This window comes from Fringilla coelebs (assembly GCF_963513975.1).
Source record: "Fringilla coelebs genome assembly, chromosome: 1".
In the NCBI taxonomy this organism is placed as follows: domain Eukaryota; kingdom Metazoa; phylum Chordata; class Aves; order Passeriformes; family Fringillidae; genus Fringilla; species Fringilla coelebs.
In genome coordinates this window covers 44,585,688-44,709,791 of record NC_140028.1, presented here as the reverse complement: position 1 = coordinate 44,709,791, position 124,104 = coordinate 44,585,688, and the positions used below count along the sequence as shown (strand labels likewise).

The window sequence follows — 124,104 nt, the reverse complement described above, 5'->3', positions numbered from 1 at the left end:
CCTAACTCTGGGCAAGAGCAGTTCAAATGTATGGAAATTTGATGAGGGAGCAAGTCTTCCTCTGAATGCTACTGCACAGCACAAAGCAACAAATGTGTATTCTTCTGTATCAATGCTATATATGTAGTCCTTCTCTGATTCATATTCTCTGAAATGTAGTTGTATTTAAAGCATTCATAGCTGGATTTATTAGCTTTTGTTGGAATCCAAAGATTCATGAAAACAGCCAGACAAAATTAACAAAGATTTGTCAGAGCTAACAAACATCCTGGATAGGAAAATACCCCACTATAGCTGTCTTAAAATAACTTTCCTATTTCCACATGTCTTCATCAGCAGTTTTCATGCAAATAATCCTCCAAATGCGCCTTCAATTAAGATATGCACATAGATTTACATGGAGTTAAGAAGACACAAATGAGACTGTTCATAAATTCAACCCTGGCTACAATCCTTAGCATTATAAACTGCAAGCATTTGATAATTTCAAATGTGAAGTACTCGATTTGTGACAGTAGAGATCATTTATAGTTTTGAAATCCAAACTACACGAGATGCTTACCTGTTCTTTTGTCAGAAGAGAGCTTAATACACAGAGCAGTATTACAATATAATTTCAATACATTGCAGAAGATACAAATTCCATAGGGTATATCCTGAAATGTTAAACGTTCATGGGAAAAAAATCTTAAGCTTCTACTTATTCATTTCAAACAGGAATCAGTGAAGAGCATGATTTAAAACTGAATCTCCCAGTCCTAGTGTGCAAAACTCACTTTTGTAGAGCCAAAAGAGAGGATTTTTAATGTCCTTAACTGACCTAGAAATACTCCAGAGGAGTATTTCTTTCCAATTTAACAATGCAGGAAAATTACTCAGGAAATGCAGAATGAGATTCAATAGTACACTTTATTGTTTATCACAAAAGTTATGCTACTAGCTCAAGTTCCTGAACAAATACATTTTTCTTAAAAAGCTCTAGCACAAATGACTTAATGATCTTAATTTTGGAGAGGTACATTTTACACATTTACAGATAATAAAAATATATGGGTACTTATCCCAGGTCAGATACTGTGTTGGCTGGTCAGAGAGCTACACATGGGCTTGCAGCCTGGGTGCTCACTTTGTTTTCCTGGAGCAAATTTATTCACAGAAAGTTTTACTAAAAATCTTCCCTGTAGAGGTCTCTCTCTGTAAAATCACTGAGATGTTAATGTGACAGTAAACACCACCAGTGTTAAATCTGCACCAATCCATTTATCTTTCCCATCCTCACACTGTAGTGATTCAGGTTGATTTGCAACAAGGATTTACTCAGCCCACACACCTGCTCAGGCACATTCCACTCTCTACACACCAGGACTAGTGTGAAAACCCTACAACTTTGTTCCCACAAGGTGCAGCACAAAGGTTTGGGCTGTGGATTTGCTCCTTGGGTTGCCTGCCCTGCTCCTGTTCCTCATTCAAGAGCATCTCTAGCAAAGACCCAGACCTAAGTGAGTGCTATCTTCTCTGCTCCTCCTTTTCTGGGCTCCAGATTTGCTGTACAGCTGGACCCAGCAGACTATGTGCACATTGTATCCAGAACTGTGTGCATGACTCATTCCCCACTGCTGAGTCTATCAGGAGTCACAGCATGGGCTTAAAAATGAACTAACTCCAATATGCAAGTCAGTGGCTCAGGTATGGAATAATAAAGAAAGCAAAAAACCAAAACGTGGGTCATCGTTTTGGCTATTTCTTGGTCTTCCTTCAAGAATCTCAGCACTTTTAATCCTGCTGCCTACTATCCATGCTAAACAGCACAGGAATCCTCCTGTTCCTGATACAGGCAAACCAACTCACTGCTATTTGCATCACACAGAGTAGCTCTGCTCAGTCTAGCTTTTGCACAAGTAGCAGATTACTGAGTCATAATGTCTCAGTCTGGCTGGCAGAGCATTGTCTAAATGCAAAAAGGGACTGATCCTAGACACCAGCCTGTGGGATTCACATTTCCCATATCCTCCTGTTTCAGCTGAGTGTCAGGTGTCTCGTGCCACCCACGCCAGGCAGACACGGTCCCAGGGTGCAGGGCAGGAGTCATGACTTCTCGTTTTCTCTAGGTGCAATTCAGAACAGAGAAGTGGCAGTTTTCCTTTTTATGATCCCCACAGGTCTCTTTATCCACTGCTATTAGAGCTCAGGATCTTTTCCTAAGACACAGATGCCATCAGCTGAACTACCTTTGACTCTGATAAATATGATCTTAATTCTCCTCTCTTCTTGAAGTGCATTTTCAAGCTACCTTTGGGGCTGACAGTTGTGTCTCAAAAGGACTAGATAACCAACAATTAAACTGCCTTTTCTGAAACAGAGAGTGCTTTTCTAGAGCTTAGAGACTTTTGTAATATTGATGCAGTAATGGCAAAACACACCCATATTTTGCTCTGTGTTATGAAATTATGAAGAAATATATGGTGATGTCATTTTCCCACTTCTTTCAATCACATATATTCTGATTTATTGTAAAAGAAAACTCTAAAGTTGACATTTAAGGATTTGTTTCATGCAAGAAGATTATGAAATTTTGCAGCAGACAGATTCACCGTGGTTGATCTTCTTGTCTTCTCCCTCTTCTAAGCATCAACAGAAATAACTGGGAAAAAACAATGATCACAACAACTCAGGCTAATTACTACTTACACCAGATACACTCTAACTGGTATCATAAAGGCTGCAGACAAGTTTACATTGGAGTTCTTTTGCTCATAAATTCCTAAACTTCTACTGGAGAGGAAAAGTTTCATGCTTGATCTATGCCTTTGACTTCACCTGCTGTGAAAACAAAATAGCATCAAAGAAGTTTAACTGGAATGTCAAGAACTTAAAAGAACAAAACCAAACCCCATTGTTTCCCAAGGTTGCAATGCTTAATCCTACAATACATAAACATGGTCACTCTTCCAATGCAATACTCATGGGAAAAAAGACCTGTGTGCTCTTTATGAGATTTGAATCTTATCTCTAAACCATTTGATGGAATACTTTGATTAACTTCTTAATGATAGCCTTTCTACTTCACAGTTACTAATATGTAACTAGAACCAGCCACCTTCTGCTAGAGCTCTGTGTATGTGCACTTGCCCTTGATTTTTTAACTCCATCTGGATCTATGAAGTCTCTGCTACAAAAAGCCAGATCAAAACTTCCCAGAGGCACATCTCCCTCTTCATCTCTACTTTCCCCCCCACCCCTCCCATATTTCTCATCATGTTGTGAACACTCGGCTTTGCAGACAGCTTTCACTCATGTAAATGATATTTGCTTGTTCAAAACAGAACATTATAAATTGCATAAAAGTATCATTGCAACTCCAGTTTTGCTTGTTAAGAAAGCTATTAGTTTATTGAGTTTGGTAGATATTAAGTTGTTTAATAAAATTTGTTTATTAACTGTGGAAGGAGTCTCTGTTGCTCCTTAGAAGAGTCAGGTTTCATTCTGGCAGCTACTGTCATGCTTTCATCACCAGAAAAGATTTGTCAGTGTAAGCTGGAGGTAAGGAGAGAAAAAGAAAATTAAAGGGTTGCCTTTTCCAAAAGAAAAATGACCATACTTAAGCCTTAACAGGTGCAATTGGGAGGAATGGGAAAAGAAAAGCTGCTGGGATAACATAGTATGAATTTTCTTAAGGGGAAAAAAGCTCTAAGCAAAAGAAAGAAACTCAAATTGAGATAGTGAATACCTGCTATGGGCCACTGCATGACAGTCTGTCCACAGGCTGTGTCTCCCCAGCAGACTCCTCCTGCTCAGCAGCCCACCCTTTGCTCTGCTTTTCACAGGCGTGTTCTTTTAAAACTGTTTCCATCAGCTCACAGTAATGCCCACATCTCTCAGAAGTGAGACCTCCAGCTGCCCAAATGCCAGGGTTTAAAGCCTCTTTAGGCAGCTCTCTCCCTTGGGAAGGTCTGGGAAGCTGACAGGCAGGGAGATGCAGAGCTGGCATAAGCATCACACAAAACAGCCCCTGGGAGCTGGAAGGGTGAGGGAAAACCTGAAAGCGCAACCCTTTCCATGGACAAAGCCAGTGGTAGTACCTTGTTGTGCCAGCTCTGCTGATCCCTGTGGAGGGCTCATCCCTGCATAAGCTGCAGCTGGGACCAATAAATAAAAGTGGTTCTTACCTTGCAGGATTTGCTGGAGGAACCGGTGCAAACCGAATCTCAGTCTCACATAGACACTGAAGACTGGATTTTGTCCTGCTCCCTCGGGAGGGAAGTCACCATCCCACATCCAGTTCCCCTTGCCAGGAAGCCAGTGTGGCCCTTCCCAGCACTCTGCCCCACGCTGCCTTCCCTGGCCAGGTCCCCACAAGGTCACATGGTGGGAGTGACTGCAAATCAATTTGATTAACATCAAACCTCCCCACTGGCAGCAGCCTGTCCTTGGAAGATCTGAAGAGCTCTGTTGGCCAACCACCTTTCTCCCACAAGTATATCCTGAGCTTTGGAAGAAATTTGAGTTTCTGAGACATACAGATAGCCACAGATGCATTCAATTTGAGTGCAGTCCCAGCAGACTCTAAGACATTTTTGAAGTGAAATGTGGGGAAAGGAGAAAAAGAGGTTTATTTACTTTATTTCCCCCTGGGGGTTCAAATGAGAAAACCACCACCCTTTGTGCTAAGAAAGTAATAAAAATGTTTTTCTTTACTCCATAATAATACCTGGGTGCCTAGATCCAGTTGTGCTACTTGTTTTCCTAAAAGCAAGCCATCTGGGCTTCCACTTGCCTTGATTCATGCCCATACTGCACAAACCACTTTGCAGTGTTTTGTGCAGTATGGGCATAAAGGTGTGTCAGATTGCTCTCAGATTGGCTGTGGTCAGGCTCCCTTGTGCATTTGCTTTCTCACTTATTTCCCACAGCCCCTCAATGATCTGGGGGACTAGGACAGGCTGGGTTAAAATTACTTTTATTCTTTTCAATTCTGCAAATATTCTCCAACTATAAACACTTTCCTACTTCTTATTAGGTGTCATAAAAAGCATTTTGAGGCTTTGTTACCCAAGCTTTCATGGGCTGGGGTGCAGGAGCTCAAGTACAATAGGTGCTGGCTGATGCTCATGGGTGCACAGTGTGCAGCCCCCTGCACCACAAGAGGGTTTTAAAGCTCAGAAGATGGAAAGTTTGATATCTTTGATATGCAAGGCTGAGCATCAGTTTTTTAATCAGCAGTTACAGCTGCTGTCAACTGCCTTCCTGGCAACCCCCTGCTGATGGTGGAAGTGGTTTAGGGAATGTTTCACAATACAAAGATAACCTCTTAAAGGGGAAAGCAGAGCACTTTGCCATCTTCCAGCCTTTTGCACACTGATTTTAGAGCAATGGGAAAAACCAAATAGAGAAATCCTGACCTTTCTTCGCTACCATTTTATTCAGCATACATGAGAATATTTAAACTGTGCTGAATAACTGGTGCAGTATCTGTGAGTACACGACTCCCCTTAGTTTATTCAACAGGAGTGCAGAAAACCCTCCTTCCCCACCACTTTGTCTTTTGTCACAAGGGGTGCTGAAAGCATTTGAAATTTCAGTAGCTACTGGTGAAGTAAAAATATTTTTTGGGCATCTCTCTCAAAGGTCACTGTGTAAGACATAGCAGAGCACTCCCAAGGGTCTGGATCATCTCAGATGGAACCATGCATTAGCAGGATTACCCTTGCCAAACATCTTTTCCCATCTAAGAAGGGCTTATTTGTCAATAAACCTCAGACTTCAGTGATATCTAAGAGCACAGCAACTCCATACAAATACACAAAAAACCTTTTATGGAAGAGAAATGTGCATTTCAGCAGCCAGTCCCCTGACTCCTCTCCATGGATGTGCAAAAGAAAGGGCAGGAGGAGCATTGTGGTCACCTCCTGCAGATCCAGGGACTGGAGGATGCAGGTCCAGACCTCTGAACTGGATGTTAGGGATAGTCACTAAATATTTGCATGTGATGTTGGGCTAATTGCCCCAGTACACCAGAATCTTGATACTCCCAATCTCTGATAGGAATTAACTCGAATGAGATGAATGTTCAAGCACTTACAAAGTGGTTTTACAATGAATTACCCAAATACTTCTGGGAAATGGGAAATAAATTTCTTCGTTTATTGAAAAGAGTTGAATCAGGAAGCTATTAGGAGGCTTAAGTAAGGGCACAGAATAAATTCCTGTCAAATCAACCCACCAGCACCTGTTTGCTGGTGTGACATTTTGCTGCCCCAGTGGTGTTGTTTAGCCCAGCAGTCACAACCAGGGAAATGCCACCTGGGGGGAGCAAACCCAGGACCTGTGTCAGTGCTGCTCTGCCACGGCCACAATCACTGACAAGACACTCCTTTCCTCCTGGCCTCCAAAATCCCACTGTTGTTAGATGACAGACCTCAATAGCTGGATGAAGGTGGTGGCACCAGGAGTCCCTGATGATGGGTCAGGGGATGCTAACCCTGACCTTGCTAAATCCAAGGAAGTGTGGGACTATGGTGTCAAAAGATGCAGCTTTCCAGGCAACTGAATGACATTTACAGCAGCTTTTATATGCTAGCACCTGATCTTCACAGTAAGTACTTTTTATTCAGAGTTTTCTAAGCTCCTTCACTGTAAAAAGAGGAAGACGCCTTTGACAGTGTTCCAGGTATGTTGAGAAGTATCAAAGCTTTTCCTGTTTTCAAGTAATGAAGATCAAAACTTACAAAGTTTAAAACACTCACTTAAACCTTGTAAATACCTTGAAAGATCTTTACTACATATTTATTCCTCCTTTTATTTCATTCATTATTCAAAAACAGCTTCCATATAAATGTCATAAATCTCCCATCTGCTTCAGCTTAACAGGAGTAAATTGTGAGCAAATCAAATCAACATTTTTCATTATTCCATGTACATTCCTAGCCTGCCATGCTTCACCAGGATCTCCAAAAGCACAGGTCCAGGCAATGGGAAGAAGACAAAGTGTTGAAAAGAAGAAGACAAAGTTGAAAAATTCTGATTATAGAATTTTAAATTGCTTTTCTTTTCCCCAGCATTTCTTCTCTGGAATGCTCCTGAGTCCTTGGAAACTTGGAAATCTTGCAACACTAATTAGCTTCTAAACTGCTTAATTACTTGTAAGGTTATAGCAACAGTATTGGTGTGTATTGTGATTGCAATTTTAATTTCAGTCTCAAACTGAAAGGAAAAGAAACAGAAGCTGGCATTTCTAAGGTCAAGATTGTTAAAAACATATATATAATACAACTAAATCTGTTTTCTTAAGGAAAGGTTTATATTACTACAATATTATTGCATACCTACATCTCCTCTAGACAATAGTACAACACAGGTGGGTACTAAAGACATCCTCAGAAATTCTACTGCTTCAATAAATGAGATAGAAATGCTCAAAATGTACTTTCCTTTAATTAGAATTCTTTCTTCAGAATCCTCCCAGAATAAATATTTAAAATTTTTAACTTAAGATCTCATTCCGTACTTCAAAGAAGCTTGCCTATGTCCCACCTAGCTTTGCATTTCATTAAGGGACCAGTTTCTGGCTTTATTAAAGCTTTAGTAGACAGGCCTTTGGAAAGTAGCAGATACATTAGCATGTCATTGAGTGCCATTAGGCACCTGCTTTGAACTTCCATGGCTCCACATGTGCCACTTTTGGGTACCCAGCCAGGCAATGCAGGTGCTGAGCAAGTGCTTTGGACAAGGGGCTGTTGGCAAACAGATCCCACCTGTACTGACATGGTTCAAATGCCACAGCAGGGTCCTGTGGAGGAAGATTTTCAAATTGCCCTCTTGAGGAGAGAAACTACATACCCAAAAGATTTGACAAGGATTATTGTTTTAGGCTATTCTATTTTTCAAAGCAGCTTATCAAATGTTTGGTTGAAACTCTGCAGAGAAACAAAGAGCTTGATTTATGTGAGGAAGTTGACATCTCTGCCAGGAGCTGTTCTGGAGCAGGCTAGAGTCTGCAGCTAATGTAACTTAAATATGGGTGCTGAAAACAGAACATTTAGGAATGAAGTCACAACTGAGCAGCTACTGTGACTACAAGTGACAGAAGTAGAATAGTTCCATCAACTTTGGAGATAAAGTGGAGCCCATTGGTGAAATCAGTGGGTGTCTCGCCCGAACGAGCAGCGCAGGATTAGACGCGATTGCGTGTTGTGCCAGCACTAGCTAGAAACATAGAACAGATGTCAAGTAAATGGGGAAGTGTGGGACAAAACAGAAATAATTGTAAAAATGTGCCCAAGGATAAAATAAATTGATCCTAAGACACTAACAAACATTCTTGTATAAGGCGAAATGAGTCTTTGTACTGGGTTGGCTTTTATTTTCTTGCTAATATTGCATAACAGAGCTACGCTGGAATGATGAGGAGGGGGGATAATAAAATAACTTATCAATGCACTATTAACTCTACACGCTCTTACCTAATAATAAGATATTGATGTCTCCTTTAATGCATGCCCCATTGTTGAGAACATTCTCATTACCCTGCAGTAGCATACAAAAAATGGCTTTTTTAATATACTCATGGCCATGAATGTTTGGTGCTAAAGGCTTGCTTAAATGGTCAAAGATACCCTATTTAAGAAACAGCAAACACTTACATTGTGCATTACCAACATTAAATGCAATCTCATTATCCATTAGCCAGTATTAGAGCAATTTATATTTTACTTTGGTTTGAGTTTTGCAGAATTTCTTGATCTTTGCCACATCATTATTTGCGAATGTGGGTACTATTTCTTTGCTCATCAGTTTGATATTATTAGGAAGCATTATTGTCCTGGGCATTTTCCTGCAGATGCAGAGAAATGTAATGAGATTAAGTATTAAATAAATACTGGACCATTGTTTTACACAACACAAAAAAGAACTCAAAGAAATCAGTAGGTTTATCCATTTTATTATGGCTCAGCAAGGGAAATCCACACTGAAAGAGGTTTCAATGAAGTTCCAACATCAGCCCCTGCAAAGAGGGTTGGTTCATGGAGGAGCAGGGACACAAGAGGGGACATCAGGTTGTTACTGGGGAGAGCCCAGGGCCAGGTAATGGGAGGAAATTTGTCAAAGAGGAGATGGCATTCGGTGGAAAGGGTTGCTGTCAGCTCCAGTGGTGGCGTGGCAGCCATCTCCAACCGGCACAGGCCAGGCCAGCCCCTGGTTCTGAAACACTGGGATCCTTCTCAGTACTGGCAGCATGCTGAGAAGAAATTTTTAACTGTTTGGTAAATGCCAGTCCCTGCCATGGCACACCAAGGTCCTCTCAAGCCAGTGCTGATGGCAGCCTCTCCTGCTGCCATGTCCGTCCATGCAGAGTTAAGTGACTGCTTATTCCTCCTGTGCACTGGCCAAAAGAAATGGATTTTTCTGTAAATACCTTTAACATGATATCTGTACTATTGTAAGCAGACCATTTGCTCTTGAGACATGGGGTATTTGGATATTTCCCCACTGAGGAGGAAGAGGATGGATGGCAACTCTGGCAGCTACAAAATGGTACGTTGAGGAAAGGAGGGTGCAATGGCTCACAGGTTTCTGTTCCAGTGGCACATATTTCTGTTCCAGTGCCTGTTTCAACCTGAGCTGCAGACAACACCTTAAAGGAATATAAGGACAAGGGGATCTGAAGAGACATCTGCCTGGACATGCCTGCTCTCCAGGGAGGGACAGCAGCTCCCCACTGCAGCCACAGGACCAGACCAGGCAGCGGTCACCCAGAGAGACCAGTGCTACCAGCAGAGCAGAGGGAAATGCTGTATTAATTCTTGCCATTAATACTTTCTGGGTAAGGAAACCCAACAACCAGTGCATATTGCCTTTTATACAGTTGAGAGACAAAACACAGACCAAGTTACAACAAAGCTTAAATCCAAAATAATTACATTTTGTCACAATTCCTTCCACACGGTCCAAGCTACCAAGGAAGCGAGATGCCAGCACCCAAGGAGAGACATGATTTGCTCCACGGCTCCCTTCAATCCCACTGCAAAAAACTTCCAAATGTTTGAAACAGCAAGCAAGTAAATCTTTTAATGCTCTCCGAAAAGCAATCAGCTCACCGAACGCATCATTCAGCAGCCTCTAATATAAAATAATTAAACCATGAAAAGCTGCTGCTGTAATCTTACTTAAAAATCCTAAATTCCTTTACATTTTGAGGATCTGATGGCACTGACTCCCAGTCAGACACACAGGCAGGGCAGAGACTGCAGGAGCTTCTCACAGTCTGAACAACCTCTTCCACTCCTTGAGCAGAGGCAGCTTAACTTTATGAAGATTTGTTGTTGCAGCACAACTATCCAAGAGATACAGCTAAATCCAAATTCATTTCATTTCCAGCCAAATTAAGTTTTGATGCAGGTCACTAGAAGCTAATCTTTCATCTCTGGTTTTCCTACATGAAAACGACAAGGAAAAGAATTTCAGATTAAGCAGCATTTCTCATACCAAATAGAATTAAATCAAATGGAAAATTGCATAAAGAAACTCAGTTAAAACAATTAAATTAAAAAGCCTTTTACCTGTTTGAATGTAATCTTTGATTTTCTCAGAAGAGGAGAGAACCTTATTATTAAGCAAACTTAAAAGGGATCCTGGATTACCCTTTCCCCACTTCCTTGCTCTTGAACTGTCAGTCTGTCTTCACGGGCAGACTTTGCTTTCTATCTATCAGGCAAGTTCACTTGCTTGTTCTCACATGCCAGAAAAACTTGAGTTTCAGTATTGCAGGAGCACTTAAGCTGTATAATAAGCAGCAGGTGAATCTTTTATTCGTGAATTTTTTGTAAGTTACATGCATATATAGACAGACACACAGGTGCATACACACGTCTGCATTCAGCAATATATAGGACAGCTTCAACAAAAGCCTGAGCTCACTGGAAGCTAGCCTGCATTTAACAACTTTTTCTTGATGCTCTGACAAGCTCCTGTCTGAAATAGCTTGTGGTAAGTACTAAAAATGAAGAAATAGCAAAGCTTTCTAGAAAACACCTATTTAAAATGATCTCACAAGTATTTCAGCTTTACTGAAGATATTATAGTTCTTTTTTTTCCCCCAGAAAACTCCAAGACTTACATTACATCAATTAAAAATACATTTATTATCTTGGCTTATGGCAAAATAGAGAGCAATAAGCAGTTGCTGTTTTGGAGAACAGCTCTCTGGGAAGAATTTTTCTGATATATAACACAGGCCTAAGAGGCTCAATAATGCCTTGGGTCAAATTTTTGCTGATGAACATTACCTTAGTTTCTTGGCTGGAATCCCCTCTGGCTTCTAAAAATCCAATTTCATTTCAAGGCAAATTTTTTTCTTAGATATAAATGCAGAAAACCACGCAGTAAGGTTGATTTCATACAGAACTAGAGAAATGCTGAGATCTGGGGTCCGAGGCAACATTTTCTTTGTTCCTTGGAATTTGGCACTTTTCCTTTAGATCCCCATGGGTCGGTGCAAACTGCATCCTTTGTCAGCTGGGAGGGTTTTTTTAACCAGTCAGAAACAAGCATCCTCTAATTCCAAGTGCTCCACACATTATTGCACGAACGCCAAGCTCTGTGAGTACCAGCAGAAAGTTGTAACACCTTAGAAAAGCATCCAAGGACAAAAATACCAGAGGCAGAGTCACATACTGTTTACAAACACAACATACTGTCACAGTTTTAGTGGTGGCACTGGGGTCTTTGGATGCATCTGTTCCTATAACCTAGATTTTTGCTTAGTGCTTCTGAACAAAATCCAACATAAGCCACAGGTAAAAATTTGCATTTTAGCATGAGACTTCAAAACTCATTAGTGAAGACAGTGACTTTTAAACACAAAATACCACTACTGTCTCTGAAAGCCCCTGAGATGTAAATCATTAGAGGTGGGGAAAGCAGTCACAAAAAACATTCTGGTGTTTCCTGTTCCCATTCCTTTGCCATGCCCTTTGCTTGGGGCTGCTGCAAGGGAGGTGAAGCCAGGCTGCAACCTCAGGCTGAGGTGCTGCAGCTTGGCTTACATTTGTTCTTTTCCTATATGTCAGTCCTTTGTGTTTGGAGATGAAAGGTGCAGTGTGACAGAGAGGCCTCTCCTCTCTCCTTCAGAAACTGCTCCTCATTTCTGGTTTTCCACAGTTCAAACACAAGGCTTTGAAAAATATTTTGAAGCCACATCTTGGATATGGAAATTCATGGCTTTGGGCAGGTTCATGATCAGGCCTAAAATTTCAAGCTTAATATTAAGAACCTGCTGCCTAAATGTAATTAATTTTACTTGTGCTTTGTCTTTCTCTGTTTTTTTAAACAGCAGTGGGATATTTTATAAGCATTACTTACCTGTTTTTATATGTGGATATCACTGTACTTGATTCATTCAGGGTTTGCATGCAGTGGAAGCTCAGGGGTTAGAGATCTCAGAGGAGCAGGAGGGGTGCAGACAGCAGCAGCAGATCAGGAGGAGGATGAAGTTTGCCTGGACATGGCAGTAGGGGTCAAAGGAGGGTGACAAAATGAAAGGATATGTTGGGATGAGTGTGTAGGTGAAATTGGGAAACCTGGATTGTACTGTTTATTGCTTTTTAAATTTGTATGCTTTTTATCCTTGGCCTGCCACATTCCTTCTGGAGACTCAGTTTCCAAGTCCTAGTTTTTATCATTGTAGAAGGAGCTCAGATTGAATTGTATAAAATAAAAATGAACATTGTGGAATCTGTGAAATGACACTTCATTTTTCAGGAAACCAATTGTAGCAGAGAAGAATCAGAAGAAGAAACAATATCGGATTTATTTTTCTTTTTAATCAGGAAAGAAGAGTTATTAGAAGCCTTACTCATCAGGTAAGATAAAAAATTTTAACTATCACTGCCTTTTATTAAAGGAATCAGAAGAGAAATATGTTTCAGCAATCAACAGTAAGGCAAGAGTAACTGCAGACCTACAAAGATGCAGAGGTAGCCCTGTGCCCATCTCTATTGCAGTTTCACTGATTTGTTATGAAAGGAGAAAGTTCAGAGCCATGAAAATCAAACACCTCTCCTATTAAGACATGCTGAGAGTTTTGGTTGCTTGGTCTGGAGAAGGCTCCAGGGTGACCTTAGTGCTGCCTTTTACCATACAAAGGTGGCTCATAGGAAAGATGGAGAGAGGCTTTTTATCAGGGTCTGTAGCAAGAGGACAAAAGGCAGTGGTTTTAAACTGAAAGAGGGTAGATTGTGTTTGGACAGAAGGAAGTAATTTCTTATGACAGGGCATTGGAACAAGTTGCCCAGAGAAGTTGTGGATCCCTTTAAGTAGCCAAGCCCAGGTTGGATGGGGCTTGGAGCAGCTTCATCTAGCGGAAGGCAGGGGGTTGGATGAGATGATCTTTAAAGGTCCCTTCCAACCCAAATGATTTTATCATTCAATGAAATACTAATCCAGCAATTTTTCAGTCTTTTTTGAGGAATGAAAACACCCATGTTTTTCAGGAGGAAACTGGAGGCTGAGTTACCAGGATGGCCAAGGCTTCCTTCATCAGAGGCAGAGGCTACTACCTAGGACTAGCACTCAGGATAGTTTCTAGCTGTCCTATGTTTCTCCCACTTGCAGAGCTGCAGTTAAATAAATAAGATTAGCCAATACATATGCAGTTCTTCAGGGCTCTGCCAGACATTCTGCCAGGTCTTACACTGCTGACCTCCTAGAGTTTCCTCCTGCTTTCTGTTTGTGCTGATCCACCGCAAACCCAGCCCTGGAGACCTTCCTCGCCGACCCCCATGTTCGTTAACCATAATTGTTGATTCTGTACAATGGAGCAGCATCAGCACCATTAAAACAGTTCCTTCTCAAGACAAAGCTCTTGTGGGGTTGGCAGAGAGTCCTAGTGAGGTCCCTGAACCCATCCATCACCCACTGCAGCCCCTCCAGCAGGTTCCATTCTCAGGGGCTGTGTGCCAGTCTGACACTGTGGCACTACAGCCAGGGGACACGTCCCTCCACTTCACTGCCAGCTCCTCAGGCTTGGCACCTTAGAAATGTTTTCTCCTTGTCCTAAAAAAGTCTCTATTTTTTTCTCTTTTATTCTCTTTCCTCCTACACCAGACTCCCTATGAGGATTGGTTTTCATTTATTCCAAGCATGTTTGGCAAGAGATTCCTTTTGTCCCGCCCAGGAGTCAAGGGCATTTTGAGGTCTCATTGAGCAATAAATAAATATTTGAGTTGTATTTCTGTTGTCCCATTGTGGTGGCCTGGTTCTCCATCTTGAGCTTTCCACCTTTGGAATCTGATGGAGAGAATAGTGAGAAGACACCTACGTCTCAAAGCCATTCTTCGTGTCAGCTCTTCATTATGCCAAGTAAGAATATAAAATGATTTATCCTGGGGGGAGAGGAGAAATGCTGGATCCAGGCAGCTGAATAAAAATACAAATCCTGCCAGCTTTCAACAAAAATTGATCTTCATTGAGTGAGACAATCACAGGAAAGAGAAAAGAATTCTATATACAGAGTACAATTAATAGTGACTTTTTATGGAACCCCTAGAGCTGCTGTTCCAACAGTCACCCATACAGGCAGAGGTAGTGGTCAGTAAGGGGTGCCAAGGGAATCCCTAAAAATAATGCTGCCATAGAAGGGAGGCTGCTAGGGAAATGGTTCAGCAGCACTGAGGACCTAAGCAAAATCGCCAAGGGCAAACTGCCCAAGCAGGACTGATTTTATGTTCATTCTGCGATGGCAAATCCCATCATGCGCTCATGGCGCAGAAAAAGGGGAGAACATGAGAGCTTTGCCCAGGTTTGCAGCTTTGAGTCACCCAGTGCACAGGAGAGACTGGTTACATGTGACGTGTGCATCTGGTGACACAAAATGTGTTTATACCTGGGCAGCAGAGCGTGGTGTGGAGCGCCCCAAGCTAGTGACGACCTGAGCTAGCGCAGTCCTCTGCAACCAAGGACTTCAGGGATTAATCAGCGGTGACACAAGACAGGATGTCAGGCTCTGTCAGCAACCCAGGACCCACAGCAGCTCAAGGACTACTTTGAGGAGCCCCAGTGAGAGGGAGGACAGGGGATTTACACACCTAACAGACTCAGGAGAGATCTGGTTGGTTGTATCATACCAAGAGGAGGAGCATGTCCAAGAGCATTGAGTTTGCACTTTCCAAAGAGAAGAGAGCTGTGGTTTCAGGTCCCAACACTGCCTCTATTCTTTATTCATGTTTATAGGTAGCCACGGTGACTAAACAGATTTGTGTCAGGCTTGGGGGGCTGCTAAGTATAATATCTATATATATAAAAATAATATACCTGCCTGGTTTAGAACAGCATTTTCCTTATAAGGACATGGATACAGCCCTTCACTCATGGACACAGCCCATATTTTGATTTGGATACAGCCCTTCACTCCCCCTACATGCAGGGAATGCTATCCTGTATCTTGTAAATCTTTTTGCTCAGGCTGGACCAAATTGACTGGAGCATTCAAAAAATTAAATATTTTTCTTTCACTTAGTAGAGGGAAGCAGAGATGTGCCCTAGACAGACCTGCTCATGGTGAATGAGATTTTTCTGAACTTGTGAAAGCAATTCTGCTTCTCTCTGTCCCTCCCCTCACCCCTCTGTGATGCACATCCTGCCTCCAGACACACTTCTTTCCTCTCCCACCTGTGAGGGTTGGAGGCAAGTCAACCCCATCTGTCTCAAATCCAGTGGCAACCACTGTGTCAGATTCTGCCCTGCTTTATATCTCATAAACATAGGTTAATTACTCCTTCCATAAACCCTTCCACAACTACTGTTGTGCTGCAGTAAACTTTCTCTTGGCCTGGTATCAGCCAATGAAGCTTCAGCCCAAAGGAATCTGGCACAGTAGCAACTTAGCTGCATTACACCTTGATGGTTGTAGAGTTGACATTTCCTTCCATTGGAAATGGAAGGGAAAGGAAAGTGAGAACAGGGAATGTGCAACCTTACAGCACAACATTGTTTTGGCTCTGGTTTCCTCCCCAGCCAATAAATGCCTCAGAAACTTTCTGCAAAGCAGGAATATTTGCACATGGTCTTGCACTTAAAAGCATATCCAAATTATAATGGAATGCTTTCCTCCAAAACAAAGATAATAGGGCTTGGGAAAATAATGTTTTAGGTGAACGTCTGCTAGAGACAGGCAAGCTGTCTGGCAACAAATTCTTTGGGGAAACACAGCTCAATACTCTTGCTGAAGGGGAACAAGTGAAATTACAAGACAGGGAAAAGTAACACGTCTTGAGAGGTTAAATGCAAAAGCCTGATTACTCCTCTCAATTATCCCAATCTTACTTTGAGAAATTCACATATTTGAGAAGTGCTTATTTCCAAATTACACTGAGATGAGCAAGAGGATAAGTCACAGAAATTACTAAATGAAAACCCAACCCTTTTATATAATACATGCAACCCAACCAATTTAGTACAACAAAATCTGTACGCATTTGAAATATCATGAAAATAGTGTCTTTAATATACAGTTTATATACTTACAATACGCAGTTTAAATTTGTTCATATACATTACAGGGACATTTATTTGCACCTGGTTTAAATAACAATCTGCCTCCAGCCTTTTACACAAAAGCCCAAAACTGCACAGAATTCCACAAAACCCATGCTTCGTTTTATAACGGAAATGTACTAAGCAAAAGTTTTGGGGCTTTTTCTTTTTTTTTTTTTCCCCAAGTGTTACTTTTTTGACATACCCAAAGTGAATCTAAAGAGCTAAGAACAAACATATTTTTAATACAATTCAGAAGATTGTCCAAGTCAAGAGAATCACTCTGCAGATTTTCACACTGAAAATTTGGTTATTACACACAAAAATTGTGAATTCTGAATAACTCCTGGATTATCAGGAGTTTAAGACATAACAAAACGGAGAGTCATTTATTGCTAGGTCTCAACAAGGGGCCTGCATTTCCCCACTGCCCTGCCATTCATATAAATAAAAAGGACAATCCCTCTTGCTTATTAGGATTTCATTTGTCCCCTCGGGTTTGCATACAGGAATGCTGCAATTTCAGAGCATCAGAAAAAGGAGCCAGGAGAGCTGGGCTAAGCTGTAGCCCTCTCACAGGGCTGGTGTCTGGCTGCTAAGTACCGTGGTGTGAGCCCCTGCCTGGCCTGCAGGCAGGACTTGGCTGGCCTGTGTTACAGGCAGGCAACCCACTGGGAAGCACACAGGAAGCTGGTGCCAGCACAGTTTGTTTTGTGGGGGGACAACCAAGAAGTTGATTCGAGATGAAAACATAAGAGAAAACAACTATTTATGGACAGGTTTGAAACACGGCGCATTTTCAGGCAGCTTTGCTGTTTACGCTGTTTCTCTTGAAGCTGCCGTTAAGGAACAAAATTCTTTCAAGTGGCAAGTAAACCTGTTCTATTAGAAAATACACAGTAAATTCTAACCCTTGCTTCTAGCTGAAAAGAACACTTCAAAATGTATTTCCCTTCTAATTTTGGATGGACCAAATGTTTTCCGTCTAAGTTTCTAGCCGTAGGCAATTTTTACAATACGGCAAGAACAAGAATGCAAATACGCACTTTGAGCTGCTGTCAACACAGCTTTGGTTAGCCAGGCAGGCAGCAAGACAAAGAATCATCATCCTGGGCACAAGGAGCACTTGAAAGAAACTAGCATTTCTCCTCAAGTTTCCTCTCCATCCCTTCCCTGCCCAGTTCGGTGCAAACCTCCAGGAAAGCCTCCATGCCAGAATCCAGCTTTCACTGAAGGCAGCATCAGTCCTTGCGCCAAGACACGACAGTTGCATAGAAAGGATGTGGTTCCTGGTGCAGGACAGAGAGACAGCTCCATACAGAACAACATGACGTGTTTTTTGCTACCAAACCCCCCAGACAAACAAAAACCCCAAGGATAGCACACAGCTCAGACACCGATAACCAAGCAAGCACCAGAGGCCTTACATTTATTTAATCTGAGGAAAGAAATGCAAGGTTAGGACTGGCCTATTTTAGTGGACTGCCTTGAAAATGTACAAGATTTTAGGCCCACTCTGGCACAATGCTCAATGATTACAGCTCTCAGGCCCCAAAGACAATCAACACAACTCCCATCAACATGGCTGGACTCCACTACTGTCCAAAAACAGATTGGTCTTCCCCACTGCTGACCTCTGTGCTGTGCTTGGGAGTTGCCATAACCTGGCTACCTATTGGAAGATACCCCTTTCCATAACCTAGGATGCAAAGCTGAGCCACAACACTTCACACACCCAGTTGGCTCATCACTCTGCTGATTTCACCAGAGCAGACACTTCAGTGCAGCTTGTGTATCACAGCAGGCAGACTGACACCGGGGCCACATAATTCACAGAACACAAATGTTAGGAACACCTAAATCCCCAAAAATGGCTTGGAAAGTGAAGGCGATGAGTGGCTTAAGGGCAAAAGAAAAAGTTAAATGCTAATACATTATGCATCAAAGTAAGTAAGCAGTGCCAAGCAGAATGAGACAACTGGAAGGCCATCAATAGCAAGTCTGCAGTTAGAGGTTTTAGCTGTACTTTGGCACACAGGCTCAGCTTCTGCAATCAATGCACATTTCTAGGCCTTTCTGTGAGCCAGTTCTATTTTGGTTTATGCACATGGGATGTTATTGCAGCACGGTCATGAATGCAAATTCCACCAGTCTCTTTGCAAGAATAACCACTTGAAGCAGGTAAGCAGAGATAATAGAATAGGTATGAATCCACAGTCAAGGAAAACTACTTTCTCAGGGATCTTAATATTCTGGGGGGTGTTAGCAATATTTAATGTTAATATTACCAAGACTGCAATATTTTCTTTTTTTTTTTTTTTTGAGATATTATGGGGTCTTTTACCTAGAATTAACAAGCTGAGCAAAACAATGGCAAGTACCTGATATTAAAGATTTGGCCCTTTCATATTTGAACACTCATTGAACACTCAGAGAGATTTAAAAGGCAGTTGGTTTCAACTTGCATGTGGTCTACCAACAAGCATACACATCTGAACAGTATCTGAATTTGCTCTAGTCTTATTTGAAGCGAAAATATTTTAGAATGCTAATTAAAAAGCATTTGGAGAAAGCTATTGATCTGTTGCTTAAAGTCAATACACTACGAAAAACAAGATTATAAACTCTTGGGGGTTTTTCTATTGGGATATTTGTTGGCTCTATAGTACCCACAACAACTGGGCTTTGCTTTCTAGTTATGAACTGGTGGTTTGCATTACTGGAAGACAAATAATGCATTTTGGCTTCGGCATGGCGACATGACATGAAATGTGTCCCAACAACAGAAAGCTCTATTTGCTAATAAATTCTTTTTAATGAGTCAATCTGGTTGAGAAAACAGGCAACTCTAGCATGTTTGTCTCTGCTCTGTATTTTCTCTTGCTGCTCCCAACTACATGCCCTACCAATGGAGATATTTTTTAATACCTCAAAAAGGTAAGCAAGGCAGTGATGGTGTTCTCTTGGCCAGGGCTCTGCTCAGCTGGAAGTGAAGGCAAAGTTGCTCTAACATTCCTAGCTCTGATCACCTGAGGATCCTGGGCACGTGCACTGAGGAGGAAGGGATAACACAGACTGTTTCCTGAGGACCTCCACAAATCCAGTATATAAAGGCAGGGGGATCCTGGGGTTATTTAGACACATTTCAGAGAGCTCTATCAACTACAAGAAATCCACAAAGGATGATCAAAAGTTAATCCTACTCCTAGCCTTTTGAGCAGTTAAATTTGAGAGGTCTCCAGGGGCAGACTAATTTCCACCTACCATCTCTGTGCTCCCTTTTAACTGCTGCTTCCATGTGACACGCACTGCAGTGAGTTTTTGCAGCTGGGCAACTGAATTAGCACATCCTTTGATGCTACAGCCCCTCCCACTTTGACACCCACATCCTCCTGGCCCACTGCAAACAAGACAGGTGAACTGAGAAGATCACAAGCATTTCCTGTGGCATGGCCCAAAACCTCCCTCAGCCCATTCTCAGCAGCATGCCATGCTCTGTTTCCGATCCCTCCCACCTTGCCAGCGCTTTATTTCAAAGGCACGACACAGGAGCACTGTCACCTTCCCACACAGGTCTGACCGCAGCACGAGGAGAGCAGACCAAGCGCATTTTCAGACAACCAGAACAGCAGCAGAAGAAACACAAGGAGTTGTTACCTTTCACCACAGCATGGCTCCTGCAAGGGCTGTGCTAGCAGGCTGCTGCAGCAGGCAGGATCTGCTGAGAAAAGAGCCTGTGCACTGAATTGCTTTTCCCATGAGAAAGCTGCACGACCAGAAGTCATGCTATTTACTCCAGTCATCCGACTACAAAAGCAACTTTTGAAATCTACAGGTCATAAACTTTTAATTGGCCAGGGCAGAGTGGCTCAGTAGAAAATCCCCCTTCTCCCTCCCCTCTGGGCAACGAGCTAAGCTTGACTCTTGGTTTAAAAACATTTAACTCTTTTTTGCTCAAAGAAACATGGAAAATGCATCCACGTTACAGATAGTCAGGAAGATACTGTTAATAAAAATAATGCTGCAAGAATAGTGTATTAGTGGCACTTCACAGCAATTCTTAACATTTTCAGATGTAGTGTCAAAACCAATGCTTTTGTATATCTGCAAGTCACAGCATGTTGCCAAATATTATGTGAACAGAAATAATCCCATAAGAAATATATTTTTTTGCAGTTAACACAAAACTGTAAACTGGATTGGTTGTGTGTCTTTCAGCATCAAATTGTTCAGAAATAAATACGACTAAGTCTTAACAGACTATGGAGTCAAAGTTCCCTTAGTGTCCTGTTTTTAGCAGCTGTTGAATGTTCAGGGATGCACAAAGGCACACCTCTGCAGATTCTCTACCTTTATTATTGACATAGAAAAAAAAAGTCCATTCACCACTGAAAAATGTTTATCTGCATAGTAAGAATTTTTCTACTACTATTTACAAGAAGGATTTTTAGTGCAAAAAACCAGGAAGTGATGTATTAGCTCAAATGTATCAAGTGCAGTTTCACTAAAAACTAGCCAGCATCACATCTTGGGCCGCCAGCCATTAATGAACTGTAATATTTTCTTAACCTGCAATTTGCTTAGCTTGAAGTCTTCTGATAGGATTTCTTCTGTTAGCTGAACCAGTAAATTGCCATCAATCTTCTCTGTGACAAAAAATGATATGACATCTTCTGACAGACCAATAAACCTCAACGATTTAGACACTTCCTCTATCGAGAGTCCCGAAAGGTCTGTGGGCGGCTGCCAGGGAGAGCCATCCCCACAAGACCTTGGTGCTAACTGGAGGTGGAGGGGAGATGAGAAGGGGTAAGACACAGAGAACGTTTCCTGCATGCCCTTTTTAGCCAGATACTGATCTTCCAAGACAACTGGAGAGCCAGCTTTTGATTCCTCCTCAGCACCATCTATTTTCAGGGGCAAGGGACACATGTCTGTAACTGTCTTATCTTCGCTTGACTTCGGTGCCCGAGGAGGTAAGGCAGGACACGAATGGCTCTGCTTTGTGTTGCTGACTCCCAGAGTTTTCTCATCAGTGCAGTCTAGAGAGTAACTTGCTGATTTTGGACAGCTGGAGATGGTGTTTGTGAACTCTGTTGGAGTCAGTGGGGAGTACCCAGTCGGGAGCTCACATCCATCGAAGTCAAAAGTCAAAGGTGCTGGACAGTTTCTCTTTGGCGTACCTGGAGTCTTCTGTCTGGGGTAACTGTAGCTCCTGCTTGGATCAAGCAGGAAATCACTCCTATTCAAGCCTTCAGCAGTTCCTGAAAAATGGTTTGGCCAAGATAACCTTGAAGGCAGAGCTTCAGCTGAGGGGCTTCCCAAAGGCATTGTGCTCTCAGGCTCTTTGGATTCAGTTTTCATCATGTTACATGGGTAGCAGGAAACAGGTGTGCTCTCAGTCGGGTTGGTGCTGTCGCTCTCTGTGACATTACTTAAGGAACAAAGAAGAAAGGATGTTGTTAGTAAGAAAAAAATTGGCATTTCAATAAACTCATAAATCATCTGATAGAAGGTGACCATCAGTGTTTTCCTCCAGCAGAACTTTTCACATTTGAATTAACATGTTTGAATTATGTATTGACAGATCCTTTACCCCTCCTACAAGTCTGACAAGATGGTGATATACCCAAAGGCCCCATGTCTTGTTTTTTCAAGCTCATAGAAAAGTTGATGCCTCAATTCAGTTCTGTGCCATCTCACAAAGTTTTTCACTGTTGAATTCCTGAGGGATACCACCATGGATAAGAAACAGTCTCACATACACTAGAGAGATGTTCTAATCCAGCACTTTTCTATAAATATACCACAGATGTGTCATGGTATGCAAAAGCTCATATGAGGGCAGGTCACCACTGCCCTAGGCCATGTGAACCAGTGCAGAGCACAGAGCAGACATGGCTAAAGAAAGAGTTTTAGCTGGAAGGGTAAGCAGACCTGGCTGGACTTGCTGAAGGATCAGGCTTTAAGCTTACCCAGTGTAACTTGCTAGTGCATCTAGATCTCTAAAAAGCTTTGATGTTAAACACTTGCTCTTCAAAAGCACCTTAAGAAGGTTACCCTGGATCCACTTTCAGGTGGTGAACTAAGCTCAGCCTGTCCAAGGGATCTGATGGTTTAAATCCAGGTGTTCCCAAGAGATGGAGATGACAACAAAAGCACACAACCTGTTATCAAAAGCAAATGTTCGCTGATTTTATGCCACCTTCTAAAAGAAAATCTGAAAGATTGTGCTGGTCTTTGGAATTTTGGCCAACTAAACCAGAACACTGGAAAAACAATTAGCAGACTTATAAAATCCTTACTCAACACAACAGACAGAAACCAACAGCTGAAAAAAATTGTTTTAATGACTTGCCTCTCTCTCTTGAAAACTAACTACTCAAGTAAAAACTCAGTAGTCACCCCATGACAGCTCAGTGAACACTGCTTGAGAATGGAGCAAGCTATCAAAATGGATCAATGGAGCTATCAAAAAACCAGCACAGTTTTCAATGGATTGACACAAAATTACTTCCATGTGCTTACAGTGGATCAGAGAGGCCAATTTGGACTTGCCCAGATCAAATACAAAGTGCAGATGTGTAAAAACAGTCCTAATCTACATCACTGGAAAATATCTGTCCCAACAAATGCAGTTTCCCTCTTTCTAACCATCTCTCAGTCTCCATGCTGTGCCTTCCAAACTTTTCTTTTGTTTATGTCACTAATACAAGTCTGACAGGTAAAGCAGCTGGATGTTTTCAATATGAGACATGGAGTTTTGCCCCCTCAACAGGGATACACCATCAACTAGTTATTTCTGGTTGCTTAAAGGCCAACTGGTGTATTGCACACAGTGCAAATAATTTTTTATAAACCAAGCCATCAAGCTGAGACAATAGTCAGTGAGGTGTTGTAAACAACCAACAATGCAGAGCAATTAACTTGATTGATCCCGTTTCTGTTCTCTAATTCCATAGTAGAACTGGAACATTTATTGAGTTCAAAGATTAATGGAATTTCCGAAAACATTTTAACATTTTCGAAGTGGTTCCTTATTTGGTCTCCACTAAAATGAACTGCCTGGGACTCAGTGTGAAAGGATGCAGGACAAGCCTCAAATACAGCTGAAGTCAGGTATCAGACATTTTTAGACCAGATAAGGAGAAATTATACTGACTTTGTTTCTGCTTAAAATACTGTCTGCAACCCTTCACGATCCAGAAAACAAGTTCATTGATAAAAATGGCAAAGCAATTTGGTTACTCTGCACTATGGCAATTTTTCTGGTAGCTACCTCTGCAGCACCAGGTCAACTCTACTAAAATGGAGACACCTGGTCTGGACCCAGCTGGAGATTAATTTCATGCAAATACTGTGAAAATCAAGGCAAATCATAGAATCACAGAATTATTTAGGTTGGAAAAGACCTCTAAGATCATCAATCCAACCATTAATCCAGCACTGCCAAGTCCACAGTAAACCAGGTCCCCAGGTGACACATCTACACTTTTTTTGAACACTTCCAGGCATAGTGACTCCAACACTTCCCTGAGCAGCCTGTTCTAATGCTTGACAGCTCTTTCCATGAAGAATTTTTTCCTAATATCCAATCTAAACCTCCCCTGGTGCAACTTGAGGCCTTTTCTTCTCATTCTATTGCTTGTTAGCTGGGAGAAAAGACTGACCCCCATCTCACTGTAACTTTTTGCATTCCTGAGAAACTTCATTTCTGTTTTCTTAGTTTTCTCCCTAGTTTTTGGAAGGCAGATGTATTCTTAGCTACAAAGAGAGAAAGCAGCATTTGGTGGGCCCCTAAAGCTGGGAGGTCTTGTGCTCAGCCTCCTGTGGAGTAGACCTTGACAGAACTACCCAACAGGCTTTCATAAAATAAGCAAGCAGCCTTGATTTAGAGTGATCATTGCCAGATCCACAACACTAAGCTGCAAATGTGCAGTACGACTTAGCAAGGCAATTTCAGCTTAAGTTATTACACCAACTGCATCCAGGCCAAAATTAATTCAGTGATATTTTGGTTGAATTTAGAATATCCCCACAGGTTGCAGTGTGTCATTGAAGGGGTACCAAAAATAATGGCAAGAAGACATCCAAGGCAAAAAGGAGGTGAGGCTTCAGAAGGTGAATATACTTTCTGAAGCTGAAGGAAAGACACAAGAAAAGCTATGCAGCCACATAATTCAGAATTTACTGTCAACTTTCAGCTAGCCTGGGTGGGTTATCTGGATTGTGGGTTGGGTTTGTGCTGAAGTGTGTTTGATGTGGAAGCTGTCTGGCCCCCCTCTGCTACACCTCACTTAGCACTCAGTGGTGTCTGCTGCTCTTTCTGTCCTCCATCACATCCGCCCCGTAGGTGTCCATACAGTTAGCACAACACATTTCTGGATTACCACACTCTTTTTGTGTCCCTGATTATCAGAGCTGGCTGCATTGCATGCAGCACTGAAATCCCACCCAAAAACTAGCATTGAGGTGGTCTGGTTTGAAGATTCAAGCCTTTCAAGAAACATGGAGAACTACACATGATCTCTTAACTAGACAGCCTATGTCACCTAAGAGTGATATTACCTCTAGCAATGCATGCAGGTGTTTAATATAAACTGCTATGTCCTATCCAGTAAAATATAGTTTCTGCTGGAGCTTTCCTTCTTTTTGAATCTTTAACAACAACTTGACAGGTTAGCCCCTTTTCCTGCAAGCCTGAGACCGCACTGTGCCTCAGAAACAAGTGCCTTCCAAAAGAACAGTGCTGAATTTAACTTCCTCAGAGAGTGCTAGCACGGTGCCTCTGCAGCTCAAACACATACATGTTGTGCAGTCCTGAAGAGTAGTAGGACAGAGTGGGGCTGGGAGAGCGGGTCTGCTGTCGAGCGGGCTTCACTGTGCGGGGAGGGATGGAAGGACTGGTGGAGGACGGCTTTGAACTCCGTGGTGGCACCGGGGGAGCGTTGAGGAGCCTGCATTCCTCTTTTACCTGTACAAAAGAAGAACATGTAAGCAAGCAGCAAGAAAATCTGGGCAACAGGAGCCTCAACCAGATGAAGCGCATCTGGTTCTGCCCTATTCTTTGAAAGGAAATAATTAAAAAGGGAGGAGAAGGGAGAAATGAAAAAAGTATTTACATTTGCAACAGTACATATCTGTCAAGGAAGTCCAAAGAACACTTTGCCACTGGTAGAACTACCAGGAATCTTTTTTAGGGCACATTTCAGCAGTTTGATAGCCACTCCTTTAAAAAGTAGCAGCAATGAAACTATGTAAAAGAACCTTCCAGTAACGCAGAAAATCAGACAGACTGTTCCTGATATTATAGATTCCGTAAGGAGCAATTCATTACACCTAGACTTTATTACTGTTGTTTACTTAGATGTAATAAACCAAGCTTATGTAATGAAAAGATCTCAACAGACTTTGATGTTTCCTGACTTGCTTCACCAGTGATAGTCAGTTGTCCAACTCTAAGATGATTCCCAGCCTCCCACCCTCAGGAATAGTACATTCATCTCATATTTACCAGCTTCTGGATTCAAACTAGGAGCTTCAGTCCATCTGTAGCTGCCAAAGCAGTGCAGGATAAGGCTGTCCAAAATGTACAAGTGGAAAGGCGTACACCCAGCCTACAGGTCTGCTCTGTGCAGCCAGACAACCTCACAGCTTAAAACACACAGCTGTAGCACTGATCACCTGAAATTTACTGTGGTGTGCCTGTGTAGGAGCAAAATGTCAGGACTCATCCCCATAAAAAATATGATGGAATGAAGGACTTTATCTCATCAGGACATATTTGGGAGAGCAACTTTATTTAGCAGGGCTAGAGGTGAGAAGGCTGCTGAGAATTCGGCTGCCAGGCAGGATTTTTAATGATTCATCACCTGCCCCTGGGCAGGAGGAGACCTCTATGTTCTCCTTGTCTGAAACAGTTTTAGATGCATCATAAAAAGGAAATTATTTTTGTGTTTGAAAGCTGAAGTTTATTTTTAAATTTTACAACACTGCAGAACTAAAAGTTATCTTAGCAGTTCTGCAACACATAATTAGCAATTAAAGTGATTTAATTTATTTAAAAACAAAATAAATGTGGAACCTTTTGCAATCCGCTTCAGTGCTTTCAAAATGCAACAACATATTTAGTACTTCAGTGAAATGGAAAACTGGGGACTAGGACATTGTAGTACATTTTTTCCCTAATTCAAAACAAGTCAAAATTACAGGAAATGCCCGTCAGCATAAAACACTGAAATAAATCTTGTTCTAAGGGATCTTATTTGCTCTTTCAAGGAAAGGGGAAAAAAAATGAATCAATTTTATTCATGTTTGTTATTGAATTCAGGCATAAAATTCTTCAACCATTTTAATATTGTGCCCTAAGGACCCCTGAAGACTCCTTCTCCCCCCCAAGTCAGAATAGGCAAAGTTAATAGTGAATGCTATTGAATATATATCCATGGGGTTCGAGAGACCATTCAGGGGAGCTCTTGGAGCACAGCAGATGGTCAAAGGCTTAAAGCTTTTCTTTCCTGGAAGACTGAGGAATCCAAAGGCTCTGGCATAACAAACTACGCCAAACTCCCTTGCTTGACCCGGATTGCAGATCAGAATGAAGCCATAAATTATACCTGTTTGCAGTCCCAATTGGTCCCTGTCAAAAAACCACAATTACAGCTGCCAACACAACCCCCAGGAAACCCAGCAGAGGAATAAAAAGGAGAGATTTTGCAGATTAAACTGACAAGAGCAAGGGGAAGCTTCAGGAAAACCATGCTCACTCGGTCCAAGAGAATGGCAATTAAATAAGTGCAGGAGATGAGTGGAACAGCCATGGTGTGACAGGACAATGACCTCGATGGCTACTGCTCTTAGCTGGAAATACTCTTTGCCCTGGAAGCACTAAATGTCACATGGCTGTCAGATACAGATAAAAAACACTTACACTGCACAACCTGAAACTTCTATTCGACATTGAGCTCTCTTATGCTCCAACCCTCCTTCCTGTGACCCAGGAATGGTGTCCTTTTTCCAATGGCATGAGGTGCTATGTTGATTTTAAGACCTCTGCTCCTTTTCTCTGCGGCCAGCCCAAGCCCTGCCAGTAGCACCTGTGCCCTGGGGTGGCACTGCTGAATCTGGGCATCATGGGTGCCCACTGCAGTGACCAGCTCTGGGGCTGCATGGATAAATCTGCCATGTCCCCAGCTTGACTGTGAGTGTAACACAAAGCAGTTCCACGCTCCTCGCCCACAGGAGCCTGAACTTCCGGCACACTCCATTAGGGATGTGCTTTGTATCAATCAGGAAAACAGCTTCTGATGTTATGCAAATTAGTGTTTGGGGAATGAAGAAATTAGTAATTTACAGGCCTTAATTCACAGGTTATTCCCCCCTCCTCCTCCTCCTGCCTTCACACTACTTTGATTTTCTGAAAGGTATTTAGAAAATACACATAATGTATCACAACGCTTCATCCTGCCGGAGAGAAGAAAACCAGAACAGCTTCTGAAATACCCAGATGTCCTTTCCCGTCCTGCAAACAGCTCCTGGACACACATCTTAAATTTAGTGCAAAAATACAACTGCCAGCCAACCTTTACACAGAAATGCTATGGAATATCATTCTAGAGGGAGTGATGACTAAACCGCATGTTCACCAGCAGCTCCTGAGATCTACTTACTCTATAAATACCTACATGGAAACCATGCAAACGTCTCCTCGGCCCCAGCCCACAGATGAATTCTGTAGGTCACTGATACTCACTCCAAAGCTGTTCCAGAAAGCCATAAAAGCAAGTCTAAATTATTATAATCTATGGAAATGTAGGTTTCTAGGTTTTTTTAAATTTTTAATGGGGTTACACCCCCTGCCCACCTCTAAATTCCAGCTAATACCTTTAGCAGAAGTTATTTCTCCAAAATGGCTAGAAAGATGCACTGAAATTGCTGACAGCACACACACATTATCTCAGTAATGTAAGACACACATGACAAAATTGCACACTTTTCAAAATAACTCCAAAGGGCAACATACACATCTATCCCAAGTGTCACCCTGCTGTCCCCAAAAGGGCCTCATGGGGATTCCCCAGGTGTGAGGGTCCTCACTGATGCTGTGCAGGTGCTCCACAGCTCAGGTGTAAGACCCTCATGTCTCAGGCATGACCCAGGCGGTCGGCACCCCCATGCCACGAGGGCTGCAGGGGCAGCCTTCCTCCCCCACCACCATCCCCCAGCACTGCAGCACTCCTCTGGCCCTGTGCAGAAGCAGTTCAGCTCACACAAATCAGCAGGAAACAAATCATTTTCCAGATCCAGACCTGGCTGCGTGCCCAGGCACAGGAGTGCCAGAGCCAGCACAAAAGGGAAGCCAGGATGATGTGTCTGGGAAAGGAGGAGGAGGAGGAGGTGGAGGAGGGTGGGACCAGCCCCACTCCAGCTAACGCCAGTGTAGGCTGCCAGGGAGCCTCATCTCCATATGGTGCTGCTGGGCACTTGTCCAAGAGTCTGGACAAAGTGTCAGTGCATACCTGACCTCAGAGGCAAGGAAGTGCTCTTGGGTTCCTGCACTTAACACTGCATGTAAACACTTTGCTAAGAAGACATTATGTCTTGCCTTTCCTGGCCACTCCAGCTGCTGCATCTGCTTTTCGGGGAAGTTTTGGCGGCACAGTCCAAGGGCTGTAGTTTGGCATTTTGTGCCTGCCTGGCGTCCTCCTCCCCTCTCCTGGCTGCACCTCCCCAGGCACTGCAGAGCCTGGCCAGGGGCATCCCCACAGAAATCCCCTGCAGGCTGACCCAGCATGAATGAACACATCTTAGCTTTCAACCAGGTTGTGACCTGACTCATGAGGGCAAGGCTACAGCCAACACTACTGGACTGTTAGATGGCAATAGGAAAGGTATGGGACCATCATGTTGTGCTACAGTTTGGTCTCAAATTAATCTCAATTTACAGCCATGCTCTTGAAATCACCATAGGACTTGCAAGTGGAATGGTATTTTTTTAATTCCAGAAAAACCCTTGCAAAACGAATTTGTTAAATAATAATATACACCAAAATTCACGTGATATATGTATCACTGACATTTTGCTAAAGACTCCTAGACACTCTTTCCTGCGGGAATCTTCTTCCTTACTTTTTTTTCCTTCTTCTTAAATAATGCTTCAGACTATGTCAAGAGACCACATAATGAGTGTATTCTCCAGCCAGTCCACATAAGCTCCTGTTGATAAAATACATTTGCATTTTTCCCTCCTAAGTCTCCATGACATTTCAGATTTGGAGAAGTGATTTCTCCCATGAGTTTTCATTAAAAAAACCTTAGGCCAGGAAACATGCTCTGTTTACAACTGAGTCCTCTAGAAGGCTCATTTATCAATTCTGCAGAGTTCCTATTTAAACATATTTTCTTCCAATAAGCAGTACAGAGTGATTAGTTCAGGTCTAGTTTGATAAAGTTTCATTGAGGACAATGACAAAGTATTCTTCAAAATCTGCTATAGGGTCATAATAGAAAGACAATCATTAACAAACACTTCAAATCTGTAAAAATTCTAGCTGTTCTCATTATCAGAGACTGCTAATTGAAGACACACTAAAGCAATCTGAGGCATTTCCAAGTAGGTCATGTCCCATACACTCTGGCCACAGAAGATATGAGAAAACATGGAGGTGACATGGAGAGATGATGTGGAAAGCAAGAGAATGAAGTGACTCAGTAATTCTTAGACCTTGTTTGTGTGAGCAAGAAACCCAAAATAAATATCACCTGAAAGTATCAGGATCAAGCTATTAGATCAGTAATATTAAATATACACCTGTGATTTTTAAGACATGACTTACACACAGCAGGAAACTACCTGAATTGGCACATCTTGCAAAGTTTGACTGTTCCCTTGCCCTGTATGTGCCCTTCCCCCCTCCACCAAATATTCCCTAAAAAGATCTGCGTGCAAACTCTTCACCACCTAAAAAAGGAAACAAACAAACATAAATAACCCCGACTTACTGCTTCTGATTTGGGAGGCACTGGAGGTGGAGGTAGGGAAACATCTGAAGACTTTGTGGTTGTTCCGATAGCTGCAGGCACAGGAAGAGACGCGGTGCCACACTTTGATCGGAAGGATCCTCTGTAGCTGTCACACTTGTTCTTCTCACTCAGCGAGCACGAGAGAGGCTGATCCCCCCCCTTTCCAGACCCTTGGTCCAACCAGAGCTCTTCGTAAGGAAGCTCCGGTTTCGTAGGCAGAAACATCGATTCTTCGCTAACTTCAGGGAAAAGGTAATCGCTGCTGCTGTCCCCGGACTCCTGGTACTGCAGAGCATCGTGAGAGAACAGGGCCCACTCGTTGCACAAGTCCCTGCAGCCGTGGAGGTTCACCTCGCTGTTCCCATGCAGGTTGTTCCCATAGACGCAGACGGAGAGCCGGTGGAAGGACTGCGTGAGCTCGTCCCGCGCGTAGCTGAGCGAGTTGGGCACGTGGCTGTGCCCCGCGCACCGGCTCTTCTTCGGGCTCTTGCACTCGTCGTTCCAGTCAGTCTTCACATCTCGCACGGCACGGGAATACTCGTCTATGTCAAACTGCTCCTGGCAGATATTAAACCAGTGCTGGATGAGGGGCTCGTGCCACAGCTCCCCCTTCACCACGCTATCAGGTAGAATAAATTTTGGAAGCGTCAAGTGCAAGGGAAAATGCATGGGAATGATTTTGTTTCCACGAAGCACGCAACAAACTACCACGGTCTTGGTCTGAATGTTGACAAACTTGTACCTGTGCCCCTCACGGATAAAATGCAGGTCATAAGGGTTTCTTGGTGTAGGACTCGGCACAGTCACGTTAACAGGCAGCCTGGTTTTTTCTACTATATTGCGAATCGTGTGCTCACCTTCTTGCATCTGCACCTCCAGTGGGCTGCGGGTGCTGAACTTGCCCTTACACTGGAAAGGGAGACTGATGCTCTCGTTGGTCCTGTGGTTCATGCAGATGAGGCAGGGCATTTTGCCTCTGCCTAGCTTACTAATTGAATTAAGCTTCCCAATTTTTTTGAAGATGGTGTTGAGCCGTGACTTCTCCTTCGAAGATTTTGCATAAAGGATTTCTGCTTGCCCCATTAAAGTGAGCTCATCCCCAGTACTAAGGGTAATGTTGTAAACTTCAGTGTCTTCATTGCATTCACCTGAAGCTACCTGCAAAATAATAAGAAAAAATTTGATCTTCCCCCAATGAAGACAATACTTCAAATCACATAAAATCTCTTGAGACTGAACTTAAAAGACTATGTATTGGAAAACATTCAAGTAGCTTTATTTGAACAGCTGACCGGTCAAGTGCAAGGTGTTTAAGCTGAAGTAACCTTTTTAAATTGTTCAGCTCATTCCTGCATCTTACTTTAGAGGAAAGAACCACTGGAAACTGCCAAAGAAGGCATGAGAACAACCATAACCATTTTTTAAAGAAAGGGCAAATCCACATATCCCACCAGTTCAAACAGCCACTGGTGTCATACAGCTATGACAGACCATGTCTGGATTCCCTTGGGTATCTTTTCCCACCTTTATTTTTGCTGTTTGTTAGAACTTATTTGCAAGGCTCTTGAGGGAAACAAACGTCTTTCAACATCTTCAGCTCCCTGAGGAGCAGAAAAGGTGATCTCATCATTACAGATGAAGCATATCCCTTTGATATAATTTTTCCAGGCTAGGGGGAATGACAGATGACATCTATTCCGTGAAGGAGAAATCAAGAATATCGGTCTATCCCATATGCCTAACTCCCCCTCCGCTTTGCTCTCCTAGTCATAGACTTCCTTCCTCATTTTTTGATCATAATTGCAATTTAAGAGATTAAACAACATATGCACAGCCATGTGTGAGCATTTCTAGCATGGAAATTGTACCAGGAAAAAACCCCCAACAAAACAGATGTCCAAGGCTCATTTGCTTCTGAAGTTATTTCCTTACGACTGAAATAACTCTTTATAGACAAGATTGCTCTACCTCATATTTGAGTGGTTTAACATGAAAAGCCCTTTTCAGGGACCTAACAGAACCCACCCAATTCTTTGGTAGCAGCAGATCCTACTCATAAATGTAAGTGCACCAGATAAACACTACTGGTCTGTTATAGACCATTTTATTTGAGAAATTGAACGTATTAAAGGAACTGCCAATGAAAACATATGCTAAAATTGTATCTCCCTTCCTCACCTCCAAAACCCCTAAAGACTTCATGGACTTGAGTGAAGTTCAAACTCCAGGCTTCAAACCCTGGTATCATCACATAACTGCATGAAATCAAAGCTGTAACTCCAGTAAATCAATAACTGACAAGGAGAGTGAATAATGCTTCCTCTTGCAAGACATGACCTGCAATCCCTCCATATTTGCAGAGCCGTGATTATCTTCTGCAAGCCAGAATTGCAGTTGCACAGGCAGCTCAGGCGAGGTGCGCTGCCTTAGCACTTCAGGCTCAGGGCTTCCGGAGAGGAAGTCATTCAAACCCTGAATTATCTAAACAAACACTAATTGGTCTAATCCAGGAAACCACTAGGGTTTATGGTACGTAATACTCATTCACAGTTTGCACCAGTGGCCTGGCAGCATTTGGAACACCACGACGTGAAGTGAAAGCACTGGAGGTTCTTTTGCTGATAAGGCTCGTGTGACGTTCATGGCTGGTTTCTCCTCACTCTGTCACAGGGCGCTGCACTGGAGCTGCAGCCACACAGCCCTGCCTTGGAGGGGCTGATAAGGGCTCTGTGCCCTTCCCTTTCTGAGAGGGTGTTTTCTCTAAGACTATTTTTTTCTAGAATCAACAAGTGCCCACAAATGGCTGCTTTGACAATGCCAGCCACACTGTTGGACTTTTAACTCAATGCTGCACGATCACAGCTTTTCCTCACTACTTGTGGGACACTGTCTGGAGCAAGGGAGGTGTCACAAACTGCAGCTGGGGGAGCTCCTCCTCGGCCAGCTTACAGTTCCCTGGTGATTCCCAAGCAAACAAGACACTGCAGGAGGAAACGGTGGGTCAGATGTGAAACCACAGAGGTAACTAAACAGCTGAGCTTTACAATGAAGGTCTTGTGGAGTAGCTACTTATTGATGTCATCCACTCCAACCAGCCAAATAGCAAATGGGCTTTTAGAGTCAACTGGCACGTTTAAAGACAAAATTATTTTCAATTAAAAATACTGGAAAACATTTTTTTCATTGTTAAAAAAATACAGTCACAGGATCACTGCAGGTGAAATAAGGCTGAATTGAACCCTCAATCTGTGTACAGATGGAGGAATGAGATACTGGAGAGCAGCATGGTAGGAAGGGACCTGGGATGATGGCAAGGTGAACATGAGTCAGCAGTGCTCCGGCAGCCAGGAGAGACAACTGTGTTCTGAGAAGCATCAGGCACAGTGCTGGCAGCATCAGGCAAGGGAGGGGATTGTCCCACTCTGCTCTGCTTTGCTCTGGGGCAGCCTCACCTTGAGTGCTGGGGGCAGTTTTGGGTGCCACAATATAAGAAAGACATGAAGCTCTTAGAGAGCATCCAAAGGAGCGCTGTGAGGATAGTGAAGGGCTTTGAGGGGAAGCCATAAGAGGAACAGCTGGTCTGGTCAGCCTGGAGAAGAAGAACAGGGGCAGACACTGATTCCTTCTCTGTGTGACCAGTGACAGGACTAGAGGCCTGAAGTTGTGTCAGCAGAGGTTTAGCTTGGACATCAGAAAAAGGTTTTTCACCCAGAGGGTGGTTGGGTGTAGGAACAGACTACCCAGGGAAGTGGGCACAGCACCAAGCCTGACAAAAGTTCAAGAAGCAATTACAGCGCTCTCAGGCACATCCTGTGATTCTTGGGGCGTCCTGTGCAAGGCAAGGACTTGGACTTTATTTTCCTCATGGGTCCCTTCCAACTCAGTATATTCTATGAAAAGAAAGATGATGCCATAGTTCTAGCTTAGCGCTCTGAGAAAAATACTGTTCTGCATTCTTTCTTCTAAACAAAAATATAAGGTATCAGTTGCTGCTCAAAATTATAAAACCAAAACATTAAATTAAAAGTCTAAGACCTCAGAAATTTATCTACTAAATTCTGCTTATGGTGATAAGACATCCCACTGGGCTGCTTATACTTTAAAACTGGTAGGTAAGTATGTGTTCCAGCATATTGGCAACAAAGATATACCATACATATCATATATATCTCTCTCAAAAAACATAACAGTGCACAGATACTGCTCAGCTTTTGTTCTGAAGATTACAAAGGCTAAGGATCATTAGGCTAAATGATCCTTACTTTGTCCTTGTAGCAATGACATATGAAAATCAGACTTGCTCTGTCTTGTTCAAACATTTCACTTTATCAACAGCCACAAAACTTACAGAAAAATCAACAAAGAGCCATGGACTCCAGCTTGGTTTTACAATGCCTTTGGTGAGCTTCACAGGGCCTCCAGAAGCCCAGGAATTAGTCATGCAGAGCATTTCCTAAGAACAGATGGGACAGGAGGAAACGACCTCAAGTTGCACTGGGGCGGTTTAGATTGGATATCCGGAAATTATTTTTTACCAAAAGGGTTGTTATTCACTGGAACAGGCTTCCCAGGAAAGTGGTTGTGTCACCATTCCTGGAAGCATTTATAAGATGTGAAGACATTGCACTTGGGGACATAGTTTACTGGTGGACTTGACAGCCCTGGGATAATGGATGGACTTGATGATCTCAAAGGTCTTTTCCAACCTAAATGATTCTATGGTTCTATGCCAAATAGTACACTTATAGACAACATGAAAGTGCATATCATAAATTATTCCTAGAAGGCAGAAGGGGTAGTCCCACACCAGCCTTATCACCCTCTACCCTCTGAACTTTCAGCACCGACCCAGCAGGATTTGCATCTTCACAACCCTGCTGAGACCGTTCTCTGGGCTGCCTCTGCTTCCTGCAATGCATTTGCTGGTGGGGTATAGCAGAGCCCTAGACCACTTCAGACACTTGGAGCTGCTAGTGGCAGTCCCAGCTGCTGAATGTGACACAGCATATCCCTGGTATATGATGGACTCAAGACAGCAGCACACAGTGGCAGAGTTGAGGTGGTCCAGACCACAGACCAGTGCAGAAATCCATTTTTGTGGTAAACTCCTAAAGTCTCATAATAATTCTGGAAAAGAGGTAACACTACAGAAGGCAGAAAACACCCAAGAGGCTTTCACTCAGCTGCATCACATATCCAGGGAGGGCTTTATACATTTTAACAGTAATGTTTTGTGCACTGTAAGAACTCCTACAGTTTTACTTTGCAGTCACTCCTCTTCTGGTCTTCTCATCCAGTTTTCATTGGTAACAGGTGAGAATAACCAGTGACCCCAGCTTTGTGAAAGAGGCAGTGCTTGCCACACTACACTCCCAAGGCCACCTAGGAATCAGGAGTAGATATTCAAGCTGAACAATGAATGCAGAAGACCCACAGATCCAGAACTTCCTCCCTGTTGTACTTGCCTTCCCCCTTCTGACTGCCAGCTGTTAATCCACACTATCTGCTCACTGTTGATGCCAGGATGCTGACCAGAAAGTTTACAGGCATACAGACACCTTCCCAAAAACACTGCAAAACTGCAGTGGTCTGAGTCATTATAATATTTTATATTTTAAGACTCATGCAATTTCAGTAACATTGAAAAGTCCAGCAGAAGACAGGCATCAGAAAAGCAATGAATGATTATTCAGGAAACTGTTTTTTTGAAAAGCTCAGGTATAATCTTCCTTTTGTTTAAGGAGAGGCTAACTAGCAATAATAGATTTTGGTAACACCTGAGTCAATATGCTGTCTTGGACTCCAAGTGCTCTAATTTGTTATAGTTCCAAGCAGAAGTCTTTAATTGGACACATAAAAACACCTTTATAAAAATGATTTGTGGTTTTATATTGGTTGGTATACCTGCTAGATTTTACTAGATTAATGCAAGCATTGCATTCACTTTAAGAATGCAATTATGATTTTTCTTTATTGTTAGAGCTCTTTGTAACTGTGAAGTCTAATTCATAGCTAAAGCATATGGTTTTTACTATTAGAGCCAAGGGATCAATTGTAGCACTACACATATATTTAATAGATCATATATATTAGATATATATTTTTTAACAGGTCACAAAAATGGGAAAAGATTTTTAAAATGTAAAACAGTGTCTTCAGAAGAGCTGTAAGCAGAAAAAGAAAAAAGATCAAACATTTCCAAGGAAGTTGGCTAAATTCAGTGAGACTGTATCCCATTCTTCTTTTACAAATGCCTGTTTCCCAAGACAGGATCAGCAAGTAAAAGCCTTCATGCTAGCATACATGTATTTCCCTCTGGGAGAAGAGGAACTTTGCCTAATTGCTACATTAACAGCTGGCTTCAGTGCTCTTCAAAGAATGTCTCAAATAAATCAGTGATCTTAAACTGACCCAAAATGTGGCAGATAACACTGCAGAGCTGTAGCATGGAGTGTCTCTTTATGTGGGATGCCAGGAGCCACAGAGGCAGTGGCACTTGCCATCCAGGCTTCTTTGGGAGCAGGACCCCCACACAGGTACCTCAATGTAGGCATGAGCTCTGCTTCCAGTGCTTCTCTTACTCAAGCCACCCACCTTTTTCCAGGAGGAAAAGAGGCAGCCACAGGACTGCAATGCCAATGCAAGACACCGAGGTGTCGAGCCTCTGCGTACCAGGGGCAAAGGGGAAAAAGAAAAAATCCAAACTGCTTGGAGCTGACTCTTGCTGCTTTGTAAAGCTGGCATCAAGCCACAAAGCCACTAAAGCATTAATTATTGAGGTGAAGTATTATGAATTGCCTGAAAGTCCAGAGCCAAAATCTACACAGCACCTCATTTCAAGAAAGTCACTACTGCAGCACTTAAGAATGTCGCTGTAAGTTACAGCCTCCTATATTTGTGCTTTATGGCAACTCAGGGTGAGTTTATCAGAGGCACTAGAATTACAATCAGGAAATCAATTTTGCTCCACTGTACTGCATTGCCATCTGCCAAAAAAAAAAAAATTCTGACAAAAAAAGAGTGAAGTTTTCACTACAGATTTCTTTCTGCCAAAATGCACATTGTATGGGCCAACATGGTTAAATCACCGTGAAAAGAGGATTACATGTAAAAATATAAACAAACCAGGTACTGAAAGTTCACACCAGTCATACAATATCTTTGATAGGTAAGAAAAGAATCATTCTAAGGCTAATTCACTAACCCATTTCTTCATCCTAGAAAGTGTCTGCAAACAGCTTCACAGACTCTCCAGGGAGACCAAATGATGTCTTCAGAATAAAAGTGCTATTCTGGAAGATCTGAAGGGTCCTGCAACACTAAGTGAGCTGGTTTTTAGAGTGAAGGAACTCCTATTTTGTCCAATGTTCAATCTATCAGACAATACTGCTGCTTTTTTAAGGGAACTTTTTGTGAATTGCCTTCAATATTATTTTGGGGGATGGGGGAGTGTTTGTTGTCCTGTTTTTAAGACCTGGGTGTTTGTACACACTGCCACATGCATGAGACCAGAGCAGTTGAAAGCAGACATCTACTACTGTTGCTTCAGCAAAAGATAAGGTCCTGGGGTAGCTCAACATTCTTAGTATTTTGTTCCTAGCAATAGAAAATCCAAAAATTCTTGTATTTGTAGCATAATGCTGTAATATAAACAAAATCTTCTTCAATTATGCACTGAATACTAATACAAAAAAGGTTCTCACCTATCTGGTCAGTGAAGAAAGGACAGAATGCTTCTATTTTTTGATCAGGAAGAGATTAAACTATTGACTGACTGAAATTCACTTATCCCAGAACACTCTAAATTACTGTGCCTGTAGATGCTGCTGGCCACCACTCCAAACGACCAAGTGGGTATCCTGCACAGTACTTACGGACAAAAAAGTTGCTAAGTACTTTTAGCCATTACAAAAGTTTCATTTAACCTAAAATTTCTGTTTGCTAGTCTCTGAAAAGATACTACTTTTCCCTCCTAGTGGCACTGGCTTGCATGTGTTACAGCTGTTCTTCAAACACCTATCAGCTCCTCAACCCCCTGTCTCAGGACACTGCCCAGAAAGCTGGTCCAGCTGCAAAACCACAGGGATGGAAGGGAGAACCATCTCCCCTGCTTTGCCAGGATAAGGTGGCTGATTTTTCCCTTTATCAACTATTACAAGAAGCAAAAGTAAAGCAAGCCCCTTGGAAATGATCCCACAGCCCATCTCAGCGAGAAGGCAGTTTGGAGAATGGCAGTGGTAGCTGTGAAATCCTGCTGGAACTGCCAAGGACTTACACTCAGAAGCAAGGTTCACACCAAGTGGAATCATAACCATGGTGTACTGGCACATGCAGGCACACCTCAACAAGCACAGACAAAAGAACACAGTGACTGTCTGGTCACCTTGGAACTCTACAGGCTTCTTCTTTAAAAATTATCCACTGAAGACCTGAGTGTTTGGAACAAGAAAGAATTCCCAGACTCCTTCTCATCTTAAGTGCTTCATCAGATATTTTTGGGCACTTTTTTTTTCTTTTTAGATCGGATTAGCTGCCTTCTGATACTCTCTTCTGAATTTAAACAGGCATGCTACATTGGACAGGAATCAACTGTACTTAGTATTCCTCCCTTTGCTCTAATCAGCTTGAAAAAATCTCTCCTATATTAAAATTTTAGCGTACATAATTCTCTTGCATGTAAAGGGTTATTAAACACTTTAATAAATCCTGCTAAGTTCATTTATTTTTTGGAAGATGATAACCTTGGAATAGACTTCTATGAAACTGGAAAAACTGCCAAGAGGAATACTGCCAAGATAACTGTGTAACTAGGTTAAACCTGGATTATTACTACTGTTATTTACATTAAGGAGTATCACTATAAAACCTTTTAAAAATGGATTTGATATCTAACAGAAAGCTATGCTTATTTCTCAGTTTGCCACATATGAGAAAGAGTAAACTCACAGTAAACTCAAGATATGGCATTTTATGTTTAAACAGGCAATTTTATGTTTAAACAGGCAAATACTTTTTTGCACTAGAAAATCAAAGCTGCACATTCTATATGCCATTCTCTTGGTTTGGTCATTGATCAGAAGAGAAATAACAGCCCAGCTCTGGATAAGGCTAGCAGTCACAAGGATTTTTTCTGAGCAGAGATACAATTTTCTTGTTCCCTTGCCTAAAGATACAGAAGTGCTCCAACTTCCTCACGTAGCCTTCATTCGTGAACGGCTCAGGTTAATGCAGAGCACAAATGAAAACAACCTACTGTCTGGCAAGGTGTGAGTCTTAGTCACTGAGTAAATTAACTGGTGAGCTCTTCCACTCACACCTATAAAAACTGTGAAGTAGCTGCTGTCTCCCAACTGTAGCAGCGGCAAGAAAGAGGAAAAAGCCATTAAAAGGTTGTTATACAAAGCCCAACCCGATACACAAAGGACCAGGAAATTCCAGGCTGGTTTTGCACCACCACTATTAGCCAGCTTCCCCTGCAGGGTACACGATGTGTATCTCCACCATTGCAAGAGCTGTAGGATGCTCTTGTACCAGTCTGAGATGGTGCTGCTGCTCAAACCAACCAGATAAGCCTGGAGACCACTCTGCTCTCACGGCAGAGCTGACCTACCTTGTGCAGTGTTACACGTGTAGGTAGGACAAAGAAGAACAAGTTGTGTCTTCATTGTTTCATGCCACTGCACTGCAGTGTGTTTGGTGACAGCAAACCCTCTTGTGGGATCAGTGACCCTTTCATGAGCCCAAGAGCTGTGCACAAGCAAACACACACACGTGCACACAGAGAACAACTGTGTCTTTTTATTTTGGTGTGTATTTTTTTTTTGTTTTGTTATTTTATTCACAATGGTATTTAGCTGCAGTAATTTTGAGACAAGCAACCTCATCATTTCACCCTGTGTGCTCTCTGAGAAAGAGGCTTTCTGGAGAGGGATTTGAGCAGCTGCTGCTTAGAAGAGAATGAAATTCAGAGTGCTGGAGGGGGAGGAGGAAGGGGGCAACAAACAACATTTGTTTAAAATCTGGCAGGAGCATCCTAATTAGATGAATTATTGAATGGATCATCAGCATTGCTCCCCAAAGTGCCATAGGGCAGGAGAGCCCTTAGAGGACATGTTGATTTAAGACTGCAAAAACGATCCCGAAGAGCACCATCACCGAATGTGGAACACTAAAGGCGCGTTTGTCTCAAAAATCACACTTCCCACTCAGCTCTGCTGCTCACTTGCCATGTATATAAAGGTTGCAACAGTTAATCATTTAGACAGGGACAAATATTTATTCAGGGACTACCTTAACGTTGAATGTTATTTCCTCCATGACGTAAACTCGTTCAGGAAATGCTTTAGCCACCTCCTCCACACTGTTAAAATACTGCACTGGCTCCTTAATATCTCGGTCTTGTTCCAGCAGCTTAAACTGCCCTGAAAACAGATGATAAACAGAAGAATTGTAAGATATTTATATTGGACAACTGTCACTGTGGCAACTGCTGCCTCAACTTCTTCACCATTTTGCTCAGTCAATTTTTCCAGTTATTAGCAACCAAACAAGAAGAGGAAAGATTGCAGAGTCTCCTGAACCTGCCATGAAAGACACCCACTTTCACTGCATTGGAATGAAAAGAACATGTGGCAGCCAAAGTGAAATTAAAAAAGATTGGGTTATCACATGCTCTCTAGAAATAGTAAATAATTATGGAGGCATTTGCATTTCTGTACTTGATTCCGTGTCACAGCATCTGTACAGATAGCACTTTTGGGCCTTTAATATTAAAAGTTTTACAGAAAGAAACCACACCTACAAAACCCCAAAACAATAAACATAAGGAGTCTGGGTTTGTTTTTAGCATCATCAAACAGCAGGCTAAAAACAAGCCCTTTTACCCCTGGGCTTTCCTAAGAATGGAACAGCATCTAACTTTCCTTAATGATAAACTAAACCCTTTGAGAACTTTAGCTAACATAAGATATTAAACCACACACATTTAAAACTCTTTTGAAGGTGTCTGCCTTCAGAAGAGCATGAGAAACAAGTGTTTCTTGCTAACTTTACCTCCCCCCAGCATGAAAACTTTGGCTATTTTCTATCCCTTGTAAAAGGCAAGACGTAACATAGAGGGAGCCACCCCAGGCAGACCTGCCAGGATCAGCCAGGCACATCAATCATCTGTGTGCACTATGAACACAAAGTTTTAAAACTTTATTTTATAAATACAGAGATAAGTCATGCAAACAATAAACCGTATAAGACTTAAGCTTAAAATCAGTGGAGTGATCTTTCCAAATTTAGAAATGATAACTACTAGTAAGTTAAAGGCTGGTCTCAGCAAGACTTGATGTAAAAAACAACTTTAGAAAATGAGAAAAAGGTTGAATAAAATCTATGGTTGGTGCAGCTCCTGTAAATCACATTTTAAAATTTGCAAGGCACGCACTGGATTATTGTTCCCAAATAGCGCTGAACTTCATTAAAATACATCCAGTACATGAGGATGTCAGCCACCTACAGAAATATTTTCTCACTCCTTCAGCATTCTTGTGCTCAGCACCCTGCTGCCCCTTTACATCCCATCAGGCTTGAGACTTCTGTGACACACTGGGAGAACTCACCCACACCGAACTATTTCAGGCCACACAACAGCAGAGGACAACGCAAACTCAGCGAGCCCTGGCGCCCATGAGAGTGAGCTGTCCTGCCCCTGCCAGGTGTGTGCACACACGTGTACCCACCCCTCAGGAGAGGGGCCAGAGCAAGAGGCTCAGCACTGCTGCCCATCCCCAGCCCCTGCTGCCAGGGGCACACCCTTTTAGTCAGCATGTTGAGCTCTGCGGCTGTAACCCTGAAAATCAACTTGCAAGGCAGAGGACTTCCTTTTATACCCTTCCACATGTTTTGTCTTTCTAAAGTGATCATGGTAATTTAGAAGTATTATCTGCAGGGTAACTACAGATGCTGGTATTTCTCACTGCAGGATTATTTTTCCAGTGTTTTTATAACCTTCATTATGCTTCCCAAAAATCAGTTGAGTTTTCCCAGCTTTGCATCTGCTTCAGGACATGCTATGATGTGACATTCAACCAAGGCAATTCACGTACTTTGGAGACCAACACTGGGGCAGAAGCCGCAGGACTTTTGGTGTGACCTGAGGAAGCCCTTCCTATGGTGTACCACAGCAGGAATGGCTTCTCTGGGTCAGACCACAGGTGTGCCTCACGTAGCATTCCACCTTAGACAGGAGTAAGCAACAGCAGTGTAAGGAGGTAGGACTTAATGCACAGTCAGCAATACTACCCAGAATCGCCTTCCCAGCTCGCAGAGGAACTCATGGCTGAAGGATGCCCAGTGCAGGGAAGAGGTTTTGGGCTTAGCAGCCACAGAGGTTTTCTTCCCTGTAAATTTGTTTAATTGCTTACTGGCAGTATCGAAAACTTTCACTGTAGACATACCCTCTTATCTTGAAAAATTCTGGCAAACTCTTTTTCCGCAAACTTTAAAGTACCTCTGGGATTAAGACTACAAACTGAAGGAGTGATAAAGCTATACCTGGCAGACAGCATGGGTAGCCACAGGAAACCTGACAGCAGACAGGCATTTGGAAAATGCTTCACATACTCAATAGAAACATGCCAGCATACTGAAGGTGAATTCCTCAGCCTGTCTGCTTTGAGCCCTTTTGGGTGCAAAGCAATAGAGGGGCCAGGCAGCCAACACCTTTGGGCTAAGGGAATCTGAAAAATTAGCAGGAAGCTGCTCAGTTAACTGATGCTGGGAAGGGCTTTATGACTGATGCCAAAGCACACACATGGAGAGACGAAGAGAGAGCTGTGCTTTTCAACCCCCAGTCTGCCACAGACCATGAAAATCCTGTCTTCAGGAATTCCCTGTCAGCCACAGCCTAACCAAGAGGAAGATGCATTCCCTGGCTGAATAGGTCCTTTCCCTCACAGGCACCCCACTTTCCTGTAAAAGAATCTGAGGAGTGGGGAAGCTGAGTGAAGTCAGGTGCCCTTGTGTCAGGACATGCCAGGACATTGTGTAGCAGCAGAGACTATGAGCTGCACCAAGGAGCATCTGACAGCACAGAAAAACCACTACTCTAAAGCACAGAGCCAGTAAATGTACTTCAGATAGTCACTAAGAGCAGGAAGCTCTTAAATTTAACAGATGTCACACAGTGTTCCTTCACCATGGGCTGACCTAAGGCTGTGTTTATTTTCGATTATTATCCTCTTTGACTACTGACACAGGCATTGGGATGCAGCCCTAACTGATTGACCAGTTTGGGATCCAGGGGTCTGATTTGCAGGATTCCTGGCTGTGGCTATCATTTGAGGCAAGCTGTGGTCAGAGTTTTTAATGACAAAAAAAATCCCAAACTCAAACTACAGCAAGTTTAGGTCATCTCAGACAGATCTAAATTCAGTGGAGTTACTTCTGATTTGATATTCCATGCTTATGCACAGATCCGAGGAGAATATGATATTGCATGGAAGCAAAATAGTTTTTTGAAACTGTGGTATACTGCAGTAATAAAATTTTACTAGTTCAGAAGAAATTGAGAATTCTCACTTCAGAGTGGGAACTGAGTTGGGCGCAGTAACAAAGCATGAATTCACATGAACAAGTAAGGAAAACAAAATACTGAATAGTAATACATGATACAAACAATACTCATCTTGGCCTTTGAAAGAGACAGTGGCCTTTAATTCTAGGTTCTCTAGTGACTCTGTTTGGAAGCATAATAATACTATTTTTCTATGACTGTTATATATTTAACAACAGTGAACCTGGTGGCAAGACAAGGCCAGTTACCCCTGCAACCCAAAGTTCTACAAAAAATGTCCCAAATTCCTCAACACAGAACAAACGCTTTAGGCTGTGTGCAACTGGGAGCAGAGTCTGCTCTTTACTACAGAATTACACATTCCTGCAAAAAAAAAAAAAAAAAAAAAAAAAAAAGGGGAAAAAAAAAGAAGAAAAGAAAATCATCATTGGGAGCTTTGGTTGGGTACAAAGCGACGCTCAGAGCTGTCTGTGTCGCTATCTGTGCCATCCTCCCCGTCCTTCAGCTGAGCCTCACAAACACAAAGCCGTCTGTGCCCTCACTGCTAATAAGCAGCAGTTCACGAGGAGGTTGATGACAGAGGAGTACACACAGATCCCAAAGCACAGAAGAGAAGGGCAGCATTAATCTCTGCCTGTTACGAAATCAAGAAGTATGCTGTGCATGGGAGCTGTCAGGGCTAGACGTTAAAATGCCTGTTCCGTGAAAAAGATGGGTTTATAATTCAAGATTTTCTATAGACAGCCTTTAAAAATTCATTTCCTCACTGAAGAAAGCAAACTTTTTTTTATTGGAAGGAGAGAAAGAAGGGCTGAAGAGCCTGCAATACACATTGGAACCAGACGTCACTAACTAACTAACTAACTAACTGGGAGGAAGCAGACAATTTCTTACTATGTTTCTGCCTGGTCTCTATTCAAGCCTCCATGAAAAAAACAAAGCATGGCTGAAACACAAGCTTAATGGGCATAAGTATGGCTTGACTGTCTGTTAAAGTGGAAATTTATTCCACTTTGCAAGGGGCACAATTTTCTTGGAACACTTGACAAAATTTACAGCAAGCTTGAACAAACCACAGGGCAATTTCACTTTGTGTTAATTAGGAATTTAACAAAAAATTAAAGAAAATATAAAGCTAAAACTATACTTTTATAGAAGCTCACCCCTCTCTCTCACTAGCACAAAAAGAATAATGAAATGTTTCTGTAGTAAATCAGTGAAGGTTCAGAAAGATCAAAGATTCGTAATACCTGCATGGTCCACTGAGCAGGTATGGCTATTCCTCTGCAGCCAAATGCTAGGGAGAAATGAACAACTCCGGCAACCTTTATATCTCTTTATCTTTCTGTCTGGCCTCTGGCAGGCACAGTATTGGAACAGTTTCATCCTAGTATATATTATCTCTGTAGATTATGAATTCTTATTTCTCTGTGAAGGTACTTACAGCAAAGACAGTAAATCTACTACTGGTAGAAATGAGTCTGGAAAGCTAAAAAGGCCAGGAAGGACCTAAAACAGTGCTTATTCTCCAGTTTATGAAGGCATTTATAAAAACCCATTAGGAGCAGGAAGATCAGTCCCTCTTCCTTTGTGCCAGATTGTCCCTGGAATGGCTGTGAGCAGGGGCATTAATCAGCCCTTTCTGTCCCAGCCTCTGCTGCTTCCACTGCTTAGGTTCTTGCAGGCTTACACACTAACTCCAACCCAGCTCATACAGGTTATTTCTGAGATGTAAGATCCCCTGGTTTTTGCAGTGACTTACCCCTTACCTCAAACAGTCCAGCAGTTTCCAATGGTCCAGAATGTTCCCAAAGTAGAAACATTCTGTACAGTGACTGCACTGTACCTAGACCCAGGCAGTCTCTATCTATGGCAGGCATTCACTGGCTGGACAAACTGTCAAGTTTTCATTGATGTAAAAGCATGAGAGCATGCTTATGCTCATACACTAAAAAGAAAAGCTGGAAAAGGCATGTCATCAGTAGGAAACATGGAAGGTCACTGAAACATCTGCTCAGCTGTGTTAGCTGCTAAATGTTTCTCCAAGGAGGCAGGAGCTGTATTGTCTGTCTTTGATTATTTAGTAAGTCTCACAGTCTTCTATGAAGCTGTATGCAAGGCCCAGTGCTCCTCAAGAATGCACAGACAGCACAGCAGGGTAGCAAAAGTACTGCAGAGGTTTATGTTTCATATTATTTGTTGACTGCTGACTGCATTTTAGTATTTCAAAGAACTGCAGAGATACTCAAAAAGGAAAGCTTCTACCTGCCAGAATAACAACATTTTGGAAAAAGACAGTTCTTGCCTACATTTTTCAGCACTCCTGTGCATAACACTGATAGCAAACTACTTTGTTTTTCTTCACAAAATGATCACCTTTGATATAACTGGGCAGAGTTCAAGAGCATAAGCCAAAAGTACACTTCAGCAGATCTGGCTCTTAGATGCACCTGTACAGTCTTTATCTGACTGTGTATGCAACTCTGCTCAATGTCTGATAAAGATATAAATTCATTTTAGTGGGGGAAAAAGGAAGGAAATCTCAGTTTATGGTCTACCATAACTGTCAGCCCATCAACTCGATCATACGGTTGAGCTATTTCATCCCTAACTAATCCTTAGATAAGACAGCCGGTCAGGAGAGAGCCTGGCAAAATAAAGATTTCAAAATAACAGATTAAGCTATAACCATAACACTTCAGCCTACCTGCAATTAAAACAAAATAGTCAACTTTTAATTTAAATTGACATTTGCCAATATGTCTTTGCATAGAACCTAAATGTGGCATTTTGTTGTTGCAAGAAGTGTTGTCCTAGCAGTGGCTGTAGCTGTCTAGACCTGAGAAAAGGAAGAAAAGCCCATCACAATCTTTGACAGAGCTATCATGTGGCTAATTGGGACCACAGAGTAAAATTAATACTGAAGCTCTTTCAGGGACCTATCACTAAGCCAATGTGAAAGGGTTTGGCAGACATGCAGAAGTCATGATGAGTGGGAAATAAATGCCTTGCTCCACTTTTGTCATCTTCCAGCTTGTCAACAGTGAGCATTTGTTCCCGGCTCTCCAGAGGAGAGAAGAGTGCAGGCACACTCAGCAGCAGAGCCCTACTGCAAAGAGAGAAATTGCAAGTGTAAATGGAATTACAGAATGCTGTTTTCAACAGCAGGAGCAGACAGCAGACCACAAATGGACTAGTGCAGGCAGAGTTGCTGCTCTCAGAGAAGACAGGAGAGTGAATCACCTGCTCTGTTATCTCTGAACTCTCCATTGAAGGAGCTGCTGATTCCATCTCAGGTTGGGATGTGGCAGCAAACTACCATGGATGCAGTGCCATGGAAAGTTCAACACCTCAGTCAAAGAAAGAGCAAGACAGCCCAGCAGCACAGGTTCATCCTTGTCTGCCACACCGATAGCTTCTGAGAGCTGTGGAAAAATGGCTTGGGGGCAGAGAAGATATTTTTTGGAGTTATTCATGAGAACTTCTTTGTTTATTTTCATATTGTAGCCTACTGAAGGCATACAGGAAACTATAAAAGGGTGGAGAATACAACAGGAAATACACAAGTGCACAGTTTCCAAAGGATGACCACTGGGATACAAACTAGAAATGCTATGATTGATTCTTAAGGCATAATCACCTTGAAACATGTGTAAGAAACAGAAATATTCCCTCTGTTTTTTTAAGAACTGCCTGTCAATACTTTTTCTTGAGGAGACAGGTGAAGAAGAGGACCTCCTGTATCCCAATCTACACCCAACCTTCCGGAAATTTTGGGACTGTATTAAAAAAAACAGACGGAACATGGACTAGAGACAGATCTAAGTAAACATGACACAAGTAGAATTCATCAAGTGTACTGGAGCTAAACTTATGGCACTGAAAAGCAGAGGGCAAGGCACAAAGGCACATTCAGTCAGCAGATATTGTGTAACATTTCATGGCGAAGGAGCCCTTCAGAATGAATAGTTTTACTTCCTGGAATCTTATGAAGATTTTGAAGGCTTAAATGCCTTTATTCCTCACTGTGTCATGTCTGTGGCGCAAATACCCAATCAAACAAGAGAGAATGAGTCAGGCACACAGCCTGGTGAGACATGTCGAAGCAGAGCATCAGCCCACTGACACATCACCTGTGCATATGCACAGACACCATCTGAGAGATCAAGGAAGGGAATCCAACCAAGTTTCCCACACAGCAACGCAATGCTTGCTAATCAAACCCTCTAATCCTGTGCAGGCAAAGCAAAGGGGATGATACAGCCTAGCATTCTCTTTTGTCTTATCTTACTTTTATGACTCGTAAGTAGCATAACAAAAAAAAGAGAAAGATTCTGCTGGCAGCATAACAAAGAAAAATCAGTTCAAATGGTGACTGATGATAGCTTAAAGCAGATTTAACTCACAGATATTGTAAGAGAGGGAATTTTAGGTTACAGATCATGTAAAAAGACAGACAGGGAAAACAAGCCTAACCTCCAACCTTTGTTTCATAAGTTATTATCATCACAAATACAAGATTACCACAATGAAACGTTCCATTTTACAGGGTCACATGTTTTTGAGTGTCTGGACTGTAAGTTAACTAGATTTAATTTACAGGGTTATCATCAATCTAACCTGGAATCAGCATAATTTTCTTCCTTTCCCATGTGCTTCCAAAAGACAAGAAGAGTATGTTCCACAAGCAGTGTATTAGTTCATACACTCAGTTGACCATGCAGAGGACTCTGGTGAGTCCCACACTGCCTGACTTTCCTAATTACGGTTAACAAAAGCCGTGGTAAGTTTCCTGTTGAAGAGTAAGAATATAAAGACATACACATGAAGATGGGATGGTCTCCTGGTCAGTATCAGCACTTACCCTGATCACAACTCAAAAAGGGATTGAGAGAGAGTTACAGAAAGCCCAGCTAAACCAACCCAGAGCCTGCATGAAACAGCATTGAGGTGACTACATCTTACAGCAGCTGCCCAATGGCAAAATCTTTCCTTGTATGAGCATCATCCCCTTGGTACTGGAGTGGATAATAGCCATGCAGATCTCAGTCATGACAATGTTTAATAGTCACTGAAAGCTTATGGCTCCAACCTACTGCAGCAGCATCCAGGATCCTTATGGGAACATCCAATGGAACTGCCTGCCATCAGAGAGGAAGACTTGATAAGAAGACAAAGACAACTTAATCCCTCACTTAGAAGCCTTTAGCAAAAACTACCAGAAAAGAAATTGAGGCAGAATCAAAAGTGAGAACATTTATGCTTACAGTTCTTACTACACTTTGAAACATTTGCCCTACTAAGTAAATGCATTGCTTTCACTTATACATTAACACTGATTCGGGGCTAAAAATCAATCCTAAGGAGCAGAGACTGAGCTTAGATATGTCAGTGCAAACTGAACATCAAACCTTGCACTGGGTGGCAGATAAGACTCTTAACAGAACTTTACAATGCTGTGCCCATAGATTTTTCTATTTGAGTGAAAGACATCACATACTTTTAAAAGTAAGAAGCAACACAGACCTAATCTGCCTTTGGATCTAGTCCTAGCTAGGTGATCTCCTCCCAAATCATCAGTGTACATCCATCCCAAGACATACATACATACATTAAACAAACAGGGTTGTCTACAGCAGATTAACATTTAATTAAAGCACAGAAGAAAGTTGAGATGAACAAACTCCTGGTTAACATTTGAAATTAATATTACTAGTTTCAAGCAGGCTCAAACAGACTCTGTTAGAATATCTGTTAAAGGTTAGCTAAGCTGGGATTCTCTATCACAGCTGCATCCAAATATTTTGCCTTTACACTACAGATTACTCACCTCATTAAAACTGATTTCAGAAGAAATTATGAATGTGTAACTTTTCCTCCTCAATGTTGGCAGAGAAAATCCCTTTTCCTTTTATTTCAGAACAAATTTGTAATTAACAATTTGGAGAAAACACAATAACACAATCTGTTCTTGTGGGCTGATGCCCACACCAGCAACAGCGCAGTTGTAGTCCATAATCTGCATGGGGATTATGCACTACGGGTACCTAATGAGTACAGAAACCCAATGACATCCTTCCCCTGCCTCTGCAGGTGCCTCCTCACAGAAAATCCACCTTTCACACTTGCCATTTTGGTTGCTAAACAGTGAACTTCAGCTCCTGGTGCAAATGAAGTGTCAATGAAACAAACTGGAATATTTTCTGAGGGCAGCAATATTTCAGGACCTGAGTTCAGTGCAGTTCTAGTGGAACAGTTTCTTTTAATTCCAGTGTCTAAATTTTTTTCAAAAAGATGAAAATTAATTTTTGCCCTGACAGAAAGATAAAAACCAGACAGCATTCAAAAGAGAAACTGTGTTCATCTGTGGCAACAGAAAAGTGTTATAGTGACAGATGAAAGAGGCTTCATTCTTAGAGAAACAGATGAGGTTGAAAACAGGGCTAATAATTTTAGGGGACCAAAATCTGATTGCATTGAAGAGAGTCAACCTCTGCAAATAGAAACAAGCAAGTTCCAGTCTATGTGTCAGGTCTGCTCTGAATCCTAGAATTTTACTTTGATTTAAAAAACTGAGAGAGTGCAATTACAGGGAGAGATTTAAGATGTGCAGAAGTGCACTCTTACCACAATATGGATGCCAGGGATCCTAACCACAAGCAAGATGTGGATTTACACCAGACAACTTTTTGGATTTGGTATCAATCTCTTAAAAAATAAATTTGCAAAGTGAAAGCAGTTCTCCTGAACAAGTTCATACACATTCTTCTATTTCTTGGTAAGTCAAAACTTTCACTAAAATAACAGCAGCCACCTCTGAGCTTAATCATTAACTTTGCCTTAGTGAGTAACAGCTTTTATTTATTGATTTGGCAAAAGCTTCAAAGCCAGCACTCACCAAAACTCAAGCTCTTAATGGCTCTGCCTCAGTGCAGAGACACTTTCTTCAATTGCAAACCGACCATCCTTTACGCTTTCTGCTCTTTTGCTGACAGATCTTTTTCCTCCTGCTACTCCCACGTGAGTATCCCCATCTCTGTGGCCTGACCTGAGCACCACTCACTGCCCTCCTGCTCACTGAGAGCCTTTTGTGCCTTTCAGGTTCTGACCCCATCCCGTGGGCCACACACCCTGCCCAAGTGTAGGACGGTGTGTCCTCCACCCAAGGAGAGCAGTCACATCCACAGCACTGCCCCTGGCAAACACTTGGGCTGCAGTAAACAAAGCTAAAGAACAACTGCATTCACAAAGCAGAAATCTTTAAAATGCACATAGACCAATTCTGTATAAAAAGTGCTTTTGTTCCCTGCTCAGGAACAGGTTTTTTAATTAACTGAATGGGAGGAGCTGTAAAAAAACAGGAACAATGACTGAGTCAGAAGCTCAGTCAGTTCTCAGTAGCTTAACAGGGCTTTAACATGAGACAGAATAAACTTATTTCATTCAGTTAGACATTTTTATCAATGTGTAGAGAGACTTCAGAGCTGAGGCTTGGTATCCTGAAAGACCGTCTGTGCATTATAGAGCAGCTTATTGTTTCAAAGCTTGTATCTCCTTGGTTTGCTGAATATATATATGTAGTTTCTAGCAGAGCCTGTATTTTTCCCCTTCTCCCCTCTCCCTCAACATAAATCTACTAAACTATTGTACTCAAATTACTGCAGAACCTGTCACTCAAACAAGTTCCCAACATTTGTGTATCTGCAATGGGAAGAAGTAGTTTCTGTTATTCTGTGTAATTAAAAAGACATTTTTCTTTGGAAAGGTGCTGTGACTTTGTATTGCCAACGCCTGTCAATGCAGACTATAGCTTAGTTTACATATTTATAATGTGTTTAAATTAGGAAGGAATTCAATTTATTAGGAAGGAATTCAATTTATTATAGCTCCGACCACCAGCAATCATGACCAAGTTCTGAAAAGACAAGTTCACTTTACTTCTGGAACAAATTAAACAACATTTTAAAAACTGAAATGAAGCCAATTTCCAAAGAAACTCTTTAATTACACAATAGGTCTGGTTTATTCATCTGAGGTTTCCAGTCAAGGAGAGTATCCAGCTTTAAGTACATTCATGCTACAGCTAAAATTACATTAAGGAGAATTTGAAACAAGTGCAGAGCCAAAATAATACATGATCTGAAAATCACCTTGATGAAGTACACATAGGAGCTTATGCTCCAAAAATCTGTAATGCTGGAATATCTATCAAGCATACAAAGTAACTTGCAGCAAGCAAACATTTCTAATTTTTTTTTGTTTAGGATCAGCAGTCACGTTCGTGTCACCACCGCCTCAGCTGAGAGGTGGCAGAAGGTGTTTTGATCCCTGCATTCTGCATGAGCTAAGCCATCTCTTCACTCCCTCCCGATGAATGCAACAGGGGTTGTCAGAATTGTCTGGTTTCCAGTACAAGAGGACATTGATTCAGCGCTGTGCAATTTACCCACCAAGCAGACAAAGCTCTTGATAACAGCTCAAGATGAATGAAGGCAGCTTTTAAGAATGAGCTTTTTGGCATATGTTCACAGCATGTGCTGAAGTGTCACCAGGAAAAAAAAAAAAAAAGGGAAAAAAGGGGAAGAGAGAGATGAGCTGAAAAGGTGGGTGAATAGAGATGATGAGTAAGAGCACATTGCTTCAGCACTGCCACTTCATTTCATTTTCACTGCTACTCAAGAAGGCAACAAAGATGATAAATCTAAAATGCAGATCTAAGCAAGATATGCATCCGCCTCATTTCTCTTGAATGCATTCCATCACACACCTTAAATAAGGAGGGTACCATCTAAACCTCTCTCTGGCAGTTCAACTTGCCATAGCTGAATCCAAAAGGTATAAAGAAACAGAATGCCCAGCCAAATTTTCCCTCTTGTAAGATGCCTGCCAGCTTGCTGAGAGCCAAATGAATCCTGTTACTAAAGGCTGCCAGCCTAGCCTAAAACAGCTTGACGGAAAAAAATGCTACAGACTACACATGGGGTGGTTTAATTCCAAAAATGTTTTCAGACCACCACTTATGGGATTTTGTTTTCTCCATCTAAATGATAATTCATGAGTTGGAGTTGTACTAGTGAATATTTTCCCTTTATGTGTTTATAGTGAAAACTTCTCACTAACACTGGGCATCTCCCACTGAAATGCATTTTTGCACCAATCCCACTTTGTAGCCTTTCACTGAAAGGGCAGTGAAGTGGTAATTATCTGAGTGGCTGGCCTCCTGTTTGAGTGCTCTGGACTTCCCCAGCTGCTAGATTTTCATGAGATATATTATTACATACTGATTTCTAAGTATAAATTCTAACATTAGCAGCTGCAAGTGTTCCAGGGAAATTCTGTGCTTTAAATTTCTGCAAAAGAACTTTGGTTGTAAAACAAGGTGATCTTAAATCTGCCTCTAAGATTAGGAAAAATATTAAAACTTACATTTAAAAAAAAAGTTATTCATTGAATAATAAAGCTAAATCAATACTGGATAGTTTGCCTTAGCACATAGATTTAAAGTTGTGAAGATGCCATGGACGGGAAAAAAAGCATATTAGGGTTTCAGACAATTAGAATTGGTTACTGTAGGTATTTAAAAAGGGAGGGAGATGGTGCTTAGAGACCAGAAAAACTGGGACATCCCAAGCTAAAAGTAACTCAGAACCAAAACCCATCATAAGATCAGTCTGCTAGAGCTGTTACAAAGTTTTCCCAACAGCTTAATATTCCTTTCAGGAAAACGACTATTTCAGCTGAGATTTCTGAACATAGAGGCAAAGATGCCTAAAAACAGAAACAGAGAGGCAAAGATGTTTAAAAACTCCTGCCTTTAAAATGACATAAACTGTGCTCTTTCAAAGCACATTTTTCCTCAAAAAAGTCCAGTCCTTCCTTTTTTTGGCTGCACTCCTGCGTTTGCAGCGAAGCAAATCCCAACCGCACACATGGCTTTGACAGACACACAGTGGCACAGTCATCACCGTGCTGCAGAATGTCACTTGGAGAAGGGTCACCTGCCCCAGACCAACCCTCATTTCACCCCTTCGTTCTGCCACCTCCTCCTACCACACCAAGCTGCCCTGAGGGGACAGTGACCATGCCACCAACCCTGCCGCTGAAGGTGAGGGTCTCAGCCTGGCCAGCGGTACGTGCAGCGTTCACAGAAAGAGGCTTCAGTGCCTGCCTACATAAATCAGTACACAACACATTTCGTTAAATCATGAGAAAAACTGTGACCACCTCAGCAAAGCCAGATACAATCTGGTTTACAATCTTTGTTTTTTTGTCTGCTGGGGGCTCTCTTGAGGGACTGAGTGATATCAAAGTGGGTATTCACTTTCCTTGCAGTCACTCTCCATGCCTTGAGCATGTATTATTTTGGCCTCCCCAGCCACTCTTCAACTTGGAATTGCCCAAGTGGCTGGGAGTCTAAATACCTACAGCAGTTGCTGGATGTCTTACCCATGTATTACCCTGCCCCAGTGATGCAGCCCTGCCTGCTGCAGGCTCCTCATGGCTGAACAGGCAGCTCATTTGCCAGCTCTAGGAACACTCAGCTGAGCCAGCTCTCAGAACGCTGTATGCCAGCTGACCCAAGGTTTTCCTTGGACAGGAGTCAGAAAACCACTCTGCACACTTTCCATCTGATCCACACTAAATGAGCCTTACAGTAGCCAAACACCACAAAGTGACAAACATCTGCATATGGGGAAAAGGTAGCTATTTTCATTTTCCACAGTGGAGAAGATGAGCGGTACATCCAAACACAAGTGTCACACCCCTGCTCCCCTGAGCCAGCACGTCTGACAGCAGCAAGGCTGACATGGCAGCAGCACATTCCACCCCCAGCAGCACAGGATGCCTCCCTTCCAGGGACCCCCAGCACACAGACCCTGCCTGCCATCAGTGTCGGGCTGCTGCTCTGTCCCTGCTGCTGTTACACAGGCAAGGAGATGTTCTTACACGTCCATGGGGTCCGTGGGCAGACCGTACATGCTTCACTTCCAGGGTTTCTAGAGAAAGCCTCAGCCCTTGCAGACAGCTGATCTGCAAAGCCTGCACACTTCTTCATGTATGCTGAAGGCGTGGCCCTTTATATTTTATTCACTCATTTTTTCCCTGTCAAAAATCATGTGCACCGATGCCTCTCTGCTCCCCTTCTCCCTCATCCACAATTATTTCCCTTTGAAGAAAAAGAAAAACAAGCAAAAGAGTATGTTTGGAATTATCTTCTGTGATTCTCCTCTAGGAAGTGGCATACCCAGGAATCAGTGTGACCCAAATTTCATAGTAAACTTATCTATGCTGCACAAAATGATTATTTTCTTCTACCATTAGAAAAAGCTTCACAGTTAGTATTAATATTTAGAGAAATCAAAGTTTAAATGCATTCTTTCTAGAGTAACAACAGAGGATAAGTTTATCTATGATCACATAGCACACCAACTCTGACAATCAGTGAAAAAAGAAAGGTTAATTAATAAATAAATTGAGCCAGATACGAATCCTTCACAATAAATATACCAGAAATATCAAACCCACATACTTGAGATCTTTGTGCAAGATTACAGCATGAAGCACTATGGGATAATCCAGGAACACCAGACAATTTAATTACATTTTCTACTGAAAAAATTAAACCATATGCATAGCTCTTCAGATCAAGCTTCCTAACATGTATCTGGTTTTAATATCCAACATCTGTCTGAAAATGAGATTTTCATTTCCCTTATGAAATCTGATTCCAACTCCATGGTCAAACTCAAGGAGCAAACTCAGCTCATATTTGATGGAAAGAAGTGAGTGAAAGAGAACAAGTGTTGGGTCATCTGATTTAGCCTTATAGCTGAGAGTTCAATCACTGAATACTAAAAATCCTAGAATACAATAATTCTTTTTTCACGGGTGAAGGCAATAGGGAAATGCAAGAATAATCAGGTTTTTTTTCCCCTCAAAAAATATACCCTAAATTGTCTTTATTTTCTCTCTTTAGGACTATAGCTAATTAGGGTCTCAGCCATTATTAAACAATTTCTCCCACACTGTAGGGTTCTCTCACTGGTTTTGGCTGTCTCCTTGAGAAAACCTTGCAGAAAGACCGCACATGTGCGAGGTACAGACAAAGAAATGACAGACAAAGAAGTGCTTCTGCTGGATCAGCTCATCTGTCACCTTCATCACCCGTCCCCTGCTGTTCCTGAGCAACACAAAGCTTTAGGAACCTGCCCATTGTGAGGATCCAGAAATATTCAGTGCTCCAGCTCATGTCAGCTGAACAACATCTATACAAAGGAGAACCATGGAGGTGGTGATAGAACTCCAAAAAACAGTTGCTGTAGGTGTTATTTTACAAAGCTGTAACACCAAAAAAGAAGAGTGCTTTTCTGAAGGAAGAACACAAGCCTGCATATTCCATCTGTATTTTACCTTATGCTGACAATTTGCTTGCCATGTTTTTCAGCAGTCTCTTTCCAAAGGATCTTGAAGCTCCTCTGAAAACTATATTTCACTGAGTGTACAGACAAATTCTGTATTCAGAAACTTGGTGAAACTTTTCTGTCCCTCATACTGATCTGAAGTTTTAGAGTTGTTTCTTTTTTTTCTGCAAGAGAATTATTCTGAGATACTTTCCAAGTGCTCTAAAGCCTGCATGGGATGCCTGCATGCACTCAGTGCCACCAACTAGGCTTATAAAAGCCTACATCTTTTGGGTGATGGATGTGGTGGGCAGCTGGAGCTCAATCTACCTCTCTTCTGTTTCAGTTGAGATATCAACCTGAATTTATTACACCCCTGGTACAAGTTCAATCTTTCTGCCATAGTCAGAACTGTATATACCTAAGAATAAAAAGAGAAAGAAAAGAACTGCTCCAAATACAATCCTTGGGGCAGGGTAGCTGATTATACATCTTTATGGTCAAGGAACTGTGAACATGGAAAGTAAATTTCAAGTCATTGCTCCACATCCAAGGAAATGCATGAGTATACCCATCTTATATGTTATTTGCAAAACTTTTAAATCACTAGTTATTGTAGGGTGTGATTTTCTATTTCCATTGCAGATCTGAGAAGTTTTTCAATTAAGAATAAAACCCCCAAAACCAAACCACAAGCCTAGGTTCAGATCGAACTCAGCATGCTACAAAAGTGTGAACAGTTCAGCATTCCCAGGAAAAAAATGGTATAGCTAAAAATTAATTCTGCCAAGTCTAATTTCAAACCTCAACGAATAAATCATGCATGTTCACTCACACCATTCACCCACACTTACACTAATAGCCTGTATCTGACTGCAAATTTCCTGTGATGGAAATGCAATACACAGCAGCAGCAAAATATCTTGCCCCTGCTGCTGTCAATTTAGCAGAAGAAATTAACCTGCATCCTCCTGATTCAGGAAAAGCTTCATCAATACACATTGGACAGCAGGGTCTGGAGCTGTGAATATGTTCTTTTAATGATTTCCAAGCAGTGTTTGCTCATTACTTAAAATAATAGCCCAACTCTTTCAGGGTTGATAGTTTTCTAAAGATGAAACTGCTTTATTTCAGCTTCCATCCAGCAACAGGAGTAGAAAATCTCTCTTACATCACAAGGGAGTTCCTTCTGATAAAGCAATTAACAAGATAATCCAAGATGCTGCAGCATTTGGAGAAGCCAGCCAGCACAAGGGGCACATTGTTAGAAGCCCCCTGCCTTACAGGGGCACGCTGGCTCCCCTTAGGGCAAGGGTTCAAAGGCTTTATGCAGTGCTTTGGAAGGGGCAAGCTGCAATTCACCCTCTGCCCTGTTTTTCCTCCTTGCCTGGGGTGCCAGAGCTGATGCCTTGGAGACAGGTTTCAAGGATCAGGTCTCCACCTTGACTTTCTGCACTCTTCTGGCTTGACTCTCCTGGGGGCAGAGAAAGGGCTGGGGCTGCCTTTCCTTCCCTGTCAGGACTAGTCCCACAGGAGCACACAGCTGAGGATTACACAGAAGGGAGTGAGGATTACACAGAAGGGAGTTTTGTTTCCCCTTGGCATCTGAACTGATACAGAGAGACAAAGGGAGGATCAGCACTGAAAATTCATTTGTATATCAAGGGGAAATCCAGAAGCCATTGAAATTGTTTACAGCAGGTTGAAAGAATAATACGAAGAACAAACATTGTGCTGACAGATATCCAGATGGCTTTTGCAAGCAAATCTCAACGCCTTTAGCCCAGCTAAGGCTCATTAACATGTACACACCATCTCAGGATTTTATTTCTAAAATTTATAAAGCACCAAATTAAGGAGGTTTCAGAGAAATGGGAGCCATCATGCCTTCTCCCACCCTCTCCCGACTCTGCTTTGGGATTGAATTGAATTTACAGAGCAAAATGGTTCAAAGAATTGGAGCAGATGACAAAGAGGGGAATGAGGGAAAGGTGTAATGCACTGGGGAACTAAAGGATGCTGATTGTGCAGCCCGGTAGACAGGGCTTTTCTGTGACAGAATTTCACAGAACTCCTGCAGTTTCATACTGCCAGAACAGGCTCCTGGTTGAAAAAGGCAAATCACATATATGGTAGAAGAAAGCATGTCCATCAGCTTGTATCCAAACACCTAGCTATTCCTACAGAAACCCACCTGGCAATTTCTGTTGTTATTTGAAATCCCTGTATCTAAGAGGACGATGGCAAAGTACAGCAAGAGATGTTTCCCTACCATATACAAGAGCAAGTCAGGAATGATGTGTCAAGGAGTTGCAGTATCCCACAGAGACCACGCTCCTCAGTGGGAATCAGGTACAAGTATCCAGACTTAAGACAAAGACCCATGAAAGTTGAAATACTCATCCACTATTCATCCACATCTAGTTTGTGTGAAAGAGAAGTTTACCAGGCAACCCCTTTTTTACCCATGGCTCCCCCATTTTGTGATACCAAAATTCCCTGAGTTCTGTACCAATGCATTCTGGCCACACCACTCACCACTGTTCCATGCACTGCGTACAGATGGAGTATAAACACTTAACATTTTTCAGCCTACCAAAATAAATCATTCCAGTCTGCTGCTAGAGGTAAGAAAGGGTGAAAAAGTAGCACTGAATCCTTCACCTTCATGCAATGGCAGTAAAGCTAAAAATAGATTTCTAAAGTATTTGTAATCCTTAATCTGCCTTCAAATCAAAGTGATGTTGAGATCCACTGGTGTTTAGAGACCCCAAGAGATTTATTTGCAAATGCTTGGCTCAGATTCAGCTAAATCCTCCTTCTTTGTACTTAGCCAGTTTGGTCACCTGGTAACTATTCAAAACATAAATTTTAATAAGAAATATATCCAACCACCCCCTGTACATTAAGGTTTTGTAACAAAGAAAAGAAAAAAGAGAGGAAGAGATGAGATGAGATGAGATGAGATGAGATGAGATGAGATGAGAAGAGAAGAGAAGAGAAGAGAAGAGAAGAGAAGAGAAGAGAAGAGAAGAGAAGAAGAGAGAAAAAGAGAGAAGAAGAGAGAAAAAGAGAGAAGAAGAGAGAAGAAGAGAGAAGAAGAGAGAAGAAGAGAGAAGAAGAGAGAAGAAGAGAGAAGAAGAGAGAAAAAGAGAGAAGAAGAGAGAAGAAGAGAGAAGAAGAGAGAAGAAGAGAGAAGGAGAGAGAAGGAGAGAGAAGGAGAGAGAAGGAGAGAGAAGGAGAGAGAAGGAGAGAGAAGGAGAGAGAAGGAGAGAGAAGGAGAGAGAAGGAGAGAGAAGGAGAGAGAAGGAGAGAGAAGGAGAGAGAAGGAGAGAGAAGGAGAGAGAAGGAGAGAGAAGGAGAGAGAAGGAGAGAGAAGGAGAGAGAAGGAGAGAGAAAGAGAGAGAAAGAGAGAGAAAGAGAGAGAAAGAGAGAGAAAGAGAGAGAAAGAGAGAGAAAGAGAGAGAAAGAGAGAGAAAGAGAGAAAAAGAGAGAAAAAGAGAGAAAAAGAGAGAGAAGAGAGAGAAGAGAGAGAAGAGAGAGAAGAGAGAAAAGAGAGAAAAGAGAGAAAAAGAGAGAAAAAGAGAGAAAAAGAGAGAAAAAGAGAGAAAAAGAGAGAAAAAGAGAGAAAAAGAGAGAAAAAGAGAGAAAAAGAGAGAGAAGAGAGAGAAGAGAGAGAAGAGAGAGAAGAGAGAGAAGAGAGAAAAGAGAGAAAAGAGAGAAGAAAAGGGAAAAGTGAAGAGAAGGGAAAAGGGAAGAGAAGGGAAGAGAAAAGCGAAGAGAAGGGAAAAGGGAAGAGAAGGGAAGAGAAAAGGTGTTGGTTCACAGAAGCTGGGGGGAGGGGAGACCTTTTCAGCAGCACATGAATTCAGTGTTCAGAAGAGGCCTGAATCTTCCACACAGGCAATGTGTTTTGTGTGGCTCCCTGCACAACTAATCTGTTGTTACTTATTCTTTTCTCCTGCAGTATAGATGGACCCTGTGTAACAGGGGACAGGGTTTTGGAGAACAGCCCTCATTTTGTTCAGTACAATACAGCCTTCTCAACTCCTAATGCTGCCACTTGAACCCTCAAACCCTCAAAACAGGCGAGAGAAGAACAATTTAGAAATGAATAAAGCAAATAACTGATTTGAATCTCCTTTGGGTGTAATGTCACATCCCAGCTCAAGGGCTAGTAAAAGCTTTTATGGAATATTTTTCACACCTGGTAGTTCATACAAATGTTCCCTATGGATATTTCTCAACTTTCCAAAGAAAAGAAACAGTTGCTATTGTCCTGAACATATATCAAATCAGATGTTTGGTGAAGATCAGACAGGACAGGCATTACATGTCTGCTTGCACATGATTAATTGGCATCACTGCAGACTAGTGGATACATTCATTTATGTAAGGACAAGGTTTCAGGCTTTATCAGTGACATTTTAGATTACAGCCAAGGAACCTTTGCTGATCTACCGTGACTCACCCAGATTAATACTTCCCATAACAAATTTTGTAATACTGAAAGAAGTATAAAAAGTGCCCACAATAATCCAGAAAAAAAACCCATTTTTGGTGAATGCTGATATTTTTGTATCACAACACCCGAGAACATAAATCACACTCTAAGTCTGTTCCATATAGATAAAGTTTAACAGATTTTTATCCATAAAGACATAGAGACATACAAGCACAATTCCCAAAAGATGAAGGAATTCCCATTCTCATAGTTAGAAGTGAAAGGAGTGGGCTGGAGAGGGAAATGGCTGTAGTTAAAACTGTCAAGGAGTCTCAAGGAATGAATATGCATTGCCTGACCTGAATCTATTCCAGTTTCACATGGTACAAGAACAGAACATTTGTTTCCATATGAAAAACAAAAAATAAATGTGTTTCCATGGCTTTCCTAGGTAAAGCTTCATTTGAATCTGTTTTGAGATAGCACTTTTTGTAAAATGGTTTGATTGCTATTAAATGCTTCAGAGCACTTCAGGCTGGTAAAGGATAAAGTAGTTGGCTCCCTAAAACAACACTGCTCCCAAGTTTTGTAAAATAAACAGAAAGACATCCTTTATTTCAAGAAAAAAACCGAACCTAACATGATCAGCAGGAGACCTCTGTTTGTACTTCATTAAACAGGATGGAATTTATTGCTCAGTAAGGAAGTTCAGGATGTCAAATTTTTGCCATTTGGTGCAAGGCTGGAAGTTGCTGTGTGAAGCAGGTGCGACAGAGCACAGAGTTGCTCAAGCATGCTAAAGCAAGAACATCCTGTGAACTCCTCCAGAACACTAAGGCTCCATTTACTCATTTGTTATCTTAAAGTCATACTTGTCAGCTTCAGGTTTCTGAACCCAAATGCTCCCAAACACAGTACTGGCACTTCATGCGCTTGCCCCTGAGGAGAATGTATGACTAACCTACCTTTTAAGGATACCTACGCTGAGACATGGGATTCACTCTTGTACAGAATTCTGCGCTGAGAGGTATTTAATTTTGTCTTTTATTAGCAACTCTTGGCAAGTGCCACTATCAGCACTGCAACAAAGAAATTGTGGAAGATGGAAAAGGAAAAAGAAAAAGGAAGATCGGTGATATTAATGGCCATATCTACCACGAAACTAAATTCACATAAAATTATAAAATTATGAAGCTTCAGCTACAAAAAGGAAACTCTATCCTATTTAGTACAGATAATCTATTCTATTCCAAGAAATGAGGGGAAAAGAGAGTTGAGGTGAGGATTCAGAGGAAGTTATTTGGCATCCATCCCAGAGAACTGCTAAGCCCTCTCCTTCCACCCCTGCCTGAAGCCCCAACCCACCAGAACACAAAGAAGAGTTTCCCAGAAACTAACTTATGTCCCAGTTAAGAGGAAAATCTGGAGCCACACTTCTAAAATAGGAAACAGTGAGGCTCAAGGATATCGGGGTCATTACATCTGATGGCAAGAAAGTTTGAGAGTACAGATAGTTTACAGGAGGTAATATGAAAAACAGGCAAAATGCTGTTTATTCTTAAAAACCCCTAAATCCTAAAATACAGAGCTTAGTTTCTGCTTTGTGAAAACCACCCAGTTGCTTTGTGAAAAACTGTGGATGTTTGAGAAGCCAAAGAGGCAACCTGAAGAGTGGGGAAGATTTTGTGGGTGGAAGCAGGAAAACAAAGAGGTAGAAAAAGAAAAAACTGTGTACATCAGCACAACTACTCAGATGAATATGAGTATTCCCAGCTTGGATGCATAAGGGCTTAAACCAGTAGAATCCAGTTTTCACAAGTTCACAGCCATGAGCAGAGAGACCTCCTCTCTCTAGAGAAGGGAAGAGAGGGGGAGGAGAACAAGCAAGTTAGCCAAGGAAGGCCATCTGTTAAGTGAACTTCAGCTATGAACTCAAGACCTGCCCTTACTAGGCTCAGACATTAATAGAAGTGTCCAGAAAACACCAACACCTAAACATAAAAATTCCTTTAAATCAACAAAACTGAAAAAAACCCCAAAACAAACCATGGAGGTGTCTTATTTTAAATAAATGCTACAGCCACTTAGTCACAAATTTGATGCAAAATAAACCTTACAACCAACTCCAAAGCAAAAAATTCTTAGTAATTTTGAAGGTGTATTCTCATCAATCAGGAATAGGAGAACAGTTAATGCTATGCACATGCCAAAATTTCTCCTGGCAGCATTTATTAAGTTTAGGAAGAAGTATTTTGGAGAGATATGAGAAGAAAAGGGAGTGGGACAAAAAGCCTCCCACACACATCCCCAGCTCCTAACAGAAAGGAAGAAAACAGTGAATCTCAATATCAGCTCCAGATTTCGGGCAGTAATTCAGAAGGCTGGGAAACATGAGAAACTAGATGGCTATAACCCTTACCACTACACCTTGTGGTACACCACCAAACTTCCTTTCCCACAGAAAGAAACATCACCAGTATACTGCAGGTGATAAAGACAGGTCCAGTCCTTTCCTCCTCTTGCTGTCCAACTCTTAAGAACATCTCATAAAACAAGACAAACATCAGAATAAAACTGTCCATTTTAAAGTAAGGTTTCAGTGCTACAGATTCAGCATTTAGTAATAAGCAGGAAATAAAGGGGAGGGATGTCTGTCCTTACAAGACAAGTCTGTAATGTCCTTAATCAGGCAGGGACCTCTGGAGGTCATGAACTGCTGAAAGCAAGACTAACTTGAAAGGTGGATTGCAGCACCCAGTTCCATCAGGGCTGGAAGGTGTCCATGGATGGCACCTCTTCACGGCCCCTCCGAGTGATCCTCTCCCAGCTTTAACCACAATGATGATGATGACAGAGCTTTTCCTTACATCCAAGTCTAAGTTTCCCTGTTGGACATGGCATATGTTGCTCTTTCATTGTGCACCTCAAAGTGTTTCACTTGTCTTCTCTCAAAACGCCCTGTGGCTGGTGGACACTGTCATCCCCTGTGTTTCTCTTCTCCAGGCTGGACAAGCCTAACTTCCTCCAGCTTTACTCATAACACCACAAGCTACAGCCTTCAGCTATCCCAGTGACTTTTTTTTACTGCTCATCACTAATTCCAGATAGACCAAAATTTGCAGCGAGCTCTTCACAGCTAAATAAGCCAGTAAGACCATAAAATCCTTCTGAAGTTAGCAACCTTCCTTCTCTGACATTGTCTTTATATAGTAAGTTACTGCAATACCCCTCAATAGGAAGGATGTATAGTTTCATAGTTTTATCTATAAATAGTTAAATCCTGGAAATGTAAACCAAGCCTTTTCTACCCTGCCCCCTCCCAAAAAAACCCCAATATATATTTAACATGTACAATATCCACACCATCAACTACTTGGTTCTACCTATTTGTCAGATTTATGTAAGATTTACAGTTTTCAGGACATATTTGTACAGTAGTTTCTTTACTGTGAAAGAAGATTGCTTGCAATTATGTGACTCCAGAAACTATGGTGTCCAACAAAATAATAAATGAAACAATTACCAAAGAAAAAGAAAATCAAGAATTGAGAGGAATTCCCTTGATGGCAAATGAACAATGTCCTCCTTGCTATGAAAAGGATAAAAGCTAAAATATACTTCCCTGATATGAAAATTCATAGAAATACTAATGACCTAAAAAGAACAGGCACAAAGATTGAAAACACCACTTTCAGAGAGATATTACAAAATGCCAGTCATGGGAAAACCCTCCTTTCACTCCCACCAGAGCTGCTAATCTCCCATTTAATCCTCCCCCTCTCCCTCATTTTGCAAAATAAATTATGAAGCCAGAAGGAGCCAATGTAATCATCTAAGTCTTTATCTCTTTGATAGAACAAGCCAGAAGATTGCAATGAATTATTTCTTTTGAGTTAAGGCTTACAGGTTTTTGCTTATTCCAAAAGGGGAAAAAAAATTCCCCTATCAATCCTGACTGAAATGTTTCCAGGGAAGAAAGTTTTACCCTCAAATTAATGTTTTTGTCCTCGTGCTGATTGCTACCATTTTATTTACTTTCAATTCCACTTCTGATGTGACTTGGCCTGGCAGGCTCCTCTAGCTTTAACATTACATGGCTTAATTTCACTGCTTCAATAAGGGAAAGCTCTTCAAGACTACAGCTGAATAAAACCAACTTTCCTTCCAAGCCCCCAGATTCACAAGTGATATTATTGTCCAGCCCATCATGTTAATGTGCCTCTTCTAGGAATCCTGCTTTTCCCCCCCTGTCTGCTCCACTGTGAAAACTAGGCATAAATTGTATTCTGTCTGCAGGCACATCATTCCCAAAGACAGATCTGTATATGCCTCTGTTTTCTCAACCCATTGGTTACTATGAGGCCCATTTACCACAGAAATTAGATTAAGATATCTCACAGTGGATAATCAAGACCTTTTCAGAAATGATGCTTCTTAAAATAGTGGGTTTTGATCCTGTAAATGTAACTTACATGCCTTTGTTCCTACATATATAATTTTTGTATCTGTCTATAATGAAATAAATGCTGTTTTAATCTAGAATAATATTTAACCTAAATTAATTAATAAAAATGCTAAAAACCACAGATACATTTGAGAAAGAACGGGTATGAATGGAACTTTATAACAGCTCAGTTCTTAAATCACAGGAAACAAGAGCAGATGTCTAAATGTTCTCTCTTCCATCTCTTCTCTCACTTCCAATGCAGAATTTGTTACCTCTAAACCAATTCTGGCAAATATCTGACCTGTTTTTAAAGCTTCTGACATAGGAGATGTCTCAAACTGTCAAGGCACTTTAAGCCAATGTGTAGCATCCTCGCATGCAGAAAAGTTTTTTGGGTTACTTGGAATAACTCATTTAAATCTCCCTTGCTAGGACTCTTTCCTTCAGAGGTTGTGCTTTCCAGCTCTTGGTTATTCTGGCTGCTGTCATCTGGATTTCCAGTTGCCTGCACTTTTCTTGATATTCGGTGTCAGAAGCGAACATGCTGCTCGGCTCCTGCCTTACCAAGAGCTGAGAGAGCAGAACCGTATCACCCACAGACTGACTTCCATCTCAGACACTTCACCCCTCCTCTTTCCTTGAGGCAGCAGCATGACACAGTTGACTCATGTTCAGATTTATAAACAGAAGTAAACTATTACTAAATTTGTTTTCCATCTCTAAATATCCAGCTGAAAATAAAATCTTTGATGTCTGCTGCCAGCAATGTGCTTGATGCCTGCCTTTAACCTTTATTCATGCTCTTGTTCTAAAGCTGATTCCATTTCAGCTGTCAAGAATTCTAAAACTGGAACAATCAGGAGCTTGGATGGTTGATTTTCAGACATATCAAAAGACCACTTTCTTAATAAATAGAAAAAAAAAAAAAGCAGAGCAGAGCAGTACATGCAGACCATAAACACTTGCTTGAATCTCAGTTGTCTCTATGGGTGAAAGGGCATTTCATTTTGTTTGCCCCCAACCACCCTCCAACATACCAAGTCCACTGGACAATATCTGCTATTTCTTCAGGAGAAAGAAAATCTATCACTAAAATAAACAACAAAGAAAGGGTTAAGAGATACTGGTGCCAAACACTGTATTTTTAAAAAAACAACTCAAGTGTCACATGGAACAGCAAAAGAAACACATTCTTTATTTGCCCTCTTCTATAGAGCTTCAGTGAGGTAGAAATCTCAGGGAACTGACCAACAACTAGAAAAAAGAGGGACCAGCAATGATCACTGAGGTAAACAAGCAAAGTGTTCAGTAGCACACAGAGATTTCTGTCTTTGCAGTAACACCAAATTAGACTATAAAAACCCAGCAAGGGAGCACTCAGGCTACAGCCCTCTAAAACATCCCTGAGTTCAGAGAGCCTGTGTCCCTTACACATAACAACAACTGTTGTCATCTCAGATATACTGTGTGTAAATAACATGCACTACAAACTGTACTGCATTACAACTTCACAGAATACATGATGTTTGTACTAACCATCACAATAGTTTTCCAAAAGGGATGCTGGTGTGCAAGAGCAGTGAAATGCCCAGTGAGTTGAGGAAGAGTCAAAAGAAGCATTTTCAATTGGGTAGGAGATACATCATGCATTTGTACGTGTGTCTTAAGTCTCAATAGTTCCTAATGAAAGAGATGAAAAAACACTATGAAGGAACTGTAAAAGCCTTCATTTTGATAAAAAATATTCCTATTTTTTTCTAAATGCTGTTGGACAGACAGATAGTGACAGACACAATCTGTTGCTTGAAGCAATTGAATGTATGTCTTTGTTCATCACCTAGTAAGGTGCTGTTAAGATCTTCCTAAAGTTCTGACATGGGCTTTGAATTCCTCAAAGTCAATTAGCTCAAGAAACAAACAAAAAAACCCAAAGAAGCTTCTGTTGAAATGTGTTTCTCCTTCTGAAATGTGTCAAACATGCTCTATTTTTTTCCCTCCTAAGGAAAGTAGTCACAAGAAGCATTAAGAATACGTAAGAATTTACAGAAATAACAACTGAAGTAATACCATAAAAGGCAGAAATGAGCCATAACATTAAGAGCTACAAAATGTGACATCTCCATGGTGTCTCCCCAGTAATGATTAATATTTTCCTTGCCTCATATACCCATACAAGTTCTAGAGGCTTAGCAATATCCTTCTTTCAAGAAAGAAATAAAAATCCCTGGATTCTTCTTTCAACTGTTGTAAACCAGAGTAGCATGAAGGAGTTGAAGTGAGCCAGTTCCTCTCCTTTGTACATGGAGTGCAGAGGCCATCCTTAAACCAGCTTGAATTTCAAAGCTGCTTTCAAGTGTTAGCAGCTACACAGTGCAAGGCCTCCTGGTTCTAAAAGAAAACATCATTTAAGAAACAGCTCTGCCTGGCTCGTTTCTGAATTGCTACTTAAGGTAGATTTTATTGAAAATGCCCAAATACAGCATTGTGCAATGCTCAAATCTGACAGGAAAGGGAAATGCTTTTAAACTGTAGTAAATATTATTAGAACCACGCTCATTTATAATGAAAGATGCTACTGACTTACATGAGACCAACAGATATGAATTGCATTTTCTGTCAATGAACACATTTCAGCCTTTTCTACAACTTTATTTTTCACATTTTACTAAACAGGTTTCTAGTAAACCATAACTTTTCCAGTTTTCCTGATGTGAACCCATTTCCATCTGTAGGGTGAAACTGGCTTAACCACAGCCAACATTTCAAAGTCTTTTATGGAAGCAGTGTTATTTTTACCAAGATAAACACTATATAAATTTACACAACAGTCTTGTCTGGAAACAGCATAGGAAAGTGTTCAGAGTTACAGAAATATTTCTACATGTCCAGCAGATATTCTTTTAGATGAAGTGAGTAGATCCCTCTGCCCCCTAACCATCAACAAGCATCGTTTAGAGCTCCTTGGCTCATCTGACTTTTAAGGATGTTGTTTGCTCAAAAACTACTAAGCCTACTCCTCCCAATAAAGACTAACAAAACAAATCTAGAACTCTATATGCATGTAAGACATCTTAATGCACTTCTGTTACATGCCTCCCACACAATGCTTATAGTGACTATACTATTTAGGGTGTGCAGTAAAATGGTGCTAGGATATTATTTAGAGAATCAAAATTTTCTTAAAATCACTCTGAGTTCTGTCCTGTTAAAAAAACCAGTAGGGTTTTTTCACATGGTTAAAGTGTGTAGATTAAAATCTTGCATGTGTGACCTCTTTAATCCAGATTAATCACAGATGGTGAACACATGCAGTATAAAACAACATTCACCCAGCTCACTCTCTGAACCCTTCTTACATTGATAGCTGGTAAATGAATGCTTTTCAGAAGGACTTGCAGAAGTCCCCTTCAATCCATTCTCAATCAAGTAAGTGTAAAACTACACAGTAAGCAACCATCTTCACTCTTCTGAAGAGCTGGTTGAGATTAGAGGGTAAGAAGGCACATACAGTTAGTGACATATTACAGCACAGAGATACATTAGTCAGGGTTCGCTTGGCTTTTTTGTTTGCTTTAAAAAATATTATTAGAATACCTTCGTTTAAAAAAAATCTATTTTAACTCCATAAACCAAAAAATAATGGCTATTTCTAAGATATCTGGATCACTGGATTTTCCTACTACAACATCCTTCACCGTGGTTCACTTTTTAGATTTGGGAGTACAGGCAGTGTCTCTCTTTCATGCCTCAAAAACCAGGCTCCCCTGAAACACAAGAAGTCTGCCTTTCCACTCAGCTAGACCAGGCACTGAAGTGAAGATGACTCATATTCAGGTAAGCACGGCTGGCTACTTGTGAGAAGGTCTCCAACACAGCTACTTTTCTTCTGCCTGTGTAACAAGAAAGCCTCCCCTCCTCACTTGCACCTTCCCACAGAATACAAATTTCCCAGATGCTGAAGAACCAAGAATCAGAACTAGTCTTAGCTGAAAGCACCACTTTTCATCCAGGCTGGATTGGGCTTTGAGCAGCCTGGCCTAGTGGAAGGTGTCCCTGCCCATGGCAGGAGGCTTGGAACTGGATGATCTTTGAAGTCCCTCCCAAGCCAAACCTCTCTGTGCATAAAAACGTGGTGCCCACAGAGGACTAAACTGGGTGCTTTCCACACTGCTATCTGCTAGGAATAACAATGCCTAGTCACAGAGAAAAGAAAGTGTAAAATCCCACCCTGTAAAGAGGAGATTAGAGGCTGAGAACATTTTCTGCTCTACACCAAACTTTTGTTTTTTTGTTTTGCCCTCCTTCTTCAATACTCAAATCCTCCATTTATTCTTCCCGCCAAGGACTCCATGTGTCTCATCCCTCCCATGCAGTGCAAAAATAGCTGTTCCTCCCTAAGAGCCATGTGCCCAAAAGTCTGCCTGCCTTTTCCAAATGTATCTTGTGAAATTCCAGCTGGTCTAACAAAAATATTATGCCCCTCTATATAACTTGTTGTCACAGAGACAACATACCTACAAACACTACAACTACTGCCCCTCTTTGCCTGCATATTCCCTTCCTTCCTTCTCACTTCTTCCATAGAGAAAGAAATAGGACATTCCAGGGTATCCAGGTTTTAAAACTTCAGCTAAGATTTAAAGTCAGATTAGACAGCTACCCAAAAAGCTGTCAGTTACTTGATTTACAGGGAAAAGCCGGAAACTGGTCAGACTGCTTGCCAAAGCTCTCTGATACCTCAAATATCAGCTGGCATTTTGGCACTAGCAAGATGTAGAATCCACAGAAATGTGGGACTGTAAAGTCCTCACCGCCATTAAGTTTCTGATCAATGACAGACTATCACAGTAATAGCTCTGTAGTTCACCAAAATTGCCAGTATAATCAACTGCCACTGATTGTCTCATTATGGACACAGAGGGATTTTGCACTGCAAGTAGCAAAGGAGGGCTTTGCTGGAGGCCACAAAGGTGATCAGAGGGCTGGAGCACAGGCTGAGAGAGTTGGGGTAGTTCAGCCTGGAGGAAAAAAGATTATGGGCAGACCTTAGAGCAGTCTTCCACTACCTGAAGGGGGTCTGCAAGAGAGCTGGAGAGGGACTTTTTACCAGGCCATGTGCGGTAACAGGTAAGGGGGAATGGCTTTAAACTGAAAGAGAGAAAGTTTAGATTAGATTTTAGGAAGAAATTCGCTCCTGTGAGGGTGGTGAGATGCTGGGACAGAGGGCCCAGAGAATCCCTGGAAGTATTGAAGGCTAGGCTGGATGGGGCTCTGCTCTAGTGGAAGATGTCCCTGCCCATGTGCTGGAATTTGAGGATCTCTAAGCTCCCTTCTGTAATTCTATGATGTAGCTCTCCAACAGTCTCAGCAGAAAAGTGGCTCGTGTTTGTGCACCCAAATTATAGAAGTGTAGCCCTCCATCTTCTGCCAAGCAATCCATTCCCATCCCAGAGAAGACAGCACGCTCCCTGCAGAGCCAGGCTGGCTTCTCAACCCCTGTGGTGCTCTTTGGAAGAGGTGGTTGGCAGCTGTAGCTCCAGGGAGGGTCTCTACCACTGCTACCAAGCAGGAGTAACTCCAGTAAGATTTTAATCCTGAATTCCCTCCCCATCTACAACCAGGCCAAGTACTAGTAATCTGTCACCATTTGTAAGTCTCAGACCTGCGCCTAGGGCGGAGTTTCTGCTCTGATCACAGAAGGTCAAAACCACCTCAGCTCTCCTAAGGACAGAATGGCCTCCCATCAAAAGCTAGTTTTCCTGTTAATAAACAATTTGGGGAGTATTCCTCAGTTTTGGCTCATCTGTGAAGGATTTACAGCCTCTGAATGTGAACTGATGCATCACATAGAAGTTATGAGCTTCTAGCTTCAATTCAGAGGATAAGCAGAGACTTTAAGCTTCAACTGGAAGCTTTCATCAGTCTACTTACTTTTATTCATCCATGCAAAATTGTCAGGCAGTTTTTTCATTTGCTGCAGGACAGTCATAATTACCCATAAACCTTAAATCCTTATATAGATTTTAATTAAATGTGTTTACAAACTGCTTTATAAGATTACAGACAACATCTGAATCTCCAGGAAAGCCCTTAGGAAGCATTTAGTAAAGTAAGAGAATTCACAAACAAAAACACACCTGGAAAAAGCCAGATAACCCAATGTTTTGGCAGGCCCTCAACAATTTTTTTACCAGTAGAAATCAACATCCACTACAGATTCTGATTTGTCAACTACTACTTTTAAAATAATGGGGCAAATCCATTAGCCCCAAATACCATCTTAATCAAAAACTTCAAATCAAGTTTGCAGGAAAACTGTGCTAGGAAATCTACTCTTCTTCATTCTTGTCACTACTGAAAGTTTATGCTTCAGAGTAATGATGTCAACAAAATCAAGCACTTGGTAGTTATAGTTATTCTTGATTACTCCAGAGGTAATATGCAAATTAATTCAATTTAACGAGGTAGGGTGTCATCACAATCAGCTAGGCATAACTGAGTCAATATGCAATCAAGAGTCCTCATAAACAGAAGTTTCATCATCCAAGTTAGACCAGCTTGTCCTTTGATTGATGTAAGCACACATCAGCCTGCAGAGGAAATACAGCTTTTATGTATAAAATAACCTCCAGAGCAGCAAGCCCTGCACATCCTACTCACCCACTAGGGAAGAATTAGACTAGCAGAGAACTGAGAGCAATCAACATGTTCAGTAACCAAAGCTTGGTTCTGTCCTCCTACTCTGCTGCACCTCCTGTTCCTACCTCATGAAAGATGTCATCATTCAGTATTGCCAGGCTTGCTCCATCACTATTTCCACTCTGTTTTCATTCAGGGTGGAATTTTACTTCAATACACCACTTAAATAGAAATGAACCCAGTGGACACCTTTGCAGAAGATTTCCAGGTCTGTGCAGCACCAAGCAGCTCACACCTACAGCAGCAGAACATGGTGAGAAGCACCACACATTTGTCTTTTACTTGGCTTGACAAATAGTTGATGATCATCACATTACTTAAAAGACAGGGTATTATTTTCAGGTATGTTTAATCAGTGAGGCATGACCCTTAACTCCTGCTTTGCATTTGATTTTCTACCACTTGCCTTATATTTTTCTGCAGAGGCTTAGAGAAGTTATGTTAACAGTACACACCGTTCGTACACAAGAGACTTTTGAGGGAACAGGAAGACTTCCAAATTTGTTACCCCTGCAGTAGCTTTTAATGTTTTATTGACTACACTTAATGCAATCGTGAAAAGCAAAGAGTTTTCCTGTTGTTATTTAGCTTATACTAGCCATAGAAATATCTTTACAGAAAAAAAATATTCAAATGGGTCAAAGATATAACATTAAAAAGAGAGCCCTGAACAACTTCAACAGCAGGTAAGTGGCCCAACCTCTTCAGTGAGGTTACAATGACTATCTCCAACTACACAAGCCCACATGAATTTGCTGTACTAAAATAGCTTCCAGGGTAGTCCTGGTTTTTAACTTTCAAGTGTTAGGTAAAAGCTGGAAGCAAAGAGCAGCATGGTGTCACCACCCCTCTGCCAGCTCACCAGTGACCAGCTAGTAGGTGGTCCCACAGAGCATAACCTAAAGGCCTTCTGCTGGAACCAACCTCCTCTAGGAACCAGTTAACTTGGCAAGATTTGTGAAGAGAAGCAATGAATGAATGAATGAGCTCTAAGAGGCTCAGTTCCACATAAGCATAATTAATGGATCCAACTATGAAGCATAAGACTGACATTATCTTGGAAAAACTCCAGGGGTCACAGGCACGATACAGGAAAGGAAGCTACAGAAGGAGCTACTGTATTTGCTTAATAAATCTATTGCACAGACTGCTGTCAGTGGATTTTGTTCCAAGGAACTACACAAACAAAACAGTCTTTACAGACAGAAGAGAGGGAAGGGGTGGGAAAGTGGCGAGGAGGCTCAATCTCGTGATCTCTAACAATGCTGAACAGCTGAAGCAGTAATGGACAATGTCTGTGGAACTCATGAATTTTCTGAATTATTGTGACAAATCTCAATTTCACAACCTGAAGGAGAAAATAACCACTTCTTTAAGAAACCAAGAAATGTCACAGTTTGTTATTTAAATATGAGGTTGCATTTAAACAGACAACTCTTCTTGTTGAACCATTTGCATTCTTTGAAATATTTTTCATCATTTTCCAAGATGGGAGTCATTCCCATGTTGTCTAGAATTGCCTTCCTAGTAAAATAAATGGGTCAAATAGGATACAATCTGCTTTCCTGTGAGACCACTGAAGTACTATAAATATACACTGAAGTCTGATTTTTCACATTACCTTCTCAAACCACTTTAGTTTAGCTAATAGGCTTTAATTTATACTAGGCTTTAATTTATACTTCCATGCTGTCTTTGCATGGAAGTATAAATGTTAAGAATAAAAAAAAAAATGTCTGTAGCAGAAATTCTCCTAAATTTAAGACTGCATACACTGCAAGTGTAGGGATGCCTTAAAATTTCACAAAAATAATGTCTTTTCATTCAGATTTAGGAGTATAAAAAATGCCAAAGGGATAATCAATTCTTCTTATATCCTTCAACTACCTTCAGCTACCCTTTTCAATTAAATTTAATTAATATACCCCAAAACGTGTTACTTTCATATCAGGCTGTCTGGACAGTAATCACAGAAACAGAGCATTAGTAAGATATTTATGCAGGGTACTAGTGACTCTTTCAAAGTTTTCCTGAGGAGACATTTTAGACTCTCAGATGACTCAGAAGATGGCAAAATTCCCTGTACTGCCAATTATTAATTAAAGCTTATTCTAGAGAATTAAGCTCATATACAAGTGTCTCTTGTAACTCAGAAACTCCTTGCAACTCGGCTTTGGCACGTGATTCTGGAGCTCATTATCTTCCAAACATGCTTAATGATTTTGCAGAAGTATTTTTTTTTCCTTCACTTACTGCTGTTATGGAAGCTTGGTATTACTACCCCATTATTCTTCTGTTTGCAACAAGATCTTGGCCATCGGGAAGAACATCGTGCAACTCTGAATGGCTAACAGGCACTAAAACAAGGTGGCAGTAGTAATTAATTATCACAGTTTCAAACAGATAGAGAGACAGATGTGTGTGTATATATTTGGATATGTATAAGCATATGAGTATATATGTGTAGACAACAGATATATACATATAAATTTCAAAACATGGACTTTACATAAATTTAAAACATGGACCTTACCTATTAAACCCCTGCAAAAAACAAAACTGAAATCCCACTTCATAAACCCTTAATCTCACACCTTCCTTCCCCCTGCTTTCCCTTTCCCACGTCTACCACGACACACTTAAAGCATCTGTCGATGTCGGAAGAGATGTCAGAGTAGCACACCCCTCTCTCCTTCAACACATAACCCTGACACACTTCACTGCAGAAAGCTAGTGAAACAGGCTCCAAATATTTTACTCTGCAGCTGGTCTTTAAGCCCTAATAACCAAGGGAGGTTGAAGTCACTCTCTAATCTCCTAATGTGTAAGAATCAACAGAGCTCCCCTTTGAGCAGCCAGCCTACGCTGGAGCACAGAACAGATTGTGTCAAGTGACAGCTGCTTTCTGGCAGAACATGCAGGCTCCCTACCAAGAAAGGGAGGAAGGAAGCATCACTCAGTTGAGGAAAAGGTTGCCAGATTAAAAAAAAAACAAACAAAAACCAACAAAAAAACCCACAAAAAAAGTCATACAGCCATTTGAAGAAGATCCATGCAGCTCTAAAGAGTTGTATGCATATACCCTAAACATATATACTCTGTTGCCATCTTCTCTTCACCTCTTCTCTGTTAACTTGCCTTTAGCAGGAAGAAAGTTTCCCACCACAAGAACTAGCCTATGTATCTGAATGGTGCTTCAGGTATCATGGCTGCTCTACAGAGAGAAATAATAAAGGACTGTCAAGCTCTCTAACTGGTTAAACCAAGTCTGAAATTGAACATGTCCTAAAGATACTCACTTTTCTTCAGGAAAGAATTAGGTGTAAGAAAATGAGCTGTAGTCTGGTGATTGATCATGGGTATTACTGTGTGCATATACACATTTCTTGCTATGTGTCAGCATGCAAGAACAAGGCATGGAATATAAAATGGTTTCATGCCTCCATGTTCTGACCAGCTTCTGCAAGTATTATTTTAATTTTGAAGTATACACTAAATACAGCTTAAGACCAGTCAAGCTTAGTTCAAGTTAGAAGTTTCTGAAGTTACAGTAGCATTTTTTCTGGATGCCTACAATGTTCTGCAGCACAAAAATTTTTTTTTCTAATGCTACATTTTAAAAAATAGTTTTTAGAAGTACACATTTGTACTTCTGGATGTATTACTTCCAAGATGAGGGAAAAAATTCAGCCCTAGCACCTTTTTAACCTCTGTTAAAGAAATATAAACAAAAAAACCTCCTCAAGAAAATCTTGAAAATTGTTTTTGAGAGGACTATTTAGACATTAGGGCTACAGCACTTGGCAAATTTGCATTCATATCCTTTAGCTGTATGATTTAAACCCTTGTCAGCTTGATTTCAGTCCTGCTTAAAACCTTTGTCAGTATCGTAGACATACAGCAGGCGAACAACTAACTGCTTTGTTAAATCCACATTTATGTGTAAGCAGTCAGCATACAGATCATATGAAGGGATTTTTACCAGTTAGTTTCAGCTGGTTGAGGAAAGGACTAGAAAACGCTATGGAATTAAGCATTTTTAGAGGAAATGCACTGTACAGATTCACAAATCACAGGAGTTGAAAGAGATTCAGAAGGATCATCAAGGCCAGCTCTTAAGAGAAGAGCCCATACGGGAATCAAATCCATAACCTTGGTGTTATTAGCACCATGCACTTACTGAACTAGGCTGGTTGTTCCTTTGAAAGGTCATATAAATCAAACTCAAGAAGTTCTAATGCTACATGGTCAGTGAAGAACGTTAAACTGCAGACTGCAATCTTTTGAGAACTCAAAAATGGCAAATGGGTGTAACGTCAATGCACCAGACAGTAACAGTTCAGTTTGTAGATGAAAGAGAAGTCCAAGCCCCTAAGAATAAACATACCTACAAACTGATCTGATAATAGGAAGAGTTTTGCAACACAAGATAATACTAATAAAACAGGAAAGATGGTTACAAAATCTGATTACGTCATGAGTTTAAGAGATTATAAATTATTGTCTTTACTACTTCCTCTAGTGCTTTACATTCTGTTTACCAAACAGAAATAGCATGCAAGGAACTCGTATAGCAGGTGTTCCACTTGGCCACCACGGGCCACACACCAGCAGTGGGGCACCTCTGCAGAGCTGATGGAGGACAACTCCAGAGACAAGGCACAGCTGGGGCATGAGAATGGAGTCAGAATCCAGAACCATGTAACCAAAAGCTGCTGCTGCTGCCTCTGAAATGTCAGTGGTTGGGCAGACATTTTCCACTGGAATTACATGATGCTCGTCTAGTTTTGCATCTGTGTTCACGAATACACTGCAACTCAGTGCCAAATTGCAACTGTTCTCACAAATATTCCTTTCTAGCCAGAGACCAAGTACTTTTAAAGCTGGTCTCTGGTCAGGATCAGGCTAGTTCAGTTACTATTCTTAATTCTGGGTCTCTATTACACAAGCCCACACAAATACTTCAGCCCAAGCCAGGAATTCCCCTCCATTTTCCATCACCTCAGCCTGTAGCATCTGGTAAATAAAAATACAGTCTCTCGTCTAAAAGGAGCAGTTTATCTAGACATGGGTTACAACACTTTATTGCTGTGTCCAGCCTGTGGAACTTCAGCCTCAACTGTCTTCCTGTTTCACTTGGGAAGTTCTCCTTTTCTCCTGGCTGGCCCTAAACGTCGAGATGCCTCCAGAACAAGATTTTGAACAGCACATTCATAGCCAGGAATGCAGTTCATCTCACAAAGACCCACGGGAGCAGCCCCACTGCCTTGTCCTTACAAGACTACAACAATAAGTAGCCTCTTACTGGAAGGTTTACAGAACTTAAAAACCATAGAAAACCTAGTGCCACCATTCTGGGCCTCAGAGGGATTTATTCTAACACAAAGCACCCTTTAAGATGATACACTAGTAACTTTTTAGGAAATTAATAATGGCTTTTGTCAAATAATATGTTGGTCTTGCTGTCTACACAATGAAATAGGGGAATGTTTAGGGATTTTTTTAAATGGCCCAAAATCTGCTCTCACAGTTAACAGCTATTCAAAAATATCATTACAAATTTCTCATAGGCAAGTACAGAATAAAGGTATTTTTTCCACTATTGCTTTTCACAGATCTCAAGATCACAAAGCTTTTACTCAAAACTTAAATGCTAAGGTACTGAACTTGCAGGACAGTGGCGCTTAACAGATGAACATGTATCGCTGAATGACTGCAAAACAAGAGGGAGAGAACAGTCGAAAAGTGACTTTGCTATATTTAGGAGTAGCACAATCAATACAATACAAACATCAACTCCACAAATATAACTCGGGTTAGTCGCCAATGCCTGGAGCCAGTACATTTGCAGACCAAAAAAAAAAGTAAATAATTAAATAAATTAACTGTTAAATCAGTCTGATAACATAAGGGGAAAGATTCCAGTAAAAGAATTTTCCAGGCACAGAAGAAATTTTTTTGATTTGGGGAATTTCTTTCATTTGTTTGGGGGAATTTACTAAATCTTTACAGGACTTGAGCAATCTCTTAGCTATTCTTCACACGTTTACTTCGATTTTGCTTTAGTTACTGTGAGACTGTTAAGCAGCCAAAAACATTGAGGCAATACCACACACGGGCACAAAATAACAGGGAAAAAAATAAAATAGTGGCAATCTAACAGCCTCTACTGACAAAATAACTGACTTTGCAGCTCAGAGGGAAATGTTGCATTATAATCTGGATGCAATCAAATCTCTGGTGGGTTTGTAAATCATTGCTAAGAATAATCTGTCTGGTTGTTTACACTGTTTAGAAGAATACTGGTGTCAACACCCAAAGTTTGATTTCCACGTTGGCCTGAACTCTTTCTTCTGTAACTATTCACAGACAAAATTTTGTCATCTCTATTAATCAGACCTTCTGGAATAGTCAAACACTGAAGTTAATAGGTCTCCACAAATCATAAGTGATAACTCCCATGCAGAAAAGGAAGAAAGAAAACATCACCACTGGACTGAAAGACATCCATGAAAAAAGTACTCTGGGGTTTTACATTTACTGAGTTACTGACTTCTGCACAGTACACATGCCATTTACGATGAAAAATCCTACAAATGTACACAAAACCACAGAGATTTGACTACTACAGTTTGGATGTGTAGGGTTTTTGTGTTCTTGTTCTTTTTCAAACTAAAAAGTGATCATATAGTATGAACCTCTACCAGCTAGTTTTAATGTTTGCAATTTCATCCACTGGAAGGAGAGAAGAAACAACAGTTGAAGGCATCTGTTTCCAAATGTTTGATTGGATATGGTTCAAAGAGTCTGCAGTTCAACTCTTCAAGAGGTGCTCTCATTAAATAATACAAATCCTTTGTATATGATCTTGCACCTGCTCTTTTCAGTGGAAACCACATTTATAATGTTCACTCCTTAGTGTTTCTGAGATACAGCAGCCAAGAGTGAGGAACCTAAAAGGTGCTCCCAAAATGCAACACACATAAAAATTCATTGCTGTGGGTGGTTGGGAGTGACTAATTCTGTGCATTTAAAATTAGTAATTGTACTTACATGCTCTGGGTTTGTAAGGACACATTTTTTTGTTGCTGCTATTACAACCAAACAAAATTTAATGTGGAATCACATTTTTGTTGTTGCTGCCATTACATATGAACTGCATTTCATATGAAATCAGTTAAACAAATATAAGCACCCTCCTATCTGCGTTGTCTCCATTCATCCCTGGGCATTTAACTGATATTGCTATCATTTATTTCTGCATATAGGTGGATGTTCTTTTATAGCCACTGGATTAAGCTTTGATGTTTAAAGCAAAAGGCTTTTCATCCTTAGTTGTCCCTAAGTAAGATTTGGAAACCTTGCCATCTGTAGCCTCTACCTCCTCTCACTGAGATGAACCCATAGATCCAGGGCACTGTGTTCATATAACCAAAAGCCACCCACATTGCTTCCTTATATTTCTCACTTTTTGAACCATAGTAGTATGAGCAGAACACCAGAGAGAGAATACAAGCACTTCCAAATACTCAGAAACAGGCTCTTCTCAAGAGCCCTTATTGGTGATCCAGCTCTGCTCCTATTGAGATTACTGGGACTTTTATCACTGCCTTGAAAAAAGACAAAGTTAAAAAAAAATAAATCAGTGGCTCAGCTAAGGAAATGTTACATACATCCAGAAAAATTTTCCTGAAAGGCCAGTGAAGAGTTTCACCTAATCCTTCCATGATGCTATTTGCTTTTTCACTTACTTCAAACATTACCCAAAAGTTCTGACATCACCCACGTGCCGTGGCCACTTCCTTCTTATGGCAGAGAAAGAAGAATGTTTCCTCCAGTGAAGAATTACCAAGGGGAACAACTTGCTGAGCATTTCAAATAAAGACAATACTTGCTGAAGAACTACCTGACAAGGGTTACTAAGCCCTAGAACAACAAACCAAATCACTCAAGATAAATTTCAGAGTTACAGCATTTGTTAATTTTAAGCATAATTAACTACTGAAACTCATCTAGCCTAAGAAGCCATGATATGACATGCTGTAGCATGCAACAACATGGAGCCTAAATGTAAAAGGACAACACACAATGTTATTTTTAAATCTATTTCAGAGAAACTGTCTGAGGACATAGGTAAGAGGGTGTCTGTATTCATTTTAATGGTTCCTCACATGTAAGAGCAAACTTTTAAAACAGTTTTGTTTATTTGTTTAGTACAGAGAATTCCTGCAAGGGAGACTAATATTTATAACATTGCTAGTCAAAGTATTCAGTCTCTGTTCCCAAGATCATCCCTCCAACTGAGGAAAGCAAGAAACAAAAAGCCCCATCTGCCAAAACCAGCCCAAATTGTTTCTATTGTTGATTTCTTTTGAAGTCAATGATACTGAAGCCTTGGGCAAATGCTTACCAACCAGGTCCCCCATTTTAGTTTTCCAAATAGCTATCCAAACAAGGTTTTGAGCTTCATAAACAGCTAAGCCTTTACAAAGAGAGTACTTTTAAAACTGATCCAACTAAATTATGAACAAGATCAAGTATTACTCAAGTGCTGCCTTTCGAAACGCAACAGCTGAAACTTTTGATTCAGATTTGGAAGAGCAGGGCTTACTGATGCTCAAGGGGAGGCCCCAGGCAGTAATGCTTATTTTCTCCTCCACTTCATTTTATAAATGCATCTAAGCATCACTGTGACTGGACCAGCAAGTATGGAAAACAATCAATACCCATCCTCACCACACACAATGCAAGCACTAGAAATGTGCACATAAATCACACATATGGCTCCTATGACACAGGCCCTTCAAAGTGAGGGTCTCTGCTTACATGCAGTACAACTCCTATCCATCAGAGCAGCTTATGAGCACAACAGGCATTTAAAGCTGAAATTGTTCTTATCCTGAAAAACTAGCCTTCTATTAAGCAAGGCAGCAGATAATTCTGCTAGTGATTTGGGCAGAGCAATCCCCTCCGAAGCATTCGTATAGTATCTTTGTTTTCAAAACTTGGGGAAGAGAAATTTAATTTTCATAGCCCTTAAACACTTAAAAAGTTTCTAATTCTAGGACTTAACTTTCCTTCCCCACTCCTTTACGAGCTTTTTCCAAAATGGAAAGTGTGGACCTCAAACTTCTTTTGCAGGGACTTTCTAATGGAAACACCAGCTTCCTTGCACACCCACTCAGATGTACACAAGTTGTGGCAACATGTCATAGAGGAATTTCACAGCATCACATACTTCTTTCACCATCTCCCTCAAGCACATCAGTTAACTTTATTCTGTGCTCTTGAAATTTGTGACATTAGACACCTGAAAGTAAATGAAATTCTGAAATATAACAAAGTACTATAGTATTGTTGAAATCTGCCCATGAAAGAATTCTTCTGGCTATTTTTGGAGAACCAGAGACGGAAAGTGCAAAATCCTGATTTTGAGTTGCCTTAAATTTTCTTTACTGTTTTTCAGATGAGTTTAACACACTGGAAATAAGCTGGATACCTTATGAGCTTACTCCCAGGTAGGAAACTGTCAACTACTTACTGTACAGTCAGCAGGACCTACCAGCTCCTCACTGATCTTATTTAATTCACCATGCTATAGGAGTGTACACACCCTTTACACTTTACAATGGAAGACCTAGATTAAAAAAATTAAATCCCCTATGAGCATCCCAACAGCAAAGAACAAAGTTTAGGTTAGCCCCACTGGTAAAATTAGGTAGGCAATTTTGCTACATTGCTTTTTTAGCTATTTGCCTATAAGAGCATACCTTCCTTAAAATATATTTACATTTCCCCCCCGAGAAGTTCCAGCTACTCAGACTGAATGATTTTTACTGCTTACAGACAAAGAGGATGTAGAGTAGTCTGCCTTCAGGTATACAGATAGTAAGGAAATCAAATCAAAGAAAGATCTGCTATTGCAGTGTATATATATTTAAAGAGAGAGAGAAAGGCTATTACTCACACCTTGCTATGATAATGTGACTTGGCAAATACAGAGGGTCAAATGCCTCCACTCTCCCTGCCTCCATATTGTGCTGCTATAATTGGTCACCAGCAATGTGACATAGAAAAGGTTTGTATGTTCACACTCAGCTGGCATGTGTCCAGGCAAAGCTTGGGGAGAGAGAGCTTCCCGAGAGTCCCTGCTAGACACACACAGTTGGAAGAAAGCCTGAAGCAAGACTGAAGATTAACAGTCTACAAAAAGATCTCCAACACCCAGACTGTGTTAGCCAGCTGAAAAGCTCATCCCCAGACTTTAAACCAGTCTGCAGACACCAGACCTGGCAGTGCCTGAGGCCAGCAGCACAGCTCTGCTTCCAGCCTGCTTAGATAACAACTGTGCAGCCAAGGGATGGACTGGGAGAAGTTATTTTAAATTGCAATTATGGGTTCATATGCTATCAAAAGAGCCGGATGAACACAGTCATTGCTGCTAATAGCTTCCTTTTCTCTTCTGAAAGAGCCACAAGGATTTTAGAAATGGCAACTAAAGACAAAGTAAACAGCACCAGGTGAAGGGTTAGGTACACACTGCTACTGCTCCCACCCCAGTGAGCTCCAGTACCTCCCATTCTTTTTTCAGACAGTCCTACTGAAACAGGTCTGAAACATATCTCTCTTTCTTTCTTGTAGAAGTACTTAAACAGCCTCTTTCCTATAGAGGATCCAACAAACCCACCACGTAGTGGCAGGGCTCAAGATAAAGGACTGCACAAGCAGCCCTCACTCTTCAGCTGAGGGCTGGGTAGCCACAAATGCACATGGGGGGTAGCAAAGTACTTTGCACTTCCAAAGCAATCACTAAGTGAAAAGTGATAGAAGTGTTAGAAGTCACAGGAGTAGGAAAAGCAGCACTACTGCACAAGAGGCAAGGCAGAACTTCAGAAGGGGTTAGCAGCAAGGTGATGGAGCACGAGGCATTCTCCTTTTGCTACACACAAACTAATTCCAACATGAGAACAAACACTAACGTCAGAGCCAATATTAAATCATTGCCACAGCACAGAATATCCGTCAGCAGGCAAAGTTAAGTGTTGAAGGACAGCCTGACCTTGCCACAAGTTCATCTGAAGTCTTAAGGCTGAATGAGGAATAAATGACTAAGTTTTCACTTGCATGAATCCTTACACAGCTACACCTTGGCAATGGATGGCTCTTAGATCAGTCACACAGCCATTACTAACAGCAGAGACTGATCATCATAAATTTTATGCTCCCACACTGGTGGCACCCATGGTTCAGAAACAATGGTCCCATCAATCCTCCAGACCCACTACTGGCTATCAAATACAGTATTTTCTGACAAGTATTTATTGAAATTATCTTTAATAGGATTTTATAGACCAGCTGCTATCATTTACTACAGCCTTTCAGACTACTGTGACTTTCAGAAGTCAGCCATTACGTTACTTTGTTTTATTTATCATTGAAAATTTCACATGCTCTAAAAAAGTATACATGGTATCCAGCCACCACTGAGAGGTAAAGAACTCTGTGCTTTCCAGTTTTCTAAACCAGGTTCTAGAAAAATTTCATACAGCTTTGGTAACAAATTGTTGCAGAAGCTACAGAAGTTTTGTCCCTCTAATACTTACATGATGATGTTTCCTAACCCCTTTCCTGAAAGGAGACTCACCAAAAAGTTGCAGGATTTTAACTTTTTTTTTTTTTTTTCAAATCTGGCAAGAAGATGCTGCTCTAAGACTGTGCCACACACAAACTGGATGAGCAGCCAACTGCTGAGTGGGAGGCTCATTAAAAAAGGCCATTTGCTTGCCATATGTCTCTTTCTTCTAGACAGACTAATTCTAGTTATTAAAATTTTAACCAGAAATGCAGATTAGCAAAGCAACTTTTTGCTAAAATGGCACCAGAAATGTTCCTAAGCTGAGCATTGAGAGCTACTCAATGCTCAGAAAAAGTTCCCAGTTTGACAGGGGAGCCCTGATCCCAAAGCAGGGTTGGCACAATGCCTCATCCCTGCAAGGCCAGTGTTTCCTGACCTCCCAGGAGGGAGCCCTTGTCCCTCCATCTCCTCCTCCTGCTGCCATCCACCACCACCCATGCTGCTGCTGCTACTGTCCCCTACTTCCCCCTCCTACCAGCACCTCCTGCTCCTCACACCCCTCCCTCCCTACTGCTGCCCTAACACTCCCACAGCCAGCAGGGTGACAAAAGTCAGCACAGGCACATCTGGTCCCAGCCATCTGCCTGGAACAGCTTTTGCAGACCTTTGGATTCACTAGATCCATCAGATCCTTTGACACCTTTGTGTGTTTTTGACAGTGTGTGTACTGACACACCAGCAGACAAACAGGTAACCCACAGGCAGTCACAAATTCCTGAAATGGGACAGTGGAGTCAGCAGCAATCAAATTGAAAAAAAAAAAGAAAAAAAAGGAGAACAAGCAATCCACCCCAACTCTTAGGATTTCGAGTCCGTCTCAGCCTTTTTTACACTCCAAACAGTTTTTCAGATAGGAACATATGCATACTAGATCTTATTATAAATGTCCCCTTCTCTTCTATTTACATTCTGTTTTAAGACACTACCAGTCTGAACTCAAATTCAGGTTTTCTGTTGATTTCATTTAGAAAGTTTGTCTAAATTCATGTGTTATGTTTCTATAGCAACTCTCCTCTTGGATGGTTCAACAGCACTGCATAAAAATAATCTGATACCATGAAATGTTACAAGTATTGACCATTTCCCCCATCCAAAGTCCCACAGTGTCTAGTGAAGCCTAAGGCTGATTTAGTATCATACAGCAACTTCATTCCTGCTCAGAGTATTTCTCATCCCACACCCCAGGACATGCTTTAGCTCTTTACCTACACTGACTGAGGGACACATCCTTCCCAGCAGCTGGCTCTGGGTTTCTAAGCCACATTTGTAAGAATCTCTCAACTCAGATCCATTAAACTAATGTAGCACTACTTTGTTTTTCTTCTGTTTTTGGCAATGCCATTTGTGTAGCCAATATCTTAATTCTCCCACCTACTTTGAGCCCATGTAATTAATTTAGCAGAGACATTGTAGCTAAAGAACTACAATTGATTATTCAATGATACAATTGATTATACAATGGATTATTCAAGTCACCCTGCCCATCCATCTCACCTGTTTCACTTTTCCCATCAAGCTTCACAGTGATACCACTTGGCCTACACAGACTTTACTTTTTGGGTCTGGAAATGCAGAGGCCCAGGCAGCATTTTGTCAGAGACAGCTTTCCCAGTCAGCTTTTCACTTTTTGCTGAATGCTTTCTCCTCCACAGACACACACCTCACACTCGCCTATGCTCAAAAAGTTATAAATTGTTAAAAAAACAAAATAAAATACACAAACCAATTATTCTGGCAGAACCCAACAAATGCTCTTCCAATCATTTTGATGAAGACCCTTAGGTGGGATCTTGCATCCTACTCACACATCCCTCTTCCTTTTTGAGCATGTGTGCAGCCATCATGACAAAAATGGGACCTTTCTCATGATGAGCTGGTCCACACACAGCAGAAGAAGGATCAGGTGAGTGCCATGAAATAAGGCAACAAGGAACAGATACAGCTGGTTTGAGTTATTTCAGGCACTCAAATGCAGCCAGCCAGCCTTGGCTGGCTATTCCCAGTCCGCTGCAATATAGAATTCGTGTGAGATGAACCGGAAAGGTTGAACTGGTGACAAATATTTCAAGAGCGTGATGTCAAGGTGCCTCCCCTGAAAAACATAACCTTAACACATTGATTTGAAAGGTCTTTCTTAACTTTACATAGGCTATCAGCCATCCAAGATGACAGTAGCATCTGTCAGTGTTGTAGATTTTGTGACAGGTGGCTCAGCAGCCTGGTGTTCCTAGTTTGAGGACATTTATCAAAGCCCTCTTACAGTGTACAATGGATTTCCTTCTTTGCTTCTGCTCCACCCAGCTTTGGAGCCAAACTGCACATTTGGGCTCAACAGCAGGGCTGGGGCTCACCTGCAGTAAAGGGGATGAATGGAAGACAGAACTTCATATCTGTACATAAAGCTGCAAAAAAGTAAGTACAGGCTTTCAGTTTCTCTCTGTTGCACAGGTCCTTCAGAGCAGGAAGAAGTTAAATATCCGTGTTCCTCCTATGCAGGTAATAATGGTCACCTTTGCTATTAGTGTTAATAGCTTCCCTCCCCTCCTTGCTACTGAAACAAGTTCATCTCTGCCAACTGAGAACAGAAAATCTCTGCACAACAGCCCACAATACAGGAAAACGCCAGTTTTTCCACTTCTTTACATTTCAAAGCTCACAGAAGTGCCTTTCCCTGACACAGCAAAATCACTGCCTTGGATCACAGGCTAAATTAATCACACAAATTACATTCCCATATAAACAGTTATACATGACTTAAATAGCATGGGTTTATTTTCTTATTGGCACAGTAGTTCAGTCAAAGCTTAGGACATCCATGATGTCAGCTGCTTTAATTGGCAGCACTGACGTGACCAGCACTCGTTCCCAGACGTGAACTGTGCTGGTTTCCATAGGGAGGATGCTGACTGAAGAATTCCTACAACACTTCCTATCAGTTGTTTTCAGCAGCAAATACTGGCTCCAGCAGGGAAAAAAAAAAAAAACCAAACAAAAAAAACCCCAAACCAAAAAAAACATCTGTTTGGGCATCCAAAAATTCACAAGATGACATCACCCTGTGAGATTTCTCTACGGCTCCCTCCCTAAACACACATGACCTATCAAAATTCCTGCTCTACATTCCTGCCAGCTGGGTTCTGTATTTACAGAAGGGAAAGACATCAATAATTTTTGCCTTGCTCGTTTGCCATGTCAGCTCAGTTGTAACAGTTCCCCCTCCGGCCCCCAGAAGGAAAAGGGACAGTCTGTCTGAAAGAGATTTCATAGACTAATTATAGAAAGCTCATGGCAACTTCTTCCCTCACAAATTCCCATGCAGATTTAGTCCATGTAACAAGTCATCAGTACAGGAAAAAGTGGGGATGAACTTGAAACAAAGTGAAACCAAAATCAGAAGAATCAACCAAATGAAAAGAGATGTGCAGTAGTCCATAACCAAATTCCCCAAGCATTAAGGGCTTTACTTCTTTGCAAGTCTTCATCCACTACTAGCATGAGCTGTGACGCAGGTAAGAGTCATGGGATAGCTGTATTGGTGACTGCTTCCTTTCTAGCAGTTACATGTGCTTGCTTTCTTCTGCACCTGGTACTCTGTAAAAATGAAAATTCTCGCAGTGTTACGTAAGAGATTAACAAAAGGCATCACTGCCCACATGAAGCATCAACTCAAAATATCCCATTTCTCAGAATTTAATAAAAATTCTTCCCCCAAGTTTGCACAGAAGAGAAAGTATATTTTTTACCTGATTAAACATAGCCTTTACAACTCCCTTTAGCTCATTAAGGGACAACTTCAAAGTGAGATGGGTGGTCTTAACACAGCAAAGCTCCTGCTTCAGGAAAACTGGTGTGAAGTTCCAGATTGCAATTATGGAGTATAGACTAAGAAACCCTCTTTTTGAGCTCCTTAACTGTCCTTAAAGACTTTTAACTGTATGGTTTTCTACAGGCCTGTCAGGTAGGCAAGGGATGAAGCAGCTCCTCACTTTATTCATGCCTTGCTCAGTGCCTAGAAACAGGAACTGCTTCCGTGCCCCAACCTTGCTGGCAGGAGCTCACCAGCGGGGTAGGCTGTAGTGTTCATGCAACTCCTCCCTTCTGAATTCTGAAGTTAGACTCCTCATGAAAGAGGAGAACAGCTGTCTCTTGGGAACTCAGGAGCCACATTTCCAATTTTCTTGTAGCCAGTGCTTAGGGTAGCTTCAAATCGATAGAAATGTGGGATCAGACCAGAACCTCAAGTGCAGCACTGAATACACCTCAGATTCCCAGTGGGGATCACCCTTTTTCTCTCAGCTTCCCAGTGGTTAAGTTAGGCAGCTTTTAAGACCCTCTCCCAAGCACTTAAGTCTTTCCAGCATCATGCAAATGAGCCTAGCACTCCACAGTACCAGCCAAGAGCTCAGGCAAAGTAATTCAAGCAATGCCAAGCAAATCCTGTGTGATTCAGGCCATCTCCCAGTCTTCTGGGAACCAGTTTCCTGGCTGCTATTCTACCCTGCCCTCAACTGCAATCTTTCAAAAAGCCATCCTCCCCAGTTAATTTCTTTTGTATGGGCCTCTAGAACTTTTTCCTAATTGATGCAACTCCAATTGGCTTTTTTTGCTGCTCATGGAGATCTGAAACAAGCAAACAGAATGAAACAAAAAACCCCACCAACCACCTTACAGTGAATGCTTGTAAGGTCACAGCTGAATTTCAGCAAGTTTTAAGTTTGCAGACTTTGAGTAACAGCCAAGAAGTGTGGAAGTCTGAGAGGAACATGTGATATTAGGAGTCATCAGTTGTAAGAGCTGCAAGTTTCCTCTTCCTACCTCCCTTTTCACAAATAAAACACAATTCAACGCTGAACCAAAATGTAGGGTTTTTCTTTTTAAAATGAGGATGAGATTATACTTGTGCTGAAGTCAAGGTAGAGGAGAGCAAGAGGGCAAGACAGCTGTATTTAAAAGCATGCACCTCTTCCCACCTAGTACTTCACTGTAACAGGATTGGAAAACGTCCCTGTCATCACAAGCTTTTGGTTTCTTTAAGGCACCAAGCAAACCCCATGGAACCAAGCATATTTTAGAGTAGAGCTGGTGCCTACAAACCACAGACTCTTACTCCAGGTTAGAAAGAAAGAGAGAATATATAAGTATTTTCTTTCCATGAACTTCTGGGACACAGCCTTTTCTTCCATTGCTTGGAATATTACTACCCTGTGAATTAATCCCACTTTTTTCATTACATCAAAGAGCAACAGTCTTTGAGGGCTGCAGACTCTTATAGCAGTTCCAGTTTTGCTGTCTGGCCCATCTGAAATATCTGAAAGGTAAATTGGAACAAAAAAGATGTGAAATGTGGTATCATTAAAAAGCTGGATGCAGACTTTGATATATCCACCCACCAAGCTGAACATCAAGCAAATTCTACAAGTTCTGTAGGGGATACCAAGAATCTCTCATAGACATAAGGTTGTATATACACAAAGAAAGAAACAGGAAAAAAAAAAAGAAAAAGAGAAGACATATGTATACTTTCCTTAGCAGTTATAAAACAAAACACAACGTAGACAAGATTCTCCAACACAGGTGATCTGGCAAAAGGGGAATATTTCATTAAAATTAGGTAAAAAGCTGCTGCTTCACCAGACTGGCTAACAGGGGAAGATGGAAGAACAGGAAGAACAAGTGCACCCAGAGATGCAAAAGAAATAAGTAATTTTTGCCAGCAATCTCATTGACTGCATTTTGATTCTGCAATTTGATATTGCGCTGTAGATCAATGGAGAAGTGTTTGCCAAAATTTAAATGGGCACAGAAAGTGAAATAACAGACAGGACCATGGGAAAGTCTGACAACTTGAAGGTAACTCTCTGAGAAAAAAACCCCAAAGACAAATATGGATATTTCCTTGTATATAAGAAGAGTTCATCCAGTTTTTCAAGGTGACAGGTTTGAGAAGTCAGGAATATGAAGAATTTCCAGACTACAAAGCTGTGATTTCCTAGAATTAAAAAAAAAAAAATAGGACTTTGTGGGGAAAATGAGGTAGCAACAAACTAAAATCAAGTCAAAAAATATATTTTAAAGCATAAACATTCCCAGAAAAACATATAATGATGCTGTATGGGCAAGTACAAGTGTTACAGACATTACTGATTTCAGAGCTGAGGAGACACAAACTGTTCAATAAAATGAATGACCTCTCTCTCTGCAATATTCAGGCACTACTTTACAATCAGACTTTTAAATGAATACCAAATACACTTTCTTCTACATGTTTATGGGGAAAGAAAGGTTGCTGTTCTCAAGAAACTTCACACAGTCAAGTATTCAGAACTACAGAAGTCATATTTCTCTTTTAAAAGCATGAAGGCTATAAGCTGGTGGCAATGCTTTCTTTTATTAGAAGTAATTGTGAAAAGTTTTCAAACCTCCGATTGCTTTGTAGATGCACAACTCTTCAGAAAAAAAAAGAAAAAACTAAACAAAACTCAAGTACTGGGGGGATTAAATGTGTGGGTAGGTTGTTTTCTTGGTTTTCTTCTGAGGAAGAAGATATCCATTCATTAATCATTTACCAACCCACATACACATGGCAGCCTGCCTCTCTCAGGAGCATTGCATTTGGGCCCTGCTCTCTAGAAAGTGAAATTCAGCTGCAGAGCACAAAAGCCTCAAGAGAACTAAGTGATAGCTCAGTGCCAGGTCAAGTTCAAAGCAAAACACAAATTAAAGTGCAAAACATTTCATATCAGGGAGTGGTGTGCCTGTTGGCTGGAAAGGACTCACCTAAGTTCTTTACTCAGTTCTCTCTCTAAGGCAGTGTCCCTCCCTGCCTTAGATCTCACCCACCTCTTTGAACTTACAATTACCCCATCGGAGCTGTGCTGCTCAGCTCACTGAGAAGAGCAGGCATCGCTTTCCCGGCACCACCCGCTCTGCCAGGGGAGGCAAAGCGCGGGACAAAGCGCTCTTTGTGCAGCACCACCTTCCGTGAGCAGCAGGCAGCATGAAATTGCATCTGAGGGAGGGGAGAGGCTGGACTGAACTTAAGCAGGCTCTGTCCCCAAAGTAACACAAGCTGGCAGCAGATACCATAATGCTGACAAGCAAAGGATGCGTGCCAGTCTAATGCTCACTCTTCTCCCCAGGGCCAGGCAGAGAGCTCTACAGCAAGCCTACGGAAGACCCAACATATTATAAACATCTCAAAGTGCACAGCATCACTGAAGGAAAAATCTGAGCTCTTCCAGACCTCCCAAACCACGATGCAGCAGGTTCAGGGTGGCTAATGAGGAACAGCAGCTGCTGTCACTGGCATCATCTCAAGACAACTGGGAGGTACTAACTCACACCATGCTCTCCTCCCTCAGGGTCCAAGGGATGGCTCCTCCAGAGTGGAGAGCACTAAGCCTACAGGAATGGCCAAACTGTGCCTTGGAGGCAGCCATGCCTTTGGACCTGGGAGAGAACTTCTGCAGCTGCATGTTGCCAAATCTCAGGGAGCTGTCCTGCTCTCCTGTTGCCAAGGCAAGTTCACTCCTGAGAGGACCTGCAGAGAGCGTCTTCCTCCGTGTTAGCAGGACACGGGGAGGAGCAGGCACAGCTCTGTGATTAACAAATCAAACCAGTAGAAACAGGTTTCAGTGGGGTGTTTGTTGTACACCACTTCCAACACCAGAGAAGGGCCTTCTGACTCATTCCCATCCAACACCCCACCTGTGGAAGGTTCACATGACAAGGTTTTATATTTCCTCATTTAAAAGACATTAAGAAAGCTATCAGCACACTTAGGTAAGCAACCAGAGCGGGGCACCAGTGATTACTCTGTATTAGCAACTGCACACCTTCAGTCTGTGGTAGAGAGGTGTGAGCTCACAGCAGTATTTTCAACATCCCGGATGTGTTACAGTGTGGCACACCCTGGAGTAGGGTGTTACTTTCTAATATCTTTATAGAAATATTTTTATTATTAGTTGCCTCCTGTGTGCACACAGACGGCAGCAGAGACGTAAGAGGCATTCCCTCCAAACTCTGGGCAAAACTGAGTAGAAGACTACAGAAAAAGAAAAGCATTTTTACATTTGTGTGTCTTTTTCTTCAAAATATCATCTCAAAGGAACAGCTTTCCTCTTAGAATGGAAAAAACCAAACAGTTGAGAAAATGAACCATCAGTTGCAACAAGAGAGATAAGGCCCTAAAAAACCCTGACATTAGAAGTCCTGTTATGATTTGATTAAATGTGGGAGTGAGTATTTGGGGTAAAATGACCTGGATGCTGCCAATTCATCCCAAAGTACTTTTTTCTTTCCTTGCATGCACTCACCAACACTAGCATGGCCTTTGAAAGAGAAGACTGCACTGTGTAGGTGGGGGTATGCACACACTCCACAGCCTTCTGTGCCACTTTTCCTGTGCAGCAGGTTTCAAGCAACCACATCCAACTTGATCATCCACTTTCACATCAATAATCTGCACACATAAACAACTATGGCCACTTAGCACAGGCATTTAGAACAGACTGAACCCAAGCCATTTACAGTCAGAGCAGAACACCTCTGTGGCTCGAGCTGATGAATCCTCAGAAACACAAACACACAAACCTCAGAAAGATAGTTTTGAGCTGTAGAGTCCTGGAAGGTAATGCAAGAAGAATCAGACAACACCTGAGGGCCACAGTATTAAAACCCTGAGAGTGCCTTCAGTGCCTTTCAGTTATCACAGGATATGTCTGAGATTTGGTCACCAGCCTGTCCCTGAGACACATCTTCCTATGCAGAACTTCTGCAGAAGAATGAAAAGTATCTTTCTTGACACAGCAGTGTAATTCAGCACAGCAAAGTGTAATACCAACAGGCCCTGTATCTTCCAAATGGAGATCACAAACCAGTATTTTCCAGAGGCTACCAGGGGAAACATCTATCAAGATCAAGGTTACTGTCCTGCCTTAAGCAAAACCTAACAGTAATATTTAATGTCAGCTAGAGCTTGTTGGTAACAAACACTTGCTTTTAGAGTGGAAATTAAGGATATCAGAGTACCAGGGACAAAACATAACTAGTTCAGACAGAGAGCTGATAAGTCCTTCCTATAAGTTATCAAGTGTGAATTGTGTACCTGAAGAAAGCAAACAACACCAAAGGAATATCCATCTGCTGTGATGGTTTACCTTGGATTCTTGTGAAACCCATTCTTTCAGGCCAAGACAGGGCACTATCAGGACATTAATTTTAATATGCTCTCCATTCCATATACATGTGAAGACTTTTGTTGTTTTTAAGTGCCAGAAACACATTAGTTATTTGGTTTTAATTACATAAAAATTTAACTTGATGCTACATTAATTTTTACTCTAAAGAGAAGCAGAATGGAAAGAATATTCAAGAGAGAATGGTTACACTAACAGCTGTCATATATGATCTTTAACAGCAAAAGTTAACCATGTCAGCCACCACCAAAAGAAACAACCAGGGTAGCACTTCCATAGTAGGGAAAGCACCACCAGCAAGACTGCACAACTCAGGTTCTGGTAATAAAATTTCACTTAAATGTAAAATACAGCATTCCCTTTCTTTAGTAAGGCTTTATTGTATTTCTTTTGTATTTGTTTTATTGTATTGTTTAATAAGTGTATCTAAACCTGATTTAGCAGGTAGCAAAATAAGATTTACTTTATGCTCATAGTTATATATATATATGAGTGATGACTTTGTGGTACTTAGGCTGTAATTCGGGAAAATAAAATCAGTTTCAGTGTCTCTTCCTGTTCAACTGTTACAATGAAAATCATGTTGCAATTTGTGACATTGAAATTCTTTTAGGGTTAAAGAACAAGAAAAGGTACTCTATTAAAGCCAAAACAAACCTTGAAAGTCATTCCAATGAACTCTTCTATTCCATCTCTAAGGGTCATTCTGGTAGGTAGTACGTATTAGCGGGCAGAAGTTTAAAGTTTAACCATGCAAAAATCAGTCCTATAGTCCAGGTGAGCAGCCAGCCCAGCAGGCTGGCTCAGGCAGCTCCATTAAAGCTGGCCTCTGCAGCAGGGAGCTCTGGATCCCAAGCGCAGGGAACATGAGGCACTGCACAGGGCAGCACCAACAGCAACGCTCAGTGCTAGCTCACACACCTCTCTATGGCACTCCACAGCAGCACAAGCTGGTCTTTAGGGTGTGGAAGACACTTCTAACTGCATTTAGGTGTCAGCACCCAAGTGCCAAACTTTGCTAACTAATCCTTCACATGCATAGATTCATCTCTCCTTTCATGGAGGCAAGCCCATCAGACGTGCTCTGGTTCTGCAAATTAGCACAGACCATTTTTGCCACGTTCCTTTGGCAACATTGGAGCTCATCCCATGTTCAGTAAGTTCCTCACTAGGTGGAAGCTTCTGAACTTTCAGGAATTTTCATCTCATTCATGAGAGTTTTGTGGCAGGGAACTTTCTCTGACAGCAAAACGTACTTTGCTAACTAAACACACCCCTCTTTTCCTGCATTAACACAAGCCAGGAAGAAAAGCACTTTGACACTTCTGCAGTATTTCAGGGGATACATTTTTATTTTGCTGGTGTCTGTGTAAATTTAAGATATGAATGAATAGAAACATGAAGAGTCAGGAAACCCTGCTTAGCATATCTTTGTTAACTTTAAAAATGAAGAACCAAACCAAGCCTTCAGTAAACCCCTTAAGATCTCTAATGCCATTAACCATTTTATTTTCCATTCTCCTTCCAGGAATCAGTGTAAGAATTCTAAAACATGGCATTCAGTTCAAAGAAACTGAAGTGTTTATCTGTCCACACCACTGGAGCTTATGCAGCCAGGAGGTGTAAAAAAAAACAGAATCAACATTACTAAGCATAAGCACTAGAAAATGTTTGTCCTAAGAAAGTTAACTTCAGAGAGTTTTAGAGCCACATGCATTATGACACTATATGCCATCAGACCAAAGCTTTTAAACATATCTTAGAAAAATTAACATTCTAGCAGTGAACTCCAAGGAGAAAGAGTACCTCAGAAGGCAAGTGGTGTAACTTTCATCACTGGAATAGCTTCAGCACTGGTGTGACTGACACAAAGCAATTCAGCCAGGTCTCGTCCAACTCAGCACACCCTCAGTGCACAGTGTTTTAAAGGAGACTGTAGCAGAGCCAAGCACATTATTCAATTGATAACTGTTTATACAGAACACTAACTAAAACTCTAAGCCCACATCTTCACTTTGTAGCCATGGCTCTTTCAGTTCACACTTTCCAGCTTTGAAAAGTTTTCTATCTCCTGCTGTAACATAAACACTTCCCACTCATTGTATTGTTCTGTTCAGCTTGTGAATAAGAACACTAAACAGCAGGAAAAAGTATTAAAAATAATTTCCTAGCAAAGTCAATATAATTTTAAATCATAAAATAAATATGGATTAGTTGGATCATAGCTACTTGGAACAACAGTATTACTCTATCACCCAAGAAGGCAGACAAAGACAAGGCACTACCGAGGAGCATTAGTTTAAAACTGCAGTATTATTATGAAAAGTCCCTGGTGTTTAACATGGAAACATCAGAAAATCCCCCCCCCCAGCTTGAATGTAAAATCTATTTCATCTTTGACCAAACATTTCAAGGCAATTTCAAACTTTCACACTTGTGTTTCCACATTCACACATGAGAAGTGCTGGCAACTCATTATGCTTAGATTGAAATCAATTCCTCTACACAGCAACGTGTTCTGTCAATGTGTTGCTCAATGAAATACATCTATTTAGCAGCCCTCCAAGCAAGTCAGTATCTCTTGCTCTGTAACATTACTAAAAAGTTAATTCACAGACGATGGCATGAGAGGCTTAGCTTCACCCTCTCAAATATAACGATCAGTATGAGTGGCAGGCAATTCATTATGCATGAATTTGTATTCCAGGTGAACATTAGCTTTACCTGCATAATGTACAGGGATTTCTATCTTTGGCCCTATGACGTAGTGACCCTCCTCCAGACTGTGAGCTGTAATTGTTGTCCACTGCCGACACGAATGAATCAGAAGATAATCGCTGTCCCGAAGACCTTCTATAGTTTCTCCTGTAAAACAGATGTAGGGTTTTTTTTAAAAAAGAAAACAAACCACACATACTGCATGATGAATTAGGAGAACATCACAACAAGCATTTTATTTTCATTGGTGTTTATTTTTTTCCAGACATTTTGATAATTAAAAATGCAATTAAGTAAATTTCAACTCTATCCAGTATTCACTTTTGCAACTTAAGCACATTATCTTCCAGAAAACAAACATGAAGCAAAATACCTCAGTGCACGCATACAATATCACAGAGATGCAATCCAAATTACTGAGTAGTGGCTCTGGGGCTCCTTTTTCAACTTTCTTCATAAACACACTTTTCATATTTCTATTTCAGTCTGCCTATCATTCAGTACAAGTACTCAAGAGGTCCTCTGGTTTTTAAATAAAGAAAAAATATATTTCCATATTTTAAAAGAAAAGCATCACACTACCATACAGTAGTAACTGGATATTACACTTTCAGACACAGAGATTTCATCTTTGTGATTCTATCCCTCTGCAAGCCACTGTTTAATTAGCTATTCAGATGTCTATAGACTTAATCCTGTCACTTACAGAAGAGAAATGAATAAATAAATATTAAAAAAAATTCACAAACATATTAGTCCCCTCTCAGACTGAAATTCAACCAGAAGCCTGCCCAGACAACGTGTTGCTCACCTTTCTACGGCACTCTCTCGTACCCTTCTACTCTGGTGTCTGTCAAACCCACCCCAAACACAGCCAAAGATCCAGCTCTCCTTTCTTCCCTTGCCCCTCACAACTTTGCATTTCTGCAGAGTATCCTCCCCTGTTCTACAGCTTGCAGTGCATGATCAGGTCTAGAGTGCTTTGCTAGGTTTCCCAGAACTGCAAGAGCCATATTAGACAGACCACTTAAAGTGCCAGCTACACATCTCAAGTGTGATGTGATATGTGAACAAAATTTCACAGAGCAGGAAACTGTTCTGTGTATCATCACAGAACTGCTCTTACACACCTGCAGTCCTGCTCGGTACGCTTCTGCATTAAGCACACAAAAAACCAGCCTTTCTCCAGGTGTCTCTGAAGCACTCACTTGGACTTTCAGGAACACTCAGTAGACACTAAACATGGTCCAAGAATAATGAAACTTTAAATTTCGTTTTCCTTCTCTCCCACCAGCTCTCTGCAGTTACAGCCAAAAATAACACAAATAGTTTAGCCCTGGAATCAAGTTTGGACAAAACCCATCCCCTTCAGTTACTACAACAAACTGAACTTTCTCCACATTGCCCTGATATCCCTAAAATGCAGTGGAAGAATGAGAATTTCCTCAGCCTGGGGCAGCAGACATTTCTTCTGTTCAGTCTCTGCAGAGGAGAGCTACTTCCCACTGAGCTTTTTTTCTGCCTGCAACAGGCACTCTTCCACCGTAGGCAACAGCTTCTACAGAGCCCATTCCTGCCTGATTTCATGCTCCCATTCTATCAGAAAGCACCCTCCTACACGATTTTCAACAGAGCAACTGGTGTGTGTGAGAATTGTTAAGATTTTAAATCAGAAGAGACCATTACGACCATCTGCTCTGACAGCCTTTGGCCACAGGATTCTGCTTGTTTCCTCCAGACACTCAGATCTGGCTAAACAAGGGAGAGATGTGGCCAAACCTGCAGAGTCCAATAGATGGACTTCCATGGGTCTGCTGTTCCACAGCCTGTTAAACCTTAAAAACATTCCTGCTTTGCCCATTTGTGTCTTTAACTTATAACCATGGGTAACCACTGCTATGATGGGAGTGTAGAGGAGAACCAAAAAAATAAAAAATTAAGAAGTCAGGAGGTATACAAAGCTCTTTAGTACCAGTAAGGCCTAGGGAAGAGTGGCAAAATTACCGTGCAGCACCAGGGAACTCTTCTCCCATCCATATTGTGAAAGAAATTCAGATATATTTGCTGAAGGAATTACACATCTGCTAAATTTTAGCAAATTATCAGACCTCGAGCATCTCCTGTTTTCTGCTTACAGGGCAACCTCTAATATGTATAAAAATTACCTTCAGCTTGCTGCAAAGTTTTATGATTTTGAGGGAAAGCACAATAATAATAACAACAATAACAGTAATAATAATAATAATAAATGCTGCTATTTGAAACTCATGTTTCAGTTTTGAAAGTTACACTCATGCTTCCTATAATCTGTGGCAACAAGTAATTATTCTGTCCCACAACAAAATCCAACCAATGATACCTAAGGGAAGACCTAGTATTTTACTAGTTTCACTGACAGTGGTGAACAAATTTGGAATAAAACACAAAGCATCTTTGGTATACATTTTCTCTGCCTTATAATCTGTAGGTATAATTTCAGAATATTACCTAAAGGGAGGCTGGACTCTACATCCAGAATTGCAGGGAAATAATTACAGTATGGGTCACCCTCGAAGAATCTGAGGAAGATATTCTCAGGAAAATAAAGACACCCATTATGAAAAGCTGCTTCCAGCCATGGCACACATGCTGCGATCTGTTTAAGTGGTTGCTCCACTAAAACTGGGTGGGACAGGTGAGTGTAAAAAGAGATTAGTAAGGCAGGCCCAAGAGTGACTACATCATTGAGTCTGCAGCTGGAAGTAGCTGTATTTTCTTAAACAGAACCTTGGAAACCACAATTCTCATTATACCAATTATTTGCTGCAACCGATTACATCGGAAATGAATTTCGTGCTTTGCCACAGGAGACTGGAGGAGACAAGGTGAAGCAGATGTGACAAGGAGTTGACACTCCCCTTGGCTCCTTAACAAAGGGCAGGTCTGCCCCTAGCAAGCCCTGATCTTTCCTAACCATTGGTGAGACAGATTCCTGGGGTTTGCTTTATGGGAAGAGGCTCCTTGTCACCAAGGGATTAAAGGACTCTCAAAAACACCTGGCTGATCATGGTATCCAATCTATGCAAGGAAAATGTGACTGAGGACAATAAAGCAACTCACTTCTTTCTTCCCTTTTCTTCTACTTTGTCTCCCCCATAAGACTTGCTCACTGCTTTCTTCCTGAAGGGGAGGACTTTCCAGGCTGGAGACCTCTCTGACCCTTGCTACAAGACTCCTGTCCCAGCCCAACCCAGCCCAGGCTTAGTTATCCCTTTACACTTCCCTCAGCCAACCATACCTTGCAAAACAGCCACACACACTCCGTCTGATTCCCCCCCCCGCTGCAGTGGCGTAAGTTGTGCAAGCCTTTCATTAATCACATTTTGGCTGTGTGGGAGAGAACTCAGCAGCCCTCACATTTATCGGCTATGCAACTCGGTTCTCACCTATTCAACACACTCCTAGGCTGCTGCTTACATAAAAATAAGACACCATGAAGAAACAGAGAACACAGGTCACTCATCTTTAGTAACAGTTTTGTCTCTTATGATCCAGTGTGGATTAGCTGCTCTATCTTTTCACCCTCTCCTCCCTGCCCCACATGCCTGCAATATAATTAAACCACTACAAAGAATCGACAGGCAAATACTTGTGCTTTTATTTCACTCCCCCAAATAAAAGTCAAGAGAAGCAATGAACTACCACATGCAATTCCCCACCTTTCCCCAAGTTGCCTGCCTCCTTCCAAAATATGAGTCAAGTTTACTCATAATAACGCCTGAGACTAAGACACCCATGATTCGCTAGCAGCTCCTAAACCCTAAATCAAGTGTCAACACCCATCCTTGCCTGAGATTAAAAGCCTCACACCCCTAAACTGAAAACTTAGCCAGTATGTTCCAACACAAGCTGATCTCCCACAAACACTCTAACCTCAATGAATATCTGGGTACTTCACTTAGCACCACCAAACCAGCACTGTAATAGGTCTTCAGGTATTCATGGCAAATAAGATTCACTATAATTTTTTAATTGCATGACCCATTTCTGTACAATTCCTAAAATCCTCTAATACTGCCAATACCATGCTTGTTGAAGGGTAGTTGCAGGGGAAACACTAATCAGGAAAGGAAAATCATTCACATGTTGATACAGTCATTACAAAAAAAGATAATTGCTTAATCAAGAGTCCCATGCTTTTTAAATACCAATACTACTTTATTAATTCTTTCTAGTTCCAAAACTGGATCATCCATATTTGGCAAATCTTGACTCTGTCATTGTAAACATTTCAATTTAACAGCTAACAACTGAAGCAAGACTGATGAAGGAGGAAAAGGATACCTTCACCTACAAATTCAGAGATGAAATTATGTCTTCACCTGTACTTTTTAGAACCAGGTGGTAAAACAGAAGTCAATTACACGCAGGGATTGAGTTTATATATGTCTATGCTGCAGCACAGAAAGAAATTTCTCTTGAAAAGAGACATTTCTGCAAGCTATTGTCACTGCCTACTTTCTAAAGACACGTGCATTTTTATTTAGTTTAGCATTTCACAATTCCAAAATGTCTATGAATTCACCCAAAGCCTCAGGAGAAGAACTGAAGACCACTTCAGTTTTGAAGGGTCTGAGTACTCCTGTCTCCTCTTTGCTTCCTCCTGGATCACAGAATATCCCAGGTTGGAAGGGACCTGTAAGGATCATCAAGCCCAACTGCTCATTCCTCACAGGACTGCCTAAAACAAAACCATATGGGTAAGTATCATCAAGATGCTCCTTGAACTCTGACGGGTTTGGTGCCCTGACCACTTCCATGGAAAGTCTGTTCCAGTGACTGACCACCCTCTCAGAGAAAAGCCTTTTCCTAATGTCCCATTACAGTCCACAAAAGAAAACTCACAGGTCTCATGTACTCTGCTTGCCAAAGACAACAATGACTTTTCAACACCAACCGCTAAAGAAAATTCATGAAACAAATGAAAAGAACCAACCAACAAACTAACAACAAAACTTGTACGGTTCTCCTCCTAATATTGGAAAAACTAACATTCAAGTCACTGCAAAATGTTCAGGCCAATATGACTCACTCACTCACTCACAGAAACTACCCAGCTAAAAATAGGCAGTGATGTACAGGAATACAAACGCTTTATAATGCCACATACTTTGTCATTGTGGCTAAGAGTTTGCATCACCACCTTAAAGCACAAGCTTTGCGTCTGGAGACATTAAAATAGTAGGTAACAAGGTAATTCAGAGAAAGAGAAGTCGTGTCATGCAAGGTTCCAGTAATGCAAGAGATTCCATTTACACCCACCAGATGAGCTAGATACCATTTCCTCCTGCCAGGAAGATGGTTATGGACACACTCCACTCATTCATCACAGAACACTGCAAAGTGAGCTTAGTGCTGTCCCTTGCACATCAGCTCAAGCACGCTGAACTTGCTCTTTCTGGAATGAAAAGGCTTACAGAAAAGAACCAGGAGCTCACAAGAAATTTAAGACACCTTTTGTTGAATAACTGATGAAAAAGATGCCTGTGAAAACCCCAGGGAAAACTCAGCAAGACTTAGGGCCATGTGTTTTCATTAAGCCTGAACACCATCTGCATGCAAGGTAACAGATGCCGTACAATTAAGTGCATCACCCGGACTGTCTTGGTCAGTTAAGTAGGTGGTGAGTTTAATTATTCCATCTAACGTTCCATAATCACATCACATATCATTACATAGAAAAATCTCAGCAATATTAAAAATCATGACTGGGTGCTCAGCCAGGAACCTACCAAACCACACAAAAGAATAACATCCACCTTATTCCTCCTCAAGTTTGCACTAACATTTGCTAGGGATGACATGTCAACTGGAAAAAGAGGCGGCTGGCTGGTCAGGTGAGCACCTATGCTGTGAAATAATTAGGCAGAGCTATCAGCACGTGGCTAGTGTTACAAGGGAAGGAGGTCTATCTGGCAACAACTGAAAATTAAGAGAAAGCGAAACTATCAGAAGCCAGAAAAAAGAAAGAAGTGAGGTTCTTACTTATTCATCATGCTCCCATTGCACTGAAGAGCCCTACTCACACACCATGTGCTTCACTGTGCTTCCCCAGCTGAGGACCAAACAAACCATGCATTAAGATAAACCTTAACATTACCCTACTCCATCATGAAAACAAAAGGACAGCCCCCACAGTATGAAATGAAGTTATAATCTATCTCTTGTTAAAAAAAAAGAAAAGAAAAAAGACAGTATTACAGACTTGCATGGCTCTGTGCAAAGAGATGTTCTGGGTCAGAGGGAGGTCACACTGCTAGCACAAATATAAATGCCAGTGCTGCTTTTCATGGCAAAAGAAGGAACCTACAAAATCTGTCACTAGCAAAGTAATAAAAGCTGTCTTGTTTCTGGAAAGGAAAATTTGTGTTTCAACAGACACAGCTAGTCACACAGTCAACAGTCACAGCTAGTCCCACACAAGGTAACACCTTAAGATGAATTCAATTTCTTTTCATCTTATTGGGAGATCCGCAGAAGGTAAAAGATGAAGCCAAGGCCCCCTCTAGCACAAAAGCTTGAGGGAGACCCCATCTAAAAACCAGAAGTTCAGGGCTGAGCACTGATGAGACAGCACACCTGAAGAGACCACACACAGGTCAGAAACACCCAGCACCTGCGAGCAGCTGTGAACTGCAGGCATCACACACACTTCAGTCTCCTTGGCAGTGAGGGTCTAGGAGCACCACAGCTACCTGCAAGCCTTTCCAAGGTATGCTTTGCAGTACCACCAGGTGTTAAAATAAGGCTGGGTACCACAACATTTTTTTGTCTTAAAAAAAAATAAAATAAGAAAGAAAAGATCAATCATAACTCCAGAGCCATTCTTATCTGAGAATCTTTGTTTCCTCTCACTGGTGGGCTAATCCTTTACAAAATCTTCAAAGAGGTCTCAGCACTTTAGTTCTTGTTGTTTGTTTGGGCTTCAGATCTCTTAAAATACAACACAACAAAAAACAAGGCATAACATCCACAAAAAACCAGCAGATGGCAACTTCTTGTCCCACACAAACCAAGTAAGCAAAAACAAAAATATGTACACCAGGCTGCATCACAAAGAGCATTCACTGTTGATTTGAATTTGTACTCATTTGATTTGGAGACACACAGAAGCACCAGGAGCACTCAAGCAGCACTGCACTGAGCTTGTTGCTTTCATGGTATTAAGAATACAAGTTCTCTGAAAAAACATACACAAACAAAAAGCCTCCGAAGCTATTGAAAGAGAACTCCAAGTTCCTTGGAACAGTGCACGGGACAGCTTCCATCCGACTTGCACAGTGCTGTCAACACATGATCCTTCACCACCCCCAGCACTCAGCTGCGTTACTGCCACAGCATCTCACTGGCACAACAGCTGCCTCTTCTCCTACAGATCATTTCATTGATACTTAGAGCTTTCCTCTTTTACAATGATGAGTTTCGGATTTACATTTGGGTGAAGAAACAAAAAGTTTTTGCTAAGTCTGGATATTTAAATTAGGACAAATTATTTTATTATTATTTAGCAGCCTGTGCCACTTCTTCATATGAGAACTCCATCTGGACTCTGAGAGAGGGTGGAGGGAGAAAGTCAAACCTTTTGTTTTCTGCACACTGCATCATACTGCAGACTATCTGCTGGGTGTTTTATCTATGGAGATGCACCTTAATAAATATTAAATTAGGGTGGTTTGCTTGCTTAAGCTTTGGCACTGTCCTCCGTTACTGAGTCAAATCTCCATTGAGCTGTTCAGCCTGTCAATGCTATTTCTTTGGCAAAATCACTGGTCTGTGATGTAGGTCAGCAGAAAAAGTTCATTAGGTAGAGAAGAGCATCTGAATTTTTCAAGTCTGAAGTAGCAAAGGAAATTTGTAGGGAAAAATTCACATCATTTTAATGTACCTTATAGGAAGGGGAAGAACACCCCAGAAATATTTTACTACATGATGAAGCCCACTTGTAGCCACATTAGACCTATAAAAATTGAATTTTTTTTTATAGTCACTGTGACTGAACAGATGCTCAAGAGAATTACTCTTACATTAAATGCCTAATGGCAGAGAAGTAGAAAGAGCCTGCAATTGGAGAAAACACTACTACTACTGAAGAAAAACCTTCTCTGAAAGCCACTTCATGTTATCAGTCTTTCTGATTTCATACAGACACAAAAAAAGGTTGATTAAAAAATTAAAATCAAGCTGATCAGAGAAACTTCCTTGTTTAAAAGAAAGCACAGTAACCTGCGTGGGAGTATATCACACGAAGTCTAAATACAGACTGCCAGTAAGTTAAAAGGGTAAATATTATAATTTCTAGGAGCAAATATTGTAGTTTCTAGGAGTAAGATGAAAAAAAAAAACAACAACCCAACCAAAACAAACCACATTAAAATTTAAACATCTCAGGGCTATATAATGTAGTGTACTAAATTTTTAATTTACAGTGGGCAGATTCATTAGGCAAGCCTGACAGTGGTCTCAACTGACTTTTTGTATCTGAGCATAGTGGAAAAGATGAAAACAGAAGGCTCTGTTCCCAGCTACACAATCTTTTGAGCTTTCAACATAAAGATCTAGAAAAATATTCCAGTTATATCTAGGGCTATTGATCAGCAGCCTCACTTTTCAGTTTCCCTTCTTCCTTCTCAAACAAATTCCCAAGTAGTTTTCAATATGTGCTTCCATTTAACACTTCCATTCCTGCAGCACATTAATTTGTGCTGCTTCCCATTATCTGGATCAACCAGCATTTCTGTCATGATTCAAACTGCAACTTAACACTCCTCTTTCCAAAAAAAATAAACCCAAAGCAATACTGACTTGACCTTCCATCAGCAGCAAAGACTTCATGTCTTCCAGTGGATGAAAAGTTTCCTTTGACAGCATAAGGATTCATACTTAATTTGATTTTAAGATGACTTACATTCTTCCTTCTTTTGCCAAAAAGAAGAAGTGGGGAAAAGTTGCAAGCATGGAAGTTCAGTTAAAATTAGTCTAAATTCTTCTGCAATGTCTGTCAGATTAAGACTCAACCTACCGGTGTTCAGAAAATGAGTTTAAAAAAAGAGGTTTAAAAAATATTTTTATTTGAGAGCTAGGCATCAAAGCCAGCTCAGGTTGTGCCTCACAAACTCAACAACAATTTCACATCATCTCTTCATTAATTCACTGCTGAGACAATGTAGGACATATCCATGAGACTTGTCCAACCTCATCCAGTGCTGCCCAAAAGCTGCTCATCTGCAGCAAGGTCTGCCACCAGCAATTACACCTGCCTCCACCTTGGATGGTGGAGGGAGGGACACTGAATCTTCTGCAGCTTCAGGGAGAGCTGGGCATCTACACAAGAGATAGTTTGTCCCAGATGAAGCCTCTTGCCACTGTATGCCCTGGATGAAACACAACTGCTGTTGGCTGCACTGCAACAACTTTCAGTGGTGTGAGCAGGGAATGCAGCTTGCTTCACTGGCCCCACCTGCTCAGCGAGGAAGGAGCAAGGAGAGCATCACCCCCAGAGTGCCTTGTAGTACTACCTGGGGTACTTTGTGCATTGATGTAATCCTTCAGCCTCGCAGTACTGTGATCAGACTTTGCTCTGGGCAGCCATTAAATATTTCACAATCAAGAGAAAGGAGATAAGGCTTTATTTCTGCAATTTCCAATCCCTCTGCAAAAGCTTGATAAAATCAAATTGCTTCAATCCAACTGATGCTGAACTTAAGCTATCACCCACTAATACCTAACAAGAGAGCAGAGACTCCCAACCACCTATTCTTTTTATGCCTGCCAGCAAGAAGACAGATTTATTTCTCTAGGATTAGAATTTTGCTATTGGAATGACTGGATATACCAGTACTGTTGCAACAAATCAGCATAAACCATAATCTCATTACAAAGCTATGGGACAGATTAATCCACTGAAAAATCCAGTTTGTTCCAAGGCAAGCTTTTCCCTAGCTGCAAATATACAGAGACAGCATCTCAGTGAGTCTTCAAAAAAACCTGTTTGACCTACTGCAGGGAAGAGAAGGACAAATATTTTAAATAAGCAGTAACTGGAATTTTGGTGCTACTGCTACTGATGGTAAACTCTCTGCTGACTTCAGCAATCTCACAGTTTGAACCCTGGCATCTTGCTTTCTTTGTGTTCATAAGAAAACTACTGAGAAAAAAAAAAGAAAGAGTAGTAACAACACAGATTTCATTGAGCTTTGTTTGTGTTTATTTCAAGCCTTCAGAACTAACATCCCAGAATGAGAAACCTTACTTTTTATGAATTCAAGCCAAACAAGCCAAAACACATCTTTCAACACAGACTGCTCTTCACTCCCACACAGGGGGAAAAAACCACTCAGTACAACAACATCTTAACATTCACATTCCAAAACAGAGTAACTTTCTGTTGCTACCATAATTACTCTTCTTATTAATATTGAGCATCATCAGATGTAACTGCAGATTTGCTGTATCCTCATGACAGATTTAATTCTATGACTGATCAAACAAAACAAACACCATGGTTACTTACAACAGCCTAGAAAATATCAGCAATTCTTTAAACTATTCTGATACTCTGCAACACGTTGAATATCTGCCAACTATAAGTGGCAACTATTTGTCATTGTAAAAAAAGGAAGGAAAAAAAATCATACAACCACTCAATTCCTTAAAAAAATGAGATTCTTACAGAAGAGAGCTCTCTGGTTTTGAAGTCACCTAAGACCACCAATCTGAAGTGCTAAGAAAAACAGCAAGGAATGACAAGTTTAACTGCATTTAAAATGGTCACAGGTTAGAAATATTGAGGAGAAAGCTACATAACTTTTCATTGCATGCAAGAGAGGTTCCAGCCTGGTTTATTGTTACCATAGGGAGTGAGAGAAAAGAACTGTGTTGATCCCATATGACGTTAATTTTCCATTTTGAATTCTCATGTCCAAAGTCAAAGGGGTAAACAAGTTAAAATATTTATCTGCCCTTTGCAGTGAAGGCACCAGGCCTGGAAATGAAGAATGCAAAGAGTAGCTTTCAAAAGCAATCTGATAGGTAAAGAGAACAACAGCACTACCTGGCCAAAGGAAAAACACAGCAGTACTGAGATCTCTGAGCAGTTTGCCGCCACACAAATAAGCTCCTTTAAATACTTCATTCAGAGAACTGAGGTTCTCTTTCACTAGAGGCAGGCATTCCTCATTCTAGAGAGCTCCTGCTCAGATAGATGTGTCTATAAATACTGTGAGGTCCACTGGAGGACACACTTCCAAGTGCCTGTTTAGCGTCAGGTGCCCAGCTGGAGAAGCTTAATACTTAGGAGGTGGGAGGTCAGCATTTAGCATTGCACTTAACACACTGTCACTGACTTCCTATTTATGTCCAAGCACAGACACAGAGTGGTTGCTTCAGCTGACGGAGCCAGAGGCAGCTTCACACCTTTGGCTGCTGCACAGGTCTCGAGCACTGAGGTCAGGGAAGGCAGGGTAAAACTCCCCAGAGTTGGGATGCCCATGAAGAAAATGTTAACCCTACCAACCCCATGGATTTAAGTGCTAGAATTTGATTCCAGATTGTCCTGGCAGACAGAGAAACAGTCTATTCATTCAGACTTTTCCTGGGCACAGCATGAGAGCTCGGGAGCTCTCATTGACAGTTATTTATAATTAGATGATATTTTAAAATAGCATCCAAGTAAACATGCTCTATCCTCTCATTATCTATCCCAAGTCCTAAAGAGACACTATGGCACTTTGTGTTGCACAGCAGTGATCCCTGCTTGAACTTAGGGCATCTTGGACAAGTTCCCAATTAAAAATAAGTACCCCAAATGCAGGAGCTGCTCAAGCATAGTTTTCTTTGGCTTTCAGAGAACTCATCATTACAATTTAATTTGTCTCTCATCTTTCTTGCTGCCTGGGTTTAAGGATGAAATAAAAACAGCTGGAAGCGAACAAAAGTTCAGCTCTGCTCTGAAGTGGGGCTGCCACCTGGCTGCTTGCCCAGTGGCCTGGCCCACCTCCCCGTGCCCTCGCAGTCCGAGCAGGCACTAATGGGTTGTGCACACACAGCCCCTGACTGCTGGAGCTGCCATTGCCTCTGCTTTTTAGCTACATCCACCCCACCCCTCCTGCTCAACCTGGAAAATTCAAGTATCACTAACAGGCAGGTAATGCCTGTTCAAACATGGGCTGACTGCATACAGGGACAGAAGGATGGATGTTCAATTCTAATTAGGCACCTCTTTGGTCTGCTTACATCCTGGAACAGTACCTGGGTAATACAGGAATACCAACAGGAGGAACACATTTAAAGCAGCAACCTTTTCTGATCAAGAACAGTCTTAATCCTGAATGCAGTTTATTTCCATTGTTTCAGAGAAATCTATACTTCAGCTGTAAAGTATAAGAAGAATGGAGTTTTCTTTTAATAAAACATAAGGGACAAGTGAATAACAGCTCTTAACACCTCTTTGATAATATTTCTATCACCTTAAAAGGCACACACACAAAAAACCAAACAAAAAACAACCCACCCTCCTGTGGAAAGCTTTGGCTTTTGGTAGGCAGCATGCAGAACAGAGTGAATAAAAAAAGCCCATCATGCCTCACTCTCCCCTTGAGGGCACATTTATCTTTGCCCACAGGCAATTTGGTCTTAAGATATTTTGTTATATATTGACAGGAATCCAAATGGTATTTGACATTGCAACCATAAGACATGCAACAGAAAACCCTTCTCCTCCAGCCTGCCCTACATTTGGCTGCAGTGCTGTCACAGCTTTGCTGCTGGTCTGCAGCCACATCCTGGGTCCAGGGGCTGCAGCAGCATGTGTGAGTTACTACATCTTGTATTTTGAGCCCTCTCACCTCTCTGAGTCACACATGTGAAGATGCTTTTTATATTTTCCTGCTATGACTTTTCTGCTTTACATTCAGAGATTAAGACAGGAAAAAAAAAGTCTGACCATAATGAAATTATGTGAGTGCAACTCAGGTTATATCTCAGATTTAACTCTATGTGTGTGCCTGTGGCCCCTTCCAAGAGGAAACAGGGCAGTTTGTCCTTTGAATACATAGAAGCCTAAACAAAAACTGTTAAGAAAGAAGCAGGAATATAATTAAGTGCTTTGGAAGCCAGTCTTTCAGCAAGGATACACACTTAAGATTCTCCTTTTGGCTCATCACATCATATCACAAATTGACAAGGATTACTGGTATTCTTACAAATACACAGCATGCCCACTCTCATTCCCCAGGTCAAACCAGCAATCAATGTGGGCTAAGAAAAGGAAGCATTACATGCAAAGCCTATCAGTTCACATTTGAGTCCTGCCAGCAAAACTCCCTTCACCCAAGTGAAACAAAACATCATGTCAGCAGCACAGTGCAGGACTCCACAGGGGGAGATGCCACGTTTTCTGCACTGATAGCAGCCACCCCTCTGCAGCAGGGAAGGAATTGCAGCTCCTTTTAACAGTAATGAGCTGCAATTCCAGCTTCTGCCCCCAGTGACCAGAAACACTGAAGTCTCTAGAAATGCCTAAAATTACTCTCCTTGCTTGCTTTCCCACAAGGTAGCACATAGGCAGCTATCCCTCCTGGAACACACGCAGCAAAACACCACACTGCCCTCTGGTCCAACAAAGAGCCTGACTCCCTCCACACTGAGGGAAAAAGAAGAGGGCAGAGCAAAAAGATGAGGGCATGGAGGGATGGAGAAGCAGAGTTTGCACAGGTGCTGGAAGAAGACAGCACAACAGATGAAAGGGGTGAAAGGAAAGACTATCCTATGTGAAGAAAAGAAAGGATAAGAGAAGCAGCTCCTTTTGCTGCTTCATTCTGCCACTGCTGGGAATTTTACCTGACAGTGACCTTGCAGATAACCTTGCAACACCTCCTGAAAGCCCACAAGTGCAGGACAGGGCATGGAACAAATGACACAGATGGGAACCAAGGGTCCCTTGAACCCACCATGCTCTAAAGGGACACACAGAAAGATGCAATAGGAAAGCTGGACACAAAGAGATCTGTACACAAATGCCGTTTTCCTCCCCCTTCCTTAAAGAAAAAGTTTCCTTCATTCCCCCCCCCCCCCCCCCAATCTTCCCTCCTTCATCCTTCATCTCCAAAATGGTGAGGTGCCAGGAAGCAACAAGAATAGCTTTCAGTGGGGCAAATAAGCAAAACTGCAGTTGGAACCACAACAACAGAAAAGCTGCAAACTGAAAAACAAACACGGGAGAGGGGGTATCCAAGCATTTGTGGACTACTTGGAAATAGCTCCTGAAAGTTAGTAACTTGAGTATTTGGACTGCATAGCTTTTACAAACCCAGCTGCAAGGCAAACATGTTCTGCTTCATTCTGGCTGCCCAGCTCACACAGGGCTGAGCAGCAGCCCTGGCAGTGCAACACCGAGTTGGGGGCAGCTCTGAAATGATGGCTTATGTCCCACGCAGGGACCTTCCTCCACTTGTGCCCCTGGCTCAGCCTCGGGCACACAACCTGTCCCTTCAGGACAGAGTGAAGGCTTATGCACTCTTTTCAGGGTGGTTAATCTCTGTACTCTGTGCAACTAGCCCACATCCTCCTTGCAGAGCAGAACAGTGTCCCCACACAGCCTCTCGTCCAGCACATTGCCTTTGGAGGCTGCACACCCCCACACTGCGTCCCAGCCAGCGGCTGCTGCTCCTCTAAGCAGTGGCTGCAGTCCCCCAGCCTGTCCCTGGAAACCTGTCACCCATGGAGCCACATCCTCACCCGTGCCAGGTATATGTTTTGCCATGAGGGCACCAAGACAGAAAGCAAAGCAGCACAAAATGGCCCATCAAAAGGGGCTTCTACTTCTTTACTCAGCTTTTCTTCCCACTCCTCCAGTCTGATTGTAAGGAGAAATGCCCCAACTTCCTTGCCACCACCACAATGTTTTCCCTGCTCATTTCACCAACAGAATTGCAGCATGTTGTGTTTTATATAACATTTGAGTCACTAGGGTTCAGCCCTGGTATGAAGCAACTCCAGTATCAACTTCATCAGGTTGAGCTCTTGGGTATCTTCCAGCTTCTTAGACCATGTTTAAATCTTTATTCTTGGTTCTCTTAGAAGCCCAGTGACATTCTCACAGACCAAGGAAATCTGCACACATCCAAGTTCTCTGTGATTACAAGTTATAACATCCTGAAAGAAAAACCCCAAAACCAAAAAGAACACTTTTCAAGTAATTTTGCATTTCTTGAACGTTTGCACTTCCAGGAAGCTCCAAGTGACCTTCCCCACAGCAACAAGATTTGCTGCTTTTCCTGGAAAAACCACCATCCACTCCTCTGCTGAGAGCCCATCAGCTCTTGCCTGGGTGTGCAGATGCTGCAATCCCTGGCACAGCGCTCCCCACACCCCCAAACACACAGCTCTGGCAGATATTGGTTGGCATTTCACATCTTCATCGTGGCTTGATCCGCTCAGTGTGCACCTTGCAGTCTCAGGAGCATCTCCCTCCACATAGCAGGCAGCCTGAAGGATGAGGAGGCTGGACTCCACAGCCTCCCCAGCCCCAGGAAGATCCTTCTCCCCCCACCAGCATGCAGCACCAAGCCTGGCAGGGCAATACATCACACAGCAGCAGTACAGGAGATATTGAGACACAGCAGCTATTCTTGCTGGTGCAAAGCCTCAGCCAAGCACGCAGGTGCCCTGACAAAGCTGTGATTTATTAGTTTTATGCCGACTTGCACACCGCTTCAGAGACTGCAGTGCAGATGTGGCTCTAATCCTCAGCAAAGACACTCTTCAATCTGCTTATACACCTCAATTTTACATTTCTGTGCTAAGCCCTTTAGATGAGCAGACATGGCTTACAGGTGGAGGCACAGTAAAGTTCACTCCACAAGTTTTTCATACTACAAACAGCATGAAAATCTCAGACCACAAATGCTACGTAAAACTCTTTCCAAAGAGAAGCACCATTAAAAGCAAAAAATTTCAGACTTGAAATATTGGCTCACTGAGTTTTATGAAGGTTGGTTTTGAGTCATACGCAATCCACGTTAAGATGATGAATATTTTCCTATAGGGGAGAGACTTAAGCTGCCCTAATCCAACCAACTTGTTACTCCTAATGCCAAAAGGAAATACAGCAACACCCATGCCCTTTGCTTCTGACAAACCACCACTGGAATGACTGAAACACACTGCAACTCTTCCCACAACTTCCATCAAATCCTGTTTCACCAGACCATGCTGTCCAATATCCTCCAGCATTTCATCTTGGCATAGCTGCCTTTGCTGGGGCATTACAGGGAGTGCCAGTTCACGTAATCACCAAAGCCAGGAACACCTAGTTCCAGAACAGCACTTACAGACAAAGCAGAAAACAACGAAGCCCTTCTTTCCTATGCTAGACTTATACCATTCCTTGCAACAGCAGCATATGATTCATCACACCACATTTGTTTTAAGCTTAGAGGTTTGACTAACTGTTTGAGGCACCTTTATACCTTAGATTTTATGTGTATCTTGTGCTTTATTTGAAAACTAGTGTAATTTAAATTGGAGGGGGGGTGGTGGGGATGGTGGAGGAGAACTTAAAAGTTATAGCACTTGAATTCCAGTTAAGACTAATGGTATTTCACCTTCCAATACCTGAACTACATAATTATCCAGGAAGGGTTTATCCAGTTAGGTACAGGAAGGCTTCGCCTCACAAAGTCAAAACTTTAGAAACTGAAACAGGTAGTTTCACACCTCGAAAAACAGAGAAGAATATGAACATGTATTAAGCACACAAGAAGTAAGAACAATGTAACTAATTTCCATCTTAGCAGCCCTAACACACTACCAAGGGTTCAAATGTCTGGTTAAGAACACACAATACACACTACCAAAATGGGTATGATGCTGAACTCTTTATCTATCTCACTGGAAGTCCAGGGTACTCCTGGAAGCAGGTTTTGCCAAGCTACTGGCTTCCATCTCCAGAAAGGCACGATAATCTTCACAGACACCATTCGGTAGCTGCAGGTTTTAAATGAATTAAAAGCTTTTTCACTAAAATGTTTCTGGAACACATCTCTGCCAGCAGAGGAAAAGGAAAAAGCCAATCCAACCAAAACAAAAACCCAGGAGCAGTGGTTAGTGGCAACCTGTCAATTGGTTTTTTCATTCAATTGTCTTGATGGAAACAGCAGACCACACCATGAAGGTAGAAAGAAGAGGAAGCAAGCAGGAGATGCTACTGGAATTGTTCTTTAGTGGCAGAACACACAGTATAAACAGTCAGAGTTTCAAAGCTGTTCAGCACCTAAGGAAGAAATCAAGCCATGCGGATATAATGGATCTCGAGGATATTTGCTGTCAAATCAAACACTTGTCTTGTCTGCCCCATAAGAACTATCACCTGCCACACCTCAGTGGACAAGGCAGCCACACCTACAGCTGGCAGTCAGATCACGGCCATTACCCAGGGTCTGAGCATATCTGAAACCTCTTTCTTGGTCTGTTCAAAAGCTTTGCCCAGCTCCCACATGATGCCTTTTAAAGATTTCTTCAACAGCAGACTACTGAGACATGCTGCACTAGCTTCTCAAAAGAAGGAGGTCATTCAAGACAATTAAAGCACGGATAGCAGCATTCAGACCTTTAAAGAATAAGTCTCTTTGTAGTTTCAAAGCATTGTTCAGCTGCACAGATAACCCACATTTGTGGAGTGACGCAATGCAAAATTTTCATTATGAACGTGGCCACGCTGTTCTATTGAGTATGATCTTCTTTGATAAGATGTGAGGGTGCTTAGTTTCCAGAACTGGAATCAGCTCTACAGTAATGTGCTGAACAGAACAATAGTCCCCTGAACATGACTGGGGCAGACAGTTGTCACCATGAGAAAGTTTTGAAATGGAAGAGAAAAAGAGAACCTGAAATACAACTAAATAAAATGCCTTTGTCCCCAGGAGCAACGGCAGTACGAACTCGCTATTCACCCACTACTGATATGCGCAGGAGTTCACCTAAGGGTAAGAAAGAAAAAAATCAGCTTTTAAATCTGTTACCCATTTTACAGATTTTTCCTTTTTTTATAGTCACCAATTCTGCCATTTCATCTTACAGCACATTTACAATGCATAAGGAAGAATTTCCTTCACTGCCTTGGTGGCTCATTGAGAGCCACAATAAAGTTCAGCATGTTTTCCCTGCCATGCACAGCAGGGAATCACTTCTCTGTCAGTTGAGGTCAAGTGCCACTGTATTTGATCCCAATAGCACCACCACATTTTTTTTTTCTAGATATCACTTAGGAAAAAAAATAAAAATAATCACAGGACCACATGGCCTTTTAATCCCATAAACCTTAATCTCTGTACACAAACTGAGAATTTCTCTGAACTCTTCCAGTTCACATCCAATATATGGGTAAAAAATACCTACAAGCAAAGGCTGATCTTTACTTGTGAAAACACATCAAGACTGTCTGGGAAAAAGGGAGCTCCACTAAGAAAAAGAATGACAGGCTCTTATGAGTCTGAAGGGAGCAGTAAGCTTACAAAAAAAGCTTGGCCTAAAACTCAGCTCTATGCAAAGCAATATTTTCTTGATCTTAACCTTGATAGCATTTCTCTTTTACCCTCCAAAATTATCCTTAGAAAAATAATTACCAGAAATCTAAAGCCCTGAGATCACCACGCACAACATCATTTATGCACTAGCAACGAGACACAGTCCCAGCTTCACCATCAGCTTTTTCTCCTGATGCTCCGAGGAGAGCCAAGCCCAGCCTCACGTGCAGCCCTGGCTCTCACAGGCCAGCCACGCTCACCTTTTGCCCCGTTGCAAAAACCACACTGCGATAAGATCTCTTTCTACCGCGGGTTCCCAGAGCAAAATCTTTCCCCCACTGCACCCACCCACAAGTCTCTCACTGGGGTGGTATTCAGCTGTGACAATGCACATGGGGACTAGGGGGCACAAAGGGGGGAGGACAGGAAAAACACAGCACAAAGCTCGCTCCTCTCTTGCTCTTCAAGTCTTGCTTCTTTTCATCTGAAAGAGCCCACTCAGTGAATTCCACAGCTTGAGATCAAGTCCATGCATTTTCTCTGGTAGGGTGTTCAAGCATTTTTTAGCAGTTTTGTGTTTGAGTTATCATCTAGAAATATTTAAGTTGTTAAGGAGGTTGGGAAAAAAACCCCATATAAAACCCATTTGCTCCCTTCAAGAGTGACAGGTTTGGGTTTCTTTCAGTCTATTTGTTCAATTAATATAACAATGTTCACCAGGAAAACAATAAAACACATGAACACAGTGAAACAAAAAAAAAATTGATTTATGACTTAATAGCATCCAAAAGCATAACCTGAAACAGAACCAGTCTTAAAATTAAAAATAAAAAAACTGAAAAGATTTTCAGGTTTCCAAACTCTGAAGAAAAAAACCCCCAGAAGTTGACATATTTATCATTTCTAGATGGATAAGGTAGGCATGAATGCCTAACTACTTCCAACTATATCTTGATGCAACAAAAGACTACTTCCTTCCATACCATCAAGAAAAACCCTCCCTTCTCAGCAGAGGACCAAATTTAGTGCATATAAATATTTCATAACTTCATCCTGTCAAGAAATCAAACTGAATTACTTAGGGCAATTTTCCAGGAGCTGCACATCCAAGCTCAAAGAATAAAACTGAACTGATCATACCCATTCTTCAGCTTCATACTGTAAGGCCAGAAGGTGAAGCAACAGTTCAAAACTGGACATCTCATGTGGTGTCATCTAAGAACATTATCCACCAGGTGCTGAACTTAATTAAGAAATGTAGAAACAACACAGTAAGACTGACATCTTCTGAAGAGAATACAGCTCCAGCTTTACAATCCTCTCCTACATCCTGGTTTGCCAGAAGAAACAGATTCTGGCTTTTACAAAACCTCGTGAAAAATGAAACAACAGCCAAGAAACAACTTGCTGCTACAGACAGAATCAAAAGGTGACTGAAGACAGACATCTACAGGTGGTTCGATTTCCAACAGCATGAAACACACGAAGCTTCTGCTGACCTGGAGAGGAATTCAGCACCTGAAGAAGACAGGAGGGCATTTCTGTGCAAACAAACCCTGACCCAAAGATAAGAGCCACACCCTGGTAAAACTGGCACACAACACTACCTTGCTAACAGAGGTTGCCTTAAACTTCCGAAGCACTGGATGACACACATTTGGATTGGCCTCTGCATTTATTTCCTTCAGTGCTGCATCAAGAAATATTCCGACAGAGCTCCGCTTGTTAACCTTGCAAGATGAGAACTGGGATGCAGAGCAACCACCCCTCAACAGCCCGTGCTCCAGTCAACTCCACAGGCATTGCACATTCCCAACTTTCCTCCTTTAGAAGGTTAGGCACTGATTCATGGTTGCTTTCTCTTATTGCAAGACAAGCTTCTCTGGAAAAAGGAAAAGCATTCTCTTCCTATCCCCAAGACCATGGCGTCTGCGTTCTTTATAAAATATTGATCTGACTGCTGTCTGTAGTGCCTGAAGTTAAAAGTACATGCGTTTGAGTAGGTAAAACCAGACCCATGAGCCACTGAACCGGGCAGACCTAAATCAGCTCCAACCCAAAGCCCTTCACAGAGCTCCACCTGAGCCTGCCTCCTGGCAGGGCTTAGTGCAGGGCTGAACCACTACAGCAGGACACCTACACCAACAGCTGCCTCCTGTCTGGCCATCTCAGGGCACGGGCAGAAGAACTCAGGTCTGTTTACACCCACTTGCCTGCGCATATGCTCTTAAATGTGGCACATAGGACAAAGAAGACTTCGCTCAAAAGCCACAATATTTTTCTCTCCCCAACAATTATGGGATATTCCCATCAACAGCTCCAACACAAGGACTGCCCCCCAGAAAAACCCCAACAGCCACTTGCTCCAAAACCCATCAACTTTCTCTACCCACAAAGCTTTTTCAGGTACCTTCCAACAAAGAAAGACAAGAGGAGCGGGAAGATTTGGAGGTGCAACACACAGAGAGGAAAATTAATAAGTCATCAATATATACATCCTGTTACAGCCTGAATCAGTGCCAGGAGCCTCAAGTAAATTAACAGCCTTAAGTGCACTGACTGGAGGCCATCTTAGCTGTTCCTAGTGACAGAAGGTATTACCACGAGGAACTCCTTAACATACCAGCTTTGCCATTCTCACAGGACAACACACATTTGACAGTATGAGGAACAGGCAGAGAGAGTTAAAAAAGCAAAAAAAACCTTTTCTTTAACCTGCCCCTGAGTGCCAGCTCTGAGGAAGTACTACGAGTGAAAGGAAAAATACTGCATAATCCAGGGGCAAAGTCAAGAATCATCACTGCAGTATGGAAATTGCAGTTAAGTAATAAAACAGTCTTGGTCTTGACCTGTACACTGGGAAGAAACAGAGGATGATGCCTGTGCTCATTTTTAACTTTTCAAATCAATACAAAACTAGATATATTATATCGTAAAAGTACATGGTGACTTCATAAACTAATGAATTAAAAAGCCTAGATTTTTCTTCCAATTTTTGAGTTATCTTCTGCATTCCTTTAGAGAGTTGGACAGTTTTCATGGAGCTACCATGCAATGCACATACACATTATTACAAAGCAGCTGTCTGAGCCTTTATAAAAAAATTCTCATATTTCCCTGATTCTCTGTGTCGACACATTACTTTTCAAGACATGGATCTAGGAACGGTAAAACGGTGCTGTCATAGCTGTTCTGTAAGACCTGATTCATATTTCCAGGAGTAAACAGAAAGCTGCACACTTGGAAACGGCAGGTGAGCACCCAAGTGAACTGTAATAAAAAGTTATCTGGAGACTGCAAAGGCTTCTTATGGTACTCCTTTTTTTTTTTTTTTTTTACAGGTCCGTGGCCTTCTTAGGGAATTGTAACACAAGGGGTTTAGCCCACTTGGCTATTTTGTATCCCTTCTTATTTGGCCTTGTAGCATCACTTCTACAAAACACCGGGTCTCCAGCGCTGAAAGTGCCCTTCCACGCCTAATTTGGGAGGGCGAGGACCCTCCTCAGTGGGGCAGGCTGCTGACAGCAAACCGGCTCCACCGAGCTGCCCTCCGCACCCGCGGAGGGGGCACATTACGCAGGTATGTTGGTGCAAAGCAACGCGCGGACTCCGCAGCGAGCGGGAGCCGTGCACCGAGCCCCGGCAGCGGCAGACGCCAGTTGGAGGAGCGCCGGGAGAGCGCTCCCGGGAGCCGCGGGAGGCACGGGGCGCTCCCGGGACCGTGTCCGGCAGCCCGCCCGCAGCCCGGCGCCCGCCCGGCCCCGCTCCCCGCCCCACGCACCGCTGTCCAGCCGGGCGATCTGGGGCAGCCGGTAGGTGCTGACGAGCAGGTCGAGGGGCACGGCCACCGCGCTCCACTTCACGTCCTTGAGGTTGCAGCCCAGCGGCGGGCCGGGGTCCATCTTCCCGGCCCGGGAGGGGAGGGAGCAGCCAGACAGGCAGCGCCGGCGGGGTGCTCCCACCCGGCGGGGCGGCTGCCAGCGGGGCGGGCGGCGGAGGGGGCGCCGGGAGAGAGGGAGGGAGCGCGGCTCGCTCCGCGCCAGGCGCCCGGGACGCGCGGGGCTAGGCAGAGGGGGAGGCCCGCCGGGCGCCCGCTGCTGCTGCTGCTGCGGCGGCTGCTGCCTCTGCGGCTGCTGCTGCTCCCGCCGCCCCCCGGGACCGGCTGGGGCCGCCCGCCGCCGCCGCCGCGCCTGGCCCAGGAAGCGCCATCCCAGCACTGACTAATCAACAGGGTGCGAGCAACGCCTGCGCAGCTGCCGCTCCTCCCCGCGCCGAAAAGGAAAGTGCCGGGCTGCCCGCCCGCCCGCCCGGCGCGGAGAGCCAGAGCCAGCGCCTGCCAGAGCCGCCCAGCTCGTCCCTCTCACTCCACCCTCCGACCGCTCGCCCGACGTGCAGCCCGCACTTGGGCTATGTATCTCTTATTTTAGTTTTCACCTGTGAGTCATGTATATACGTGTGAGTTCATGTATACAGGCTGTGCGCTGTTACTGCACACGCAAGTATTACACATATTGCGTATTCAAAGGTCTTCACACCATGGGAACGTTTGTAGACATTCATTCTTCAAAGTGGCTTCTGTGATGAAATCTTATATGATCTTCGTAAGATATTTTATTTAATGTTATCCTTTATTTTATGCATTTTGAACTCCAGGCTGCCAAACTCTGCAGAAACTGCTGCAGAAACTCTGGGAAATTAAACCAGAAAACTCCTGGGAGGTTGCACTGTACCGCGCTCAAGTTTATTTTGTTCCCTTCTGTGTCAAAAGTGTTTATTTTATTGCAGCAAACTTGGCTACATTTAAGCCTTTACTGTTGACTAGAGACATAAAAATGCCTTGCAGTGATTAGCAAAACGACTGACAACATCCACAGCCAACATCTCTCTCCAGGCTCCAGCTTCTCTGTCTATCCCTGAGACTACCAGGGATGGCAGAGCTGTGGTACCAAGAGCCCTCCTGCAGCTCACCCTTCCTCATGGCCTGGGTAAAGGGCCAGACTACTGCTGCGTGCCTTTGTCACTGCTGGTGGCACAGCACTGCCAGCAGGAGGAGGGCTGAGACAGACATGCTCTTGTGCTGCTGGGAGAGACTGCGACTTTATCCATGGCCTCCAAGATGAAACAAAGACTGTGGAAACTAGTTGACATAGAAGATTACAGAAAACCCAAGTTATCTTGCTTTATGTGGATCAAGGTTGGCCTGAACTCATCCTGCTGTAGGTCCATGCTTTAGCTGTACAGTGTGGCACTGGATTTTCCCAACACTAAGAAAAACCTTCGTTCTTTACAAAGAAGGTTTTTCTCCTGTTAGATCCTACCTACCAGAATAGCTCTAATTTTTTTTTTTAAATTTACCTTGAAAAGATACTTCTTTTCAAAGTAGTTTTCCTTTTACCAAGTTCACCAAATGCTTTTTAACAACATCAGTGAATTAAGCTATTGAAGTGCAAAGCAATATCACAGAGTGGCTTGGGTTGGGAGGGACCACATTGGGTCATCTGGTCCAACCTCCATGCTCAAGCAGGGTCATCCCAGAGGACATGGCACAGGATTGCATCCAGACAGTTCTAGAATATCTCCACTGAGGGAGGTTCCACAACTCTGGGAAATCTGTTCTAGTCCAAGGTCACTTGCACAGTAAAGGTGGTTTTCTGACATTCAGGGGGAACATCCTGTGCCATCTTGTCCTGTTGCTTGGCATCACCAAGAAGAGCCTGTCTCCATCCTCTTGACAGCCTCCCTTCAGGTACTTATAAACATTTTAAAGTCCCCTCAGTCATCTCTTCTACCTTCTCAAGGCTAACAGGCCTGGCTCCCTCAGCCTGTCCTCATAAGAGAGATGCTCCAGCCCCTCAATCATCTTTGTTGCCCTCCACTGGACCATCCCTAGAAGCTCCATGTCTCTCTTGTATTGAGAACTGGAACAGCACTCCAGATTTGGCCTCACCAGGGCTGAGTAGAGGGGCAAGATCCCCTCCCTGGATCAGCTGCCAATGCTGTTCCTAATGCACCCCAGGATACCATTGGCCTTCCTGGCCATCAGGGCGCCCTGCTGGCTCATGGACAGATCATTGTCCACCAGGACCCTCAGGTTCTTCTCCCCAAAGCTGCTTCCCAGCAGGTGAGCAGGTACCAGCCACTCCTCACAGCTCTGCGTCATCAGTGAACTTGAGCACTGTTGCTAAGAGCATTAGTGCTGAAATACGGAACGCATGGGTTTAGCTCATTCAGGCTTGATATGTTTCCAGGTGCAGTATGTAAAACGAAGCAGATCAGACTGAGATTCACCAGGACTTGAAGCACTAGTCTGTCAGGAATTGTTCTTAAACACTATCTTGGGTACCATTAATTCCAGGAGAGATACCATCTCACAGCATGTGTCTCTCTCAGACATCATGCGCTTCTGCCGTCTAGGAAGAAAAGCATCTTTCATGCAGAAATAGTTACTGTTGATTTTTCTTGAAACATTTTTTCATTCTTTTGTACTAGATGTCCTATGGCCTTTAAATCTGCCTTCCTATAACTGTGTTTGTGTTCTCCCCAAGCAATGAAAAACCAGCCCACTCTTAACCATTTTACTGGAACAATGGGCATTTTAACAAAATGGAACTTCTAGATACTATCTAAATTTCATTCAGTTGTCTCCAGGCAGAGAGTTCATAATGCTCACTAGTATTTAAATGTCTTGCTCTTGCTCTTGGAGTCACTTTGTAATGTGTCCTAACTGTACTCCAGCTCCACCTCCTTGGAATATATTCTAATAGTACATAAATGGCATTCAAATCACCAGCACATAACAGAAATTTCTTGTTCTAACTGCACCTTATGTATAATTAACGCTTTAGAGATAATTTTCCTGATGTCTAGCAATGCCTTAGTGTGATCTCTTAGCAGTCTCCTACTGGTGTAAAATGCTAATGAAGCCACCAGACCTGAAGAGCAAATCTACCCTAGGGCCAAGGCCTCAGTTTCACAACGTCTTAGTTTTTGTCTATGTGCCTTTCAGGTGTTGTTCGGGGACAGTCTTTATGAATCAACAGAAAATTCCAAAATTCCTGCCATAAAACCATAAGCAGTGGCAAAAGGACCCAGAATAATTCCTGAAATTATTCTTAAATGCATTTTGAATTGACTTGCACATTGATTTCACAACACATTTACGCAACAGTCTGTAAAATCTGTAGTATGTATGTATTCCATTGCCAATAACATTATTTTTAAAGCATTTCAGATCATCCTCAGTTCATATATGTGTTAACATCTGATAAGGAACTGTTCACAACAAATTCATTTTAGTATGAGTCTGGTAACATGCTTTACAGTGTTGTGTGCATACATCAAATAAATAAAACTGAGTTTTATACAGTAAGTTTCATAATATTTGGTATTTCTTTTAAAAAAGCCTCAATAATTTGCATTCCTTGTTCCTGTATTATTTTTTTTATACCAAAGGCCCAATTTTCCTGATATTTACAAATCCAGTGGGATATAACAGAAGATGCAGTGATCATTTCAGAATGAGATCCTAAATTTCTTTCTCAGAATCATAAAATTATTTTAGTTGGAACAGACCAGCAAGATCATTGAGCACAACCTTTGACCAAGCACCACCTTGTCAACTAAACCACAGCACTAAGTACTACAAGTTATTTCTTGGAACACCTCCAGGAATGGTGTCTCTACCCCCTCCCTGGGCAGGCTATTCCAATGATAACAACCTTTTCCATGAAGAAATTTTTCCTGATGTCCAACCTGAACCTTTGTTGGCCCTTTCTAGTGAGAGTGGTGTTTATTCCCCACTGGCACACTCTTGTATTCTACAATGAGTATCTTTGGAAAAAGGCAGTTGTTTTGCTCCAGGAGATGGTGCTCATGGAGTGTTAGGTGAAGCATCAGCTAGCAGGAGTTAGCATCCTACAAAAACTGCCATGGGAACCTGAGTATCTGCATCTCCCTCAGGTGGGACTGGATCATACCTAAGCACAAGTAGCAGGAAACTCTGCATGAAGGAAAAATGCATTGAAGAAATTCCTTACTTGAAATTCTCATTAGCTATAAAGAGAAGAAATCAAAATTACAAATTAATCTGACCCTTTTAAATTTATTTTCATTATTAGAGAAAGAAGGAGGAATTACATGGATGTTTAAACCTAGAAAACCAGTAGATGAACTGTGAGTTCAGGACAGCTGAAAGTTTATGACGGAACTACTGCTGAAAGGCAAAACTCCAGAATTTGATCTATACAGAGGAGAGAAAGGAAGTGAAATAAAGATTAAGTTGGATGAATCATGAGATCTTCAATGACCTGAAATAAAATAGAAAGTAGGTCAAATTCCTAAATTATTAATAAATATATAGACTATGTATGGACAAAACCTGAAAGATAAGCTCCCAGAATGTTGGAAAATTGGATTTTAAAGATAGCAAGCCTGTTGATAAGATGAATAGTAAGAATACTAAGGAAAAAATTGTCTGTTATTCCACAGAGGGGAAACTATTTCATCATCACTGGTGATGCTGATACTTTCAATTTCAGCCTTGAATTTTAGAAGGCAAATGTGATTTCACTCTACCACCACCAACAGAAGTCTAAGGTTAGAAAAAGGAACAAATAAACTGGAAAATACATAGACAAGTTAAAGATTTTTGGACAGACTGGACCTGGTGAAACTCCCTTATGGTTCAAACTATGCTAAAATTGCTACTGATTATTTCCAAGAATCAGTAGAATGAGGTTTCAGAAGGGATTGCATCTCTCTCAAGGAGGGAAGGAAATACCAAACTGATATAATATACAAACTGATCAAGTGAATTTCTACTAAATAAAGAGGTTTTAATAGGCTTTGTGGATGGGGGAGAAAGGTTGAGGATCATTAGAGTTTCTTATAATGTGCTCTTAACAAAAAAACTCCAAATGAACAGTCTAGGCAATATAAATACAAAATTATTTGGAAATAATTCGTACTCCAAAGCTGAATGCATACATTGAACAGAATTTCACTTAGATCCATCTTGGATCCAGAACTACCCAGGACCTTCATCAATATCACTGATGACTGAACAGGGTGCACTTATATTTGGAAACAGTATTTATAGGAAGAGGCTCCAACTATGTTCAAGTACAACATTACAATTCAGAGGGATCTTGGCAGACTGAAGCAACTGAAATGCCACTGAACAAGGAGAAACAGAAGGTTTTACACATCCAAAGGAATAATCAACTGCACAAGTATGTAGCAGGATAAAAAAAGCAGTTCTATGGATCACAAGTGGTGCTAGGCTAACTTGCGTTATGCTGATGCTGGAATGCATAAATAGAAGTATCACAAGTAAGATAATGAAAACATAATTTAAATCTATCCAGCTGTTTTTATTTAAACTGGAATAGTCTGCTCAGTTTTCAGGTCTACAGTCCAGGATATTGAGAACTAATTCAAGAACCTTAAGAGGAGGGAGACAAAAAGGGCAAAAGATTCTGAAAATCCAAACGACAAGGGAAGGTAGGAAGGCTGGGAGTTGTCAGGGGAGGGCAGGGGAGAGGAGGGGAGGGGAGGGGAGAGGGAGAGGAGGAGTTTGCCTGCATCAAGAGGAAAGGGAGAACCTACTTTCCATGTGTACCAGTTAGGTTAGGTGTCAGGAAATTTCCTGCTTACCAGACCAGTTAAGTAAGGACTGTTGCCACTCAGAGACACTCTGATATCTCTACCACTGCAGGTCTCTGGCCAGCTTCTTGAATTTCATCAGGGGCAGCTGATCAGAGGTTGAGATATGATGAGAACCCAGACAGACTCTCAAAATCCCTTCCAGCACTATTTCCTTCCTCTGCTATGGTTTTAATGAAGGCAGGGATTATCCTTTGTTCCTTGTTTTCATATTTTGTGAAAAGCAC

General features: G+C 41.8%; 1 protein-coding gene across 1 annotated transcript; it reads right to left on the bottom strand.

The window, feature by feature from the left end:
* Window positions 1–16,484: 16,484 nt before the first annotated feature.
* On the bottom strand, window positions 16,485–118,414 carry GAREM1 (GRB2 associated regulator of MAPK1 subtype 1). The gene is made up of 6 exons (XM_084215003.1): window positions 117,996–118,414; window positions 95,661–95,801; window positions 40,840–40,970; window positions 30,529–31,707; window positions 25,335–25,501; window positions 16,485–21,961 (listed from the first exon to the last, which is right to left on the bottom strand). The coding sequence occupies exons 1-6, from the start codon at window positions 118,114–118,116 to the stop codon at window positions 21,049–21,051; spliced, it is 2,652 nt and encodes an 883-aa protein (XP_084071129.1). The 5' UTR covers window positions 118,117–118,414; the 3' UTR covers window positions 16,485–21,048.
* Between the last annotated feature and the right edge of the window lie 5,690 nt (window positions 118,415–124,104).

Excerpts from the sequence above, each read along its gene's own strand:
- GAREM1 (XM_084215003.1), bottom strand. The coding sequence starts at position 118,116 with ATGGACCCCGGCCCGCCGCTGGGCTGCAACCTCAAGGACGTGAAGTGG. Across the intron at positions 95,802-117,995 it reads GATCGCCCGGCTGGACAGCG|GAGAAACTATAGAAGGTCTT; the intron begins GTGCGTGGGGCG and ends TCTGTTTTACAG. Across the intron at positions 25,502-30,528 it reads TGCCTCCCAAATCAGAAGCA|GTAAAAGAGGAATGCAGGCT; the intron begins GTAAGTCGGGGT and ends TCTTTTGTACAG.